Source organism: Dipteris shenzhenensis, chromosome 2, assembly GCF_047967505.1.
Source record: "Dipteris shenzhenensis isolate YYH24624 ecotype China chromosome 2, Dip_SZ_1.0, whole genome shotgun sequence".
Classification (NCBI taxonomy): domain Eukaryota; kingdom Viridiplantae; phylum Streptophyta; class Polypodiopsida; order Gleicheniales; family Dipteridaceae; genus Dipteris; species Dipteris shenzhenensis.
The window spans coordinates 62,675,894-62,791,692 of NC_141597.1; the positions used below are offsets into that span (position 1 = coordinate 62,675,894).

The window sequence follows — 115,799 nt, forward strand, 5'->3', positions numbered from 1 at the left end:
ATTGGGCAGTGCATCAAGTCAATCACTCGCAACTAGAGGAGTTATAGAAGGAGAATGTCAGGCATTGTGGACCTAAAATGCTTCTCTTTAGACTTAGGTGGAGCAGATCTACCAGCTCAAAATTCAACTCTAGACTCTAAAAGAGTAGGTACGAATGCAAATCAGGCTATGGAGCAAGCATGCACACTTCACAAGGAAATCCTCCAAAAGACCTTTATGGAATTACATTGCTGACTCACACCGACAGACGCATTGGAATAATTTTTGGCGATAGTAATCCGAGACGATGGAAATTAATGTGGATCATCTCTTCGACTTGCTGACCACTTTGCAGGATAAGATGCGGCAGGAATGGGATGCCTAAATTGTGCATTGGCATTGCGCCTTAGCGCCAGCAACATGCTGCAGCCTCCATGACCGCTCAACCCGAACGTGGATGGAGGGGTAGGAGGATTATTTGGTGCTAGTGTGGCAACGGGTGTAGAAGGGAACACAGCGAGCCACACTTCGACCTCCACTACAACCGGATCGTAGTAGGGAACTACTGATAGACGTGGGCACGTGGCAAAAAAAGGCAAAGCATCAATGGTGTCTGACGTTTTATGGGAGAATAGGTACAATGCACTTGCAGAAGCTGGAGCGCATGCACTTAGAGGGTAGACAACCCAAATCAATTGGCTGAAGGATAAGATGAGGCTATGTTTCTGGCCTAGAGTGCACTACACATTCCTTAGCACCTACCTTGCCCCCTTGTCTGCCTTGGTGTAAGGCAGCGGACCAATTTTTGAAGATTCACTATGTAGATCTCCGTACCCCTTTTTTGCCTCTTCCAAAAGCTCCCTCTCTTTGGCCACGAGTTTGAGCGCCCACCATTGTTACAAGAGTGAAAGACCTTAATCTGTTGCTAGGGGCAACCATTTGTGAGTAGTTGCCCACATGAATAGTGGTCTGAGCCAGCCCGGGTGGACCCATCTTAGAGGAATCGGATGGAGTGGTGGTTGGTGGACTTGGAGGAGATGCAAGGTTGCGGGTACTTGCACGTCTAGGAATCTATGCTAACTTTGCTATAACCCAATACATTGTTAATGCCTTAACACATGGCACTCACGGTAGACTGTGTGGATCCACACTTACTACTGTGGCCTATAATGAGAAGTTAGATTAGTGTGGTGCAAAGTGTATTACAATCATTTCGGGCTATGCCAACGCAGAGAACCTGTGCAAGTAGAATTCCAAAATATCCATAAAACATAGCTTGATCATGAACCAAATAAAGAAGTCCAACCCTCTTTAATGATTGCATCAAGATCGACACTCTGTGATCCTGACCCACCATCACAGTCATAAAGCGGTGGTTGTACTATATTCTCTTGTAGGCACAACCTTTGCGCTTATCTTCGTATAGCGATGTTGCCTTGCTTGGCTCAAAGAAGCGCCACCTGTATTGCTCAGCCACTATGCATCCACTTGCTCTTCGATCTCACCTCCTTCACTGACGTCACTTCTACTTGAGTACCAATGAGCATCATCTCATCAACATAGAGAAGTGATGAGAAATCCCCAAGAAACATCATAACTACAAGTAAAGAAGGCCCAATCATTCTCAACAAAGTGAGGAAAAGTATCATTAAAAACTCCATGATGAGCTGAGCTTGAAACTAGGACAAAATAGCAAGGCAAATCAAAGCTAGAGGCTGTGGTAGGTGTAGAGAGAGGTTTAGGAGCAAGGGGAACCTGCTCTAATACCAAATGTTGGAAATGAAAGTGAGAGAATGCGAGAGACTGGAGTTGAAGCAAGCTTGAATGAAATTGTAGCAACAATAATGAACTACAAAGCTAGGGTAATCATAGGGACAAAAGCCTAGAATGAACCCTAACTGGGGTCAAAAGAGGTGCGATGACTAACTCACCCACAAACTAAACCTTTAATTGAGGTTAGGGGTTAAAAAACTAAGCAAAGGAAACTAGATTTGTGGCCTTTCTATTGTCGAGGATGTAACTACTACCTCGAAATTGAACTTGAATCCTAGCATTTTATCAAAATTTTGAAGGAAAAAAATGAATGACTAAAAATATGGACATGAGGCATGTCATTGAGCGCATTACTACAACTCAAAATTGAACTTGAGTCCTAGCATTTTATCAAATTTTTAAAGGAAAAAAATGAACGAGGCAAAATATAGACATGAGACATGACACAGGGTCCATTAGGACCCAATCCTCCCTACAAATGTCAAGGTAGTGATTTATTACTGACTTGGTGATGTCCATATTTTGGAAATCAAAGGCCAACAAATACATGAATAAGGTGATGCTAACAAGAGCTCATAAGTGATCCTTGTTGTGCAGTCTATACTAGATTGTCACATGGACTACAACCATATGAATACAGGTGTTGTCATCCTTTGATGTTGCATCTATCTTGGATTTCTTTACTCCCTCGCATCGAGAACATGCATCAAAAAGTATAAATATTGTAAGAATGCAGATTGAAAACAAGCAATTTTGAATAATGAGGAATTAAAAATATTTATATGATAATATATAATATAATTATTATAACCACACATAGTGTGGGTGGCAAGGTCGCCTCTTCCTTCTCCAAAGAGTTGTAATCTGAGGGGATGGGCCCTTCCCTAGGCATAGAGACAAAGAGCATCAATAATATTAGCACCGAGAATATTAGCACCGAGAATAAGTCTCGTGAATGGATAAGGTACTAGCATATTACCTGAATGTTAATAAGCATCATTATTGTCTCACCAATTGTCAGACGAGAGTCATAATTGCATGATTGAAGTCCATGATGCCGGGTTCAATAACAATATCAAAATGCTTGGCTAATTGGCCACGCTATATAGCTAGTGGTCTTGGCATTGCTATGGGGATATTGCCACTTATATAGCTCTTGAAGTAATCTGGCACTTCACAAATATTCTCCTTTGATCATTTTAAACTAGCTGAGCATGTGGTATCATTATTGGGGGTCTTAGTATCATCATCAATCCTTTTAGTAATTGAGATAATTTCTTTTATTGTAGTGTCAAGATCGATATTCGTTCTCACATGTGGCCTGAATTTTTAAAACTTTTTATGTTGTGAATTGTGGGGTAGCTTTTACCCACTGGCAAAGTATTCCCACGTGATGGTTCAATTGTTGAACACACTCCTTCAATAGAATCTAGGTCCCATTGTAAATAGACTTTAACTCTTAAGGTTCAATGTGAATGGTCTTTATCCTTAAAAGAACTAATCCTACTTTAGTTACAGTAACTACTAGTTATGTAACTTATTTGAAATGGTTAGTTCAGTTTAGTTACACTAACTATTGGTTAACATAACTGATCTGAGTTGGTTCAATTTGGTTAGAAGTTAACTAGGTTTGTTAACTATGGTTAGATCTAGCTAATTACCTAGTTAGGTTAGTCACAAACATGGGTTAGGCTAGGGTTAGTTGTAGGTGTGGTCCATAGATTAGGGTTAGTTAGTAGGGAGTTGGAGGTAGTGATGTGGCACATGTCACTAGGTAGATGACATGGCGAGTGGGGTGATGACATAAAGGATACAGGTGCAATAATGTGGCAATGGGCATTGATGATGTGGTGAGCAAAGGCATTGGGCCACTAATGTGGCAGGAGCATGGGGTATGATGTGGCAGGCAGGCAGTGGAGGCAAAGGATGGGCAGTGAATGGAGGGATTGTTTGGAGGTAGAGGGTGATTGGCCACAGGTGTCAAGAACTAGGGTAATTTGGAGCAAGGGGAGATGGGTGACCATGGCATGGAGGTGGCAGCAGGCAACTTTGCCACCATGCATCAACATCACCCACCAGTGAAGCACATGAAGGCATTGCAAGTGGACATTTCCAAGGGGAAGTAATAGCAACAAAAGTCCTTCTCATAGGATACTGATGGCCAACACTTTGGTCAAATGCCTATGAATATGTCAAAAGCTGTGATGTATGCTAACAATGAACTATTAAACCACAACTCAAAGACTTCAATCCCCTAATGATAATCATTGCACAAAAACCCTTTGAAAAATGGGGGATTTATTTTGTGGGTCCCATCCATCCAGTAGCAAAAGGAACACAGACACACTACATCATTGTGGCCACCACTGATTACTTTACCAAGTGGGCTGAAGCTAAAATAAAGCCATCAGAAAGGCAAATGCCAGAAGCACAGCAAGGTTCTTGTACAAGAATGTAATCACCCAATTTGGATGTCCCATTGAAATTGTGTCAGATAGAGGCACACATTTTGTCTCTTGTTTGGCTTTATGGTGATCCATAGAAAGAGCACAGCTTACTACCCCCAAGGGAATGGACAAGCCAAATCCACCAACAAAATTCCATCCAAGCTCTTACTAGGTGATCTATTGATCACATGCATTGCTGTCTTCATTGCCTCAGCCCAAAAACCACCAGAAAGACTTGCATTGGAAAGCATACATTGCAACCTTTCCTGAATGGTGCAGTTCATCTATTCTATAACTGGATTTTGCTTTGGAGTACAAGGGGATGTGAGCTCCCTCTTATTGATCCCACGTGTATCACAAAAATGCTAAAAGTCATGAGAGATATACTCTCCACCTTTATCAGTCCATAGGAATTTAAGGGTTCTACCTCACTGATTTTCAGCCAAACCCAACCATTTTTGAAATACCTAGAATATGTCTGGATGCACCAAATCAAGCCTTTCAAGATCTTTCTTTCCCCTTCTTTTATGGGCTGATTTAGTCTGCTTTCCATAGAGACAATGCTCACAAAATTCAAAGTCAAAAAAACTCAAATGTGGTACATAACCCAAATGGCATGAGTTTCATTCCATTCTGGCTCATGTGCCCCAACCTACAATGCCAAAAGACATACGTGGCTGCTCAGTTATTGTAACAACATGATCAGACACCCCTGATACATGTAAATAATCAAGGTCCCACACTTGGCACCCCTGGCCAAAACCATAGAGCCCTTTTGAATTTTTCAACTTTGAAAGCCAAACGTGGTCTGAAAACCAGCATCATCTAGCTAGCCCGCTGAAATAATACTCTTGGTCAGCTTAGGCACATGTCTCACATTTTTAAAAACAAATGTAGACCCATTTGCAAAAGAAAACTTTATGTCACCTATTCCCCACAATGTCACATGCATAGTTATTTCCAAGATGCACACAACTTGTCTTTCCACTGTCATAAGTTGAGAACCATTCCCTATGGGGAGTAACATGGAATGAAGCACCAAAATCCAAAATCCAATCCTGGGAATATGCATCGTCCTTCCTTGGACTCTCTTCCTTCTTATTTGCACCCAATTTGCATTCCTTTTCTTATACTTTTTCTCTCTTTTCAGCTTGTAGCAATCCTTTTTCATGTGGCCCTTCTTGCCACAGTGGTAACACTCAAGTTCCATGCCCTAGATTTGCTACAAGACTTCCCTCTTTCTTGGGACTTCCCCCTGAACTGTGATCTGCCCCTTTGCACATTTAAGGCTGTATCCTCCTTGTTTCAATCCATAGACTTCCATCTAATCTCCTCGGCCAACAAGCTACCCACAACATCATCAAACTTCAGTACTTCACTAGATGCAGAGTTATTGATAGCGGTACGGAAGATATCCCATGAGGATGGCAATGAACATAAGAGAAATATTGCCTTAGTCTCCACATCAAAATTTATTTCTGGGCCTGAAGCTGGCTGAAAATAATATTGAATTCATTAAAGTGAGAAGCAATGGAGATGCCTTCCTTCATCTATAGCTCAAACAACCTCTTCATGAGGTAAATTTTATTAGAGGCAGTTTCCTTCTCACAAGTGGCACATAATTTCTTCCACAAATCTTCTGTAGTGTGTCCATTTAGTACTATGAAATAAACTGACTCTGCAAGATGAAATCTAATAGTAGACTTTGCTAATGCATCCAACTCATTTCAATCATCCTCAAACATATCTGCAGGCTTAGCTTCAATCCCTCCAAGGGTTTAATATGCTTCTTTTGAATAAGCACATCCCTTATCTGTTCTTTTCACAAAGAAAAGTTTGTCTCATCAAACTTTTAATGCTGAAAAACTCCTTTTTAGACATGGAAGAGGATGCCATGATGCAAATGAAACAAAATGCCAAATGCTAGTACCTGCAAGAGAAATCACACCAAATACTAGGTGCACCCAATATGTCTGCCTTAATGAAGGATAGTGTCACCAAAACTCAAGGCTCAAAGCATCAAAATACATCTGACTCATGTGCATATACTATGCATCCATATGAGCAAATCTGGCCCAAAAGAAAATGTCAACCCACAATGACAAAACAATGGCAAATATAATGCCAATAAGAGCCAAATGCCTCAAGCATAAACACCATCCATGGGCATAAGCATCAATAATGTCTCATCCAAGAGATCATAGCACAACATGTGCATTCATTGCAATATGTCAAAGCTATCCCTCAGCATAAAATAGCATCTATGTGCTAAACTTCCATCAATAAAGCATCCCATAAGGCAATCTTGGCCTATCAGCGCATCCAACAAGAATCGCAATGCATCCAAATGGCCTATAAAGCATCCACTACAACCCAATGCAAACCACAAATGAATACACACGGCTCATACTGCAATTAGAGTGATCTGCATAAGGTATATCCAAGAAATCATAGCCCTACGGCAATGACCTCTAGTGAAAATAGAACCTGGGATGTCTCAAAACATGGGTGTCACTACATAATCGAACTCAGCAAGACAATCTGCAAATATCTCTCTTCTGCCACAACTCCAAAATCTCATCCAAGGATGGAGGAAGAGCCAGTCAACCCTTGCATTTACTTGCAAAAATGAACTTTGGGAAACTTAACCTTAGCCAAAATGCCACATGGCAATCAATGAGAAGGTCTTGGAAACTTTGAGAAATTTTCTTCAAAGAGACAATGGAAAAAGATAGAGAATCACAACTCCCTCGATTCTTCACGGAATGGCAAGCAACTTTGTAGACATATGTTTCAAGTAGTTCCGGATCCAAGAGTATGGATGACTCTACAAATGGAGGCCCAGATGTTGAGTTTCCACTCACATAGGAAATGACAGAATGAAGACCTTGGAGTAGACATAGCTTCACTAAAGCTTCAGAACTTCACGGAATTGGAAGTAGCTTCATAGGCAAAAGTTTTGGACTACTTTGAATCCATTGGGAGTGTCTGCACTACAAATGGTGGCGTGGATATGGAGATGCAACACACAAAATCTGCACAGGAAATTGAATTTCGTCACTTTTTGTAGGAGCTGTAACTTTTCGCTGCATCCTGTATCAAATTAAAACGGGATCATAACTCAAACATATGAACACCCATAGGTATCTCAATCAACCTTAACTTAGATCCCTACTGAGATCATTGCCCTGTTGGCCACTGGGGCTTGGAGTGCATTCGGAGGACATGGAGTTTGACGAGGAGAGCAGGTAGAGTCTAAACGGCATCCAGTGGGTCTAGCAGTTTGTTTAACTCATGCCATAGAAATGAGAGATTTTAGGGTTTTGAAGTGCTTTATATAGTCTTTTTAAAGAACTTTAGGGTTTTGAAGTGCTTTGTATAATCCTTTTAAAGCACTTTAGGGTTTTTGTTTATAGGCCCTTTTAAATTAGGTTTTTTCGAGTGCACCCCCCCCACCCCTTGGCCTTTCGTCGCCAATTCTCTAATGCTAGATCTTCAACACCCTCCCCCCCCCACCCCCCCACCCACCCACCCCTCTGCCCTACCATGTCACACATGCACATGCAACTATGCGATTTCCAAACAAATTTGTGAATTTTGGAATCTATAATTGACTCAAAATAGTGTTAACTTTATTCATCAAATATTTTACATTTGGGGTTCTCTTAAGACCAAACACCTCCCCTGTTTGACTCTGTGTCCAACCAAAGTGCAACCCCTTGAATTTGTGAATTTTGGAGTCTATAATTGACTCGAAATAGTGTTACAAAAAATGAAGTACTCAAAGACTTCTACAACTTTCCTCAGATCTTAGGTGAGATTTGGCTTCTAGAGAAAGATATCTTCATCATAATACTCTCAAGTCTAAAATAGACTGTCTTTTTGCCTCCAAAACCACCTATTGGCTTGCAAAAAACCACTCAGAGAACTTTCCAAAGGTTTCTACAAGGTCTCTACACATATGGATGCAGGTAAAGACACCTAACAAAGCTTCTCCTTCTTCCCATAGATCTATAGCAACAGACTTTGGGCTCCAGCACACCGGGCTCAGCTAGAACACCCATGCTCTGATACCAGTTGAGAGATCTCAACAACAAAAGTGGAATGGAAGAAGGTGAGAGGGAGAGGGAGAGGGAGAGGGAGAGGGAGAGCTAGAAGAGAAAGTCACATAAGTTTTGGTGGGTGCAAAACACCCTAGTCTTCTATGTTATCCATATATATGTGTGTTTGAGTATTGTACATAACTGACATTAAGGTACAGTGCCCTTTAACCCCCACATACTATAGGATAGCATTTAAAGAGAGGGCTAATCATAAACTAAACCATATTTAGCTTAATTACTAGTATATCTTTCTCAACTAGGACATGTTATTGATAGCCCCAATTACCAAAGACAACTCTTGATGTTTTCCCTCTCCACTGTTCAATAGAGAAAAATATAATGTCCTTATATTTCGGAAACAACAATATGTGTTTTTTTTCCTTTACCAAATTTTCTTTGAATATAATTCTTTATACCAACACATGCCATGCTCGAAGTGATGCACATGACATGCATCAACTACCACAATCTCTCGCATTTCAATTTCAGATATTGCTTTGGTGTCAACATGACAATCAACACACATTCACAAATTCTTTGGGACTCAAATTGTTGTTCCTCTGGGTGTAGCAACAAGAAGCCCAAAAGATATTGCCAACTTCTCACAATCTCCACATAACGCATCTTGCCTCTCCATACATGATGAGCCCCAAAAGAATTGTATATTTTCACCCTCATTTGTATGCTTAATTCCTTGAGTTTTGAATAATTATCATCACTTTGTGGGTGCCCTCTATTTCCCACTATGAAACTATGAATATGCTTGCCAACCTTAATGAATCCTAGCATCTTCCAACAATTCATACATATTCTTAGCTCATCTATTTTCTTCCATCCTCTCCCATGCCTGCATAGTATAAATGTTTGACATAAGCACATACCCAACAACATTTCCCTTTGACATTGTGACAACATGGTCAAAGATCTGCTTTGCTAGTTCCACATTAATATTTGTTCTACATGAACTAAGCAATGAACTAATATTTGTTCTGCATAAACTAAGCAATGAAGTCCAACCCACAATTTTAGATTCAAAAGGGTTGGTTTCAAGTAAATCTTGCACCCCGTTTGAGTGACCAAAATTGCCAAGAAGTTCAACTATAGAGTTATAATGTTCAACTATGGGATTGGTTCTGGCTCATTGACTTCAAATGTAGATAGCCTTCATCCATTAAGCAAGCACGGATACATGCTGAAAGAATAAAATGGGATGCTACATCATTGGTGGGCTTTCAGCCTGCTAGTTGTATATCCTTGAAATATTGGTGTGCCATAGAGTAATTGTTATGCTAGGTATGCCCAGTAATCATTGCACTGCATGCAGCAATGTCTTGTTTAGGAAACCTATGAAAAACCATGTGCCCATTGTCAAGATGTTGAGGAATCATCTCAACATCATGTATTATGACATGTGCATAGCATTAACCAAAAGGGCACTCAAAAGGAAAGGGTTGGAAATGCTTACCATAACCCTAAAGGGGTGGTATACATTGTTTATTTTCAACTAAATCTAGTGTACAGTTAGTCATTTGTGGTGTGCTCTCTAGCTATTCCCTTTCTCCTCATCTCCACTCTTCTCCTCTTTTCTCTTCATATTTGTTCATGGTAGTAGAGCTCCCTTGCCTTCCATTAAGGCATTGTGATCCATATGAGAGTGTGAGAAAAATTGTGATTGAGAGTTTCTTGAGTGTTCTTGTGAGAGTTCACTTCCATAGAGAAAACTTTCCATCCATTTGACATTCTATTTGTTGTTCTTGAGTGTTTATGAGAAAGAGAGCATGACAATGTTCATTTCCATTTGAGAGAGTGAAGTCTTCATTGAGAGACAATCAAGAGAGAGTTTTTTTGCTATATTGTGCGAGAGAGAGAAAAGTATCTTTGTGACTGAGATAGTGGGAAAGGTTTCTTTGTGACTCAAATAGTGTGTCTTTTTTGAGCCCGAAGACTTCTAGAGAGAGAGGACTCTAGTATGCTCTATCATCTATAAAGCATCTCGATGACTACAACACACCAATGACTAGCTTCTCCAACAATAGCTGCTACCTAGTAAGCTCGTGCATGCAGCCATGAATAATCTCCAAAGCTATCAACTAAGGCTTTACTACAAGGCAAGGTGGCTTTTGCTCGAGGAACACCTCATCAGTCCAGTAAGACCACAACAACAACCTAAATAGAGCTCTTCACAAGCACCTTGACTATAGCCTAAGCAACTCCATCAATGACCGCATTATAATGACTAAGGTGGCCAAAGCAAGCAAACAACTATAGCGAGCTACAACTAAAGTGCCCAAGGAAATAGCCATCAAACACAAGAAACGTATGATAAACTGCCAACAAACAAAGAATCTCTACACGGATGGCCTCCTAAGGCATAGCATAGCCTAAGGCAACAAAATTGACTACAAGCAACATCGACTTGCAGCCTTTGTAAGGCACCTCCAACAATGTGATGCCCACATTAGCTTTAGCAACAAGAACTCCCACAACAAATGATGAAGGTCCACAATCTACAACCTAGCTTCACAACAAGCTAGCCTATAGACTCTGGCATCAACCACTATGGACAAACAAGGAACCTAACAACAAACGGCTACATCAACAAAGATCTCTAAAGCCGAATCCACTAATAGTAGTAGAAAGCAGCAGTTGCTGGTGGTAGCCTCTAGCAAGCTCAATGGCTCCAGCATCTCCAACGCCCATGGCCACAACACAGTAGAACACCAGAAGCATATAGTTGCCTCCATCCATAGCAAATTAACACTCGCAAGTAGTGCTCCAACAACCAAGCTATGCGAGGTGACTTCCAGCATTGAGTTAGCAAACAGGTAGCACCAATGTCTTTGACCAGTGGTCAGGACATCTTGCAACCATGACCAACGAGTGCACAATGTACTATCGATGTTCTATAGCTGCCATAGACCTCAAACTCCACCGACTGACACATCTCAACCCAAATGCCATCAATGGCCAAGCGATGACCTCTATAGCAATGCCATGAGGAACTGCACCAAACCTACAACAAGAGTGACCATCAATAGAAATCCAAGGTCATCGACAAAATCTTGAGATTTCAAAGAATCATCAAAGATTTTAGATAATCTTATCATCAACACATGGCATCTAGATTATCACAACCAATGTTGGTTCCCATTTTACCATGTGGCACCCTATCCAAAGTGCCACATCATCAATCAGCTTATATACCATGTGGCAACCCCTTGCTACCATGTCATCATCTCACCACCACCACTGATAGCCATGTCATCACTATCTACCATGTTAGCAAGGGCACCTTACTACCACATCATCAACCTGATCTGCCACATCAGTTGACATATCATCATCCAATTAGTCATGCCACATCAACATCTTGCCATGTCATCAAGCCACCACATCAATAGTCAAAGTCAACTTGCCACATCATGACTCGTACCATGTCATCACCTGCTATGTTAGCAAGCCCAACCAGCAATGCCAAGTCATTATGTCTAGTAAGTAGTGCCATGTCATCCTACCACCTCATCAATGCCACATATTCCCCTACATTGTAAAGATTTATTACCTATTTTTTGGCATTCGTGCACATTATTTTAAGCCTTATAAAGCCTCTTGGCTATTCCCAAAATCATGTTCCACACAAGCCTTGTAGCAAATGGGAGTAAATTGATGGGTCTACACCTAGACCATCCAGTATGGGAGTAAATTGATGGGTCTACACCTAGACCATCTAGTGCACGAGCAGCAACAACTCCCACCATTGCCATAGCAAAAGCAAAAGGGTCACATGTATCAATAGTGTTCACATACATTAGGTCCTACCATTGCCCAAGCATAGGCAAAATGGGATAAGTAATGCAAACATGCATATCATTTGATCAAACAAAATCTACAAGATGTCCTACTTGGATAGCTCAACACAGTGAATACATCCAAAGAAGCATGGGATATGTTTACAACTCTTTATGAGTCTAAGAACACATACAAGATTCTCACATTGAGAAACCAAATCAACTAGAGTTTTTGCACAACAGAAATGAAACTGGTCATGCTTATGTACTCAAGATCAAGTTGACAACAATCAACTTCTAGCAGCAATAAGAGAGACTGTGAATCCCACAGAAATGAATCAAGTCATCCTCAATGGACTAGGAGAGGGATACAAGAATCTAGTCCAAAGTATTTCCATTCAATAGCGAATTCCAATACTAAAATAGCTACAGTCATTGTTACTTCTTGGTGAGGACTTAGGCCATTCAAGCGTGCAAATGTCATTCTAATGATCGAGCATTCATAGCCTTAGACAAAGATAAAGGCAGAGGTAGAGCATCTCAAAATAGTGGTCATTAACTAGTATCAACAACAACATCAGCATCAACAACCAAGAGGAAATCATTCTAATCGAGGAAGATTTTAAGGAAGAGGGAATGCATCCACCAACATGTCAAAAATTCAGTGCAACTCTTGTTATGAGTTGAAAGAGATTGCCGCAAGAAGTAGTGTACCAAGGAGGTCAATCTAGTAGCAATCAAGGGAATCTCTATGGAAGAGGAAATCACCATGGTGGACATTCAAGTCACAATCATTATGCTAATGAAGTACCTCAGAATATGTATCTTGCAAGTGAGGATATGCAAAAGACTAAACTAGTGTCTATTGGCATAGATTGTAATTCTAAAGGGGAATGCAACTATCAATTTGATCAAGTAGATCAAGGTCCTTTGTACATCGATAGTGGTGCATCGTTGCATATTACAAAAAATTAGGAATGGATCACAGAGATGAAACCATTAGAAGGACCCAAGAATGTTATCTACATGGCACAAATAGCACACCAAATCCTATTCAAGGAAAAGGCAATGTCCCTATGAACCATTTCACTGGTATGAAAGGATTGGTGAAAGACACTCTCTATGTTCCAAATTCTAGCAAGAACATTTTGTCAATTGGGAAAATGATAGAATACAATTATAGAGTCATCTTTAACGGGGGTGAATGCACAATCAAAGACAAATCCAAAAGATATTAGCTAGTGGGAAAAGTAGTCACGGGAGGATGCTTATTTAGAATCCTAGCTTGAGTACCAGACGTAAATGCCATGTTAGCTTAGTAGCAACTTATGCCACTTTTTGTAGTATGGCACAAGAGATATGGTCATGTCAATTTCAAAAGCTTGATGTAGCTAAGAAATCAAAATATGGCAATTGGAATTTCTAGGCTACATTTTCTAGGAAGTGAAGCATGTTGCTTCAATATGAAAAAGAGAACCAATTTTGGTAGATCCACCTCTTGAGTAAGACATATTCTTGATTTGATATATACAAATGTATGGGGTTATTGCATAGATGCACAGCATTTCACTATACTACTTGACTTTCATCGATGACTACAACAGATATTGTTAGGTCTACTCTTTGAAAGAGAAATCTGAAGTCTTTTCTAGATTTCAAGAATTCAAAGTCACGATAGAGAACCAAACACGTAGAAACATCAAAGTCATGAGATCAAACAAAGGAGGCAAATACATGTCTTCATCAAGATTCATGAACTTTTGAAGAAGTAATGGCTTTTTAAGACAATTCACATGTTTAGATACTCCTCAACAGAATGTAATAGTAGTAGCTAAAAGAAAGGATGGGACTTTAGCAGATAGTGCTAGAGCAATGCTTAGTGAGAAGCATCTTTTGAATCAATATTTGGCAAAGGCAATTGCCACTACAAACTACTTACTTAATTGGCTTCTAACCATACAAATTCAAGGTATGACACCTTATGAGGCATTCACTAGATATAAGCCATGCATGGTTCATCTCGACATATTTGGTTGTAGAGCATATGCCCACATACATTATGATCATTGCAGAAAGATGGATGTTAAGTCATGTAAATGCATTATGGTTGGCTATAGTGAAGAGAGAAAAGCATAAAAGTTCTATGATCCCAACAATCAAAAGGTCATAATCTCCAAAGGTATAATTTTTTATGGGAAATCAGAATGGAAAACATCAAATACGTGGGACATAGAGACACTAATTACTTAGGCACCTACAAAAAAGGTTGATGAAGAAGAGCAAGAATTGCCAGGGCCAACAATTGAACTATTATCTTTCAAACCCAAATAATTATTTAAGAGAGAAGTAAACTGAGGTAATAACAAAGCACCCACCATTCTCTTGATTGATAGGCCAATCTAAAATAAGCTTCATGATCAATTGTATCATACTTCAAATCTATACATCATTGCAAAGAATGACATAAAATTTTGATCTTTTTAGAGTGCCCTGAACAAAGGTGACCAGATTTTTTGAAACCCAAATGCAATTTGAAGATGCCCACGTACATCAAGTCTAATTCGATTCAAATTCAAAAACACGGTGGAGGGATTTCAAGCTCAAAATGTCAACATGCCTAGGACTAAAATCTAGACACCTTAATTACTCAAATAAAGTGGACCTTGGACCTTGACCTCAGAGCCTTTCGTTGATTTGACACTTTTGTACCAATCTTGTGCTTATTTTTTCAAAATCAATATAAAGACAAATTCTTTTCTACCTATATGTTTGTAAGTTTTATCATAGTTTCTCATCCTTTGGATAATGGTCATAGAGACATGACGCCTCTTGCTAGGGACCCTACCAGTATTTTGGTTACAATATAACCAAAATTTACTTCAATTTGGTTTTCTCTTTTTGTAGTAATTAAGTTATCCAAGTGATTGAATTAATTGTATGGTTCATTTCTTGATGGGATAATTAAATCTACACACACACAGACACACACACACACATACACAATAATTTAGACCAGCAAATTTATCTCACACACATGCACACGTGCACGCACACACACACACACACAATCATTTTCCACTTACTTACAATTATGACACCCCATTCCCCCCCACCCCCTCACTTCTAGATGTAAAATTATTCATGTCATTGTGTTTCCTTCTCCATTAATACAATCATTCATTATAGGTAGATATTCCCACCCTTACCTCATTGGTAAGCTATACAAACTCCCCATCCCAGCTTGTAAGTTTTAACTTTATATGTCAAATTCTTTCCCCCTACCTTATGCACTATTTCACAATATTTTAATTTGAATTAATGTAATACATATTGTTTTAGGAGCATTATAGATATTTATGAGGCCAAGGGTAGGATCAAAATTTTATACACTGACTCTCCCTAACCCCATTTGAGTAGATCTATCGGTGAAATTCTTTATGTGTATGAGCATTATATTCATAAATTTTGTGTGAACCTTGTATGTTGAAGAATTTTTGCTTACACACACTCATATGCTTATTATCCTTCCTAATTTTCTTATAGGACTCACCCTTCTCACACATTTTAAGAGCCTATATGTTAATTGTAACCCAACTTACACACACACACACACACACACACACATACACACTTGGAGTATACAACCTTTCGCTTCCCAACAACCCCCCGGCCACCACCTTTTTAACTTAGACGTCCTAACAACCCCCCTCGGCACCTTTTTCAACTTAACTATCCCAACAACCCCCCTCGGCACCTTTTTCAACTTAGATTTCTTGACCACCCCTAGCCACCACCTTTTTCAACTTAGATGTGCCAACTTAGGTGTCCCCTTTTTTATTGCCGCCTTTGATGGGCATCTTGTCTGTTGTTGTATGGTGCATAATGGCAAATGTTTCTCTACTTACCACCCTCAATCCTCCCTCAACTCCCTTGCCTTCTCCTCTTGCTTGGGCACTCTTCATTTCATCAGCTTTATCTGCAGCCATGTCCTAGTTACTTCTCTTCTCTTGCTTTTGATTAAAGCCCTCCAATCTGCAACTTTGTCTCATCTACTATGACAATTTTATGCCTTCTTTTTTGGCACTAGGCTACTCTCTCATATTCTTCTCTCTCAAATGCTAGTGCACTCTTCATTTCATCAGCTTCATCTGCACCCATGTCCTACTTACTTCTCTTCTCTGGCTTTTGATTAAAGCCCTTTAATCTACAACTTTGTGGATTCGTAAGGTCTTTGTCTCTTCTCAGGGTGATGAATGTCACCTCATCTTGTTGATCACTTATCAATGTCTTTCAAGCAATCCTCATGTAAGATCTCCATCTCAAGTGCTTGCCCTCCTTTTTGTGGCTGTCGTTGTTGCTGCTTCATCTCAAATACTCAACTCCTTCTCCTTTTCATTAATCGATTTGGAGTCCCTCTCACTTACTCACCTCCTCACTCTCATCTACTATGACACTTTAGTGCCTTCTTTTTTAGGATTGGGTTACTCTCTCAGATGCTGGTTTGTGACTTACAAGCTCATGGTTTTCAACTTCTTTATAATCCCTCTCTGCCATGTGCTCTCACTCTGTGCCATTGATGACCTCTTGGCTTGCATACATCTTTTAGCTAGCCATACCTTCATTCCCCTACCTTCACTATTGTCCAACCATTTCTCCTTCGTCGTGGCTCTTTGTGACTCCATGTGTGCTCGTTGGCCTCCTAGGCTTACGCCCCCTTATTGACATGCTACAGCTTCTTGATTTTTCTCACTACTTGCCAAACTACTATCCTCCATTCACCTCTCATTTCATTCTATGTGTCCTCGACCAACTCTTAGTCACCTTTCTTGGAGGAATCTAAGATTAAAGATGGCTCTTATCAGATATGTTACTATATTGTCTTAGCAACTCCTCTCTCACAAGTTTATAGCTGCTCTCCTTTCGATGTTGCCCAGCAACACACCTTGATGACTCTATTATGGCTAGCCCTCAGGCAGGGATGATTTTTTCATGTTAGTTTCGTTAAGAAATGAAACTTTTACACTGGTGTCAAAAGTTTGTATGCCCAAATAAAATCAAAATTTCAAAACATTCGCGAGGATTTGAAACTTTTATGTGAAAATTTTGAAAGTTTCACCAGGATTTACATATTTTACTTCAAAATTAAAAAGAAAATATACAAAATTGTGCTATATGCTATCAATATTGTGAAACTTAAAAAAAAGCTCGATAAACTTTTGCCAAGATTTTATATATATATATATATATCTTTGACCCATGTCCTCAGGGGACCATCAAACGATGAGGGTGGGAATTTTTACCTATAGAAAGATAGTGTTAGTGGAGAGGGCAACACAATGGCATTAATAATTTTACATATATAAGTGGGGGGTTGGGGGGAATGGGGTGTCATAATTGTAAGTAAGTGGAAAATGATTGTGTGTGTGTGTGTGTGTGTGTGTGTGTGTGTGTGTGTAAAGAAAGAAGTGTATGTGTGTGTGACATAAACTTATTAATCTACATTATTATGTGTGCCCCTGTGTGTGTGTGCCCACACCCAAACTAGAGGGTAAGAGCACATGGTGGGGAGTAAGCCCACCATCTAGAAGTTACTCCCCACCTACTGATACTAAGTGTAGAAAAGTGGATCTATATGATAAGTGTCAAGAGTGAAAAATTGATGCAGATGCGCAACCAAATTTCTACAAAAAAGATATAAAAGTTAGTAATAAATAAGGTGAATCACAAAATGACTAGGAATTTAACCATGCTAAAGAATTATCCAATTAATGTGAATTAAATGTATGGCACTAGTCCAACCAAGGGCTAGTTGGGAAATCAAAGTGTGTGTTTAGATTAAAAAGTCCCATCAATAATTGAGCCATACAATTAATTCCATCATTTGGATGAAAAGGAAAAAAGGGAAACATATAAGAACAAATGTTTGAGACATCTAAGTTGAAAATTTCAATTAGAGTTTGTAAAAGTTTCCACCAAAATAAAGAATCTTAAATAATATTGAGTTTGAAAAATACAAGATTGAAAAGAGATGTCGAATCATCAGGCTGTACAGGCTTTAAGGTCAAGGTCCACTTACCTGCCATCATCCAAATAAACCATATGTTAGAACAATATAGCTTAATTTGGGAACACATGTAATGTCTGTGCTCCCTAGGTTGTTATCAATTAACCCAAGAGCAAAGACTTCCTTATTAGTAGTTCTAAGTAAAAAATTATGAAAGAATACAAAAATTCTAAGGGGGGTAGTCCATGCCCAAGAATGACTAAAAATGATTAATTAATGAAGGGGGGTAGTCCACATCTGTTAAGGAAAGTTTAATTAAATTTTGTAGTTGATAAGGGACATTATAGGCTTAACTAAAGAATTGCCTATACCAACAATTATTTAGGTACATACAATAAGGTTCAATAGAAAGTTGAGGTACCTACTACAAGGATAAATTAGAGCTAAGAGGACTAGTCAAAGAAGATTTTAACATAACTTGCTTGAAAGGAGAATATAAATTGGAAAAAAGAAAATAATTAATTAAACACTTATATAAGTAAGAAAGAATGTAAATATATGCATAAATCCAACTACAAATATAAATATTAGAACAAAGGTTGCATAAAAAAGAAAAAGAAATGTTGGGAAAAAAAGAAAACGAAAGTGTTTTATGTTAGTTTGATGGTGTGTGTGTGTAACTTATGTCACATGTGTGTATAAATGTATAAAACTAAATTTTTTGTCAAGGAACTCAAATAAGAAAATTCACTATAAGTCCAATGGAATCAATACACCTGAATAAGTGACTACATATCAATAAAGAAAAAAATAAAATAAACAGGAATAAAAATCAATTAACATTAAAAAGAGAAGGAAAAAAATATTAAAGGAGGAGTAAGCAAGCATGTGTGTGTGTGTGTGTGTGTGTAAGACTAGACAAGCTCAAGTGCTAAGACATGTATATATTGCATATAGCCCACACATATATAATTGTAAATGTATATATAAATCTCTTTTGACACATGTATTACACAACTAAAAGATCAATTAACTTTAAAAAGAGGAAATTAAGAAGGAAGAAAAGAAGATTCAAGGAGAAGGAATTAAGCAAGCAAGCCCAAGTGCTAAGAGATGGGATATATACAATATATACAAACATATATATCAGCAAATGTAAATATAAATCTCTAACACGTGTATATACACAGTTAGCAAGTGTGTAAGAACATCAACAATCAGTAATCTAAGGTAAGTAGGGGAGCCGCTCAATCACTCAAACCAGCCAAGGCATACAAATGCAAAGGGTATGGAAAATAGCTACATTGTGAGTTTATCCCCCATCAAGAGGAAAATGGGTAGGCAACCAATTGGTGGATAATGCGAAGTGAAGAAATGAACAATGAGGAGTTCATGCCAAGCAAATTTTGGGCTGGCAAGCTTCCTCATGATAAAAAGAAAGCTACTAAAAAAGCTAAAGCTTAGGCATAGACAAGAATACCCGTGGAGGGTTGGCGATGACCAAAGGGAGGCCCTTTAAAAGCAATCAAAAATCCAAGTAAATAAGCCCCCTCCCTTATGCACTGTTTCACAATCTTTTAAATTTGTATTAATGTAATACATGTTTTAGGAGTGTTATAGATATTTATCAAGCTAAGGGCAAGATCAAAATTTAATACACTCACACTCCCTAACCCCCTTTGTATTTTCTTTCCTGCTTTTGTCATTCTTTTCCCCCACCCCCCTTATTTCTTTTCTTGAGATTTATCATTTTACGCTAAGTAGCTCTATCAGTGAAATTCTTTATGTGCATGAGCATTATATGGGCATTATATTCATAAATTTTGTATGAGCCTTGTATGTTAATTTTCCGCATGAATTTCCTTTTACACACATGCATATGCTTATTACCCTTCCCAAATTTTTTAAAGGACTCACCCTTCTCATGCATTTTAAGAGCCTATATGTTATTGTAGCCCAACTTACACACACACACATACACACTTGGAGTATACAACATTTCTCTTCCCAACAACCCCCTAGCCATGACCTTTTTAGCTTAGATGTCCCAACAACCCCCTCGGCACCTTTTTCAACTTAGATGTCCTGACCACCCCTAGCCACCACCTTTTTCAACTCAGATGTCCCAACTTAGGTGTCCCTTTTTTTCTTACCGCCCTTAATGGGAATCTTGTTTTTACTTGCGCAATGCATAATGGAAAATGGTTCTCTACTTACTAACCTCTATCCTCCCTCAACTCCCTCACCTTCTCCTCTTGCTCAGGCACTCTTCATTTCATCAGCTTCATTTGCACCCATGTCCTAGTTACTTCTCTTCTCTAGCTTTTGATTAAAGCCATCCAATCTACAACTTTGTGGATTCATAAGGTCCTTCTCTCTTCTTAGGGTGATCGATGTCACCTCATCTTGTTGATCACATCTCAATATCTTTCAAAGCTCTCTTCATGGAAGATCTCCATGCTTGCCCAATGTTTTGATGTTGCCATTGCTTCTTTGTCTCAAATGCTCGAATCCTTCTCCTTTTCCCTTAATCAAGTTGAAGTTCCTCTCACTTAGTCATCGTCGCAAGTCCATACTCTCATCTGCTATGACACTTTAGTGCCTTCTTTCTTAGTAATGTGTTACTCTCTCAGATGTTGGACCTTGACTTTCTTACGAGCTCATGGTTTTCAACTTCTTTATAATCTCTCTCTGCTACGTGCTCTCTCATGTTGACAACCTCTTGGCTTGCATGCACCTTTTAGTTAACCATACCTTCACATCCCGCCCTTCATTGTTGTTCAACAATTTCTCCTTCCTTGTGGCTACCTGTGTGCTCCTTGGCCTCCTAGGCTTGTGTCTGACACTACTACAAACTTCTCAGTTTTTCTCACTACCTGCCGACAACGACTACTATCCTCCATTTACCTCTCCTTTCCTTCTGTGTGTCCTTGACCAACTCTTAGTCACCTTTCTTGGAGGAATCTAAGATTAAAGACAACTCCTCTCAATTTTGTTACTAAGGTGTCTTAGCAGCTCCTCTCTCACAAGTTTAGAGAGCTACTCTCTTTTTGTTGTTCCTCAGTGACACACCTTGCTAACTCTCTTATGGCTAGTCATCAGTAGATGCTCATGCTACTTATTTCTTTGGATTTTGGATTGCTTCTAGAGGGCTTCCCTTTTTTCCACCAAGCCTCTAGTAGTATTCTTGTCTATGGTAGAGCTTTCACTTTTTTAGTGGTGTTGTTTTTGTCATGAGAAAGCTTGCTAGCCCAAAATCTACTTGTCATGAACTCCTCATCCTTGGCTAGTTTCACTTCGCAATACCCACCAACTGGCTACTTACCAATTTTCCACTTGATGCAAGATAAGCTCATGACATAGCTATTCTCCATACCCTTTGCCTCTATATGCCTTGGTTATATTTGAGTGATTGAGTGACTCCTTTACTCACTTTAGATTATTGGTTGTGCTATTCTTAGATGCTTGCTAACTATGTATATACACGTGTCAATAGAGATTTATATTTACATTTACAAGTAAATATGTTTGTATATATTGTATATAGCCAATCTCTAAGCACTTGGGCTTGCCTGGTCATATATGTACACACACACACACACGCATGCACACACGCACGTGTGCACGTGCACGTGCACACACATGCATGCACACCCACACACACACACACACACATATATAAATACATACATACATGCATGCATATGCTTAATTCCTCCTCCTTTAATCTTCTTTTCTTCCTTCTTAATTTTCTATATTTTATATTTATTGATTTATTGGTTGTGTATATACATGTGTCAATAGAGATTTATATATATGTTTACAATCATATATGTGTGTATAAATTGTATATAGCCCATCGCTAAGCGATTGGGCTTGCTTGGTCATATATATATATACATGTGTGTGTGTGTGTGTGTGTGTGCGTGTGCGTGCGTGTGAGTGGCACGTGTGTGAGTGTCCTCCCTCAAGTCCCTTGCCTTCTCCTCTTTCTTGGGCACCCTTCGTTTCATCAACTTCATCTGCACCCATGTCCTAGCTACTTCTCTTCTCTTGCTTTTGATTAAAGCCATTCCATCTGCAGCTTTGTGGATTTGTATGCTCTTTCTCTCTTCTCATGGTGATGGATGTCATGTCATCTTGTTGATCACTTATCAGTGTCTTTCAAGCTCTCTTGTCCTCATGGAAGATCTCCACACTACGTTGCTTGCCTTCCATTTTAAGGTTTCCATTGCTGCTTTATCTCAAATGCTCGACTCCTTCTCCTTCACCCTTAATTGAGTTGGAGTTTCTCTCACTTGCTCACCTTGTCACTCTCATATTCTATGACACTTTAGTTCCATCTTTTTTAAGATTGTGTTACTCTCTCAGATGGTGGTTCATGACTTTCTTACGGCTCATGGTTTTCAACTTCTTTATAATCCCTCACCGCTACATACTCCCTCACTCTCTCTCTTGTTGATGACCTCTTGGCTTGCATGCACATTTTAGCTAGCCATACCTTCACATACCTCCCTTTGCTATTAGTCATCCGTTGCTCCTTCCTTGTGGCTCTTTGTGGCTTCCTGTCATTAGGAAAAAAGGGAGCTCGTTTTGGGGACTTTTAGGGTTTAGAAAAATAGGCTTTCCACCAATCATAAGAGGGCCAATGTAACGTTGGAAAAATACCAAAAACCATGTAAAAAGATAAAATAAATCATATTCAAAATATTTTTCTTTTATCTGACATACGTGATCTTCAAAAGATTATTTTTTTTTGCATATCACCAACGCATTTGGAGCGGGCCAAAACCCCCAAATCGACCCTAGAGACACTGAAAACCGATGCCCGGAGGCCCGAAAGAGGGCAAAAATGTGCAAAAAGGGGGATTTGCACTAAAACACGATTTGGCCAATTGCCCGCACTAAAATGTGATTTGTCCACCAAAGTTGCCACTAGGCAACTGGCCAAATCGTGTTTTAGTGCAAATCCCCCATACCGCCTCTTTCGGGCCTCCAGGCATCGATTTTCGGTGTCTCTAGGGTCGATTTGGGGGTTTTGGCCCACTCGGACGTGCTGGTGATGTCAGAATCATCAAATTCTGCACAAAAAATCAAGGATCTTATATATGCATTTAATGTGAAGCCTGAGTACTAGACTGACATTTTTGCAGTAAGTATCCGTATTTTATGGCATTTCCCATATTTTGAGTGCCAAAAAAATAGGTAAATAGTGAATTTCTTAGAGGGCCCCAAAAAGAGTTCCCTTCTTTCCTAATGATGATCCTTGGCCTCCTGGGCTTGCGTCCCCTTGCTCACACTGCTACAAACTTCTTGGTTTTTCTCACTACCTACCGACTACAATCCTCATTCACCTCTCCTTTCCTTCTGTGTGTCCTTGACCAACTCTTAGTCACCTTTCTTGGAGGAATCTAAGATTAAAGATGGCTTCTCTCAAATCTGTTTCTACATTTTCTTAGTAGCTCCTCTCACAAGTTCATAGCTGCTCTCCTTTTGTTTTTCCTCGGCAACACACCTTGTTGACTCTCTTATGGCTAGTTCTCAGGTGACCATTAATTTCTCATGCTACTTATTTATTTGGATTTTGAATTTCTTCTAGAGGGCTTTCCTTGGTTCATCGCCAACCCTCTACTAGTATTCTTGTCTCTACTTGAGCTTTCACCTCTATAGTGGTATTCTTTATGTAATGAGGAAGCTTGCCAACCCAAAATCTGCTTGGCAAGGACTCCTCGTTACTCGTTAGTTTCACTTCGCAGTACCCACCAACTGGTTGCTTACCAATTTTCCATACCCTTCACCTCTTTATGCCTTGGTGGTTTGAGTGATCGAGTGGCTTCCCTACTCGCCTTAGATTACTAGTTGCTGCTATTCTTAGATGCTTGCTAGATGTGTATACACGTGTCAATAGAGATTTCTATGTACATTTACAACTATGTATGTTTGTATATATTGTAGATGGCCCATCTCTTAGGGCTTGAGCTTTCCTAGTGACATACATACATACATACATACATACATACATACATACATACATACATACACACATACATACATACACACATACAGACACACACACATATATACATACGTATGTACGTACGTACATACACACACACAGATATATATATATATATATATATATATATATACATACATACGTATGTGCATATGTACACATGCATGCACGCACGTATGCATGTACATATGTGCGTGCATGTGTGCATGTGTATGTATGTATGTATGTATGTATGTGGATATATTCTACATACTAATACACACACACACACACACACACACACACACACACATATCCCGTCCTCCTTTAATCTTCTTTTCTTTCTTCTTAATTTTCTCTTTTTTAAGTTAATTGATTTTTTAGTTATGATATACATGTGTCAATAAAGATTTATATATACATTTACAATTATGTGTGTGTGTGTATATTGTACATTGCCCATCTCTTAGTGGTTGGACTTGCCTAGTCTATATTTATTTATGCATGCATGCTTAATTCGTCCTCCTTTAATCTTTTTTCCATTCTACTTTTTAAGTTAAATTATTTTTATTCCTATTAAACTTTTATATCTATTTTTCATTATTTATTTCTTAAATTTGCTCTATGGTCAATAAACCCTTCTTTCTTTTCTTATTTATACCTTTTTAAGTTTTCTTAAGAGTTTATTTAGTTTTTTCTTTATTGATATGTAGTCACTTATTCGGGTGTATTGATTCCATTGGATTTATAGTGAATTATCTTGTTTGAGTCCTTGACAAAACATTTAATTTTATACATTTATACATATGATACATGCACACAATCACACAAACTTAAAATACTTTCTTTTTCTTTTTTTTCAAACATTTATTTTTCTTTTTTATGCAACCTTTTTTCTAATACTTGTATTTGTAGTTGGCTTTATGCATATATTTACATTCTTTCTTACTTATATAAGTGTTTAAGTAATGCTTTCCTTTATTCCAATTTATATTTTCCTTTCAAGCAAGTTATGTTAAAATATTCTTGATTAGCTCTCTTTGATCTTAATTATACTTTTAGGTACCTTAACTTTCAACTAAACCTTATTGTAGGTACCTACATAATTTTTTGTAGAGGCAATTCTTTAATTAAGCCTATATTGTCCATTATCAATTGCATAATTTAATTATACTTTCCTTAATAATTTTTATGGGCATGGACTACCCCCCTAAGATTTTTGCATTCTTTCATTTTTTTTTCTTAGATTCGTAAGGAATTCTTAAGCCACGGAGCACAGGCATTACCTGGCTTCCCAAATTAAGCTATGTTGTTTCAGCATATGGCTTATTTGGATGGTGGGGCAGGTAAGTGGACCCTAACCTTGTAAGCTGGACTGCTTGAGGATTCAACTTCTTTTTCAATCTTGTATTTTTCAAACTCAATATTATTTAAGATTCTTTATTTTAGTGGAAATCTTTACAAACTCTAGTTGTTGAATTTTTCAACTTAAATGTCTCAAACATTTGTTCCTTATATGTTTCCCTTTTTTGCTTTTTATCCAATTGATGGAATTAATTGTATGGATCAATTATTGATGGGACTTTTTAATCTAAACACACACACACACAGTTTTAATATAATTCATTTTTGCAATTTTGCAAAAGTTTCTTCGAAATCATTTCTTTATTTTTAAACATAGGCTTTGGCAAACAATCGAGCATTTTATTGGAGTTGCCATACCCAACTCTTGTTCTAAGGCATTTCTTTTTAGATACTCAAGGAATTGTGAAGTACTGGAAATTTCAAGTAGAAGTAGAGCAACTGTGTGGACTTGAAGTTTTTTATTCAAAGGTGATGTCTAGAAATGGACTAAACAATTTAAAAAATATTTAATTTTATTTTTTTGGGCAAAAAAGAAGTTTTGTATTATATATTCACAAAAGATTTATACATTAAAGTTCCTCATCTCATTATAGCAGAAGACAAAAAGAAACAACCCTTGAGTTGAAACATTAGTGAGCAGTTGAAGAAGGCCATATGTATGAAGCAGTAGTAGGTACCTAGTATTCAAAATAATGTGTCGCCAAAAAATAGGTGTAGTAGAGGGGAGCACATCTCACCATGGAGTACTAGGTTAGGGAAGATCAATCAACTCAGATTGGTTCTTTAGCAGGGTAGATAGGAGGGAGGTCATGATTCTATAAGCAAACAGAAACCTCTTTACAGTTGAAATTCTTAGCGTGCTCATCCGCATCTTCTTGTAGATGAGAGAGGGCCTCATTGTAATTGTCGATCTATTGTTCTAGCAACCACTTTGCCTGCTAGCATGAAACCCATTTCTGTTAGTTACCCTCTTGATTTTGAAAAATAGCAACATTCTTTTAAACCAGCATGAGAACACTTCAATGGCAATGATTTCACTACTTTGGAATTGTAACCATTTCTTGAGATCTAGATGGCCCACAGAGTTTGAGCCCTAAGGATTAGCCAGGAGAAGTGAGGAGTTTTGAGGGAGTCACCAAGGAGGATTGTCTTCCAATTAATAGGTTCTCCAACCTATATCTCGATTAGCTTCCAAAATTTCCTGGCTTCAGGGCAACTGATGAATAGATGGAAAATGTCTTCTTTTTTGGAGGGGCATCTTTTGCAGAATCCATACCCTTTCTTATCATCTCACTTTTGCATTTGTTTGGTCCAGACCGCCTTATATAGAATGAGCCATAGCAATGTAGAGAACTTTTCAGGGATGTCCTTGTTCCAAATGAGTCAAAACCTCTACTACCACTTAGCTTGGTTATCAGCAGTCTTCCATCTTGTGTTTAGTGTCGGCTAGCTATGTCCTCAATGTTACTTTCATAGGGAGTAGGTGAGAGCAACCAATCCAACTGAATTCTTAGGGAAAATTGAGCACATGGCCTCCTTTCCAAGTGACACTACCCTGCCACAGGAGGATCCTGCTCTCATGACCAGGTCATGGTCTAGATTAGCAAGCCTGAACTCTATCATGATTTTAGGCCATGTCTTCCATCTGAAATCTTGTTTATGCCAGAGTTGATTCCACAATTGAAGACCTTTCCTGAAGAGGATACTAGCTTTTGTAAAATCCACATCATTTAGAGGGTACTGCTTGAAAAAAACAGAAACCCATATAGAGTGAATGCCCATAAACTCCCCTTTGCTAGAAAAGACTAACTAGCTCTTAATATGCTCAAAGGCTTGCAAGAGAGATTTTCCAAAGCTAACTCCCCTTGGTCTGACAAGGTTCTGGGTTGCACAAGGTAGAAAGGGAGGGGTAAGTTTTCCATTTTAGAGCTCTTAGTTTTCAGATGTACTTGGCATTTCTTAGGAGCAATTTGGCCCAATCTACTTCTAGGTGTAGAAAAGCTTTAATCACCCAAGAGGAAGCTAGCTTGTAGGAAGCCTGCTAGATATCTAATCCTCCCTCTGCCTTGGGTCTAGTGTAATAAGACCACTTGACTTTGGATATTCATCTCTTAGTGTCAATCCCACCCCACAGGATAGTCTATTTTCCCTGCCCACCAATCTCTGTAGTAGACCTTTGACTTATTTAAGTTGATTTGCTCCTATAGCCTCAGTTCTTTTCTCCTAGTAACCAATTCTTCTTGGGCTTAAGGGTCTTGAGATCTAGCCTTCTTTTCTAGGTCCTCAATAGTCTTTTGGATATTGTCCATTCTTATGGCACATATGATTGCTCTTCTTTTCCTTGCCTTTTTAAGAATTTCTTGGGTGTTTTTTATTGTAGCCTAACTTATTTTTCATTAGTCAACATCCCTAGAAGAAAACCATCCTAGGGGACTACATTTTGTAAAGCTTGTATATATGGTATTCTTTTGCATAGCAAACAATAATGCCTTTCACACCTTTCACATAAAAATCACCTCTTTTTCTTTTGGAACTAGACTATAAGCTATTGATTCAAAGTTTTGTAGATATGGGATACTTGGATTATGCCATAAGATTAATGGATTATTTGTTGATGAGGTATACCATTGTGGATACTATTTTTTCCCCCAAAAAATTAAGCATGCCCTTGTAGTCATGGTTGGTCCACTATCAAAGTGTATATCTCTATAATTTAGCCAAACCATTTTGTTGTTGACTCTTTGACAAGTAAACTCTTTGAGGATACTCCATTATTTACAAAACTCAATAACTTCTTTTATGGAGTATTCTTTGATTATTATATTTGAAGGAATTTAATTTGATAATTTAAATTCCTAATATTACTTTCCATTCCCCCTCCCATTTTCTCTCCTCCCTCGTCACAACTTGAAAATTAGAAGGGCTAGCGAGCAACCCCTTTCTCTACATCAAGCAATCTAATCTTGCCTTTCTTGTTTAGAGTTAGAATTCCAACCCATGGCACTATGTGTATCTTCCTCTTTCCTTCCTTATTAGCCCAAATTGACCTACAAAACTCATTTTTTAGCTAGACCCCATTAGGTTCTCCCAAGCACCCATAGTGTGGAAATGTGGATAATCAAATATTAATATGTGCATTAATAAAATGATGCTATCCCCCCTTACTTAATGTCTTATTGCTTTAACCTTTGGAGTTCCCCCTAATCTTGTCTAAAATCCAATCAAGCCTGTGATTCAATAAAACACCAATCCCAATTCAAAACTCTAAGTGTTTAAACACCACACCCCTCTTTATTTAGCTAAAAACTACTTATCTAACCACCTTAGCTTCTCCATGCGACCTAGGCATGAAGCAAAAAAATTAGCATTATAGCCTTCGCCTGAATATAACAATAGACTCCCCTAAATATAACCATATTGTTCCCTCCCCAAAACTATTGGCATCAACTCTCCAATCCTTACAACCAATTTTTTCCAACAACCTTATAGAACCTATTTAGCATAGTGCTTAAATGTCCCACTATGCCTTAATAACTTTGGTTCTATTGGAGTCAAGGTCATAAATCAATTGAGAGTTCTCCTTTGAACCAAGCATCTTTTGTCATGGTCACCCAATCCTAATTTAAAATTAATCTCAAAGAATTTGTAAGTTTTGACTATTAGTCCATCCACATTAGTTGACTTATCCAGTACCATTCAACTAAAGGGCATCCCTTAACTCCTTTTCTAGAAACGGCTACTCAAGATCCTTTACACTTGAAGTGCTCTCCACTACGTCTAGAATCATGTTACACAAATTTTCCCAATCTAGGGTATGTTAAAGAGAATCCCTTGCATGCTACATCAAGATTTCATTGATTTTATATAGTTCCAAACCACCGCGGTTGTTAATCACTTTATTAATTGAACCCTCAATGGAGTGTACCCTAATTTCTCGGGCTAATGTTCTAATTTTCCCTAACACTCATCACTTCTAATCCAAAACACAACCCAACTATACCTATTATTTGAACATACATAAAAAGTATAGTGCAAGTAAATGACTCTCTCAAGACTTCTACTACTATTACACTTTTGTAGTTGTTCATAAATACATCCCTAGCCTTCCTTACCTCCTTTGCAATGACTAAATCATGTAAAAACCCTTGGTATCATAGAATGGATGTCTCCCACACCTCCATTGAAATGATTAAAAATATTTCCTAAATCTCTTGCTAGATTATGCAGAAAACCCTTGGAGATAAAATATGATTAGGTGTAGCCATTATTTGTTAGTTTCAAGAATATATATTCTATATGGATAACTTGCTCAATCCATTACTTATGCATTGTTCTACAAAGTTTGACATACTTTGGTGTCTAAACAAATTCCAATTTTAAATATGACAATTTTCTTCTTGAATGGATCATCAAACCATTGAGAATGTTATGCCAAAGAAGCATGTATCATAGGGTATACATAAGACAATTATGCTACATGTATATGCAAAAGCAATCGTTCATTAGAAAGTGTACTAGTTGAGGTTCTCAAAAACCCCAATTGACAACCTTCGCTATGGGATATGAATGTTGCACTACAGTTTTGTGAATACATTTGAGGACACGTTCATAACTTTTTCTAGTTTATTTGAAACTAGAAATTGTCCGGCATTTGACACAATGCTCGAGTCCCCGTCAGATTCGACTGCAACAATGGTAGCAGATGACGGGGTCCCCAGGATCAGATTGGTGGTTGAGAGCCCAGAGTCCCTCCCAGAGTTGATTCTTCTAGAGAACCCTTGAAGGAGGTACACTCGCCAGCAGCGAGTGGAGATTTTTGGATTACGAGGCGAGTGTCTCCATTGCAGACTGATGGGTCACCTAACCAGAGATTGCCCCCATGGCCATGACCGAGTGCCTGCCCCCCCACCCCCACAGAGCAGGCAGAGTCAACAGGTTCGAGTCCAGCACCCTCTCAGGCTGGAGCAACAGAGTCTCAAACCCCCTGGATTACCCTCAAAAGGGGATTGGACCTAGGTTAAAAAGAAAAAGAAACCAAGCAAACAGGCCCACAAGCACCGCAGGCAGAGGTCCAAACGTAGAGAGAGGGACAGGGTTGACCAAGAGGCCTCGGAGGAGGAACACAAGTAGCCACCTCCCCTAGCGATGACAGGGGCCACCGCCCAGTTAGATGATCCTCCCGTTTCAGAGGTTCAGCCTCCGCACTCACCCTTGCATCAGCAGTGAGTCCCAAAAGCTCTAGTTGCGATGATTACAAAAACCGCGGACACTAGCCCGACGACTACAGAGGAGCGGATCCAGAGTCCCGACGAGCCTTATCTACAGGGGGCCTGCGGTCGTCCTTATCCCTCCTCCCCCTCCCCCTCCAGACCCCTCCCCCTCTTCCTTTCCACCTCCCCCCCCCTCCAGGGTTCCCCCAACCCCCCTGCTATGATCACTCTCATCAGCCGTCCCCCTCCCTCTACCCCACGCGCCTACCCTGCCAACATGCAAGGGAAGATGATGTTCCCTTCTGCTTTCTCATCGCAACAGCTGGTCCGTTCAAGGAGGGATCCTGAGGGACGGGGCTCGTCCTCCCGATCAACAGCTCCTAATCTCCAGTCTGGGCGTCCCTTACCGCGGAACTTTTGGAGGTTAGGACCCTTAAACTATCTAGAGATTTCGGACTCATATCCTCTACCAATGGAGGTAACGCTCATTGTCCTACAACCCCGGAAGAAGGGTTTAATCAGTGCAGTGGGATCTCAAACACCCCCCGTTTGGAGATTCCAATTTACCTACACAGGGTTGGAGAAGTGGTCCCCAGAGGTGTTTGATGCTATTATGGAAGATCAGATTTCACACATTATAGACGAGTGGATGGAGCCACAGGGACTGAACCTTTGGCACGCCCATGGTATGGAGGTGAACTTTCAGCTGAGCTTCACGTGCGAGAAGCCGATGTGTGGTTTGGTGGTAGGAGTTGTTAGATTGTCGCTGGAGGCAAAGGTGGAGCAGGCATACTACTAGCCCCTCCAGAAGTGTGCGAAGCTCTTCGGGGTGAAAGTCTTCTTCATGATGAAGTGGGCATGGAAGATAGGTATTAAGCCAATATCCACCTAGTATGTCGTCACACAAACACGAACTATTCGTCCTCCAAACCCTCGACAAAGTCACACAAGGCAATCTTTTTGGAACGAGGCACCCACCCACAGAAGAGCCTTGTTCTTGACACCCCCGTCCTCATGAGTTGGACCATAGTGAGTTGAAACATGCACGGGCTCCATTACCGTGTTCGTAGCCAGGCACAGTACCTAGTACTCCGACAGGAGTTGCAAAGGCAATGGTAGGGCAGATAGTGGACATCCTTTCAATTCGAGAGCACATGTTTTCAACTTCAGACATCAAATGACGTCACCACTTTCTCCCAGAGAGAGGTCCAGACAAATGCTCCCCCGCAATAGGACAAAGCGAAGAGGTATGCATCTCAGTCTCACAGACTTTGGCTCCAGAGGCCTATGATCGGGGCGAGCTCATTCTAGGACGGACAATTTGGATGGGAGTTCGGACACTGGTCCAAGATTGGGATCCTGAACGTGTATGCCCCAGCCTGCAAACAGCACTGCCCAACCTTTTGAAGGAGGCTATCAAAGTGTCTTCCAGATGTAGACTCCTGGATTGTTGGAGGGAACTTCAACCACCTGGAGTTTGGGAAACACAAGCACAATGGCACCTCTTTCTCTGAGATGCCAATAGCAGAGTGTAGCACCTAGGAGCAGTTCATTTTCATGATCAATGGCAGAGACCCGTGAAGAGAGCCAAATTTCAGCAAGACACATGATAGCCTCCTCTTCTCCTTTGGACAGAGGAGACACGATGGATTGCTTGAGAGACCAGACCGTTTCTATCTTGGGGATTGGACACACTACACAGAGGCAGCTCTACCGGAATTCTGGCAACACAATATCAAACCACTCTCCAATAGTACTTCACTTGGATCAGCCCCGCCGAGATCTCCCTCAGAAGGGGATCCGCATTCCAAAGGACCTCCTGTAGGACGAGATCCAACAAGTCAATGACAAGGATTTTGGAGCAATCAGAGATGACACCGTATGAGGGCTAGGTTGCATGGGTGGCCGATGCGATTCAGAGGAGCAATAAGGAGTTGCAGGCTCACGCCCTTAGACGGAGGACTCTTAAGGAGCATGAGTGAGCTCTGGGGAGAGACCTCGCCTCCATAGAGCGGCTCAAGGAGCAAGACCCAGGTTCTCAGTGGCTTAGCGACAAGTTTGAGAGCGCTCGCCTTGAGTTTCAGGACACGGAGATTCAACAGGTTGAGTTCTCCTACCACTCCTCCCGGGCCCAGTAGGTGCAGAAGGGGGACAAGATGACAAAGCAGTTTTTTCATACCACTGGGCCTTGATCGACAAGCACACAACTGCAGCATCTCCATGATTTGCAAGGCATCATGCATACTGACCCGCACGAGATTCAGACCTGACCACGGGTTTTTACAGCCAGCTCTTTCAAATGGAGAGGATGACCCCTGCTGGTCTTGTGGCCAGGGATGTAGTTTGGGATCTATGTAAGCTTATACCCATACTGAAGAAGATGTTGAGCTGCTCCCAAGAAACTGCCTTCATCAAGAGGTCAACTACTTCTCCTTTGTCGAACAACGAACAAGCTCACCGCCTGGTCTTCAGCTAGCTTACTGATAAAATGATAGTCCACTTCAATATGCTTCAAGCAATCATGAAACACTGGATTGTGTGCGCAATGATAATGCATATCTTGCTGTCACAATCGATCATCTTGTGTATGTCCCAAATCGGATGACAATTGTTTTAAGCCATATAGCTTCACAAGATAACAATCTCGCAGCACGGTACTCCCGTCAATGAGAGCACCACCGTACTGCTCCGATGCGAGCACCCGTCGATGAGTCCAAACCCTATACTGATTGTCGAGTATCAACATCTCCTCCCCAATTTGAGCCCAGCTCAGCTCCCTACAAGTGAGACGAAGAAGACATCTCACCAAATGATCATATCAAGTCCAATTAATTCCAATACAAGGACAGAATACTAAAGGAGTATTGCAAATGTCACATCTGTTAGAGAAGATAAGGACAGGCCAAACATGCAATATCGGTTGCTTCTTTCCAGCAGCATAGCTAACGACCACGAGGTTGGATATTGATATGTTAGTTCATAAATCGATGATTTCATTCCATAGAAGAAGGAAAGGTATTTCAAGATCATGTTCATGATACAGGCCTTTGCCTGAAAAACTTAGTCTTCAAAATTCGAAAAATGCATCATTGAATAATCTGACATTTGATGCTATAAACTGTCGACAGAACATGCCTCTGCCACTAGAGATTGATGAAAAATATATGCTAGAAAAGAATATTCTCTCTCACAATACCCTGTCCTATTCTGTACTTCGTGCAAGAATCAATAATTGAAGAATATCCATGTCTGCATAAAAGGGAAGACAGCCAAATAATTGAAGTGTTTCCTGCTATCAACTCCTGAATTCTGTGTTGGGAGCCTTATAAGGAAGTTCACATGATGCCATTTCAGGACCTTTGGCTTTAGAAAGAGCAGTCCCTAAAATTTCTCCAACGCTTTTGCATTTGCACTGAAGACCTGGACGAATAACATTTCCATACACTCCCATCTCAATAATGTCCAATTCCCGGTCTGCAGTTCACAAGTAGATATCTCAGCTGAAATGCTTCATAATAACCAAATTCAAACAGGAAAGAATATGTAGCAGTAAACAACTGTCGGCTGGGAGAAAGACTTTCAAATTTGCAAAGCAGCTTAGAATAACAATTTTTTAACTTCAATGGTACCAAGAGCAACAAACAAGAGGCTGAAAACCAGTTTCAAAAACAGATTGCAATTTGTTTTGATGTGTTTTCTTTAGTATGAAAAACAACACAGCTGCATGCAAATCTCAACTTGTAAGGAAGAGCCCAAGTAAAGAGGGAAAGGAGGGGATCTTACATCAATGATAGCATGGTGTGGCAGGATGAGGTAGGAAATTAAGACAATAGTCACGAGTTGGTAGGGTTTAAGTGACAGAAGGCCTAGATCCTAGGACTAGAGCATATTCAAAAAGTGCCTAATGGATGATTCTCCTTGTTGAACTACCATGCCACTGGATCCTATCACCCTCTAGTTCATCAAGAAGCTTATGATTGTGTGGATGTCAATGCCCACTCACGAAATTACATAGCGCATCCATGAACAAAAGAGAACGTCGCATTACACAAAACATACGACCAACACACATGCTATCTTCCATTGGCTCATGACACACATGGCATGGCGTCAACATCCCCAAGGATAGATTTCCATTGCATGCGCTTCATCGGCAATACGCAAGTTGCAATTTGTCAACGCCGCCCAGAATTGAAACTGTCACCATAGTCTTGACGATGCATGTACACTCTAGACACTTTCTCACACAGCTATCCAATCCATCTATCCTCACAAGCTCGAATCTCAGGCTCTTGATACCAATGTTAAGCCCATGTCAGTGTTTAGCACATTTAAGTTGAGCAACGTTTTTTTCCTTGGTGTATTGCCAATCTAATAGAATCGTGCACCGTAGGAATTGTGTTGAGCAATGATTTATGTCATGAATATTTTGAAGCTTGACGAATTCATTTAATTCATTGTGCCACGTATGTCTTTCATCCACTTCAAATGTTGTCATCAAGAATAAATGATTTGTTAGTAGACAAGCTGTGGACGGACTTGTACTTTGAGATAAATTAGTTCTTTCTTTATCAAAATTGTTTTGAACTAAAAGACATATTTTGAAAAGCCATCCGTTTTCCATCTGCATTCATGGAATCTCAAGATAAGATTGGTATAATGGCAATCAGATTTTCCAAGTTGTTGTTGCAAAATACATTCTAGATATTTGTTAAGTGTTTATCTTGAAAAGTCCCTTGTTTTGAGCCTTGATTGATGTACATTGTCATACTCAGTATGGATATTAGCTAAGGTATTTATCTCGAAAAGCCGCTTGTTTTAGGCGTCGATTGATGTACATTGTCATATTCGTAAGCTGCAAAACATTCCAAGTTTGAAGTGAAGAGACAAGCCTGTGAAGGCTAGCTCTAAATCCTAGCTTGGTCAACTCGTCGGACAACCCGTCTTACAAAAGAGTTGGCTTGCTTATTAATGAACTAATAGGACTAGGACACAAGCAACTAGTAGCCTACAAGGCCATACTAGGGGCTAACCTAACAAACCCTCTTCATGGTATGGGTGAGGTACTCTGTAAACATCTCAAAGACACCTAGAACTAATGCTATGGTTGCACATGTTCATATAAAAGGATATAGCAACCAATGGGAGTACAGCGATGACAGAATCACGTAACAAATGGAATCAATTGTAAAGCTTGCCGAAAGCTTCAGACTTGGATCGACAAGGTGCCTTGGTGAAGATATTTGCCAAATTGTCTTGTGCCGAAACATGAATATCCCTTGGCTAACAATCTCTCTCCGTGATAATGAAGCTCAATGTGCTTAGTTCACACATGAAACACTAGATTCCGCGCACTGGATAAAGCACTTTCCGCGCAATGTCTAAAGCATTCCGACTGTTAGAGCAATAGTGGTGGAAGATATTGACCAACATCTTCTACCATGGCTATAAAAGCTGTCCTATACCCAACTTCATAGCTGGAAGTACCAGCTATGGTCCGACGAAAATCATTGATGTCAAGTCGATGCACTTGCCAATGATGTCAATGACGCACTTGATTGTGAAAATGCCAAATGTGTCCAAGTGTTGAGGGAGTCGTGCAGGATTGCAATGGGGATGGAGCTCATACCTCACGCCACCATAACTACTCTAGCCACGTCAACCTCAACGACGGTGACAACACCAACGGGATGCTATATTAGTGAGAGCATGGCATATCCGGGAGGCGTAAGCCTTCGCTATCATTGTGGGTACAACAACGGATATGGTGCCGAATATTCAGATGGCAAACACTTCTTCAAGGCCTGAACGACATTGAGGGATATGTATGAGCTCGACAATGAGGCAAGAACCTTGGACCTCGAGACAGAGCTGTACAGCATGAGTATGGATGAAGGGGAATCGGTGTCACGATCTGTGACGTATTCCTTTCTCTATATCTAGACTTATGGATGGTTTGGTGAATGGACACTTGTGGAAGGGTATGCCCTTTCGACGGGACACTTCCTATGAAACACAACCCTTCACAAGAGACATTCTATGGAAGAGACACTTCTATTGTAATGTATCCTCTCATCAAGGGTCACACCCTTCACAAGGGGTACACACCTCTTCATGCACATACACTTTGGAGTACACACCTTTTCATGTGTGACTCTTCACTCTCTATATAAGAGAGGCCCAACTGTATGGATAACACACACTACAGATACTACAGACACCCAAGCAATACAAATATTCTTTGTTCTCTGCTATTTCAGTCTCCTTTCTGTTCCTTAGCACATTTCTAAATATAGTAAATCTAGGATTTCTTACAGTGGTATCAGAGCAAATTTCGCTCCTGCCTGTAGGAAATGCCCCCCACCTTCTAGCGCCTATCTGATACATCTTTTTCCGCTAGAAGGATACCCGTGCACATTGTGCATGGAAGAGATGGAGAGAATAAGCGTAAAAATTTTTAGCGCCAACCCTGCCTAAAGTCATCAATGGCCTCTCCATCTCCCACACATCACGAGTTGATGTAAATGGACACGACAAAAATCGTGTCTTTTCATGTGCTTGGGCTGTCCCAAAACCAAGGGACGCACCTTTTCCACCATCGGACACACTTTTTGATGAAAAGTTTTGACTCCTCACCCAAGGGACATACCCCATCGTGGAAAAAAGGACACACCTCTTCATGTGGGGACACCCCTTTTGAAAACAAGGTCACATCCCTTCATGAAAAGGTGCACCTATTCCAAGGGTCACACCCCTTCGAATAGGCACACCTTTTGGCACCAAGCACATTATAAAAAGGGTACCTAGAGGGGCTAAAAAGAAAAACCCAGCCCCATACCTTAGGTCTAACCCTAGACTACCCAAGGGTCAAATAAACCCACCCTTTAATTTTTTGGGCAACCACCCAACATAGGCAGCCACAAACGAAAAAAAAGGGACGCACCTTTTGACACCCGTACAGACTTCGTCAAGCAGGCTCGCCTCCCTACGCAGCCCTCCTTCCCTCGCCGGTTTGCTGCCCTGCCCCCTCACCATAAGCAGCCCCTGCCCCTCGCCGGTTTGCTGCCCTGCCCTCGCCAGTTTGCTGCCCTGGTTACCTGCCAGGCCCTGCCATTGCTGCCGCTAAACAGCCCTTGGAAGCCCGCAGCCTGGTTCGCCAGCCCCCTATCGCGATCCAGAATTGGATACCAGCAGCCTGTTTCGCCATACGCAGTCTGCACCCTCTTTTTCGCCATCTTACCTGCCAGATCAGCAGCGGTACAGCCCCTTTACCGCGATCCAGACTGCTTGTTAAACGCGCGCTGTTGCTGTTCCGGACCAGCCAGGCCCAGATCTGCTCCTCGCCACCCATTGCAACATGGACCCCCGGACAGAAATCTGCAGGCCTTTTCTACGCAACAAATTGGCAGATTAAATCAATGCCAGGTGGATTCTTTCCATTCTACTTCTAAGGATTCTCTTGTCATTATCAAATTTTCAGCAAATGAAAGACGCTTCCTTAAAGCATGGAAACCCCTGGTAATTCACCCGACCTTTCAAGGACACCTCAGGCATCATCTACCACACAATATCGTGTTCAGATTGCACAACCAGCCCATTTCGGAGCTTTAGCATCGTGGGTCTTCTATGTCACATGCCCTCCTAGTGATCTGGACCACGTCCTATACCTTCTGCGTGAGGCACCTCAGTTACATTACTTCCTCAGCACAATCCAGGCTGTATTCCACGAGACACGAAGATACCCAGAACCTGATATTCCTCACGAGTTTGCTGTCCATCTTTGGAGAGACTTTTACCCCTCAGCTTCAGCATCTCCAGGGTACTCTCCACCTCCTTCAGCTCCCAGATATCCTCCTATACAGGTTGTACCTTCCCCAAGACAGTATTTACACTCTGAAGGCACTCCTTCTCCTGGATATCCTCCACTCCCGACAGCAGCTCCTTATCCTTTCTCACATCCGTGGACTCTGCAACCTACTCCTGTACTCTCACGAGCGGTAACACCCATTTCGGCATCACCAGTGTTACCTCAGACAGGACCTCCTTTACCAGATTTCCATGGGTGGTTCCATCCTGCCTCGCTTGCCCCCTCCAACTTGAGCAACCTCAGGGAGCAGCCCAAATCTTCTTCCAAGAATGGTACAAACTAGAGCGCAGGTTCGTGCTTTTCTCACGGGGACCTCAAATATGTCGCAACGCTCGCGTGCAGCCTCTCCGGAAATATGCGACTCAAGTCCAAAAAAGACCCCTGAAGTCAAGGCGAAACACTATTGCAACTTCAAATTTCCCAGCTTCAGGACAGCATCTCCGACTTAGTCCAGAAAGTCCCAACAACTCCAAGATTCTCGTAGTACCACACATACAGAGGATGACGTGACGCAACCAGACGACTATGTGGACTCATTCCCACCAGAGGTAGAAAACACTGAACTCCGTGCCCTCTACCGTTTACTCCAAGCTTCCAAAACTAAAAGACTTGACATTAAACTTCCGGAAGCCTACATTGGTCAACGAAATCACCAAACAGTTGACCAATGGCTCGCAAAATTGCGCATGTACTTTGATACTGTTGACCTCTCTGAAGGCAAAAAGATTGCCTTGGCAGCCTCCCTCCTTAAGGATACAGCATTTCTATGGTGGCAAAGACGCTTAATGGACGGCAAAAGTGTGTTAACATGGGAACGTTTTGAACACGTGCTCCGTAAGCAGTTCATACCTGCCAATGCGGACTTCCAAGCACGTTCAAAACTCCGACAGTTGGAGCAAACAGGCTCCCTGTCTTGGTGCTAGAGATTGATCGGTTAACTGAGATGATCGCCTTCATGCTTTCATCTCAGGCCTAAATCCCTTGTTACGCATTGATGTCCTTAAAGCAAACATCACCACGACAGCTGGCACTATTGCTTACGCAGAGCGCATTACAGATTTCCAAAACACAGGGAAGCAGAGTGCTAATCGAACACAGAACTCTACTATGGCCAAAGCTGCTCGCCCTCAAGATAACCCCAGGTTTAGAAAAAACTCGGGTAATCAAGGTCAACGACAATCTCAAGATACTCAGAAGTCTCAAAAATCATATGCTGAATTCCAACAGAAGCACTCCTCTAAGGATCGCGCCTCTTCTTCTTCACAAAGTCATCACCGTCATCCCCAACATAAAGGTGCAGCCACTGACAAGAAGAAAACTCCAGCACAAAAGGACTTTGTACCATCTGTACAGGCGACCATAGATGGTTCGATTGTCCCAAGCAACCAAAGCAAAATTCCAATATGGAACCTAGCACTTCCCAAACAAAAGATGCTACCCCAGCACAAGACAAGAAATCCAAAGCTGTTCGAATGGCAAATACCATCCACCTGAGCCTTGCCAGCAACCCCGAACCTTCCCTGACCACTCAAGTACTTTGTGTTCAAGGATCAATTCGTGGAACAACGGTCACTATCCTCATCGACAGTGGCTGCTCTCATAACTTCCTAGCTAGTTCTATGATCGATAAACTTCGGTTGACCACCAGTCCTAGTCTCATGGACTATCAGATTGAACTCGCAAATGGAACTACCTTCTTGTGCAACACCAGAATAAAAAACTTGTCTTTTCACATCCAACATTATACGGACAAGTTGAACTTCGACATCATGCCTCTTTCTTCGAACTTATTCCCATCAGTAATCCACCATCGAAACCTCGACGACCAGTGGATCACCCAATCGAACTTATTCCCGACAGTAATCCACCGTCAAAACCTCCTTATCGGGTTTCTTATACTCAAAATGAAGAAATCCAAAGACAAGTGACCGAACTACTAGACAAAGGTCACATTCGGCCCAGTCGCAGCCCTTTCGGATCTCCTGTACTACTTGTGGAAAAAAAGAATAAGTCACTGCGCCTCTGCATCGACTACCGAGCCCTCAACAAGCTCACTATCAAAAACAAGTATCCATTGCCTCGCATCGATGACCTCTTCGACCAACTTCTATACGCAACACAATTCTCAAAGATTGATCTTCGTTCAGGTTATCATCAAATTCGCATACGAGAAGGCGATGAGTACAAGACAGCTTTTCGAACAAAGTATGGACACTATGAATGTTTGATCATGCCTTTTGGGTTAAACAATGCCCCGACCACATTCATGACACTAATTAACGACATCTTCAGGCCTTTCCTCGATAAGTTCGTCATCGTTTACATCGATGACATCCTCGTTTTCAGCAGATCCCTACATGAGCACAAACAACATCTTCACCAAGTTTTTGAAGTTCTCCGCGCAAATTCTCTCTACATCAACATTGAGAAGAGTGAGTTCTTCAAGACCCAACTCGAATATTTGGGACATGTTATTTCAGCTCAAGGCATCTATGATCCCAAGAAGGTCGAGGTAATCCGAAACTGGCCTACTCCTAAGAATGTTCATGATGTCCACTCTTTTCTCGGATTGGCAAACTTCTACCATACAAAGGTCTATCAGTTTTCCGAAATCGCAGCTCCTACATCCAAATTATTGAAAAGCACAGCAGTTTTTCAATGGCTTCCCGAAACAGAGTATAGTTTCCAACAACTCAAGCAAGCACTCACTACCACACCAGTTATGGCTATTGCTGACCCAAACCTTCCATTTGAGGTCATGACCAACGCTTCCGACATCGCTACAGGAGCAGTCTTGATGCAAGAAGGCAGAGTTATTGCTTTTGACAGCCATAAACATTCCGATATCCAAACCCGATACCCGGTTTATGATAAGGAGTTTCTTGCCGTTGTACATGCTTATCGCTCTTGGAAACATTATCTCATGGGAGCCGACTCTGTGGTCAAGACAAACCATCACTCTCTAAAGTATATCTTTACTCAGCCAGTCATGAACGCTCGACAAGCACGCTGGGTTGAGTTTCTGGCCAACTCTCACATGACCATTGAGTACATTCCAGGACTACGCAATGTAGTTACAGATGCTCTCAGCAGGTTAACTCTAGCATCAGCTATGGTAATCTTTACATTATCTGTGGATGTTCCGAATTCATTCAAAGGGAAGTATTTCAATGATAAAGACTTCGGCACAGCAGTACAACTTCTTTCAAAAGATCAACCTTCGACTTCTGAACAGAAGATTTTCTCATCCTATTCTTATACGGACGACCTTATGTATTATCAAGATCGCGTCTATGTACCACATGACAAGGATGTTCGACGTCTTTTGTTAAAAGAGCATCATGTAGTTCCTTATGCTGCCCATCCAAGCATCAACAAGACTTATCGGTCACTCAGTGCAACATACTACTCGCCTCAGATGAAAAGCGACGTCATCAAAATGGTTACATCTTGCTTATCTTGTCAACAAATGAAAGCAAGCCGACGACTTCCAGCAGGACTTCTTCAGCCTCTTCCAATTCCAACTGAAAGGTGGGAAAGTATTGCCATGGATTTCATTACAACACTACCATGATCCTCCCGAGGTAATACTCAGATTATGGTAATTGTTGATCGATTGTCCAAAATGGCACACTTTGTTGCTTGCAAAAGCAGTGCACAGACTCCGGACATAGCCAAACTCTTCATACAACACATCTTCCGACACCATGGATTGCCCAAGAATATCATATCCGACAAAGATCCTAATTTTACCAGTCACTTTTAGAATTCACTGTTCGAATCTTTGGGAACAACTCTACTGTTCAATTCAGCCTACCACCCACAATCAGATGGCCAAACTGAAAGAGTCAACCAAGTTTTGGAAGAAATGCTTGGACATTATATTCAGTCACGCCTAGCAGCTTGGGAAGAGTATCTGCCACTCCTTGAGTTTGCTTATAATAACTCTTTCCATAGTGCCATCAGCATGACTCCATTTCAAGCAGCTTATGAACACACTCCGATTGTACCAACGAATTTTGTACTTCAAGATCGAGTGGCCCTAGCCGATCAACTGGTTCAAGAAATGCAAGACATTCTACTTCAAGTCAAGGATCATATGCGAAAAGCGCAAGAGCGGTATCAACGGTCTGCCAACAAACATAGACGTCACCTGGAATTTGACACTGGTGACATGGTGCTATTATTTGTAGCCCCACATTGCTATAAGACGGTTAAGTCTGTGTTTCCTAAGTTGCAACCAAGATACTATGGACCTTTCCGGATCATCAAGAAAAATTCATCTTTAAGTTACAAATTGGAATTACCACCATCATGGGGTAAAATCCATCCGACATTTCATATTTCTTGGCTAAAGACGTACATTCCAAGCGATGAAGCAGTTCCTCCTGCAGGTGATTATGTCCCAGAAATCGAAGACGATTATGTTCTCCTTATTCCTGAGCGTATTTTGGACCATCGACAGCGAGAGACTCGACATCGACTTATCACAGAATTCCTTGTTCTTTGGCGAGATCTGGACGACTCCGATGCTACTTGGCAATCTGATGAAGACTTACAGCAGTTTCCTGACATTTTACAGCAGTATTTTCAGAATTTACCGTGATATTTTCTACATCAATTCATTATCTCCACCAGGGTCTTATTTTGAGTGGGAGGGGATGTCACGATCTGTGATGTATTCCTTTCTCTATATCTAGACTTATGGATGGTTTGGTGAATGGACACTTGTGGAAGGGTATGCCCTTTCGACGGGACACTTCTTATGAGGCACAACCCTTCACAAGAGACATTCTATGGAAGAGACACTTCTATTGTAATGTACCCTCTCATCAAGGGTCACACCCTTCACAAGGGGTACACACCTCTTCATGCACATACACTTTGGAGTACACACCTTTTCATGTGTGACTCTTCACTCTCTATATAAGAGAGGCCCAACTATATGGAAAACACACACTACAGATACTACAAACACCCAAACAATACAAATATTCCTTGTTCTCTGCTATTTCAGTCTCCTTTCTGTTCCTTAGCACATTTCTAAATATAGTAAATGTAGGATTTCTTACAATCGGTACGGGAACACATCACCAAGATGAAGGTGGTGCGGGATCAACTAGCGACAGACGATCAAAGGACAAGCTCAACCACGATAGCAAGATTGTTGCTGGAAATGCTTCCCCGAGCTATAGTAGTTCTGTGACTATGATGACTGTAGGGCATAGGGCGGCGCCAGTGACTCTTGAGGAGCTAGTTCCATTACTGCTGCAGCAAGAAGCTAGAGAAAAGAAGTACAATGGTACACCCTGATAGCTCAGGATAGGAGCAAAGGCAAGGACAAGGGCAAGGTAAATCCTGGCAAAGGCAAGCCCAAATTTGACAACGGAGCTGACTCTTCAGATGAAGACAACAAGAAGAAGAGTCACCTCCCCACTTGTGAGCCCCCATATGAGGAGTGCGTCGGGGGGGTGGACCATAGAGTAGTAATAGGCATGGGGCTGCCACAAGGGCAGCACATGAGCTGTCATGTGGGCAGCAGAGAGAAAGGATAGGTACCTCGCAGAGGAGACCCACCATGGAGGGTAGATCTGGCAAAGGAACATCCAGATGCTGTCCACAGATGGAGAGGACAGAAATGCACAGGTCAGCAAAGGTTTTCGACCCTATGGGCAGGCTTGGGGCTAAGAAAAAAGGCTGGAACTGTCTAGCCCTCAGGACAGCAGACAAGAGCAGCAATTGGGGAGCCTTGGGCCTACATTCAGGAGGAGAAGGTGACCCATAAGGAGCTGCAGACTGAGCTAGAGTGGCAGCCCACCTATGCTGAGTTTCCGGACAACAAGTGGAGGGGATCCTTTGGACCAAGAGTCTCCATAAGCTCCGCAGGCTCAGATATCTAGAGGTGCCAAGCATATAATAGGAGAACCTTTTTGGTATTGTATCTTGTCCAGTTTGTGGAAGGACAGAAATATATAAGAGTTGCTTCTATATTGTCTTTGAGCACAGTCCATTTGCTAGGCTGCTCACACATGTGAATGGTTGTGAAGTACACACACTTGATGAAGCTTGATTCCATAGTGAAACACTTCCGCGTGAAATTCCTGGACTAGTTTATCGCTCTTCCATTGCGGGATACCCTCTGTAATCAAGGACAAATGCCAACATCAATTTCCTGCCCTCACTTTGCTCTCTCAAACTCCCTCTCATTCCCTCACTCTGCGAATAGCTAGGGCCCAAGACAACATGTCGGGCTGGACCCCCCCGAAAGTATTTTATTACTTGAGAGAAAACTGAGTACAAGAGTTCAGCCTGAAGCTGCTCATGCAAAAATCCAAAACGTGAATCCAATTACATGAGCTCTTAAGCTCTCTTTCTTGGCAACAAGCCACTTGTCAAATTCTACATTACTTTCCTAATCACATGCCACTAAGGGCAACTCTGGAGTCTTCGAAGCACCTAGTCACGCGAACCGCCTCCTAGATGCTTGTTAGGCTCCCGTAGCGCTTAGGAAAATAACTATTCCTAGTACCTGCAACAATTGATTAAAGCGCACCACCATGGTACCCATTAATTGTTAGTGCTTTGCATGCAAATAACACACTGTGGACTAATTCTAGTCACGGTGGGCGTCCCCACTGAACACATGTGCACACATAACAAATATAAAAATATATGTTTACTCTCTGGTTGACCGAAATCAACGCTCTTGATCATAATTAAGAGGCTTTGACCAAGGGTCGAGACACCTTAATTATAGTCAAGTCTCTCCAACTAAAGTTGGCACAATTCTCCAACCGAAGTTGACACATCTTGGTTAACCGTAGTTAAACCTCTCGGCGCATGCCAAGTCCCGTTGACCGAAGTCAACACTCTCTGACCGTAGTCAGCTATGTGGTTCTTTGGTTAACCGTAGTTAACCCTCTTGGTAATAAACCAAGTCTCCCCAACCGAAGTCAAGCTTACTTGACCAAAGTCAAGTATCTTTGACCGTAGTCAATTCTTTGACCATTAAAAGAACCCTTTGACCATAATTAACACATATGAAAACTCTTTAATTATGATCAGATAAATGGTCAATTGTACTTTGACTTAGGATATTTACATTGTGGTGACATCCCCTCGGCTTCTATTCAGTTGACCTCAACTGAAAAGCTTCCTTGTAAACATCCAAAAGCTGTGGATGATCGGACAGCATGTCTACATCCATCCACTTGGTATCCAATGCTGTATAATTCTTGAATTTTAAAAGATACCTGTAAAACTCCTTGCCCTGAGGGCCTTTGCGTACAGTATGGTACACAATCTGCTATGGCTGAAGGACCTCCTCCAGCTCATCCACTTCTCGTGGATCCTCTGATACTGGCTCTGTAGGTTCTACCCCTGGAATTTCTTTAGAAGACTCACATGGAATGCATTGTGAATCCTCCAATGCTCTGGCAATGCCAAGCTATATGCAACCTCATTTATTCTTTTTGTAACCCTAAAAGGGCCATAGTATCTAGAAGATAACTTTGCATACACTTTATGTTTGCCTTTAAACTTGCGGAGCCTAGCTTTCTCGAACTTTAAAAGTACCCAATCCCCTTTCTTGAGATTTAACTGTCTCCTATGCTTATCTGCAGCTCTTTTATGCTTCTCTTGAGACCTTTCAATTGCTGTCCGTACTTGGCTATAAGCTGTCTGGAGGTCTCTCACAAACTGATCGGCTGCAAATATTTTATCCTTGGTCCTCAGGATAGGTGGCAGAGTCACCTTCCCATAAATGACCTCAAAGGGGGCTTTCCCTGTAGAGCTGTGTACTGTATTATTGTAAGCAAACTCTACCAATGGTAGGTACTTTTCCCAGTCTGAACCTTGGTCACCCACGTAGCATTTCAGCATATCCAATGCTATAGAATTTGCTACTTCACTTTGACTATCTGTCTGGGGATGGAAAGAAGAAGAAAATTTCAAATTCGTCCCCATATTATCAAATAAAGCTCTCCAGAATAGACTGGTAATTCTGGGATCTTGATCACTTAGGCATACCATGGTACTTAAAGATCTGCGCCATGAAAAGCTTAGCCATATGATCTGCCTTTATGGTTTTACGAACTGCAATGAAATGAGCTTGCTTGGACTGCCCCTCTTGCATTTGTTGTAAAATCTCACCAAAATCTGCATCATTAGCATATTGCTCCCTCATATCTTCCAAGTCTTGATGATAAGCAATAGTTACATTGTTGACCTGAAGTCTTCGAGACAAGGCATCTGCCACTCTGTTCCGAACTCCTGGAGTATGGACAATCTGAAAATGGTACATTGACAACATGTTTGCCATTTCATATGCTTCTCGAAAAGCTTTGTCTGAGTCAAAAAGTATCTCAGACTTTGGTGATCTGTTTTAACTGTAAAATCTGCACCCAAAAGATAATGCTTCCATGTATGGATGGCATGGATTACAGCCAATAACTCTTTCTCATAGATTCTCAGATATCTCTCTGCATCCCGGAGTCTCCTGCTCTCATAGTCCACTACATGACCATTCTGATGCAATGCAGCCCCAACACATTCCCCACAAGCATCACAATCCACATCAAATGGCTGATACAAATCTGGAACTATTAAGATTGGCTCTGTGGTCAGCCTCTCTTTGAGTGTGATGAACGCTGTCTTTTGAGGAATTCCCCATCTAAAAGCTGCATTTTTGTTAGTAAGATCGTGGAGTGGAGCGGCTAAATCCGCAAAATGCCTGATAAATCTTCTGTAGTAAGAACACAGGCCTAGGAAACTTCAAACTTCATGGACAGTTTTCAGCTCTGACCATTCATGAATGGCACGGATCTTTGCTGGATCCATCCGTATTCCATCTTTGGATATTATATGCCCCAAGTAATGGATTTCTTCCGAGAAGAATTCACTTTTCTTGCTACTTGCATAGAGCTGATGATTTCTCAGCTCTTGAAACACTATAGCAAGCTCTTCCTTGTGCTCTTCGGACTTAGAAAAGACAATTGTGTCATCGAAGAAGGTACCAGTGCACTGTCTGTAGGTTCGAAAGATACGATCCATCATCCTATTGAAAGTAGCTGGGGCATTTGTCAATCCAAAAGGCATCACCAGATATTCATACAACCCAAAAGTAGTGCAGAACGCTGTCTTGTGCACATCCTGAGGCTGTATCTTCACTTGGTGATAGCCACTCTTTAAGTCTATCCTGCTGAAAACTGAAGCTCCGTTTAACTGATCCAGCACATCATCAATGCACAGAATAGGGAACCTATTCTTGATAGTCATTTTGTTCAGTGCGCGGTAATCGACGCACATACGGAGTGAGCCATCTTTCTTCTGTACTAGCCGTACAGGGGAACAAAAAGGAGAAGAACTCGGCTAAATCAACCCCTTGGACAACAGCACCTGAGTCATAATCTCTTCTTGCTGAGTTGCACTAACTCTGTATGGGGGCCTATTGGGTGACTCGCTACTAGGAATGAGGTCTATGCCATGATCCTCAGGTCTCTTAGGGGGTAGCTCCCCTCGCAAAGCGTCAAAAAAGCAATCTTTAAAATTTTCAAGAAACTGAAATTTATTCTGATCTACCTCACTTATTTCAGCATGCATTTCCACATCTCTCTCTTTTACAAAAATCATGTAAGCTGAAACTACAGACTTTATTTCTTTTCCAACATAACTATTTGATACAATGCGAATAGTTTCCCCTCTATTCCTAGCAACCACACGATGTACTTTGCCCCTTTGTACAAACTCCAGTACTCTTTCAGGAAGAGTCAAATTCAATGCCTTGCGATGAAACCAAGGCATACCCAAGACTACATCATGATGTTTCGATGGAGAAATGAAGAAGTCTTCCTAATCCACATAACTCTGTACATGAAGACGGAGCTTCCCTATCAAGGCAGTGACTAGCACAGGGTTCCCACAGAACATCTGATCCGCATCCAAAGCCCTGCCCAACTCTTCCGTCTTTATTTCCAATCTCAGGGCTAGGTCCTTTGATATGAAGGTATTAGTAGCCCCTGGATCAAATAAAATCAGCGCTTGCTGGTCTCTGACTTTGCCCCATGATAGCAGCAAATCTCGTTCTTCTGGGTTTGAAACATGACCCAGTATGTCAGGAATTCCTCCTGCCATTGGCTTTTGCGGTCCCCGTGGCTTCTCTGCCTCTTTTCCCTTCAAAGTTGAAGGCTTTTCTAGGCACAGGGCAGCCACATGCCCTCTTTGCCGCACCTGAAGCATTTACCCTCTTTCCTGAAAGTTTCAATCTGTTCAGAGGTAAACTGTGCTCTTCCCTTATAGGGCTTTTGCACCTGGTTTCCCCTCGGCTTCTGAGGCTGAAATCCCCTCTTCTGAGCCTTGGGAAACTCTCCTATTTCCAACTTGGGGGTTGCTGGCTTTTTATCCCTCGGCAACCTTGCTTGTAGTGAAGGCACACCAGTAGGATCTTGCATGTACATGAGACTGGCTACATTGGCTGAATGCATGAGGTCTGATATTTCTTTAATATCTTTGGTGTTCACTTGAGCATGTATCTTTGGAGTGAGTCCTGCCCTGTACTTTCTGAGTTGAGTCTTATCAAAAATATTCTTGAAAGGCGAAACCTGCAAGTATGCGTCCCAAAATTTCTGGTTGTAAGACTCAACTGTATCTTGTGCTTCCATATGAATGCTCTCCCAACCCAGAAGGACATGATCCCGAAACTGTTTGGGAATAAACTATTTATAGAAAGCTTTCTTGAAGTCCTTCCATTTCCTGGGGGCTACATAGTTGGCTGTTATAGCTATCCACCATGCACTGGCTATACCAGTCAAGTGTAAACCAACCATACGAAGCTTTGAGGGCTCACTGAACTTTTCCAGGCTAAAGGCAGCATCAAACTGCCTTATGAACTGCATAGCCTTTTCAGCTTGACCATACTCGCCATTGTAAGTGGCAAATCTTACTGACTTCCCACTGTCCTTGAATTCTTTAGTCTCTGCCTTCCTACTGGACTTCTTCTTCTTCTTCTTCTTCTTCTTCTTCTTTTTCTTTGACCTTGAAGATCCCGAAGGAGGTGATGTCGAGGATGAAGAGGTAGAGCTAGAAGATGAAGACGAACTAGATGAACTGTGATGATGCTTCGCCTTCTTCTTCTTAGGAAGAGGACTTACACTTTTCCTCTTTTTACTCACCACCACTTCTTGCTGATCTGCTCCAGAGGGAGGCTTCTCTGGCTTTCCGTCAAAAAGAGGTTGTACCATCCTGCGAAACAAGGGATCGCTTGTTGCCTCTCCCAACTGAGTAATCAACTCGCTCTAGGCATTCTCTTTGTTTATCTGTAAAGCTCCAGTCTGCTGTACCTAGTTAGACTCTGCCATTCCCTCATGGGATGATTGGGCATGCTGCTGTGAAGCCATCTCTGCAACTTGTCTGAGATCTGCAACTCTCTCACACACACTGTGTAAGCAACTAATGCACGCAGCCTTTGCTTTTCAGAAAGAAAAGTACCTCAAACTTGTGCTAGTAATGGGCTGTCAGTTCAAAGCATAAACCCACAAAGTTGCCAAAGCATCAACAACTGTATTGCCCCTTTTCCGACTATTGTAAAAAGCACTCAGAATGCATCTAATTCATCTTCCAGTGGTTTCCATTTCTCCATGGATGATGCTACTGAGCTCTTTGATGCCATTCTCTATTAGACGGTTGTTGGATGCCTGACATATATGTATCACACAGGATCAAATCTTTTGTATGATGTTTCCGAGTCGAGCAGATCATGCATAGCCTCTATGGCCACATTCTTCACTTTGCATACTTTTTGATAGTGACAAGTGATGTGACAAGGCTGAACGCTATGACATTCTGGTGTCAGCGGCGAGAGAGGAGGGAAGAGACCGGCAGGAGAGCTTTCAGCTTATGTCGTAACTGATATGGGACATGTGCATATGCAAGGCATCCAAACACTCTCACGTGTGAGGTAACCGGCTTACAACCTGTCCAAGCCTCATATGCTGTGATAGTCTTCAATACCTTGTGGGTGACCTGTTCAAGACAAAATTGGCACACATAATAGCATCCAAGCACATTCGTTGGGCAAAGACTTACCTTTCATCATACACCGTGCCATCTCCATCAAGGTTGTTGGATGTTGGAAGCAATGGAAGCTCAAAAATGGAAGCACAATGGAGAAAAACGAGATGCTGTAATAGATTGCTGCGAACCTGAAGTGTGGAGGCTCAAGGGAGAGCCAACATAACAAAACCCTAGGGCTAACTGCCCTAACTGGACTAAGTGTCCTAACTGACCTAGATGGTACATAAACTAACTGTACCAATAGTCTTAACTGACTATAACTAGGCCTACAAGGCTCATACCAAGGTATAAGTGGCATCTATGGATAGCCCATGAGATAGCCTACAAACCCCCCTCCATGGTATGGGCTGAAGTATCCTAGACATGGCTCAGGATACCTAAATATCTAGTGTCATGGTTGCACGTGTTCGTCCCGTAGGATATAGCAATCTATGACTGTACAGAGCACAACAGATCAAGTTACAAAAGGTACTAAGTTTAAAGCTTGCCGAAAAGCCTCAAACTTAGGTCAAGGTAGAGCCTTCGTAAAAAGATCTCCCAAGTTGTCTTCAGTGGGAACATAAGACAACTCAATATCACCTGCTAATAATCGCTCTCTAAGTACCAAGCATAAAACAGTTGCCACTATGTGACACACGAGTGTCTGAACAACCAACCCAATCACTATCAGTGAACCCATGCATGACAAGTGAAGTATCAGGCCCATAAAGAAGGCCTAAATGCTAAGTGTCTTTAAGATATCTGAAAACATGCTTCACGGCATGCCAATGGTGCATAGATGGACTGTGCATATATCTGCTCAACTGTGAGACAGCATACTGTAGATCAGGTCTCGTATGGCATAGGTAAATCAAACAACCAACTAAATGCTGATAAAGAGTGACATCACATGTACCGCTGCCATCCTCAGAAGAGAAGTGAAAACCAGTTTCTAATAGTGTGGATACTGGCTTGCAATCCTCAAACTGAAAACGCTGCAAAAGCTGTCCAATGTACTTGGATTGTGACATTAAAATGCCCCCCTCCCTGCTAGCAAAATGAATGCCTAGATAGTAGTGCACAAGACCAAGATCAGACATAGCAAATGTCTGATGCAAATCAACTTTAAAATCTGCAATTTGCTGAGCATGTGTCCCAGTTACAAGCATGTCATCCACATAAAGGACTAAAATCAGCAAATCTGTCCCACGCTTGTGGATGTAAAGGGTAGCCTCTGTAGGGCTGTTCTAAAAGCCAAGTGTGAGCAAATGAGAATGGATTCTCGAATACCAAGCCCGAGGTGCCTGCTTCAATCCATAGAGGGCCTTTTTCAAGTGGCATACCTTGCTTTCAGAACCTTCAACCTCAAAGCCAGGAGGTTGGGAAACATAGACCTCTTCCTGCAAATGCCCATGAAGGAAAGCTGTCTTAATACCAAGCTGATGTATCTGCCAATGAAAATGGGCAGCAAAGGCAATAACAATGCGAATGGTAGTGATCCGGGAAGTGGGAGTGAAAGTCTTCTCAAAGTCAATGCCATGCTGCTGAGCATAGCTCTTAGCAACAAGACGGGCTTTGTACCGGTCCACTGAACCATCAGCTTTCCGTTTGATCTTGTTAACCCACTTAGTTCCAATGGCATTCTTGCCATAAGGCAAATCACACAATTCACAAGTCTCATTCTGATGGATAGAATCCAATTCAGCTTGTATGGCCTTCATCCACAATCATTCTGAAAGGCATCTTGATGACATAATGGCTCTTCATTGCGTGCTGTAGCAACCAAAGCATAAGCAACAAAACTAGCATGCTCTTTCCGGACAGCTGCTCTCGTACGGGGGGCTGGCAGAGGAGTGTCTTGTTTGCTGTCTTTTAATGTGTCAAGGAGCCAACGGGGTACCTTTTCCTGGTCAAGAGCCCGGTGCAAATGATCCTGAAAAATGATAGGCATATCAGGCTGAATTTCTGCATGCACATGGGGCTGTAAATGACCAACAGATGGAGGAGGGACAACCTCAGATGGAACATCATCCCGAGCATTGGATGGAAACAAAGGCATCAAGCTGTCAAATATGTCTGGGGCATCAACAACGGGCTGTTTTTGATAGTCCAGCAAAGGCATAGTGGAAGATTCATCAAACACAACATCCCAACTCACAAAACACTTGCCCATGCGGGGCTGATATAGCTTATAGCCCCTGCTCTCTGAACTATACCCAAGAAAAATGCATTTAACAGCTTTATCATCCAACTTAGTGCGTGTCTGTAAAGGCACATGAACATAAGCTAAGCATCCAAAAGTCCTCAGGTGGGAAATGCGAGGCTTACGACCCGTCCAAGCCTCATAAGGTGTGATAGTCTGCAATGCCTTTGTAGGACATCTATTCAAGATGTAATTTGCACACATGACCGCATCCAACCACAACTTATAAGGCAAATGTTTGCCTTTCAACATGCATCTGGCCATTTCCATCGTTGATCTATTCTTCCGCTCAGCCACGGGATTCTGTTGAGGAGTATAAGGCACTATGCATCAATGATTAATGCCACGGGAAGCCAAAAAAACAGCAAACTCCTTCGACATGTATTCACCCCCCCTGTCTGTATTAATGTGAGCAATGTGCAACCTACTCTCATTCTCAGCCAAGGCAAAAAAGTGCTTGAAGTATGAAGAAACATCAGACTTGGATTTCAATGCGAAAATCCAAGTGTACCTAGTGAAATCATCAATAAAAGTAACAAAATAATAGAACCCCCCAAGAGCTACAACCCTCATGGGTCCACAAACATCACTATGAACCAAATAAAGCTTACGTAAAGCACAAGCACCTACTCTCCCATCCTTGGGAAACGCAGCACGGTGCATCTTACCAAGTAAGCATGGTTCAAAAACATGTTTGGTAGGCAAATGCATTTTGGGAAGATCCATAACCATATCTTCCTTATATAACTTCCCCAGGGCTTCAAAATTGAGGTGTCCAAACCTCTCATGCCACAAATGAGTATCTGCCATGGTAGAATCAATAGCAAAGGCATGTACATCGGCAAGTGCAGCATCATCATCTCAACATCTGTCATAAGCATCAAGTCCGTAAAGACCGCTAGACAACGTGTCAGTCAAAACCAGAGTAGAGGCATGTGTAACATCATACACTGCATACCTCACACCATCAAAAATAACATGAAAGCCACATGTAGCAATGGCTGAAATAGAAATGAGATTCTTACGAATGCCTGGAACATAAAGCACATGCTCTACAGTGACAATACCACTAGAGACAGAAGTAAGAGCAACTTGCCCAATACCTTTCACAGTATATGATGCATTATTGGCACATGTGACACTGCCCCCCTTAGATGTAAGCTCCAATAAGCTGAATTACTTCATGCAAGAAGTGATGTGCTTGCTAGCACCACTATCAAAGAACCAAACATCACGAACATCTGAAACTGCCATACAAGCATCATGAACATCAGGATTATACTGACATGTAACCAAGAAAGCCCAGGTGGTCTTGTGCGAAATTAGCGGACTCATGTCGATCTTCTGCACTAGAAGAACTAGAGGGGGTAATTGGTGCCATCAAGCTTGTCATCGGCCCCAATTAACCCAAACAAATCATCTTTGCCACCAGAGATGGTGCTGAAGTACAAGGCAACTGCACCAACTGGCAAAGCAAATGAGAGAAAGGCAACCTCTCAAAATCAAGTGCCAAATAACTACCCAAGCTTCAAAGCTTATGTCTGCAAAAGACTCTGCTATCCCAAGGTGTACCTGTTGCAAGAAAAATACCCAAAGGCAACACAAGGCCTTCCAAGGTAACACAAGGCCTTTCCAAATGTAAATGAAGCAGAAATTTGAAAAAAACCAATGCAACAACGGATTACCCAATCATGTACAACAGTGACAGGCTTTGAAAGCGAGCAAATGAGGGCTGGAAATGAGAATTACAGCAAAAGAAGTGCTCCACAAGGAGGAGAGCACGTAGAAATGGAGTGAAAGAGATCCAATGGAGAGAAGCCCGCAGCCCGAGGCAAAGGGATGCCAAATGAGGAGGGAAGGGCTCAAAGAGAAGTCTCCGGATCAATTCAGCAGCTCCAAATGGCTCCAAATGCCGGCACGCAGCTTGAGGCAGCTCCGAAATGCTGGCATGCAGCTCAAGGCAGCTCTGAAATGCTGGCACGCAACTCGATGTAGCTCCGAAATACTGGCGCGCAGCTCAAGACAGTTCCAAAATGCTGGAAAATCTGAGAAATGACTGGTGCGCACCCCAAGCCAGTCCGTACTATAATGAATGTACTGAAATTCTGACAAACCGGACAGAAGCACAAAATTTTATGACAGATGTACGGATTTCCGTACAACTTCTAATGCATGTACGATTTTTTATTTTTATTTTTATTTTTTTGATTTTTTTTGGCAGGTTCGGAATTCCGTACAGATGCTGTAAATGCTCGCGTGTGGTCGTTTTTTGCTGCAGCAGGCTGCAAAATGCACCGCAAAACAGTTCCCTTCGCGAGAGTTGCTCCAAATGCGGTCTTCTCGCGACAAAATGAGGTTTTCCACGACAGAATTGCTTGGAAAGGTCTCAAACACTCGTGGGAGTGTGAAAACCAGCAAGAATGAGAGCTCCAGAGGCTGCCAAACAGCTTGGGAAAGCCGTCAATGGCTGAGGGAATGGATTCCCAACCTGCTCTGATACCACTGTTGGGTGTTGGAAGCAATGGAAGCTCAAAAATGGAAGCACAATGGAGAAAAACGAGATGCTGTAATAGATTGCTACAAAACTGAAGTGTGGAGGCTCAAGGGAGAACCAACATAACAAAACCCTAGGGCTAACTATCTTAACTGGACTAAGTGTCCTAATTGACCTAGATGGCACATAAACTAACTGTACCAATAGTCCTAACTGACTATAACTAGGCCTACAAGGCTCATACCAAGGTATAAGTGGCATCTATGGATAGCCCATGAGATAGCCTACAAAGGTTCTATTCTTGCGTTCTGCAACACCACTTTGTTGTGATGTGTATGGCACTGTACACTGATGTATGATATCATGAGATGCTAAAACATCAGCAAACTCTCAAGACATATACTTAACCCCCCTTCCGTGCAGTGTGTGAGAAGCTTGCATCTTCTCTAATTCTACGTGATTTCAGCATTCAAAAATATCATGACCTGGTTTCTTGCAAGAGTTGCATCTCTTCTTATTCTTACCTACATTCTTGCTGGTATCCGAAGTACTAGCACAATTGTGCTTGGGTTTCCCACAAGGCTTTGCTTTTTTTGCATTACTGTTATGATGGGTAGCAAATGCCTGATCACATGAATAGCGGCATCCCGATTAGCATGGCTTTGCTCTTTCTGCAACAATAAATTGACCACCTGATCAAAACTGTAATGGTTTTGCCCATGGTCACCAACTTCAACGTGGTTACAAACCCTTGATATGAGCCAGGAAGTCCAGTCAACGTTGTGGACACCTCATCAATGTTGGTCAATTGCTCTTTAAGGTCCTTGACCTTAGTTAGATAAGCATCCATGCTTTTCCCTTCATCCATCTTCAAGGCATCTCGCAAATATGCAAGCCTTGCTTAATTATGTATGTGATACAAAGAGTCTAACTTATCCGCACTCTTGCAAAGACTTATCCATAGTTCTGCAAGACCAGATGTAAGGGATTATCATCCTCTTGACCAACAATGCAATTAAGGCATGAGCCTGAGCATCTTTGTCATCCCATCGGCTGTTGTTAAATTGGAGGCATTGGGATAGCCATAGAAGAAGATGAAGAGTCAGTGTCATTACCACCACACGTAGTGACGGGTGCAATGGTAGGTGTCTCACCTCAAAACCTACAATAAAATTGCACAAATTATTGGCCACCAACACATGACGCATCATGCATGACCACTTAGCATAGTTGGTGCCATCAAGCTTGTCTTGCGGAGCAAGAATGCTAAAAAGATCATTGTTGCCAACTTGCCATTGCAGATCAGGCACAAGTGCATAGAACCCAACTAAATCAAGTGTCTGCACTAAGGCACGTGCCAAATGTTTGCTTCTAGCCACACAAGCTTGATAGCTTGCACAATCTCTGTAACTGAAATAACCTGCAAACAAACCCTAAGGCACAAGGGCCTTAATACACAAACAAAGGAAGTGAAATCCCTAATTTACATGTTATGCTCAAGCTGGGGTAACAAGACTTTAGAGGACCAACAATTGTAAATAATCTGCATTGCGCTTTATGTATCTGGTCAAAGGAATTTGATGTCAACCATCCGTGAGGGTGGTTTGCGTCACTAGGTGCATCTAAAGCCCTAAGATCTAGGAGTTCCTAATTATGAATTGTGCCTAGGGGCAAATCGTTCAAAGGAATCCCCAAGAAGGGGTAAAAAGGAACATCTAGGTGTGGCCTCACAAAATGGGTATGTGGCAATCTAAGGCCCATCTAGGAAGAGTGGGGGCTTTGCACATAAACACGAGAATTAGAACGTGAAAAAGATTATTCGAAAATGTGAGTTTGTGCTATAGAGTGTGGCTAGGTGGACAATCCTGCAAATCACCCATGATTCCCCTGTTTGTTTTGAAGAAAATGTTTTGGCCTTATCTTTTGGTATCAGAGTTGCCAGGTTGGGCAACGTAGGCTTGACGTAGGGTGATGTAGCAAAAATGCTTCAATGAGAGTTCTCTGTCAGAATATCAACGTAAAACGATTTGCTCTATTGGAGAAGCAAATCAAACAGTAAGCAATGAAGATTACCAAGATTGTATATACCGTTTGTACATGATGGCTGTAAAATTGTTTGGGGAGCTGAAGCTATGGGCATTGACACACAACACTTGTAGCATGGGAAATTGTGATGATTGGTGATGGTGTTTTAGAAATCCTTTTGGCCCTTTTCATTTGGAAAAACATGGATTTATGGCATGCTATGAAGGGTGGATTTGTTGAGATCCATGCTGCCATGGGTCTAGGATGGAAGTTTAGCAGTGAAGGAAAGCTGATGCTACAAGCACCAACAGACGTGATGTTCTATATTTGTTTCGTTGGGGGCGTTGTTTTCTTTGCAGTAGAGTAATCATCCACTAGAAGATTTTGGCTTTGAGAGGCAGGAAAAAAATATATAGGGATTAAACGTAGACTATATGGTCGGTCGTAATTGGGTGCACAAGGCTTAAAAAGGTTGATAATCAGAGGATTTCGATTTGGACGAGCAGATTACCAGCAAGAAAATTCCAATCAAAAAGTTGTAGGAATTTCTTGGTTTGGAAATTTATCAATCATCCACGGAATCCTGATTTTTTCCATTCAAAAATGGACAAAACTGGACAGAACTTGACTGAAAACTAGTTTGGAGGTGCATTCGAATGGTTTTTGTTGTCTTACAGTGCCTTGGCATCGAATTAAGGTGATAGGGAACTTGTGTACATGAGCTTGGACTAGGGAGCTCTCTATTCCCTTATACATTCAATTTGTTTGAGTTCTAAAAGTTCTTTAAGCTTTCAAACTGCGGGTTTTAGTTATTTTCAATTATTTAGCATTGCAGGCATTAGTGTTGTGTTATTATGTGTGTCTGTTGCAAAGTTAGTGAATAGTGCACCTAATAACATTATGTCTAAGCCCGCAGCAGCAAGGTATACAACTTTTAGCGATACAGAGTTACCCAGAGGGTTACCCAAGCTTGCTCACACAAATATAGCCTTGGGAAAGGCATGGCATTCCAAGAAAAATCCAGCCGTTGATTGGAAAAGCACATTTATCGATTTATGATGAATAATGTGCAATACGTTCTGTGAGGTGCAAAGGATTTGCCTCAAGGACCAGTAGCTTCCGTGTTGGACGTTCAAAAAACTCCGAAAGAGTTTTTGTTTCTTTGTATAGCATCGTTTGAGTCGATTGGTCCATCGACTAGCACTGACACTAACCCAAGATGGGGAGATGGCCAAGTTCGCTTATCAGATAATGAGCTTATCCCGAGGGCAGAACCCGTAAATAGGACTCCCTATAGATTAATTTTTATTGAAGAAGATGAGGTGCAAAGGCAACTGGAAGCATACCTCAAGCTGGGCCAAATTCAGTCCAATTTCTCACCTTTTGCATCACCAATGATATAGAAAAAGAAGAAAGATGATACCTTTCGCCTCTGTATTAATTATAGCGAATTAAGCAATATCAATATTAAGTACAATATCCAATGGCATTACATGGAGCCACAATTTCGAGCAAGATAGATCTTAAGAGTGGCTACCATCAGATCCAATTAGAGCCGAGGATGTGCATAAAACCGCTTTCAGAAGTAGGTTTGGACATTACGAGTTTCTGGTAATGTCATTTGGGCTTACCAATTTTCTAGCTAACATTTGTCGTGCTTATGAAGAACTTACTATGCCCATATATTGAGAAATTCGTAGTACATTTTTTTTACGATCATTCTTGTTTACATTAAAAGTATTGTTGAGCATCGTGAACACTCAAGAAAAATGTTCGATTGAAACGCTAGTACTTCTTTGCTAGTACAACACTGACATATTATTCTTGATTTTATTCTACTAATCACACATGTATATAAGTTCCGTTTGCAAGCCTCCACATTCCGGCCGGGCATGCATTCTCTTCTACCATGTGCACATGTTCAAATGCAATACAAAGTACTCTTCCTTTTCAATGGCTGATCACCATAAGGCTATCTTCTGTATAGCTATGGCACCTTCAGTGTGTCAATTATACTTTGACACCTTCAGTGCGTTCAGAGTGACTCTTATTTATTGGCACCTTCAGTGTGTCCTTGTCACCTACCGAGTGACCGTATATTACCTCCAGATTGATTAGTCATCTTCAGTATGACTATTCTACTTTACCATCTTCAGCATGGTGTTGGACCTTCACTGTCCTCAATAGTCACATCCAGAGACAGGGTGTCAACATGATTTCTTACCAGATCACCACCAAATTTCACATCATGACGTACCAGAATGATGATGCCTCGCCCATCCACAGGGTTTACCATATCCGGCATTTCTAGCACCTCTAGTGGCCTTGGGGGTGAGCATTGGTGTGTTAGAAATGATGATGATGCTTGGTTAATAAGGACAAATTAAGATCACATAGAACCCAATGAGGTGGATGTGATCTTCAAAACCGCAAACCTGAGTGCTAGGTGATAGGTCTAGCCAAGGTCTATCCGTTGGTCTCAGTTTGAACGAAATAGGACCACATATGAGCAAATATACATAGGTAATTAATTAATAAATAAAAGTAGGGGCAGAGTGGTCTTGGATTTTAAAAATAATAATAAAAGAAAAGCTTTAATTAGGATTTAAAATTCGAATTTGAGCTTTTTGCCCCAATTTTTAGAAATCTATTTTAATAACCCTGTTTTTCAGCTATATTTGCCTCCAGGGTTCTAGAAAAGCCTTCTAAAGCTTGCTTTTCCTGTTCAGGGCCCTAGCTTTTCATGCTTTTTCATCCAACGAACACCTATAAAGTCAAGGGGCTGGCCACTCTCAAGACAGGGAAGTGGGGGCCCTTCTTTCTCACCGTGCCGGTCTGCTACACCACCACCCTGCTGCGCCATCTCTCTGAACTCCAGCCGATTTGCTGCTTCTGGGACTTGGTGCTGGCTAGCCTACTGGCTCTCCATACCTCCATCGCCTTCAGCCGGATGCCATCTACTCAACCTATTTCCTTCTCTCAATGCACCTCTTCGACATGCTTTTTCGGCCATCTCCTTGTTCCTCTTGGTTCCCTACATGTTGGGCTGTCCTGCCTTCTATCTACAGATTTGATTAGCTCAGTTCAACCTCTTTTCATCGCGCAAAATCACCTCCTAATTAGGTACCATGATCCAATCCATAGCTGTTCCATTTTCAATTCCGTTTTTCTACATAATATGGTCTAAAAAATGATCTGATTGAAGTATTAGGATCTTGATTTCGATCTCTAAACAGCCAGTAATTAAATGTTTTTTCTAACATAATACGTGTCTTTGCTACAAGATACAGGCAAAAGGTTTTGATCGTGGCCAATCTCTTCCAGGATCTTGCCAGAGGTTGCCAGGGCTGTTTTCCTTGGATTGATCAAGGATATTCTTGTAAGTCTAGTCTCGGTATTCTAGAAGTCTAGAGTCACCAAAAAGGTTTTGTCCAAAAATTTGTGTCAAGTTTTGATTGGACTAAGCATCAATACAACAAATACAACTGGCTTGCCAGTTGGAGGGTGCACCTTATTCACACCCAGTCGGTTGTCCTGTTCTTTCTTTCTTTATTTCTTGTTTTTTCGGAGTGCACATGGATCTATATATGGTTGATGTTATAATTAAATTTGTGGAGTTTGAAGCCAAGTTCAAATTCGAATTTGCACTTCCGCATAAGCCTGGCCTCTGACACGATAATTTGAGGAAAGCTAGTCTTTGCGTGGATAGAAAGAAAACCATGTTATGCATGGTAAAGCTTGAGTTTCTACGACTATTACACCGGATGGGGTGAAAATGGACCTGAAGAAAGTGGCTGCTATATTAGTATGGCCCATTTCTCAAAATTTGACCGTGTTGCAATCATTCTTAGAATATGTCTAGTTTTATCGAAGGCATATCAATGGATATTCCGAGATAGTGTCGCCTTTGACTAAGTTGTCTTAGATAAAGTACTTTTTTTGTGGAGACACAATCAACAAGAGAGTTTTAACGAATAAAGAAGGCATTCGCCTCTGCCATCTGGCCCATTGTTAAAAAGTGTTAATCCCCAAAAACCGTTTTTCTTCGAAACCGATGCAAAGTGGCGAAGACCAAGCAGCTTTCAGAGCAAGCACACAGGCAGTACGACGGTCTGGTATGTACTTGATGTTCTACATTTGAGCCTTTACAGCATGCTATGGAGAGACTCTGCTCTTCATTTGTCTCAAGGTATGCGAGATTGGAAGGAATTAGCCTTCTTCGAAGGCAGAAGGGGAAAGTATTGGTGCTTCTTCAAATCTCAGATGCAGATTGCTGAAGGTGATGGACAAAGAGTACTGCAGCCAGAATAGTACTTGCTTGAGTGTTAGAAAAGAAGAGAGAATCACTCAATCCTCCACCCAAGATCTCTCCAACTCTCACACACTCAACTGAGATAGATGATCACAGATGCAACAAACACACACTCAGAAATAAATATAGACGGAGAGAGAGTATATTCATCCACCGGATGGTGAGCAGAAAATGGCTCCAAGGAAGCAATAATCAGCAGAGTGCTAGAGAAAACTGATGGACTCTCTCTCACAAACTGCACCAGATCTGAGTGCTAAACACAGCCTTGGAGAAGGACTTTCAGTATCGCACGGGATGCTGGGCTGAATGGAGAAGTGGGCCTTTCATTGCGATAGGAATAGTTCTTCTTCAAGAGGGAAGGCCAGTAGCCTTTGAAAGCAAGAAGCTTTCTCCCTCCAAGTGAATTTGGCAAACTCATGAATTAGAGTTGCATGCTATTATTCATGCTTTGAAAGCATGGAGGAATTATTTGTATGGTACGGAGTTTTACGTGGATGTGGACCATGATACTTTGAAGCATTTTTGTAAACAACCTGACTTAAGGGGCCGCCAAGCCAAGTGTATAGTGCTCATACAAGAGTTTAATATGGAGATTCAGTACCGAAGAGGGAAGGAGAACAAGGTTGTTGATGTGTTATCGTGCATTTGCATAATATGAGTTTCACAGTATTAGAGAGTGCTCTAATAACCGAGATTAAAGAAACTCAAAAAGTGGACGAGTTGGTCTAGAGCCTTTGATCTAAGGCTCACATGATTAAACCTGGGAAAAAAGATGACCTTGCATCTAGGAAAGGCCAAACTTATGCAAGAAATACCATAGCAAGTGGTATGCTAAAATGTAATGGCAAGATGGTCGTACCCAATCAAGATTTATCTCAAGCAAAGGGTCACTCAACAGTGCCATGATAGCTATGCAAGACATCTAGATGTTGAGACGACATATGATCTCGTGAAGCAAGATTTCTTTTGGCCAAAGATGAAAAAGCATATTTATGAATACGTGACGATGTTTCTCATGTCAAGTGAGTAAGGGAGAGCAGGTGATGCCACATGGGCTTTTACAACCCTTGGAGATACCATTAGGTGGATAGGAGAGCATTTCCATGGAGTTTTTAGTTGGTCTGCCTACAACACAAGGTGGATATGATTCTATCCTTGTGTCCCGCAAGTTGCGGATTTGTTTATCAATCATATATTTCATCTGCATGGACTACCCAGACCCATAGTGACAAATAGGGATGTTAAGTTTAGCAATCATTTTTTGACTACAATGTTTGAGGTACTAAGGGCTGAGTTGGAAATGAGCAATGGGGATCATCCTGAACAGATGGCCAGATAGAGATAGTCAACCAGACTTTAGAGGATATGCTTAGAGCAATTGTTTCATTGAGGCAACATACATGGAAGAAGTGGTGTAACACCATAGGAGGGCTCTCTTCCTTTATCACCTAGCCTCAAGAGTCAAGATCCAGAGAGAACCTGCTGCTTGAGAGAGTCGTCCCTATCTCTCCTTCCTCTCATGTGTCCTCTATAGAACAGCCCAACACTTGCCATGCGGCCTTCCCAATTGGTGCCATGTATGGGACCTTAGCATAAGAGCCCTCTCTTAGGCTTCTTTTGCACCTCCTCAATTATTACCTAGGCCTAGGTGTAACCCTAGACCCACGCTTTGCAAGTGTTGCCAAGCCCTCTAGTTTCCCACCTAACCATAATCAAGCCTGATTATGGTTGATGTGACAAGTGATTACCATTATTAGAGTTTGCCTACAATGATAGAAAACATTCCTCTACAGGAATAAGTCTATTCGAGTTAAACTATGGCTACATACCAACAAATCCAACCTCAAAAAGTGCCTAGCACCGCAAACAATATTAATTAAAAGCGGGAGATCCTAGCAAAAGTGACAATCTGCCAAGCTGTAAATAGAGCTAAGATGTATCCATATTAAAATAAAAGATCTTTCAGAGATTTTAAGGAAGAAGATCAGAGTTCCTGCTCTGGCTAATTCCAAAAATAGGCAAGGAACTGCCACAAGGTTGTAACATGCACCTAGTGTTTCATGTTTCTCATTTAAAATGGTTTTTGCACCCAAGTAACTCACTAATCAAGGGTATTGTTGTATTTTAGGAGATAGAGGATAATGCAAGGCGCAAACCAACAAGAATCTTGGACCGAGGATCAATGCAAGTACGCAATTGAGAGATACCCACAGTGTTGGTGGCATGGCATGGTGCATCTCTATCCGAGGCGACCTCGGAATCCGTGTACCAGATGCGAAGAGCATTCCCAAATTTCATCATCAAGGGAAGAGAGAAGGAATGTTATGCTCAAGCTCAGGTAACATGACCTTGGGAGGGTCAGTCGACATTTTCCCAGGCTTTATGTATATGGTCAAAGGGATTTAATGTCAGGTCATCGGTAAGGATGATTTGCATGACTAGATGGGTCAAAAGCCTAAGGTCTATGTGTCCTGATTATGAATTGTGCCTAGGGGAAAATGGTTTAAAGGAATCTCCAAGAAGGGGTAAAAAGGAACATCTAAGTGTGGCCTTACAAAATGGGCATGTGGTAATCTAGGCCCATCTAGGGAGATTGGGGCTTTGCAAGTAAGCACCTGAATTGGAATGTGAAAAAGATGATTTGAAAATGTTTGTCTATGTTGTAGAGCATGGCTGGGTGGAAAATCTTGCAAATCACCCGGTGATTCCCTGTTTGTTTTTTAGAAAATGTTTTGGCCCTTGTCATTGCAGAAGGCAAATGTGCCAAAAAAGAGCAAGGCAGGCCCAACTTATTTACAGAAAAGCTTGCACAACAAGTGCAGCAAATGCAACAAGATTTAAAACCCAAATTCCTGTGCACAAAAACTCTTCGCTAAAGCAAAAGTCCACTGCAAGTAAAGGTGACTGCACAGCTCCTTCCAAAGGGCTCCAAACTGAAGAAAACAACGCTAGACTCGTCGACACACTGAGGCACAGATCACATTAGGGGACCTTCCCTCCATGCTCATCAAACCGAAGGCCCGACCCGCAAAAGAGACGGTGGCACTTGTTCACCACACAGCTATAGCCATGAGACCACATCATCAGACCACACACCTCGATAGTCGTTAGTGACCTATCACAAATTATATGCCCCCACATCAGCCTCGCACCTTGACACCCCCCTCTCAGAGTTGATGCCCCTACTAGCTCCCACTTCAAGGAAAGAGTTCTCTCTCTATGCATTGACGCCGTTATGTTCAGGACTTCGGGTTTTCTTTTGTATTCGTCATGGGTGTCGATGCCCGCTTAGTGGCTCCACCCTCAGCTCATTGTATCAGTTTCTTTCTAGTCTCATAGACCCTTTGGTCTTCCAAAGACTTTGAATAAATTCTCTCTCTCTCTCTCTCTCACCTTTGCATCACCTTTGCACGTGGACCATTGACCCAATCCATGTCTATTCTTTCAATCACATCCACATACCTTGTCGAAGAAGCGTACACCCATTAGCAAACTTCTTGGTCATTCCTAATTCCAAGACTCAAATCATTTATCAATCACATGCAATCCCCTTGAATGTATGTAGACTGTTTGAGCACAATGCCTTTATCTGCCTGCATAAACTGAATGCCCAAATAGTAGTGTAGCAAACCCAGATCAAAATCTCAAATAAAGCTTCAAGATCCTTCTTGCATTCTAGTGCCTAGCATATCATCCACATACAAGATGATAATCTTGATCTTGTACACCCAGTTTGTCACAATAGCTTTCTTTTATGGGGGAATCCACCAGTTCCCATGTATTGTTCTTCTTGATAGAATCCAATTCTACCTACATGGCCCTCATCCAATGCTCATTGTATTAAGCATCCTTGGTGCTTCTGTATCATACCAAGAACTCTTTCAAGCTGTATCAGCAAAGTTGCTCCATCTGTTCCTCTGGAACCAGCCCTTGAATGAGAGCAAGCCCTACAGTCTCTTAATCCTGTCAGTAGAGATGTGATTTTTGCCAAAAAGTCAGATCAGTCCATGAATGAGTTTGATGGACAACTGCATACAGGCACTCATGATGTGTTTGAAGGGTCGATACCACTGACAGTTGAAGGTACTTTAGAGCAGCCAGTAGCAAATCAGAATATTCAGCCTACACATGTTGATGCACTTTGGATGCTCCACACTTCTCTGAATTTGTCGATGAAGGGGAATAGTTCCAGTCCCTTTTTAGGAGCTTGTGGGGCTGTTGTTGCAAGAAGGAAAGACAAGAAAAAATATGCTGTTAAGGGCATGATAATCACCAAGTCTTGTTGGCTAAAGGCAAACATAAACCTCACTTTAGTGACTCTGAGTCCCAGGACTAATAGCTCATCCATCAAAGAAGAATTCAAAAAATGCAGGTCAGCCCAAGAAAGAGGGAAAATGCCTCTATTGCACGTGCCTCACTTAGTGTGAGTGATGCCTCAGATGTTGTATGTTACTTTAATAGTGGTGCACGTTACTCCCAAGAAGTATTTGTTGGCATTGTCATTAGTTGATAAGACTGATTTATCCCTTTGAGATGTCCTCTATATGCTAGGATAAAGAAGAATTTACTTTCTGTGTCCGCTTTTGGGAAGAGAGGCTTGGCTTGCATTTTTGAAGATGATACGTACATTGTCGGGGATAGAGAAAAGGAATCAGCTAGCCATGATAGGCACTTTAGATCAGGGTTTGTCCCCATCTGGACAAACATGACAGAAATACTTCTAATGCATGTATGGCAACAGGTCTGCTGCGATAAAAAATGCAGAATTATGGCATGTTAGAGTTGGCAGAGATGGACCTGTCAGAGCTGAGAGGACATTACAGCTCATACACAATGATATGTGGTCCCATGAGCACCATCTTTATGACAGCATCTATATTTTCTTACCTTCGTAGGTGTTTTTTCCAGATTTCATGGGTGTATCCTTTGAAAGAAAAATCTGATGTCTTTCAGTGCTTCAAGCATTTGTGCTATGGCTGAGAATGAGTCTCGATGCAAAGTGCAGACTTTGGGAACAGACACAGAGGTGGAAAATACATGTAGATGCCATTAAAGAGTTCTGGAAGGAAAGAGGGATTATGCATCAGTGTACAGCCTTGTAAGAGAAAGAACAGGTCTCTGATGAAGATGGCCAGATGCATGGTTAAAGGGAAGAGGTCCCACAGATTTTGGTTGGAGGCCATAATGTTTGCAGCCACATGTTTTGAACAGATGCCCCACCAAATCCTTGAAAACTATTAGACTGTTTGAGGCTTGGTACAATAGAAAATCCAAGATGGACTTCTCAGGGTGTTTGGTTGTATAACCTCCTGCACATCATCATGTGTAATATGCCTGCTGCCCTGGAGGACAGCCAAGGGTCTTCATCCTCATGAGCTCTTTGTCTGTTGTTGATGGCCACCTCAAATGTCCATATCCTGGTCCTTGAGGCAAGCTCCCTAGAGCTCCAATCTGCTCCCTTTTTGGACTGCCGGTGAGTGAGTTATGAGGCCCCAAAGGGCCCCTTTATATAGGGGAGATCCACCTCCAAACTGACCGACCCAGCAGCCTTTTGCCACCAGATTTGGGGCCCTCTTCTGGCCGACCAGCAGCCCTAACCAGCCAACCTGTAGTCGACCTGGTTGGCTGCTTTACCAGCCTTATACCATGGCTTTGCTGGCCCCGCCTGTCCACATGGCAGGCAGCCAGTGGACCAGGCACCTCCAGACCTAGTCTGGCCTGTTTCCAGCCCTCTACCATGCCCTAGGCCACCTCCAAACAAGCGCCTTTCACTTGCAAGCATTTTGCCTCTGTCCACGCCTTGCACCTGCTCTGTTATCTTGCCGTACATGTACTGCCACCAATCCGTACTGATCTGTACATCTGCTGACATCATCTACCACATCATCATGCTGCTCCAGCCTCCTAGAACTGCGCAAACCTGCTCCCACATGAGCTGTACTGCCACGTGTTCATATCGGCCTGTTGCAGTCCTCCATGGAGCTCCAAATTTGCAAGGTATTGTTTCCCTTGTGCTGCAGCCTGTTTACTGCCTATATGGCAGCCCCAAATCTCTTTGCTTTGTTGTGAGCTTGCTGCCCACATGGCAGACTAGGTACTGCCCATGTGGCAACCCCCTCTTCATGTTTTTCCCTCTGAGTTTGCTGCCCACATGGCAACCAAAGAGTTGCCCATGTAAAGACCCTAACCCTAAGTCCACCTCCCCTACACACTCCTCATTTGGGGGCATACAAATGGGGAGGTGACTTCCCAATACCCCCTCTCACCGACACATCTCGTCCCGATCCTGACTTGTCGATGAAGACGCTCCATTGTCTTCCACCTCAAAACCCTCTGGAACTATCTGGTCTCAATCTTGATTCCTGCTTTTCATTCAATGGCTCCCGCTCCGCTAGGTCTGGTTCTACACAAGCAAACCATCCTAGTACACAGGTCCATCCGAGATAGCACCTAATGGCACCACCACCTTCAGTCACATTCCCACCTTCGAACTCAAGCAATCCAGGTACCAACATCCTCCAATTGTCCCCCTCATGATGAGTGACCAGCTCGAGGTCCTCTAGGCACCATGCTCTAAGGGTAATTTTGACCCATCCTCCATCTGGCAAGGCCTCCAACCAAACTCTCATACACCTATCTGAACTTGAGCCACTCTCCTTCTCGCAAGGGAACAATCCTTCAGGCATGAAGTAGATTCCCCTAAGCAATGAATCAAGGTCATCCTTCAGCAAGGCCCTTGCCTTCAAAGTCCACTTCGCGTAAACTTCCGATCAGGGCTCTAATACCATGTTAGAAATAATCCCGACAAAGAGTATCTCCTAGTGGAAGACTGATAGGGCGTCCCAGAAATTACACAGATAAGTGTTAAACTACGGAATGCAAAACTTCTTCACTTATGTGTACTTTGTTAGAAATGAACCAAACAGAGGGTACGCATAGCGAAAGACTAATAGAATAGCCCAGGAGCTCACCTAGCAGTGGTGTGGGTGGAATAAACTTCCTTACTTAATGTGCTTCACGCAGATGTGCAGGTCAGCAAATAGACCATGTCAAGAGCGATATAGGACCAACAAAATATTTCCGTCCAATGGACACAATACAACACAGGGCCAAAATCCCACCAAATCGTGGTCTTTTAGTTTCTTGACGTAATTGATATAAAATGTTCAATTTCTTAACTGTGATGTTCAGTTTCTTGACGTTTTTCCACTCAAAATTCATAGATAAGGGATTTCTAATATGCCACTTGAATATAAGTGATAGTCTAGTTTTCTATATAGTGAACTCCCCATGTCTCTAGCACCACCTTCTTTGTCATTCCTAGAGGAAGATAACATTGGCACACTATACTTCAATCTGGCATTGTTTGTTGAAGATGAGGTTGTGACATTGCATTGTATTCAAAGATTTTATTTGAAGCTACATATTTATTCAAGGTGCTTCTTTGTCCTTTTAACTTACATGTATTTCCATGAACCTTATAAATCACTTTGTCTTTGACCTCTTCTCAAGTGCACAAGTAGATATAGATGCATTCAAGGTGCTTCTTTGTTCTTTTAACTTACATATATTTACATAAACCTTAAAATCACTTTGTCTTTGACCTTTGCCCAAATGCACCAGTAGATACTATGTGATAATCCAGTTAACCATTGATATCCTCAGTTTGTAAATGGCTATCCCATTAACCATTGGTATAAATTAAGGTTTGTGTAGCATTGTCTTTTTTGGAGAATGTTGAAGGAAGCAAGAGAAATCCTAAAGAATATGATTGTCTATTTGCCCTTGTCTTGCTCCAAATACCCACATGTATGGCCTCACAATCTTCTTGTGTAACTCTTCTAATGCAAAGTTTCTTACACCAAATTTCCATGATTGTTTCCTCTATATTCTGATTGGATAGCATTATGCCTCTGGAATTGTTGCCATGATTCATCACCTCTTAACACTTACATATTTGCTTTTTGAGCATAGTAGCTTTCTTTTTCCCACTCATCAAACCATTGTCCATTGAATGCATTTCTCTTGCATCTTCACATGTAAAGTCAATAGTTGAGATTTATTTAATGCTCATCATATTGTAAGTCTTTCTTTTTATGTAATGTCTATACATATGAGTATAGTGATTCTATTTAAAAGTTGTATGTTGAATTTGGAAGAGCAATTATTGATGGAGGATGTATATATACCTTTGTAAGACTAGAATAAGTCCAATCATACAAATGTAGATTTTTTGTTGTTCTAAAAATCAAAAATCTACAAAGAATATAAAAGAGAAAATGAAAGAGAAGAAAAAAGAGGTAAACAAAAACTTTTATGAAAAACAAAAGGAAGACATACTTAGCAAGCAAAGCAACACTTATGTCGTCGTCAGTGCCCAAGCATAAGCAGCTATACTGGGTTTCTAAAGACCCGCGGAGTCTCTTGGGCAATTTCCTTTGCAAATTGAGGAGTGGGAACCAGTCGAGTCTTTCGTAGGTTTGTTTATTGCCACTCATGAGAATTTAGATAAGCAAATGCTTGATGGAGAGAATTCTTCCTCATTGCAAAAGAGAGACTTATCTCCATTGGCTGTGCATTAGGGCAGCAAGGAGGGCCTTACCATTGGCTTCACATTAGGGCAGCAAGGAGGTCAAGTCTTCTAGGCATTCACAACCTCACACATAGCTATACGGAAGGATAGCTTGGAGGTGTGTTTTTCGGTACAGGTGACTGAGTTTACAGAAGCTTAGGAAGGAGCACGCAGGCTCAGGGATCTAGAAGTGCCACGGAGGTAGTAGGACAACTTTTGGTAGGGACAGAGGACCACGGTTTGGTGGGACTCTGGACCCTCTTTGGGCCTCTTTTGTATTGTGTCCGGTTGTGGATGGAAATATATTTTGTTGGTTCTATATCTCTGGAACACTGTCTATTTACTTAGCTTGCACGCACGCACACATGGTCATGAAGTATGTTGGAAAGGTCACCTCCCCATCTGTAAGCCCTCAAATGAGGAGACCATGGGGGAGGGAGACCTAGGGCAAGATCTGCCTAGAGAAAAGAGAGGGGGGGCTGCCACATGGGCAGCACCTCACAGCACATATGACTGGGTTATCCCAGGGCAAAGGCTGCAACAGATGGCGAGTTCTTCAAGGCTTTGATCTGGCCTGGTAGGAGGCGGATCTGGAGCAGCAAGCAGCCGGGGTAATCTCGGGTCAAAGCACAGGTTTGTGGGCAGGTTTATCGCCTGCAACAGGGCTGGCAGATGGCGGGGCTGGGCCCTGCATGCAACAAGAGGGCTGCAAAGGGGGGCAGTCCCCTGCCCTTAAGTAGCGCTGAGGCTGGCTGGTCAGCTGGCCAACAAGGTCGGCCAGCACACGGCCCCACAGGGGGTCCATAAAAAGGGTTGGTGGGTCGGTTCGCCAAACAGGCTGCCTGGGTCGGTCATTTTCGGGCAGGATTGGAGGACCAAGGCAGGCTGTGTACTGCAGACAAAGCTCGAAGAAGGGCTGCACACCTAGGCTGACGCTCAAGGCAGCAAGGTGCACGGGATCAGACATGGAGACTAAGGTCTACATACGCTCATCAGGGAGCACATGGACTCATGGATACTAGGAGTGTCTATGAGGTAGTAAAACATCATCTTTTGGTGAGGACAAGTCAAAGTCTTGAAATACTACACTTGTCCACAAAATTGCCAGGTCTTTGCAATTGAACATCAAGATGTGCTTGTATTTTGATACCGTAACCTTTCCAATTAAAAACAGTAAGCCTTTCCAACTCCCTCCTTAAAAAGGATGTATTTTTTATGGTGTTTATGCCGCTTAAAGGCTAAAGTGTGTCACCATGAGAAATAGATTGAGCACTTCGTCTATAAGCAATTTGTACCTGCCAAAGGTGATTAATATAGATTTTCAAGCTTACACTACATTGAAGCAGCTCAAGCAAACCTGCTCTATGTCTACTAATACTTCTCAATTTACTGCATTGGTACTACAGATACATTTTACTAATGAGAATGATCCGTTTCCATTAATCTCGCAAGCTTTGCAGATATATGAAGTAAAACCTTTCTAGTCTATTAACATACAATGCTCCAAACAAGTACCCATACCTCCAAGGCCTAGTTTGGCATGTATCTTCTCAGCAAAGATAACTCCAATATTGTCTCATGTACATTCAAGGCTCGTTCGCACCAAACGGACTATGATTGTGTCCAATGTGACCTTTTCTCAAGCAACTGTGTGATCTCTCTATGGAGGTTGTGTTGGAGGAGCAATTAAGCAACGCAATAGCAGGGTCCATTTACAAATGAGGAGTTTATTAAGTCAAGGGTGACTGCTTGAGAAAGAAGTCCAACTAACATTTTATTGTCCACATCCTTAATGGATGTAACAAAACCGATAAGACATCTATGCTTGTCACGTTCTTGACTTGGAGGGAGGAGACAATTTCATCTGGACTATCATTAACTCTACCAGTTGGTAATTGTGTGGAAACTATGCGTGAAGGCTTCGAAAGAGCCAATCTTTGGATTTTGACAGTCAAGCCACTATTGATAAGGTATTACATCATACCTTTGATAGAGGCATGACAGCAAAGTCAAGCATATCAACGTGCTTTTGATTTTGAGTGCCATATGTTGTACATATGTGTTGCAATAGAATGCAGAACCGTCTGTAGGTTTGATCTTATATTGAATTCAACCTTGAGAGCTTTGCAAATGCAAGCACAAAATTAGAGAACTATCCAAAAAACTACGTGATCCTTCAACTCTAGAGACAAGGCTGCCACAAATAGAACCATATGACACCTATTTCTACAAGGGTGGTAACGGGTTAGCTGCATGAAGGGAAGCTATCTTCTTTATGTCTGAAGAAAATGGGTTGGTTCATGTTACTTCTTTAACTCGGAGCTTAATGGTTGCATGTTGCAGTTTGGCGTGTTGCAAGGTTGCTTTGGGATTCAGTCCATGTTTGCTAAGTCCTGACCTACGCAGAGTGCATTATCCATAGGATCAGGATCCTGTATTGGGGCCCTTGTTGTATGAAGAGGAATTTCATACTATCCTTGCGAACGTTGGTCTACCGAGAGGCTGTCAAAACATGTTAGCGTCATGGGACTTGAGAAATTTTGTATGAAGAGGATTTTCATACGTTGGTCTACTGAGAAAGGCTGTCAAAACATGTTATTGTCATGGGACTTGAGAAGTTTAACGTCTGCTTGTATGAAGAGGATTTTCATCCTTGTGAAAGTTGGTCTATTGAGAAAGGCTGTCAAAACATGTTAGTGTCGTGGGACTTGAGGAATTTTAACAAACACCCACTAACAAAACAAGTAAGGTCTCCCTTGAATTGATGACCGCTTTGAGCAACTGATCCACAAAAATACTTTTCCGAAATAGCTACAACCAGCTCCACATTTGAGAAAAGGCGGTAGATAAATACACCATAGTATTTCAAACAAAGTATGTAATATAAGGAATGTCTCTTGGAAAGCCCTTTGGACTGACCAACCCAGAATAAAATTCATGACGTCGATGAAATACCTTACATCTTGTCTGTCATAGAGCATCAAGCATAAAGAACATGCTGAAGGTCAAATGGGTTGATATCCTTTTTCCCCCCCTTCCCATCTCCAAGTCGGCATCCTGTCATAACACCATTCCTATGCGACCTAGGCTCTAATTGCTAAGGCTAGAAACATAACAATAATGAATCATGATGACAAACCTGTAAACTTGAGATCGCACGAATACTGCTGAAGTTCTTCTTTCCGCAAATCTTCCTTATTGCTTTTATAACGATTGACTCGCGATTGCAGAATTTGGCAATTTTTCACATCTGTCTCTCCACCTGCCTCACAATAGAGCACGTAATGAAGGGCAGAAGAAGCTGCAGTGATCTTGAAACGTAAATTCTACCGGTTATCAGCCTAAAATAGCGCGGCTTACGGGAATCAGGAAGCCCGCTGCCAGGGCTATCTGACTGTTACACTCGAAAATGGTGTGCTCATAGTGGACTAGGAGCTGAAACCTTTAGAGTAAGGCAAAATGTGGTCGTACTCGTAACAGAGACAACCGTCGCAGCGTGTGAACTTGCGGCAAACGACGTTTCCAGCGGTGTCTTTTCTCCATCGTTCAGGATGTCGACCAGGTACAACATCAGCCTTCTGCCAGCACAAAGTTCTGACCTTCTGGTCGAAAGAGCGCAGTCGCTTGGAGTTCACGCTACCGTTGTCCTCCTGCCGGGTACCAGCACCCTCCATCGCGGCCTACCAGCAAAGCACTGCTCTGAACAACTTGCATTTCATTCAAATATGATCAAGCGGACCGGGTTTTCCAAGCATAGCAATCATATCCTTTAACAAAGCTTAGTAATGCCATTATATAATAGGGACCCGCAATTGGTGAACAAAGTGCATGTATGCACAAAAGCACTCCCTTTGGCTTATGAGGCTTATGAGGCTCTAGACATCAACAATCCCTTTGAAAGAAATACCTTAAAAATTCCTTGAGCTCTTTAGTTTTTGTAAGTTCATGCACTTCAAAAAATGAACTTTTTAATGCACATGAAACCAAGCAAGTCAAATTTTCCCTCTAATGAGGCATAAAAAAATAGTTTGAACTAAGTATTCTTTGAATTAGCAAGGTCGACGCTATAGCGAGTCTTATTCCAAAACTATTTGAGGACTATGCAAAAGGATGATGTTAAGGTAGAGTTAAAAATTAATGGATTTCTAGCATGGTTGTCTTAGGAAGCAAGTCAACCCCACAAGGAAAAGGGCATGGACTTGCCAAGAAAAAGGGTATGGATTTGCAAAGAAAGAAGGGCCGATGGCTACCTAGTACTCTAAAAGACCAGGAAACATCAATGATTCTTTACAAGGAAAGAAGGTGCTTTAGATGCGGGAAAGTGGGGCATGTGGATGTCGAGTGCCCTAGAAGGCCAATCATCCAGAAGGGAGCAGAGAGCTTCACAAGACTAGTTACGAAAAGCTACCAAAGGTGGAAGAGATGGAGAGGAGTCTTCAAAGAAAAGAAAGGACTTAAAGGAGGATTACCATTGGTACCTTTTCAAGTCCAAATACTCTTTGGCACTTGATGCAAATTTCTTCTTAGAATATCCTCAAGTTTTACAATTGTAAAGAATGTGATTGTAGCGAGCATGTGTGTAATGATTGTACATGATACTATGAAATCTGGCACCAGTCGCATAGGTTTCTTTGACTTATTACACACATGAAAAAATACATTCAAAATAGAAGGTTAAAACTCACTATTTGTAAATTTACATTGAACATGCACTTAAGGCAGGAATGCATGGAGCATTGAGCTGCATTACCACGGGAACAAGTAGAGGATACACATCATTCAATCCAATCATGCCCACCATTAGAGGCGCTTCCAAAGGGTATTGAAGATCTTGTCTGTCATGAAATTTTTGATGCATCTATCGAATATTATACTACATCTTGCAGGCATAGGTTTCACTTTATATGTTATTTAAAACCCATGCAAGCACATAAGTTGTGCCCACTATGTTGCATTGAGTTTCCACCATCATTGCATATGTTTGTTACCATTGGAAATTTCGCCCTCACCATGATTCATGCAAACTAAAAATCTTGGATGTTTGAATATATGCCATCTATATTTTAAAAACCAATTATTATACTTATGAGTCATGCGAACTAAAAAATTGTATTTTTGAATATATGCCATCTATATTGTGTTTGAGGAATTAGCATACTCATGAGTCATGTAAACTATAAACATTTGAAATTTTTTTTGTTTTTTAGTGATTGGCATAATTTTTCTTGGCTCTTGAGTTCTTAATATTGAAATTTCCACAGAGTGTATTCCAAGTTTAATGTAACTACTACTGTATTCAAAACTTGATGTAGGTAGTGCATACTTGACTGTTTAAAATACTATTTCAACATAGTTTTGCATCAAGCAAACCCAAAGAAACCCATTGAAGCAACCCATTAAATTAAGTCTACACACAATCATTAGTACATACACGTCGACAATCGTTAACCAATGCACACACAGTGCATAGAATCACAAAACTCGACATTGATCTAATGCACATAACCCATGACCTTGAAAATATCAATTATGGTTGTGCATACTTGACTAGAATTACTATTTGCAAGTCAAAAGGTTGGCTCTAGCAACTCCCTATACTAGATGGTCAATATGGTATTGGACAACCCATGGCAACAAAACCAATGAAGCAAGCATAAACATATACATGTTGCCTTCAAACCAATGCACAAATAATGCATAGAAACACACACATAGAAAATTCCACTTTCAAAACATCAATCTCCTTTGCGAAAACTTAAAAGAGCTAAAATATATACTCCACTTCCACAAAAATTAATCATCAAGGCTACAAGAATCAATGTCATCATCATCTCACTCATCTTGGTCATCTTTTTTGTCATCATTGTGGTTTGAAAGGTTGAAGAGGTCTTCTTCATCCTTCTCTTCCTCATCATTATCATTGCTAATATCACCTTCTACCTCTTGCTCCTCCTCATTTGTTTAAATTGCAATGGTGATTTCAATGATGAGAGGAAACAATTTGCAAAGGGGTGGAATTGGGAACAATATGATATGCCCATTTTGGAGCTTTCTTCTCATATCTTGCATCTCTTAAGGTTTATAACATATTGTGATTTCAAGAAATATAAACAAGCCTCTGAGCACGATATTCTAGGAGTTTATCCCTCAAAGTATTGTGAATGTACTTATAGTGGCTCCAATTCCTTTAAACACTTGATTCGAAGCATGGTTGTTCACTAAATACTCATGAAAAGTAAATGTAGGAGTTCACAACTAGCACCATTCATCATCCACGATTTCCATGCAAGCGTAGTTTTGGTTAGTGTTTGTACATTGGTAAATGCCACAATAAACCATTCTTACATTGATGCTTAGGTCATTATGAGACTTGGTAAATGTACACCCTTTAGATATTATGCTTGAATGACCTTATGGAAATCATTCATCATTCCAAGAAGCTCTTCAAGTTTCATGTTTCACCACTTTGAATCAATGAGGTACACAACACTATGCAGTGGGACAATGAGCTTTCTCTCATCTCTTTCTTGAAAAACTATAGATCTCTCTCTTTTTAATTCTATTAAAGGGTCTTCTAACATTTTGCTCATTTGTATGCAATGATGGCTTTTAGCAATGAGTGCTTACTTTGTGTTCCAAAAGTGCATCCACGTTTATCCTTTAATTATCGAGGGGATGCACTTGCCCTTGGACCATGGCAAAGAAAGTGCAATAGATTTATTTGTGGAGCTAAGTAGGTGAGTCACATCACGATGACAAAGCCAAAAGGGCAAGCAAGAGACTGCTTATACACATGAGGAAGTTCAAGAAGAAGAGGAGCGTGCTTGTGAAATTTGTGCACACCTAAAAAGGAATGCCATTGCACCTCTTCAATGCTTGCCAATCATAATCCAATGAACCTTGCAATGTGGTCATATCATACTACCACTCATTGGAAGGACATCAAAAGCTTGGTATCCAAGGATGATGCATTACTAATTTGGCTGCTATGAATAGAAGAGCAACTTGAACTAAAGGGAAGCGAAAGAATGCAAAGGCACTCAACTTTAGGTTCCTAGCCCCTGGAGTAGTATAGGAGATAAAAAATCATTAATTTTTAGCATTCAAATATTCAAGCTCAAGCATGTGAAAAATATTCGAGCTCAAGCATGTGACAAATATATTGATCTATATGGCAAAAAGCCTCATGATATAGATGTGCCTTTGTACTTTGCAAAGATGTTATATATGCAATCTGTCAGTAGATTTCTCCTTGTACAATGAAAAGCATTTGAAGCCTCAACGGATGTTCTAGTAGCACAAGAGATTCTCTTAGATGCATTGGTGGGAGCATGAGAGACAATGGAAGAGCAAGTGGAGAGGCTTTGTGATGGACACATAGCTCATTTTGAGGAGATTTAGTACTTGCAATGATAGATGAGGTTTGATGAAATGCTATCATGGCTCTATATTACAAAGCTTAATCAAATTGAACACGCACTTAAGACAAGAGTGCATGGAGCATTGAGCTGCATTGCAAGAGGGACAAGTAGAGGATACAAAGATGTCATCGTTATTCAATCCAATCATGCCACCATTAGAGGCACTTTCAAAGGGTGCTAAAGATCTTGTCTGTCATGAAATTTTTATTGAATATTATACTACATCTTGTGGGCATAGGTTTCACTTCATATGTTATTTAAAATCCATGCAAGCACATAAGTTGTGCCCCACTTTGTTGCATTGAGTTTCCACCATCATTGCATATGTTTGTTACCATTGGAAATTTCGCCCCCACCATGATTCGTGTAAACTAAAAATCTTGGATGTTTGAATACATGCCATATATATTTTTAAAAAGTAATTATTGTACTTACAAGTCATGCGAACTAAAAAATTGTATATTTGAATATATACCACCTATATTGTTTTTTAGGAATTAGCATACTTATGAGTCATGCAAACTATAAACATTTGATTTTTTTTTTTGAGTGATTAGCATAATTTTTATTGGCTCTTGAGTTCTTAATATTGAAATTTCCACACAGTGTATTCCAAGTTTAATATAACACTACTATATTCAAAACTTGATGTAGATGGTACATACTTGACTATTTAAAATACTATTTCAACATGGTTTTGCATCAACCAGACCCAAAGAAACCCATTGAAGATGACCCATTGAAGCAACCCATTAAATTAAGTCTTTACACAATCATTCGTACATACATACAGACAATCATTAACCAATACACACACAATGCATAGAATCCCACAACTCAACATTGATCTAGTGCACATAACCCATGACCTTGAAAATATCAATTATGGTTGTGCATACTTGACTAGAAATACTATTTACAAGTCAAAAGGTTGGCTCTAGCAACTCCTTATACTAGATGTTCAATAAGGTTGTGCATCCTTGACTATTTGCAAGTCAAAAGGTTGGCTCTAGCAACTCCCTATACTAGATGTTCAATATGGTATTGGACAACCCATGGCAACAAACCCAATGAAGCAAGCATGCAAACATTGGAGAAAACATAAACATATACATGTTGCCATCAAACCAATGCACAAATAATGCATAGAAACACACACATATAAAATTCCACTTTCAAAACGTCAATCTCATTTGCGAAAACTTAACAGAGCTAAAAAATGTACTACACTTCCACAAAAGTTAATCATCAAGGCTACAAGAATCAATGTCATCATCATCTTACTCATCTTGGTCATCTTGCTTGTCATCATTGTGGTTTGAAAGGCCGATGAGGTCTTCTTCATCCTTCTCTTCCTCATCATTATCATTGCTAATATCACCTTCTACCTCATGCTCTTCCTCATTTGTTTAAATTGCAATGGCGATTTCAATGATGAGAGAAACCAATTTGCAAGGGGTGGAATTGGGAACAACATAATATGCCCATTTTGGAGCTTTCTTCTCATATCTTGCTTCTCTTAAGGTTTCTAACATATTGTGATTTCAAGAAATATAAACAAACCTCTCAATTGGATATTCTAGGAGTCTATCCCTTAAAGTATTGTGAATTCTTAAAATCAATTCAACACTGGTGCTCCTCCCCGACCTCGTTGGTGCTGCTCCTCTCCTCAGTGGTACGAGTGTACAGCCCTCCCTCCCTCTCTCCTCTCCCTTCCGTATCTCCTCTCAGCCTCACTGCCCTCTCCTCTCTACCTCGCTGTTGGCCTCTCCTCTCTACCCCGCTCTCTCAACCCTACTCCCTTGCTGCCCTCCTTGTGGTACGGCCCCCTCCTTGCCTGCTATCTCTTCTCTGCCCTCACTCCCCTAGCCTCTTCGCCCTACCCTCTCCTCCCTAGTCCTCTCTCCCTCTTAGCCTACCCTCCCCTTCCCCCTTCCCTAGCCTCTCCGCCCTACCCTCTCCTCCCTGGCCCTCTCTCCCTCTCCACCTACCTTCTCCTCCCCCTTCCCTAGCCTCCCCACCCTTCCCTCCTTACACACTCTCCTCTCCCTCCCTGCTGCCCCCCTTCTTCCCTTACCCTGACCCTCTCCCTCCTGCTAGCCCCTTCACCCTCTCCCTCTCCCCCTACTGCCCCTTCTCCCCTTAGCCCTCACCCTCTCCCTCTCCCTCCCTGTTATCCTCTTCTCCCTCACTCTACCCTCCCTCAGCCCCCCCTACTTCTTCTCTTTCCTTCCTCTTCCTCCTTTTCCTAGCCCTTCCTAATAGCATTGTTGGTTGGATGGAGCGTTCAGTGTTCGACTCACACCGTGATTGACGATGGCCCAGCCTTCAGCCAATCCTCACCTGCTTCCATCGGTCGTAAAAACCATCACTTTCTCAAAAGACGAGTTGCAACAGCTCAAAAAAGATAGTGATGTGAGTAGGAGAGTCGGACGTCACTCTTTGCTCGCATCCATGGGTCCCACCCTTCCAGGTTACAGCCAGGGACTGTATGCTCGCCACTCTACCTGGAGACCTCGCAAGGCACTTCATAGATGTTCATCTGCTTGGGTGAGGTTTCTTCCATATTGTTTTTGACTCCTCAAAGGTAGCATGTACAGTGCTACAGGCTAGCCCATTAGCACTGGGGTCCAGGAGGATTTTTTTGACCCCTTTTTCTTTGGGGTTTGATCCTGTCGAGAGGAGGACAGCCGGACGACATCACTCTTCATCAGATTTCTAGGCCTTCCTCAAGTGTACCATTGACTGCTACATTCCATTGGAGCCACCTTTGGAGTGGTTTACTGAGATCCCGATACCTACTTTAGCAGCAAAGCCAATCAGGTCCGATGCGGTATTATGTGTTAGGGTCATTGTCTCTGACCCTAACATCTCGCATGACCACATTATGCATCATTGTCCAGATGGCTCCTTCTTCAGACAAAGAGTCGAGGTTGCAGGGAGACAGGATCAGTGTAGGATTTGCAGGACCCTTGGGCACTGCCAGAGATTGCCCAAGGAAAAAGAAAAGACCAAAAAGATCCATGGGTGCACCTCATAGCTTCACCCAACCTGGACCTTCATCACGACTAGTTCTTACTGCCTCACATGCTTCTAGACCTTCGGCTTCACAGCTAAGACCATCAGCCTCTTGTCTTGGTACTTCTATAATGCGGACAAGATAGTTAGCATGTTATGCTTTGGTCGTCCACCGTTGGGCGTTAGAGTTGGGGAGCTAGTACCTCAGGCTACCACTAATGGGGCCGCGGACCCCTCTCTTGAGGCAGGAGACATTCATGTCCTAGTTCCATGTGTAGATGAGACTACTCCTACCCCTGTTCATGTACAGGAGCACTCGCCTAGGGAGAACCTTTCTCCAGAGACCCGTGCCTTACTTGAGAACAATGCCAAAGTCATGGCTAAGGTCATGAAGATTCATGCAGAGGTTATGCAGCGATAGCCCCCTTCTTCTCGTACACGTCTGTCTACACCTGACAGAGGTAAGGGGGGTATTGGTTCCACCTCCTTCTGTAGGGCTCCTTCACACTCTGATGCCAGAGATACTTCGCAAAAATTCATTTTCAGTTCTGGCAGACTTGGCTGAGTTTGAGGCAGAGGAGGAGTTTGTACCCTCTATGCTCAGGGAGCACATCTTTCAGACATCTGTGGACAGAGTTTCCCACTCAGTAGGTGTGGGTAGGATATTTCATCCGGCCTCCTCCTCTCGCAGATGAGGATTGTCAGTTGGAATGTTCAAGGCCTCGGGGGTGTACCTCACCACCGCCGCAGGCAGCTGATTTGTAACCAACTTCATCCAGGTGTTACTGGGGGTCCCATGGACATTTTGATGATTCAGGAACACAAATTGGATGCCAAGGATTGTGCTAAGTTGGGTAAGCTTCTTTTAGACCATACTTTTTGGTCACCCCCCTTGGGCACCAGGGGAGGTACTTGCATTTCTGTTTCTTCTTCTATACTCCCCTTGGTGATTGGACACGAGATCATAGTCCCTTCTAGAGCTCAGTGGTTTTTACTTTTGATTGATGGGCATAAGGTTGGTCTTTTAAACCTATATGCACCCAATTCTAGAGGGGATCGTGTTCTTTTGTGGAAGGAACTTCTCTCTTGGTCACATATTGCAAATGCTTGGATTATAGGAGGCGACATTCACTCCCTAGAGAGAGTAGCGTGGGATGCTTTCCTTTTTCAGTACAGTGCTAGGGATGCTTGACGATGATGCTTTTCACACTCAGCCACATTCTCTCTTGTTTTCTTAGTCGAACAGGGGATTTTAGATGCCTATACATGCACTGATTGACAGATTCTATGTGGATGATTGGGCTTTTGATAGAGGTGGTACTGTTTGCATTGCAGCTAGGGTGTCCACTTCGGATAATTGATGGTCTCAGATCCCCATGTGAGGCGCCGCTCTGCAAGTGTTAGGATTCCAGATTCTTTTTGTGCAGAGGAGGGCCTTATCGAGATAGTATTGAGGACCTGGGTATCCCATTTGCAAGATGGGCAGCTTTCTCATTTAGACTTAGCTGCAACCCTCTTTGATATTAGTGACTTTAATCTTTTAGTTGCTCGTATCAGGAGGGGTGAGATCCTCATGCATGAGATAGGTATCCGCTAGCAATTGGCTGCCCTCCAGAGGGAGGCCTATAGATGCTTGGATTCAAGAGCACCTTGCTGCAACAAGGGCTGAGTAGCAGTCACTCTTAGATCAGAGAGCAGAGTATGCCTTTCATGCTAGAGAGTCATTTTGGACTCAAACGGGTGGTAGGATCAATAAGCAATTCTTCTCTACTCTTGTCCCTAGACATAGTAGGGAGAGTGTCACAGCTTATTGACTCAGGCGGGGTTCTTTAGACACATCCAAATGGTGTCTTATAGTTGCCACCGATTTCTATGCCTCCCTTCTTACAGTAGATCCTGACACTCAGGCCACAAATGATGCTAGAGTGGTTGTTTGGCGACACTTATCGGCGCTGGTGGTAGGGGGTATGATTGTTTCACTTGATGCACCCTTCACCAATGTAGAGTTCAGGATTGCTCTCTCTGCCCTTCACAAGGGCAAATGTCCTGGTTCAGACTTACCCCCTTATTTTTTATTATTTTTTGGGATCATATTGGGGATCACATTACCTCAGCCCTCCAAGGTGTATGGGACTTGGGTGAGATGCTTGACTCACTTACGGAGGGCCTCATTCATTTGATTCTGAAAGGGGCTTGCATGAATTTAGTGTCTCAGTGGAGACCAATTACCTTGCTAAGTACCTTGTATAAAATCCTAGCTAAAGCTATCAGCCTTCATTTGCAGCCCTTTCTACTATATCTTATTCATGATACACAAACAGGTTTTGTGCATGGCAGGAGCATTTTTTATAACATCTTCTCATTTTGGGAGGCTTCGGATTGGGCCATGCATAATAGCCACAGGCTAGCCATTCTACTCTTGGACTTTGAGAAAGCTTATGACAGGGTAGACTAGGGCTTTCTGGAGGGCACACTTACTCATTTTGGCTTCTTAGACACATGGATTAGAGCGGTGTCATCCCTATACAAATCAACCCACAGCCAAGTTCTTATTGGTGGAGTCAGGGGGGACAGGTTTTGGATTACCAGATCAGTCCATCAGGGATGCCCCTTAGCCCCTCTTTTATTGCTTTATGTGGCTGAGGCTATGAACTATTACATTAGAGCTGAGGCTGGGATTATAGGGCTCAGGCTTCCTCTGAGGTAGGAGGATGAGCTCTTAGACAGTGAGTTGGCAGATGATACGGGTGTTCTTTTGGATGCCACTCCATAGACACCGAATTCATTTAGGATGGCATTGGATTTGTTTTGCATTGCGCCATGTGCACACATAAATGGTTTTTGGATCAGTGATGAGGACACTCCACTCTGGGGGATTGACATAGGGTTCAATTAGATTTAGATGGGAGTCTCCTTCAGGTATCTGGGATGCCAGGTTGGGGTGAGCATCTCTCCAACACAACAGCTCGCTCCCATATTGGAGCGTATCAGGAGGAAACTCATCTTTTGGAGTTCAGCTAGACTTGACCTTGCACTCAGAGTTATGGTTGTGAACCAGGTCTTATTGGCCACTGCCTGGTTTGTTTGCTCATGTTGGTGCAGATCTAGAGGTTGTATCACTCAACTCATGAGACCTATCAAGAACTTCCTATGGAGTGGTTTCGATGGCACCTTAGATGCTATAGTAGCTAGAGTGGCTTGGGAGACCCTCATTCTCCCCATAGGAGAAGGAGGTCTCAAAATTATTGACCCGAACTTGCAGTGTATGGACTTACTCTGCTTTCAGGGTTGAGATGGCATTTTTAGCCTCTGCCTTGGTTCTTTATTAGCTCATTTTGAGCTATTTTTTCCTCATGCATTTCATGATGTGCTTCTGCATTTGAGCTTGCTCTCATGGCGGTTTTCATTTACTTAATGAAGTAATTTTCTTGAAAAAAAATCACCACCTGAGTAGGACTAGATGAATCAAATAAATAAATATTTCCAAGGCTCCTATCCTAAAAAAGTGCTATGACCAACAAACTTGCATTGGAAAGCCATGCACTATAGATGTAGTTCAAGGTCTTCCAAGCTACCCTAGCCCCATCATCTATTAAACCATCAAGTCCACTCCATAAAAAAATTATAATCTACATTTTGAGATAAGTGATGCAATATCTAGAGTGGCATCGACAAGAAGAGATAAATGAAGTTATGGCAACAATATTTATTGATGACTACCACTCTAGAAGCAAGATCATGTTTAGAAAATGTCAAGAGATAAGGAAATGCCATTAGCCCCTTCAAATCCAATCATTGATGGGAAGTTCCTCACCATGGCCTCATTATTTTACTATCCTAGTCCAAAGGGTAAGTGAGGACAAGGTTTATATAGAATATGTATCATCTCCTACAAAAAACTTAAATATGGAAGGAAATTTTATGGAAATTTAAGGTCACCCATACCATAAAGTATAGCTCATATCCTTTAAGAAAAATTCTATGTCTTATAATTTTTGCATATTTTGAAATGTATGTAGAGGGATCCATTTTGAAAAAAAACATTAAAACATGAGAAACCACCTCTCAAAATCATGTAAATTTTTTCTTGTAAAGTCCAAATTTCATGGTGTAAAAGCATATTCACAAATGGGATTAAGCAATGACTTTTCCTTGTAGTGGGCACAATTGTGGCCACTACGATTGTAGTGGTGCGCACACATCTATACCAACTATCCAACCCCTTTATCCCATTTTAATCCAATCATTTGTGAAATGTTACTCACCATGGTGTGAAATTATAAAAAAGAAAGTACTTTCATAGGGGTTGAATGAGCAAAGGGTATCTTATGCCTTTGGCTAGCACAAATAATTGACACCATTTATTAAGTGTGTAGGCTGAGCCATGTACCAAGTGTATCCCATTAGCCCACTTAAACCAATAATTCATGGAAAATTACTTGATTGCCAATGTGTAAAAATTTCTTTAAAATCAAACATTTCAACCAGATGGAAGGACAAAATGAGATTTGTGATGATTTTTACTTGCATAGACTATTAAGACACTATCTACTAGGTTTATACACATCCATGTCCTAGTTGGACCACATTAGCTAACTCAAGAAAATTGTTCATGATGGTGTGAAATTTATCCAAAAAATGTTTCTCATAGGGTTGATTCATAGGGGTTGAAAGGGGATCAAGTGGTCATTTCATATGGCACAACACATTCTCCCACCATCTCCTAGGTGTGTACACCTATGCATCAATTCAAGCTAATGATCTACTTTAAGCCAATCATTCATGGCAACTTCCTCCTCATGGTTCAAAAATTGCCAAAAAATAAATTTTCGTAGGTGTTAAGGGGAAAATTCTCCTCAAGTGGTGATTTCCCCTTGCATAACATATACTCATACCATCTCTTACGCATGGCTACACCCATGTGCCAAATGGTCCAATTAATCATTAGAAAGAATTGCCAAAGAAAACTAAATTTTTATAGAGATGGAAGGGACATGGGTTTGAATCATATTTGGCCTTGCACAATACACTCTTCCATCTCTCCTAGATTTTGACATGCCCATCTACCAACTGGCTATTGTTAGCCTAATGGTAAATTCCTTACCATGTTTTGGAAATCACTTTTTAAAGGAGTTTTCATATGGGTTGAAGGGGAAGTTGGGATTTAGTGTTGATTCTTTCTTGAATATCACATTCTCATACCACCTCCTAGGATTGTATCATTATCATTGATTTGATAATTAAATTAGAACTATTTAAAGGCTAAAAACGTGATCACATGTGGAAATACTATAAAGATGATTGCCGTTTGCATAAACACGTATCAAATCATGTGCTTGACTGTTGAGAAATCCCTCTTGCATTTATTTTTGCTAATTTCCAACTTTTTGATAGATGATTTGGGCGAAAGTTGAAATATTATTACTTTTCCAAAATTCAAATGCATTTTCATCAAGAAAAATAAATGATGTCACTTTAGCATATAATGTCTACGTCTAGATCAAATTATGTAATCAATTAGAAGGCCTAATCCTCTTACTTCAAAGTTTGAGTGACTTGTTTGTAGTATATTTGAATCCAATTGTGTTAGAACTCTATCTCATTTGTTGACTCATCCCAATGTTCCTATTGGTGGTGATTGCTAAAATGAAAATAGATTTTTTGATTGGCCAAGAAGGCTATGCTTCTTTAAGTGCATCTAAGACCGCACAATCTTGTATTCCCCTTGTGTGGAGGTAGGGGTCCACTTTTTTGATGACTTGGAGGGAGTAGTGCCAGTTGTTGTACATGCATCTTATGTCAAGATCCCTTTCTCCAATTGTAGGTCCTCTACTTGGATGTCGGAGGGCATATGGATGTTCCTTGAGGGCATACTCTGAGATTCGGAGGGGCCGGTGGCTTGTGGAATTGGGGAGTGGAGACCAAACTCAAAGAATTCATTTTTTGAATCCATGATTGATGATTATTTAGAAAATTGTATTGTTTCAATATTCTCAATTTTTATTTCAAGATAACTAAGGATTTTAAATTTTAAAAAGTGATTGCACTTCTCTAGGTGTTCATGATGTATCATCACATTTAGAATGATTGCAATGACTATTAAAGCTAGAATTGTAAAAACTAGCATGAACTAGGAGGTTCAATATTACTAAGGATTTCAAAGATTAAAAAAAGGATTGGAGTACTCTTGGTGTTCATGATGTAGTCACATTTAGAATGATTGCAATGATTAAGAGGGATTTTAAAGATTTAAAAACGATTGCACTACTCTTGGTGTTCATGATGTATTATCACATTTAGAATGATGGCAATGATTACCAAAGGTTGAATTGTAAAAATTAGCATAAACTAGGAGGTTCTCATAGAAACAATAACTCTATGTCAACGTGGACTCAGGTAGCATAGAATATGTGTGTAGGTTAGTGGGAAAACTTTGTTTGTACTTATATGAGGCTAGGAATAATCTCTCTTACGAATCCTACATGCGCATCTTATATGCCATTCCTATATGTGCATCCTAGATACAATTCCTACATATAGAGAGAGAAGCTCTCCAAACTCATATAAATATCTCATGATGGAATGAAGCCTACACTATTTGGGGCATTGTGATGAGTTCTACTTTTGTGTTCTATGTAATTGTCTCCACGTGTACATGCTCCCTTGGACTCTCCAAAAGCATGTCCTACCCTTGTCTCCTACTCCCCCCTCCTCGAACTTGCAACTCCTCCTCCCCCTCTCCTCCTCTCTCTCTCCCAACCCCTTTGCTCTTACCCTGTTCTTACACCTTCTTCTCATACCATTGCCCCACACTTGAGCCTACATCTCTCTGGAATGTGTTCTGAGTACCTAAGCTACATGTATACTAGTACTACAACAACAATTGATATATTTGTAGGTGCCAAAAAGCCTTGAACCCCTACACACCCTGCACATCTTGCAAATACCATGGAGAAGTGGCAACATTTTTGCACCATTGCCGGGGAGACCAGCATCTTAAGATGAAAGTAGATATATGTAAGCATGCATGAGAAAAAAAAACCAAGAGAACTCTTATTTTCATATCACTCAAGGGCTAGGAGAGATAACATAGTTCCAACTTTAGCCAAAATAAGAATGCCAAGCAGAAACCTTTGGTTACTAGCTTAAGGAATTTTATGTTTCTTAAAAAGTAGCCACTTAAATAAAGGATCTATAGTTGGACTATTCATATTTTGTTTTGGGGATGCCTGTAAGTCCATCATGTTGTGGATAGGGGAGAATGCTTTGAAGGAGTTTTTGGAAGGCGTTGTAAGCAGTATGATGGCAATGTTATCCTTTGGTTTGCTCTAGGTCTCTCGCTTTTGAAGCATAGATTTTGGTTGAGGATTTAATGATTTGGGCTCTGTAGGTGTGGCTAGCAGCTCTTCTCCTGCTAGGGGCATATCCCAAAGGCGTTCTGCCAAGAATTGGCCATACATAGCCATCGTAGTTTCCTGTTTTGAGTATCAGGCATCTTCCAACGCTTGTAGCATATCTTGCTTTGTATTTTCCCCTTCATGCTGGTTGTCATGCAATGTTTTAGTGCGCTCTTCTCTATAGTGATGGACTACCTCTGGGGCCTTTGTACCCATCTAACTAGCAAATTCAAATAATGTAGCAATGAATGGCCCTATCTTTGAATGAGCATTGGAAGTTCACAAATCCTTTCTGGCAATCTTGCTCATCAGGCGTGAGTGCAGTAGATGTGCCCACGATATCTTTGTTCCCTTCTCAACGGGCTGCACTTAGCATAGCATAAGAATATCTACTCATAGTATTAGTTTTGATGACCAACTACATCCTTTCAAGATACCAAACAAATTACTACCGTCTTCTCAAATCCTAAACATTATTGATGAAAAAGCAATTCTTTTGTGTCTTTGCTCGTCCGAACTCATTCTGCATGTCAAAATCGATATCTTTTTGTACACAACCTCCTCGTTGATGATAGGAAGCTGAAAGACCTGTGCTATTATATCAGGGGAAAGCATGATATTCTCAGCAAGCATACTCCGCTATGTTGGAAACTCTCATATTGTGTCAGAGCATGTGGGGAAGCCTTCCATGATGCCCAAGGTAAGCTAGCATACTGTATCCAATCTTCTTGAGCCACTTCTGATACTTGGAGAGGTCCAATGATACCTTGAAATGTGCAAAGCTAGCCATGAGAATCTGCTTCTTTTGCATAGGAAGGGGTGGTACTTCATCCAATTCCATCTCCTCCAGATCTAGGATGGGTATAATCTTCTCCACGGTTAGGCTTTAGTGTGGGCTTTTTTGAGTAGGGGTGAGAGATCTCTTAGGAGCCATGGCTGCGTTAAGGAGCATTGTAATGCTTAAGAGTTGGAGGTTTCACTCTGGCTATTCTGCTAGGCTGGGAAATGTGAGCCGATGGCCTCTTTTAGGTGTTATAAGTAGAGGGGGCTCATGGGAGATGCTTGTGTTGATTTGTTGTTGCAATGGACGGTCCGTCACTGCCGCATGCAATGAACTAGTAGTGCTTTTCGGTGTGTGTGGATTACTACTGCTCATTTTTAGTTTGGCACTATGGGAGGTATTCTTGATGATGGATTTTGGCAGGGAGGGGTTGATGAGAACAGCTATTGTGGGCATGTGAGCATCATCCAAGGATGGAATAGGCTTGTCAACAACAAGGTTCGGGTTCATACCTTGTACATCCTTGGGCTATCCTGTCAGTATGGAGAATCCATCGCGCATGGCACAGATTGCATTATTTTTAGAGCAAGGTTGGGGTGTTGTTGGAGATGCATCTATACATCGAAGCTATGTCAGATGGCGAAGTAGTAGTCAGATCGGAGGCACAGTCTTTTGTTTTGCATGAAGTGGATCAAAAGCAGATGTCGGAGTCGGATCGTAATTTGACTGTGGTGGCAAAGCAAACTCGAAAATACTTGTCGGATGTGATTCGGAATTTGGCCTGGATGATTCATGTTGCATGTGTCGGGTGGATCGGAGTCGGAGTCGTTCACCCACTCACGCATGCTCATCAGATTGGGGTTAGAGTTAGACAAAGTGGTTGGACTCGAATTATACTTGGAGTGCTCAGTCATTGTGGCATTGTATCCATTGGATTGGAGTCGGCGGACCTTGTGTGGTTGGATTGGCGCTAGATGGACGTTGGGGCCAGGCTTTCTATTGTGGGTGCATCGATTAAGTTTTGTATACCTTCACCACTTATGTGATTGGACCTGTAGGGTTTAGAGCATACGTGAATGTTGCTGGAGATGAAACAACTCGTTTCCTTTGTGTATGTCGGACTGGTGTTGAACTTCTGTTGGAGTCTATTGAACATAAACCCGTCAATCTGAATAGCTAAAATATATATATCATCTTGATTGAGGTCAGTGCAGATCTACAGAGAGATTGTATTTATCTTTGCTTGAGTGGGGTCAGGTCCAATGTAAGGTTTTAGCCTAAAACCATTCATTGGTTTGTCAAATGCATGGGCATGAAGGTCAGCTAGTTGGAAGGTACCTTGATCAAAACTTCAAGCACCTTGAAGGGGCCATCATATCTCAGCTTAAAATATCTTGGCATTTTCCCCAACTTTGTGTTAAACACTAACACTAAATCACCTTTCTTGAACAATTTGAACTTTATGTTTCTATTAATCTAGGCTACTCTCCTTTTTTGAATAATATTAGCAGTATGTGAACTTGTGAGCCTATCCTGATCTAATTGTAGAAGTTGTTCTAATCTTGCATTGATGGAATCTTCTGGGGATAAGTACTACTACCTCACAGCCATACACCAACCTGGAAGTGTTAACCTAGTTGCAACTTTGTGTGCTGTTCTAAGTGCCCACAGTACTCAATCTAAGTGCTGATCCCAATCCTTTGGGTGATCAGCTATTGACCCAAAATATATTGATTACCTAAAAACTTTGCTAGAGGTTTGATGGGTCCCATAAAATCTAGTCCCCATTTCTAAAAAGGTCCCAAGGGGAGAATTGGTTTATGGGGCATCCTATCACTGTCAAGTGGTCTATGTCTCTGACATGGGAAACATGCTTTGGCCCAATTATGAGCATGTTTTAAAACTGTAGGCCACCATAAACCAGCTTGCAAAAATTTTACTTGTAATATCTCCAGAGAAGTGTCCTCCTGCTGGTCCTCCATAGGCTTCAGCTAGGATAGCTTTTTGCTCATGATCTTGCACACATCTTCTAATTACCTAGTCAATTCCTCTTCTATACAAAACACTGGCAATTACTAGGAAAGGTTTGCTTCGTAAAACAAGTTTCTTTCTCTGATCCCTAGTTAATGTTTCAGGGATCAAACCATCAGTAAAAAAGAACATTATTTTATCATACCAATTTGGTGGTTCTCAATTCTTACCATGAAAATGCCTGCATCAGGAAGTTCATTTGGTATACCTGTTGGAGCTTCCCATGATAGCAATCTACTCAAGTAATCAACAATGGCATGTTGAGTTCCAGGCCTATGCACAATGCTATAGTCAAACTCCTACAACAAGAGCATCCATCTGGCTAATCTTCCTTTTAATTGCAGTTTATTCACTAAGTAAATGAGAGCTTGATGATCTACATGAAAATTCACTTTGTTTCCCAACAAATAATGCCAAAATTTATGCAATGCATAGATCATTCCAAGTGCTTTCCTTTTTGTGATTGCATAGTTCCTTTCATGCTTTGTTAAGATTCTACTGGCATAGTAAACTAGTATGACCCACTTAGGTGTTTTTTGCTGCTATAGAAGCATTGCACCTATTGTTGCATTAGCAGCATCAACAAAAAACTCAAACGGAAGAGTCCAGTCAGGGTGTTGTGGTATAGGTGCTATCATTAACATTTTCTTGATGATATTAAAAGCATACTATTGTGCATCACCTTAGATGTATGGCTTAGTTTCTCGTGTGAGATTTGTGAGAGGATAGCATATGTCAGCAACAAGGTATCTAAGAAATGTGCAGTGCCATTTAATCTGGCCTATAAAGCTGCTTAATGTTTTTGGGTGGTTTGGCATGTCATATGGATGACACTTTATTGGGATCTATTTTCATTCCATCCTATGAGATGATGTGCCCTAGGAGAATTTCTCTACTCATCAAGTGCACATTTGGTTGGGTTTAAGCTTAGACTAGCCATTCTACACTTAGCAAAACATAAAGTCAAGTGTTGTAGATGTTCCACTCTTTTCCCAAATACTGAAAAATCATCAAGGAAGACTTTTATAAAAAATGTAAGGTACTCAGCAAATACCTCCTAGATGTACTTTTGAAAGGTTGGCGGAGCATTCTTAAGTTCAAATGTCATGACAATAGAAGCAAATACTCCCCATTCAATGACAAATGCTATTTTGTCTTTATCTTTAGATGCCATTCTTATATGGTTGTAGCCACTGAGACCATCAAGAAAATGATAGATTCATAACCTGCCATAGCATCTAGCAAGGAATCACAAAATGGTAGAGGAAAAGGGTTAGTAATGGTGGCAGCATTGAGCTTTCTATAGTCCACACATATTCTGAGTTTTCCATTCTTTTTGGGCACAATGACAATAGGTGAAAGCCATATAACATGGGTGAGAGGATATATAAAACCAAATCTCAACAACTTATCAATTCCCTCTTTGAGTTTTTTTGCATAATTGAGATTCATTCTGTATCTTCCTTACACCACTGGTACATCTTGTATGGCCTATCATAGTTTACAAATTATGAGGAGTTGAAAACAGCCTTCCTACATAGGTTGCATAAGAAAAAAACACTGAATGATATCTGCAAGAAGTCGCGAGAGCTCCATCAAAAGAAAATCATGGTGGAAGACTATTCATAGAAATTTCAAAACCTCGACGCTTGGTTGGATGTGGCAGAAAGACCCACAATCGAGACATTGGTGGAGTACTTTGCAAGGGATTATGGAAAGAAATACATAGCACAATGAGTGGATTGGAGATCCAAGGCCCAAATAACTTTAATGATTTGGTGGATGCCGCTAAAAGAGCATAATGATGGTGCAGATCATTTAAAATCTGATCCAAGGATGACGATAGACCATCACTAGTTGATTTAGATAGCATCAATGTGATGATTAAAGCCATGTAGGTGAATGAAATCTATGATTTGCAACTCAAAATCTCATTGATACCACTAGGATGGTTGGAGATACATGATAATTAGACACGCATAAAAGCATTTATGTCATAAATTTTGATTAATATAAGTTTGGCGCCCTTCGATTCCAACCATCACAATGGTTTACATGAAACATCATGTTGGTAATTCTAGGCAACCATGCTGGTTCTAATTGATTAAATGGTAACTAGGCAAGTGGGTGGGTCAACTAGTCACCATGGTGTTTTGGTAAGTGCACAAAATATCTTATTTTGTGACTTGGAATTATTGATGCTACGAGGTTGGCATGTGCGACTTAATTTGGTGGCTTACATTATTTCTAGCCATGCCATGCATGACTGAGCTTGGTAGCTCATGATTCATTGGATGCAACCATATAAGATCATAAATTGCTTCCATTTTGATTATCATGTATGGCTTGAATTTTGATTATTTGAAATTTTATACCCACTAGTTTATATGGGCCACCACACTAGTAATTTTGGGTAATTGAACAACCAGGCATCTGGATGATGTCCCTTTCATATGAAGAAACATGATTACTTGAAATATGGATTATAGTAGTTGCAACCATTGTTGGTGCATGCCTTAAACATGAAAGATATGAATCAAACTATTATGATTATCAAACTCATTGCACATAGTGCACAAGACCCATGGAAATAGATTGCATGTAATGCACAAGCTCGATGGTCTCATGATGCTAAGACTGGCATGTGTGACTTAATTTGGTGGCTCATGATTATGGATGTAGGCATTAAAATCGAATATATGGCAACAAATTTAATTACTTGAATTTTGATATTATCTAGTTTACATGGGCCATCAAGTTAGCATGCGTGACTTAATTTAGCAACTCATGATTGATTGGGCACATGCATAAAATAGCAATATTGCTCAAATTTTGACTATTTGAAGTTTTGATACCATCTTGTTTACATGGGTTATCGCTTTGGTAATGCCAGGCGATCATGCTAGTTTTGATTGTTCAAATGACATCCTAGCACGTGGATGTTGGCCCTTTACATTAAGTAATATTATTACTTAAAAAAATCAATTACTGTTGGTTAATGTGAAAGACATGAATCAAAATATAAGGATTCTCGAACTCATTGTTTGTAATGCACAAGCTATATTTCACGTAATGCATGTAGCAATGAGGGTTTTCCTAGAAGGAGCATTTTGACCCTTTTACTTTTCTTTTCATACATTTGTCATGTTTTTAGGACTTTTTACAATCCTTTCTACTAGATTTCTAGCTTTGGATGGCAGAGAGACAACAAGAAGAATTCAAGTAGGAACTAGAGGAGCTTCACATATCTTATCTTTCTTTTATTTCCCTTTTTCTTCATGCACTCACATGCACAACATCCCTAGGACATCTCTAAATGGGAGAGATAGGGTGGGTACCCACCTGTGGGTCCCTGTTAGACCCACCACCCAATGGACTACCAATGCACATAGCCCCATCATGTGCACTTTTTATTTTATTTTTTCTCTCTCATCATTTAAAGAGGTCCCGTCTCATTGGACTGAGACTTGAGCCTCATGTAATAGGATTGGGTGCCTCACCTTACTAGTTGAGATGACAAGGGGGTGGGTAACTCAAGGGATGAAATCCACATGCAACCGAGATGGTTAGGGAGCAAAGTCATAGGAGCACTCTTGCAATGCTTATAAGCAACAATTACAAATGATGCATTTACAAGGCATGAATGCTATTGAGAATAAGCCTCAAAAGGCAATGGACAGGAGGAATTCCACACTTTTTCGGTTCATTAATGTTGTGACAAAATCAACAATCATAGTGATCAAGTGCTTTTCCACCTCCTTTTTCTTGTTAACGTCCCTCAATTTTGGATACAACTACAAAATTTTCTCACCATTGATCTTCTATTATACAATCTCATATGCCTACCCTTAATGACTATTACCATTGATCTTCTATTATACAATCTCATATGCCTATCCTTAATGACTATTACCATTGATCTTTTATTATGCAATCTCATATGCCTGCCCTTAATGACTAAGATTTTCCAATTCTTCAAATTATCTTATATTTTTAACAGTCCTTTTCTACCTTTGACTTGCATGAAAGTAGATTTGTTATATGGTAACTAACATGCTTAAAGTGATATTGTGCTTAATATACTTATGTTCTTGTACTAAGGTGCTAAAGTGCTTATACATAGAAGTGCTAACATGCTAATGTGAAATAAAATTATACGCTCGTGTGCTTTAATTGTTCATAAGATAATGCTATGATATTTGCTAATGTGTTCAAGTGATATTGTGCTTAGGTGATAATGTGATTATGCACTTATATCACTAGCATTAATGAGATTAAAGTAATAGTGTGCTTTTGTACTAATGGGTTCAAGTACTAATGTGCTTAAATTTTTAGCATGCTTATGTCCCAATGTGATAACCTAGTCATAACTAATGTGCTTACCTCAAAAATGAGCAAGTGGGAAGATCCTTTGTCTTCTATGGTTCCACAGTGCTGGTCATTCCTTGGAGTCCCCAGTATAGGGCATGCCCTATTTGGGTCAATTTCCCAACTTGCTGGCCATGCTTGGAGAATTAGTGGAGCATCTTGCAGTGTTGTGGGGTTGTATATTCTTGTTCCCCCCAGTCAAGGTCTCTATCTATCCTTAAAAAATCCTAGATTCTATGGGACATGGCTCTAAATACTCCAAACTTTGTCATTGAGATCCTTACTCAGGATAGTGTCGTTATCGCTCAGCAAGTTTGGTCTGGGGCATTCCCACATTCGTGTTATATCTATAGGGATTCTTCCCACTTTCCTCGCAATTTCCCCAAGAGGGTAGCAAATACAAAGTTGGTCATGGGTGAAAGAGAGGATGTGCCCTCAAGTGAAATGTAGGACAAGATGGAACCTCCTGCCATTCTCGTTGCTCACTCCTATGGTTAGCCCTACTCAAGGTCTTCTTCTTGAAGCTTCCCCCAATGAAAAAATTACCCCCTCTACAAAGGAGTTAGATGGATCATGGAAGGTGGTCAAGAATAAGGGGAAAACAAAGGTCTCATAGTAAGAAACCCCTGTGCTCATAGCCCCTCAATCTGCAGCAGAGATATTGTTTAGTCAGAATCCTCCATGAAGGTGGCCGAAGTCATAGTAAAGGAAATATCCATCAAAATCAGCCTCTGGTTGGTGAGTTACTCGAAGGAAGTTAGTTTTACAACAACTCAAGGGGGAAATGTTGCTTGTGTCAATGCAGAGGAGGAGGTTCTCCCTGATGCCTAAGAGAAGGTTTCTTGAAGACAAGCCTACGAATAAAAGTATGCTTAAAGATTCTAATCACATTGCTGGCCCTTTGCTATCTATGTCAATCTCCAAATGGATGAAGGATGCTACTCATAGAATGGGGCAAGGCAAAGAGAATTGTTTTCACTTTTTGTGAGATGTAAATCAAGCATTGGCAAGCCAATAAAGAGACCTTTATCTAGTAGGTGGTAGCCTTTGTATGGTAAGGATTCTCTCTTCGAACAAGCAAAATGCATGGCTATCAGTATTGAGACTGATGTTTGTATCCTACAAGAGCTAAAGTGTGGGAAAGGAGATCCATTATGGTTAGCTATTAAGAATTCTGGGTTTGTAGTCTTCAAAAACTACTTGATGAGATGGAGAGGTGGGTGTGCTATACTTGTTAATGTAGAATATATACAAACCCATTTAGGGTTAGGGTTAGGGTTAGTGCATCTAACCCTTTCCTTTATAGAGCACTCTATATGTGTGAGTGTTATTCACATGTAATCACATGATGTTGAGCATGGTCTCTCAACACCTTCCCTCAAGATGATGATTTTGGGGAATCAAAGAAGGACTGAGCACTACATTCCATCACACCCCTTTAATGGCAATGTCCTTCCTTTGCATCAAACCAAGAGCTTGTCGATGTTTCTTGAAAAGCTCTTTACTGAATGGTTTGGTAAAGATGTCTACAACATTCTCTTTGCTATCATAATGGTGCAGTGTGATGTCACAAAGTAACACTTTTTCTCTGATGAAGTGCTCTCTGACATCAATGTGCTTTGTCCTAGAGTGATATACTGGATTCTTGGCCAATGCTTGAGCTGATTGATTATCACAGTATATTGTTGTTGGCTTTGATTCATCAAAGTAATCTGTTTTTGACAATAGACTTTTGAGCCATATAGCCTCACATGCACCTATAGTGAGTGATCTATATTTTTTTTCAGTCGAAGACAATGAAACAGTTGGTTGTTTGTTTGACAACCATGATATAGCACCTTGACCAAGGAAAAATGCAGATCTGTGTGTCGATCTCTAGGTCTCATGATCTTCGGCATAGTCACTATCACAGTATCCATGCAACCTTGGATGACTTCCTCTGTATTCTATCCCAAACTATCTTGTACCTCTGATCTATCTTAGGACTCTTTTGGCTACATTCATGTGAGACTATTTGGATTTGCCATAAACTGTGCTAGTGAATTTACTGCATAACAAGTATCTGGCCGTGTGATAGTCAGATATATAAGAGATCCAATGAGCTACCTCTAGTACCTATCATTGACTATAGGCTTTTCTGTATCTTTAATAAGTTTCAAACTATATTTCATGGGAGTGGTTGCAATCTTGCAATCTGCCATATGAAACTTCTTCAAGAGACTGTCAACATACTTAAGCTGACTCATAAAGGTGCTGTCTGAATCTCTCCAGAACTCAATACCAAGACAATAGTGCATAAGTCCAAGATCTTTCATGTTGAATTCGGTAGATAAGTCTTGTTTTAGCTTTTTGATGAAGCTATCCTTGCTTCCGGTCACAATCAAATCATCTACATACAAAAGGGCAATAGTAATGTCTTCCCTGTGAACTTTGTAGTAGAGAATATGATCTACATTGGATTTATGTATCCCAAATCAGCAAAATACTTGTTGATTTTGCTGTACCAACTTCTAGGTGCTTGCTTTAAGCCGTAGAGACTTTTCTTAAGATGGCAAACCTGATTCTCCTTTCCTAGTTCAACATAACCTATTGGTTGTTGCATGTAGACTTCCTCGTCTAGGTAACCATTGAGAAATGCATTCTTGACATCGAGCTGGTACACATTCCATCTGCTGAGTGTCCCTAGTGATATCAAGAACCTTATGGAATCCAGTTTTGCTATTGGAGCATAAGTCTCATCATAATCCTGACGATATTGATGTGCAAATCCTTTTGCAACTAGTCTGGCTTTGTATATTTGAATACTTCCATCTGGATTGTACTTCACTTTGTATACCCATTTGTTTTGTTATGTCCTTCTTTCTTGGTGGAAGGTCACATAATTCCCAAGTATTATTCCTGTACAAAGCAACCATTTCTTCATTCATAGTAGTTTTCCATTCTAGCTTGTCTACTGCATCTTCAAAGTACACTTGCTCTTCTGTAGCCATGATGGTAGTCATAAGAGCATAGTTGGTGGTTTCAACCTGAATTGCTTTGCCTTTCTCAGCATATGTCAATTTGGCTATAGGTTTGCTCTCCCTAGTAGACCGTCTGAGCTGTTGTGGCTCTACTTAGGGTGTTTCTGGCAATTCTTGCTCTTCTTCATCAACCATTTTCATAGATAACTTAGTCAATGCGTCGATCACCTGTGTATTTGAGGTTTTCCATTCTGATTCCTCATTGAAGATTACATCTTTAGAGATAATTACCTTTTGGTTGATGGGATCATACTTGTATGCTTTGCTTTCTTTAGTGTAGCCAACCATGATGCATTTATGTGAGTTCACATCCAATTTCCTGCAATGATGATCATCATGTATGTGGGCATATGCTATGCAACCAATATGCGGAGATGCCCAATGCGTGGCTTGTGTCTAGTGAATGTGTGTCATACCCTGAATATATTCGGTTGGAAGTCGATTAAGCAAGTAGTTTGCAGTGGCTATTGCTCCTGCCCAATATTCATTCGAAAAATGCTTCTCATCAAGCTTTGCTTTAGCACTGTCGGCTAAAGTACCATTCTTCCTTTCAGCTCTTGCATTCTACTGAGGAGTATTTGCACAAGTGAATTATCCTTAAATGCTGTGACTTCTGTAAAATTTCATGAATGTTGAAGACATGTATTCACCTCCTTTGTTTGATCTCATGACTTTGATCTTTCTGCCTGTTTGGTTTTCTACCATCGCTTTGAATTTTTGAAATCTAGAAAAGACTTCAAATTTCTTTTTCAAAAAGTAGACCCAACGATATCTGTTGTAGTCGTCAATGAAAGTCAAGTAGTAAAGTGAACCATTGATGTTGTGGGTCTGGCCATAACCCCATACATCTGCATGTATCAAACCAAGAATAACTCTTGCTCGAGAGGAGCTTCTGCCAAAGTTGGTTCACTTTTGTTTGTTGAAGCAGCATGCTTCGCAAACTTTTCCAAGAAACTGTAGCTTTGGAATCCCAATTGCCATATTCTGATTCTTGAGATCTATCAAGCTCTTAAAATTGACATGTCCATATCTCGTGTGCCATTTTGTAGCAGATAGTGGCATCTATTGCGGTTGAGGTGACATGGCATGCAAATCAGATACTGTAGCTAGAAATCTGTACAAGCGTCCTTCCTTGATTCCTTTTCCTACTAGCTGAAATCTTCTAGATTTGTCTCTGATAGTGCATTCATCTCCATTGAAGATGACTCGATAGTTGTGTTTCCATCACATTTGACCTACTGTCAAGAGGTTCTTGCTGAGATTTGGAGCATAGAGTACATCTTTCACCAATCTTTTTGTATCGGTGAAATTGTTCATAGGAATAATGCATGTCCCTTGAACTGGATTCGGTGTATTATCTGCTGTGTAGATGATAATTTTTTGACCTTTTAACGGTTTCATCTCTGTGAACCATTCTTGATGATTTGTCATATGAGATGATGCACCGTTGTCAACGTACCAAGGATCTTGATCTGCTTAGTCAACTTGATAGCTGAAATCCTCTTTTAAATTGCAATCAATGTCTAGATACACTGCATTTCTGCATTTGCAAGAAACATATTCCCATGTTCATTTGCATAATGACTGGACTAGAATGTCCACCACAATGATTTCCTCTACCATGGAAATTTCCTCAATCGCTACTGGATTATCTACCTTGGTCGTACTACTTCTTGTGGCAATCTCTTTCATAGTGTCCAAACTTATGACAGTAGTTGCACTGGATGTTTGACACATTGGTGGATGCATTCCCTCATCCTTGGAATCTTCCTTGATTGGAATGATTTCCACTTTGCTGATTCTAATGTTGCTGAGTATGATGCTAATGCTGACTTTGCTGATGACTTTGTTGTTGATGATTACCACTTCGCTACAATGATCTACCTCTACCTCTACTTCTATCTAAAGCTGTGCATGCTTGATCATTAGAATGACATTTGCGTGCATGAATGGCATGATTCCTGAGTTCTTCACCAAGTAAAACTGACTGAATTTCTTCCAATGTTAGAATTTGCCATTAGATGGCAATACTCTAGACTACATTCTCGTATCCTTCTCCTAGTCCATTCAGGATGACTTGAACCATTTCTACTGGATTCATGGTCTCTCTTGCTACTGCTATGAGTTGATTGTTGTAGTCTTTGATCCAGAGTACATAAGCATGACTGGTTTCACTGTTGTTGTGGACACTTTGGTTGATTTGGTTTCTTAGTGTGAGAATCCTGGAAGTGTTCTTGGACTTGTAGAGAGCTACAAACATATCCCATGCTTCTTTTGATGTCTTGACGGTGTTTAGTTGTCCCAGCATAACATCTTGCACATTCTACTTGATCAGATGATATGCATACTTGTCTTTCTTATCCCATTCTGCTTGTGCTTGGGCAATGGCAGGATCTCCTACAAGTGCGAAAACTACTAGTGTAGCTGGAAATCCCATTGCTAGCTATCAACTGGTCAAAGAAGGAGAAGCTAAGAAAATGGAAGAGAAATGATCTAATTATCATCAAAGAGTCGTTAAGGTAGGCTATCAATTTGTTGCCATTGGATCCTCATGCTGCAACCTTGCTTTTTGAAATTGAACAAACTCTCAATGGAAGATGCTGAACATGCAAGACTCTATAGAAGGTAGTTGTGGTTGGAGTTTTGGGGGATTTTCCCTCAAAGTTCTTTTTTTAGGCTGCTAAATGAAAATATCAGTGAGAATAAATACATTGGATTATGAGCCCAGACGGATCGATCGAACCAACTTTTGACGTATTGCTAAGATTTTTAAGTCTCATCTATGGGACTTAGTGGGGTCTCAAGTGGTGCAAGATGGTGCTTGGAGAGCAGCTGTGGATAGTATCTTATTGGGAATTGATGTGAGGGTCTCAAATTCTTAGAGGACAAGGCTAAGCATGCCTTTCACAGAGGCAAAACTCAAGGATGCCCTAGGTAAGACAAAAAATGATAAGGCCCCCACTAGCATAGTTTATGGCAAATCCAAAACAGTCTCATTGGAATGCAACCAAAAGAGTCTTGAGATACATCATAGGTACAAGATAGTTTAGGATAGAATACCTCGGAAGTCATCCAAGTTTGCATGGATATTATGACAGTGATTGTATTGGAGATTATGAGACCAAGAGATCCACACAAGGATATGCATTTTTCTTTGGTCAAGGTGCTATATCATGGTTGTTTAAAAAATAGGCAATTGTTTCTTTGTCTTTGACTGTAGCCAATTGTTTCTTTGTCTTTGACTGTAGCAAAATATAGGGCACTCATACAAGTGCATGTGAGGCTATATGGCTCAGAAGACTATTGTCAGATGCACACTACTTTGATGAATCAAAGCCAACAACAATATACTGTGATAATCAATCGGCTCAAGCATTGGCCAAGAATCTAGTATATCACTCTAGGACAAAGCACATTGATGTTAGAGAGCACTTCATCAGAGAAAGAGTATTACTTAGCAGATGGAATGTGTACCAGCTCGATGTCAATAATGCTTCTCTCAATGGTTACCTAGACGAGGAAGTCTACATGCAATGATCGACAAGTTATGTTGAACTAGGGAAAGAGCGTCATGTTTGCCATCTCAAGATAATTCTCTATGGCTTAAAACAAGCACCCAGAACATGTACAGTAGAATCGATAAGTATTTTGCTGATCTGGGATACATAAAATCCAATGCAGATCATACTCTCTACTACAAAGTTCAAGGGGAAGACATAATTACTATTACACTTTTGTACGTAGATGATCTGATTTTGATAGGAAGCAATGATCACTTCATCAAAAAGCTAAAACTAGACTTATCTGCAGAGTTCAACATGAAAGATCTTGGACTTATGCACTATTTTTTTGAAATTGAGTTTTGGAGAGATTCAGACCACCTTCATGAGTTAGCTAAAATATGTTGACAGTCTCCTGAAGAAGTTTCATATGGCAGATTGCAAGATTGCAGCCACTCCCATGGAATAGAGTTTGAAACTTACAAAAGATTTAGAAAAGCCTATAATCAATGACAAGTACTATAACTAGCTCATTGGATCTCTTATATCTTTGACTATCACACGGCTATATATCTATTATGTAGTAAGTTCACTTGCATAGTTTATGGAAAATCCAAAATAGTCTCACTGGAATGCAGCCGAAAGAGTCTTGAGATACATTAAGGTACAAGGCAGTTTGGGATAGAATACAAAGGAAGTCATCCAAGGTTGCATGGATACTGTGACAGTGACTGTATTGGAGATCATGAGACCAAGAGATTCACACAAGGATATGCATTTTTCTTTGGTCAAGGTGCTATATCATGGATGTCTAAAAAACAGGCAACTGTTTCTTTGTCTTCGACTGAAGCAAAATATAGGGCACTCAGTACAGGTGCATGTGAGGCTATATGGCTCAAAAGACTATTGTTAGAAGTAGACTACTTTGATGAATCAAAGCCAACAACAATATACTGTGATAATCAATCGGCTCAAGCATTGGCCAAGAATCTAGTATATCACTCTAGGACAAAGCACATTGATGTCAAAGAGAACTTCATGAGAGAAAGAGTGTTACTTGGTGACATTACATTATAGCATTGTGATACCAAAGAGAATGTTGCAGACGTCTTTACCAAACCACTCGGTAAAGAGCTTTTTGAGAAACATCGACAAGCTCTTGGTTTGATGGAGAAGAAGGGAATTCCTATTAAAGGGGTGTCATGTAATGTAATGCTCAATCCTTCTTCGATTCCCCAGAATCATCATCTTGAGGGAAGGCCTACTTCATGATGTTGATCTTGAGGGAAGGTGTTAAGAGACCACGCTCAACATCATGCGATTACATGTGAATAGCACTTACACATATAGAGTGCTATAAAGGAAAGGGTTGGATGCCCTTACCCTAACCCTAAATGGGTATATATTCTACATTTTCAACTAAATCTACTATACAATTAGTCATTTTTGGTGTGCTCTCTAGCTGTGCCCTCTCTCCTCATCTCCACTCTTCTCCTCTCCCCTATTCATATTTTGTCACCTTGGTAATTGATCTGGGTAATTGATCTAGTAAGAGTAAAACAACCCACCACCCCGCCATTGAGGCACAATGCATCTAAGGTGTTCGAAAACAAGGTAGAGATCTTTTTATGAATGTAGAAACAAATCCCAATCTATCAAGAACCTCCAAAATAAAATCCCACCTTATCCAAATCCATCCCAAATAAAATATAGTTCTTCCCAAAGGCCACAACATAATCTAAAGGTGCAATCACATTGAGGATATTTTCTTTGTTTTTTACAAACTCGCACTATTCTTTGTCAACCACTTGAGAGGACAAACCACTTGGTAAAGAGCTCTTCAAGAAACATTGACAAGCTCTTGGTTTGATGTAGAGGAAGGGCATTCCCATTAAAGGGGTGTGATGGAATGTAATGCTCAGTCCTTCTTCGATTCCCCAGAATCATCATCTTGAGGGAAGGCCTACTTCATGATGTTGATCTTGAGGGAAGGTGTTGAGAGACCATGCTCAACATCATGTGATTATATGTGCATAGCACTAACACATATAAAGAACTATAAAGGAAAGAGTTAGATGCCTTAACCCTAACCCTAAATGGGTTTATATATATTCTACATTTTCAACTAAATCTAGTGTATAGTTAGTCATTTGTGGTGTGCTCTCTAATTGTGCCCTCTCTCCTCATCTCCACTCTTCTCCTCTCCCCTCTTCATATTTTGTCAGTTTTCCATTTTTGCTTGTCAACTACGTCGTTGAAGTACACAATGGCTCTTCTGTAGTTATGATGGTAGTCATAAGAGCATAGTTTGTGGTTTAAGTTGTCGCTCTTGTTGGGGTGCTTCTAGCAATTCTTGCTCTTCTTCATCAACATTTTTTGTAGATGACGATGTAATTGGCGTGTCTATCTCCTTTGTATTTGAGGTTTTCCATTTCGATTCCTCATCAAAGATTACATCTCTAGAGATAATGACCTTTTGGTTGATGGGATCATACAACTGGTATGCTTTGCTTTCTTCACTATAGACAACCATAATGCATTTACATGACTTCACATCCAATTTTCTACGATGATCATCATGTATGTGGGCATATGCTATGCAACCAAATATGCAAAGATGCCCAATGCATGGCTTGTGTCTAGTGAATGATTCATAAGGTGTCATACCTTGAATTGGTTTGATCGGAAACCGATTAAGCAAGTAGTTTACAGTAACTATTGCTTTTGCCCAATATTGATTCGAAAGATGCTTTTCACTGAGCAATCCTCTAGCAGTGTCTGTAAAGTACCATTCTTCCTTCTAGCTCTTGCATTCTTTGAAAGCCATGACTTTTGCAAAAGTTCATGAATGCTAAAGACATGTATTCACCTCCTCTATCTGATCTCATGACTTTGATCTTTCTGCCTATCTAGTTTTCTACCATGGCTTTGAATTCTTGAAATCTAGAAAAGAATTCAGATTTCTCTTTCAAAAAGTAGACCCAACAATATCTACTATATTCACTGATGAAATTCAAGTAGTAAAATGAACCATTGATGCTACGGGTCTGGGCATAACCCCATACATCTGTATGTATGAAATCAAGAATACCTCTTGCTCGAGAGGTGCTTCTGTCGAAGTTGGGTCACTTTTGTTTACTAAAGCAGCATGCTTCACAACTTTTTCCAAGAAATTGTAGCTTAGGAATTTCAATTTCCATATTCTGATTTTTGAGCTCTAGAGATCAAGGTTTTGAAATTGACATGTCCATATCTCTTATGCCATTTTGTGGAAAGTGGCATCTATTGCAATTGAGCTGACATCGCATGCAATCTAGTACTATAACTGCTTTTCCTACTAGACTATATCCTTTGGATATTTCTCTGATTGTGCATTCATCTCCATCAAAGATGAATCAATAGATGTGTTATGTCATTTAACCAACTGATAAGAGGTTATTGCTGAGTTTTGGAACATAGAGTACATTTTTCACCAATCCTTTCATACTAGTAAAATTGTTATAAGGACAATGCCTTTCCCTTGAACTAGATTCGGTGTGTTATCTACCATGTAGATGACATTCTTGTCCTTCTAATGGTTTCATCTCTATGAACCATTCCTGTGAAAGACAAATTGATGTATGGGTGTGTGCCTAAGGGCTAGGAGTCCTATGCTAGGAGTGTGTGAGAGTAGGTGTAATTGAGAGAATCATGGATCTGATTGAGAGATTTGTGGATCTAGATGCTCTACTGAGCTCACATATGATCACTAATGGATGTAACTTGTGCCTATATATTGGGCATGTCTCTCATGAATAAACTCTCCATTTTCATCATCTTACTCTCTCCGTATGGTCTCCATGCTACTCCAACATAAGGTATCAGAGCCACGTTTGTCAAAATGTTTTGGATTGGGAGATCAAGCACTTGTAAAATCGACCTAGAAGAGGGAAAGATGGAAGATGGCAATTTTTTTAGAGACAATGTTGAGAAGCAATGCCCTAGACTAAGGAAGCTCCAGCTAAGAGGATAGGAGCAATGGTGAAGCAGATCTCATGGATGAAGCCCTTCAAGGTCAGCCAAGGTCAGCCAAGAAGAGGAGAAGAAGATGATGGGTAAGATGAAGGAGGTGATGACACGTGGCACACGTGGGTAGAAGCTCAAGGAGGATCATACAAGCTCTGATACCACATGTTGGAGTAGCATGGATACCAGATGGAGAGAGCAAGATGATGAAAAGGGAGAGTTTATTCATGAGAGACATGCCCAATATATAGGCACAAGTTACATCCATTAGTGACATCATATGTGAGTTCAGTAGAGCATCTAGATCCACAAATCTCTCAATCAGGTCCATGATTCTCTCAATCTAGGGCGATTCATCTGACTGGTGGGATCAAGAGGAGAGGCTGCCATTTTGCCATGGTTGCTCCTGCAAGCTGAAAGAGAACTCGCACCTATTCTACTCTATCACTCAATTGTTTGCGAAATGCTTCCACAAGGATTTGGGCGACCCTATTGCTAAGCTCCCTGCAAATTTTGGTGAGCATTGGTCTTTACCCCGAGATGTAGTGACTAAAAAACCAATCCAATACTCTCTTCTTTGGTTTTGGTTGCATTTGGAAGTGATAATCAAAGTTTGACTATATGTGTTGATTGAATCTCAGTCAAACTGATCTTTGACTCTCAGCATTGGAAGGTTGAATGCATTTTTTATCCTTTATATTGAGGATTGAAGTTATTATACTTTGAACTGGTTTTCAAGTCATACTATCTTGTGGACTAGTTGACTAGTTGACTAATGAAGGAAGAGTATATCATGACTTGCATGATGGTTTCCAATGGATATGATCTTTGCATGTGTGAATGGCTTGAGTCCTAACTTCGTCACCAAGTAAAACTAATTGGAGTTCTTCCAATGTCAAAATTTGCCATTGAATGGGAATACTCTGGACTAGATTCTCGTATCCCTCTCCTATTCCATTCAGGATGGCTTGAACCATTTTATTTGGATTCATGGTCTCTCCTGCTGTGCTCCAAGTTGATTGTTGTAATCCTTGATCCTGAGTATGTAAGCATGACCGGTTTCACTCTTGTTGTGAAAAATTTGATTGATCTGGTTTCTCAGTGTGAGAGTCCTAGAACTGTTCTTGGACTCATAAAGATATGCAAACATATCCCATGCTTCTTTTGATATCTTGACTGTGTTGAGCTGTCCTAGCATGACATCTTGCACATTATACTTTATCAAATGATATGCATACTTGTCTTTCTTGTCCCATTCTGCCTGTGCTCGAGCAATGGCACGATCTGCTATAGGTGCGGTCACTCTTGGTGTAGTTGTAGATCCCACTATAGATCCTGTTGCTAGTGTTGTGGCAACAGGTGGAGTAGAGCTACTACTGGCTAGATCGTCCAATGGTCTAGCTATAGATCCATCGGCATACTCCCATTTGTCCTGAAGTACAAGAATGGTTTTCATTCAATATTTCCATATGCCGTAATTGGAGTTGTCGCTTAGCAGATGCCTCCAAATTGAGCTGGCTAGTCATAGACATGGTGCAAGAAATGTACTCAAAGTGCCTGTGAAATCACTGTTTGAATCAACTATAAAACACTGACTGTATCAAGTGAAATATGAACTATTAGTGAAGATGAGCCACGAAGCCTGGCACAACATCAAGTGGCAAAAACTAAGCACTTCAATAGAAGCCAAATGGGACCAGAGAGTTCTTGGAAAAAGTATTCAAAGGCTGAATTGTGGAGTTCGTAATTATTGAGATCGTGCTCACTACCTATCGCCATCAACAACATGGGCACCTTCAAGACTTCTAAAGCTCCATCGACATGCAAATTGCCAGCAACTCCTCCAACAAGCTTCTATGGGCCAGCCTTCCTATGCCAACGAACCCAGTAGATCTTCTAGTAGCTCTCCACCTAGCAAACACAATAGTAGTGATTGGCCACAATGACATCCAGCTTTGTAGCACTGACTACACCAACAGATTGACGTCTTCTCTCTAGCACTGCTGATCCACTACAAGCGGTCACTACGGTGGCAGAAACCTTCTCCAGAAGTGATGTGCATCCTCAACAAAGTCGACTCGCCTTATCTTTCACAAGGTTTTCCACAATTAGACATGTGGCAAAAGATAAAACTTAACCATGGTTAAGGGTACTTCAGTTAGTGGGGCTAGGTTTAGATACTTGAACCATAGTGAAGTTTGATAACCTTGGGTTGACTCATTTGGCTCAGAAGACTAACACATGGCAGAGTACCACATAAGCATGCACAATCAGCAATGCCACCCAAGTACAATAATCTCTTGCTAAGCACAGTGTGAGTGTAGCATGTGAACAACCAAGCCACACCATCAAAGGCCCCTCTTCTTCACAAAAACTTTGACAAGGCGTAACTTGCAATCCAGGAGGAATTTGGACATGCTCCAAAAAGGAAAAGTGATCACCTTTTTTGAGCTCTATGCGCCTGTCAGAACAAAACCATTATTAGCAATTAGACATTGCCATTGAAGCAAAAAACGCTCATGGTAAGACCTTTGCAACAAAGGGAAAAATGATGCATGAATGCAAAAAGCATGCCAAAAGCACAAGTGCATGAGATGACCTTAGCACAAAGCATGGCATCCGCATGTAAAGCATCAAGGCACATGCAAGAAGAAAGCATCATGCATCAAGCTACATCAAGTAAAGATGCGAACACCATCGACATCAAGCATTGAGAAGCAATGACCTTGCCACCTTCAGCCCATATGTTTTGTAAATCAAACCTAACCACCTGAGAGTAGCTATGAAAGCACCCAGGGGAGGTATTGACATGTAGAAACCACACTTGACCACCTTAAGTAGCAATGCATGCACTAAGGAGAGGTGATGGAATGTAACTCACATCTGACCACCTTGTAGTAGCCAAAGGATCATGGCACCAAGGGGAGGTGCTGAGATATGGTGCCATGAGCACATAGATTAAAGGCTAAGGTATGGTATAGGAAATAATTAAAGTAGCCATCCTAGGATATGGACTACATGATGTGGAGATGTGGATTGATGATATCCACAAGGAGAGATGTGGACTAGAGGATCCCACAGATGTTGACTATTCAAAGGGCACTCTCTATATAAGAGGCCTATCATGTATTGTTGAGTACAAGAAAAGCACATTCACTCAAAATTCTATTTATGAGTCCAAGCTAATCTATCTTGGAACCTAATTGACTTGAGGTATATGTCATGACCATTCTCTTCATCATGTTTACACATAGGTTCCATCCACCTTAGAGCACTCCATAGATCCTGAGTCACGCATGTTTTGTTAACCCATGGACATTCTGATGATTCAAGAACACAAATTGGATGTCAAGGATTGTGCCAAGTCGGGTAAGCTTCTTTCATGCCATACTTTTTGGTCACCCTCCTTGGGCACTAGGGGAGGTACTTGCATCTCTATTTCTTCTTCTATACTCCCCTTGGTGATTGGACATGGGATCATAGTCCCTTCCAGAGCTCAGTGAATTATACTTTTGATTGGTGAGCATAAGGTTGGTCTTTAAAACCTTTATGCAGCCAATTCTAGAGGGGATCATGTTCTTTTTTGGAAGGAACTACTCTCTTGGTCACATATTACAGATGTTTGGATTATAGGGGCGATTTCAACATGGTTGAAATGCCCTCAGACAAAAGGGGTGGTAGGGAATGTGGTATTCACTCCCTAGAGAGAGCATCCTGGGATGCCTTCCTTTTTCAGTAGAGTGGTAGGGATGCTTGGCACAATGATGCTTTTCACACTCAGCCACATTCTCTCCTATTTTCTTGGTCGAACAGGAGATTGTAGATGCCTATCCATGCATGGATTGACATATTTTATGTGGATGATTGGGCTCTTGACAGAGGTGGTACTATTAGCATTGCAGTTGGGGTGTCCACGTTAGATCATTTTCCAATGATTTTGATGGTTTTAGATCCTCATGTGAGGGGACGCTCTGCCAGTGTTAGGATTCCATATGCCTTTTATGTAGAGGAGGGCCTTATAGAGACAATATTGAGGACCTAGGTATCTCATATGATGTAGGATGGACAGCTTTCTCCATCAGACTAGCCACAACCCTCTCTGATATTAGTGACTTTTATCTTTCAGTTGCTCATATCAGGAGGGGTGAGATCCTTAGGCGTGAGATAGGTATCTGCCAACAGTTGGCTGCCCTCCAGAGCTCTAGAGGGAGGAGCAGAAGAGGCCTACAAATGCTTGGATTTAGAAGCGCCTTGCTACTGCAACAAGGGCCCAGTAGCAGCAGTCACTTTTAGATCAGAGAGTAGAGTATGCCTTTCATGCCAGAGAGTCATTTTGGACTCAGACAGGAGGTAGGGTCAACAAGTAGTTCTTCTCTACTCTTGGCCCCAGACATAGTAGGGAGAGCATCTCATAGCTTGTTGACTCAAGCGGATTTCTTCAGACACATCTAAATGCCATCTTGCAGGTTGCCATCGATTTCTATGCCTCCCTTCTTACAACATATCTTGACACTTAGGCCACAAATGATGCTAGAGTGGTTATTTGGCGACACTTACCTGGGTTGGTGATAGGGGATATGATAGTCTCACTTGATGCACCCTTCACCAACGTAGAGTTCAGGATTGCTCTCTCTGCCCTTCAGAAGGGCAAGTGTCCTGGTTCACATGGACTTACCCCCTTATTTTTTATTACTTAATAGGATCAGATTGGGGATCACATTACTTCAGCCTTGCAGGGTGTATGGGACTTGGGTGAGATGCCAAACTCACTTACGAAGGGCCTCATTCTTTTGATTTCAAAAGGGGGTTGCAGGAATTTAGTGTCTCAGTGGAGGCTGATTACCTTGCTGGGTACTTTGTATAAAATCCTAGCTAAATCTATCAGCCTTTTCTCCCAGATCTTATCCATGATATGCAGATGGGTTTTGTGCATGGCAGGACATATTTGATAACATTTTCTCATTTTGGGAGGCTTCGGATTGGGCCATGCATAATGGCCGTAGGCTAGCCATTCTACTCTTGGACTTTGACTTGTTTCTCAGATGCATGGATCAGAGGGGTGTCAACCCCCTACATATCAGACCACAGCCAGGTTCTTATTGGTGGAGTCAGGGGGGACAGGTTTGAAATCACCAAATCAGTCCGTCAGGGATACCCCTTAGCCCTCTTTCTATTCCTATTTGTGGCTGAAGCTATGAGCTATTACATTAGAGCTCAAGCTGGTATTGTAGGGCTCAGGCTTCCTCTAAGGTAGGAGAATGAGCTCTTAGACAGTGAATTGGTAGATGATACGACTATTTTTTTGGATGCCACTCCACAAACACTGACTTCATTCAAGACGGAATTGGATTTGTTTTGCATTGCAGTACGTGTACACATTAATTAGAAAAAATCCAATGGATTTTGGATTAGTGAGATGAGGACACTCGACTGGGGAATTCTTGAAAAAAAGAAAGAAACATTTGTTTCTTTGTCAAAAATCCAATCAAAGGTTCAAACCTTTGATTATTTTATTACATGTCAATTGCAAGGGTTGACTCCCCGTTTTCCATTTATTGGTTGGGATTTTGGAGGTCTAGCAGAAGAGAGATATTTGCAAATTTTCTTGCTGAGTCTAATTATATAGTGATGTCCATGTTTTGAGGCATCTCAGTTCCTATTTTTAGTATCGGTCATTGCCATGGGGCCATGATTTTTGGGACATACCTTATGCAGATCACTCTGGTTGCAATGCATTCATTTATGGTTTGTATTTGGTTGCAGTGGATGTTTACATGCCATTTGAATGCATTACAATCCTTGTTCAATGCACTGATAGGCCTAGATTGCCTTATGGGATGCTTTATTGATGGATGTTTAGCATGCAGATGCTATTTTATGCTAAGGAACAGCTTCAACACATTGCAGTAGATGCACTCATACTACTATGCTCTCTTGGATGAGACATTGTTAATGCATAACCATTGGACAATGTTTATGCTTGAGGCATTTGGCTCTTATTGGCATTGGGTTTGCCATTGCTTTGTCATTGCAGGTTGACATTGTAATTTGGGCCAGATATGCTCATATGGATGCATAGTATATGCACATGAGTCAGATGCATTTTCATGCTTTGAGCCTTGAGTTTGGTGACACTATTCTCCATTAAGGCAGACATATTTGGGTGCACCTGGTATTTGGTGTGATTTCCCTCTTGCAGGTACTAGCATTTGGGATTTCGCTTCATTTGCATCATGGTATCATCTTCCATGTTTGAAAAAGAGTTTTTCAGCATTAGAAAGTTTGATGGGACAAACTTTTCTTTGTGGAAAGAACAGAAAAAGGATATGCTTATTCAAAAGAAGAAGATAAAACCCTTGGCAGGGATTGAAGCTAAGCCTGTAGATATGTCCTAGGATGATTGGAATGAGTTGGATGCATTAGCAAAGTCTGCTATTAGAATTCATCTTGTAGAGTCAGTTTATTTCAAAGTATTAAATGAGCAAACTAGGGAAGATTTGTGGAAGAAATTATGTGCCACTTATGAGAAGGAAATTGCCTCTAATGAAGTTTACCTCATGAAGAGGTTGTTTGAGTTGCAGATGAAGGTAGGGACTCCATCGCTTCTCATGTGAATGAATTCAATATTATTTTTAGCTAGCTTCAGGCTAAAAACATGAATTTTGATGTGGAGACTAAGGAAATATTCCTCTTGTGTTCACTGCCATCCTCATGGGATACCTGCCATACGGCTGTTAGTAACTCTACACCTGGTGGAGTATTGAAGTTTGATGATGTTGTGGGTAGCTTCTTGGCCAAGGATATTAGACGGTAGTCTATGGATGGCAACAAGTAGGATGCAACCTTATATGTGCAAAGGGGCAGATCACAGTTTAGGGGGAAGTCCTAAGAAGAGGGAAGTCTCATAGCAAATCCAAGGCATAGAACATTGAGTGTTACCATTGTGGCAAGAAGGGCCACATGAAAAAGGATTGCTACAAGCTGAAAAGAGAGCAAAAGGATATTAAGAAAAAGAATGCAAATCGGGGTGCAAATAAGAAGAAAGAGAGAGGGAGGACAAAGGAAAAATGAAGACCGAAGGTCTAGTCTACCTCCTGCAAATGATGCATATTCCCAAGATTGGATTTCGGATTTGGGTGCTTCATTCCATGTTACTCCCCATATGGAATGGCTCTCCACTTATGCAATGGAAAGATAGGTGTGTGCATTTTGGAAATAACTATGCATGTGACATAGTGGGAGCAGGTGACATAAAGTTTTCTTTTACAAATGGGTCCACATTTGTTTTGAGAAATGTGAGACATGTGCCTAAGCTGACAAAAGTCTTATTTTAGTAGGTCAGCTAGATGATGTTGGTTTTTAGACCACCTTTGTTTTTCAGAGTTGGAAAATTCAGAAGGGCTCTATGGTTTTTGCAAGAGGTGCCAAGTGTGGGACATTGTATCCCTTACATGTATTAGGGGTGTCTGATCATGTTGTTGCAATAATTGAGCAGCCAAGTACTTCTTTGTGGCATTACCAATTGGGGCACATTAGCCAGAATGGAATGAAAATCTTATTCTGTTTGGGTTATGTACCGCATTTGAGTTTTTCTGACTTTGAATTTTGTGATCATTGTCTCTATGGGAAGCAAACTAAATCAGCCCATAAAAGAAGTGGAAAGAAAGAGATTGAAAAGCTCAATTTGGTGCATTCAAACGTATGTGGTTCCATGCCTACATGGTCATTAGGCGGGGCTAAATATTATGTGACATTCATTGATGATGCAACTAGGAAAGTATGGGCTTATGCTATAGCTCGGAAGAGTGATGCGTTTCTAGGTATTTTATATATGGTTGGATTTGGTTGAAAATCAGTCAGGTAGAATGCTTAAATGCCTATGGACTGACAATGGTGGAGAGTATCTCTCCACTTTCAGCATTTCTGTGATACATGTGGGATCAAGAGGGAGCTCATGTCCCCTCGTACTCCAAAGCAAAATCCAATTGCAAAATAGATGAACCGCACCATTTAGGAAAGGTTGCAATGTAGGCTTTCCAATGCAAGTCTTTCTAGTGGTTTTTGGGCTGAGGTAATGAAGACTACAGTGCATGTGATCAATAGGTCACATAGTAAGAGTTTGGATGGTGGTATTCCTAAAGAGGCATGGAATGGTCAAAAGCCCTCTTACTCTCATGTATGTATATTTGGGTGTGAGGCATATGCACATTTGCCAAAAGAGCTTCGGAGGAAGCTAGATCCTAAGTCTAGGAAATACATCTTTTTGGGTTATGGTGAAAGTGGAGAGATGGGCTAAAGTCTTTGGGATCTAGAAGATAAGAAGATCATATGAAGCCATGATGTGATATTCAATGAGAAGAAGATGTATAAGACACCCATGAGGGATGTGGAAATGAGGAGAACCACTTTCCAAGATGTGAATCCACCTACATATGTTGATAGACAGCAAGATGTCCATGCATCGAATGTGCAAAAATGGTGCCATCAGGTACACAATCAAGGGAAGATGATGGATCATTTATTGGTAGAAATGCTGAGCCAAATGTGGCTGATATGCAGGTGGGACAACAAGCTGAAATGCCCTTGAGAAAATCATCTAGAGTGTCTAGACCGCCTGAGAGATTTGGTCCAGGTGAAGACACTGATTGTGGGGGGTCTTCTTACTATAGGGAGGCTATGATGTGCGAGGACCAGTGCAAGTGGGAGTATGCTATGCAATCATAGATGAATTCACTCATGAAAAATAAGACTTGGGACTTGGTTTCTTTTCCACATGGAAAGAAAGCATTGCCATGTAAATAGGTCTATAAGATGAAGGTCACAGGTGATGATGTGCCTAAGTATAAGGCCCATTTGGTTGCTAAAGGGTTCAAGCAAGAGAAGGGTGTGGACTTTGATGAGATTTTCTCTCTAGTTGTTAAGATGACCACACTTAGATGTGTACTTGGACTTGTGGTAGTAGAGGATATGGAGCTTATGCAGATGGATGCCAAGACAACTTTCTTACATGGGGATTTGCATGAGGAGATTTACATGCTACAACCGGAAGCCTTTGAAGAAAGGGGCAAAGAACATTTGGTTTGTAAGCTGAAAAAGAGTCTCTATGGCCTTAAGCAAGCGCCTAGAGAATGTTATCAGAAGTTTGATGCTTTCATTCGGTCCTAGGGTTTTCGAAGAAGTGATATTGATCAATGCCTCTACACTAAAAGGGCTAAGGATAATAGACTGATACTCCTGGCACTCTATGTGGATGATAATCTATTGGACTAGCAAGAACAATGTGCTGGATGCATTGAAGGCCAAGTTGCATGGGGCCTTTGACATGAAGGATTTGTACCAAGGAGATGTGCATCTACTTTGGTAGAGAAGAGATGTGTGTACTTGGGTATGCATGATATGTGGATAGTAGGAGATCCACTTATGGTTATGTGTTCACCTTTGCAGGTGGTGCAGTGTCGTGGATGTCTCGTGAAAGAAGTGTGTTGCTTTGTCTACCACAGAGGCCGAGTATATTGCAGCCATAGAGCGTTGCAAGGAGGCAATATGGCTTGATCGGCTAGTGGGAGATTTGGGGATTTATACAGGTGTACCAACATTGCATAGTGATTCCATGAGTGCTATTCAGCTAGCACGGAATCCGGTATTTCTTGCAAAGACCAAACACATTGAGGTCAGATACCATTTCATTAGTACTTGAGGACAAGTGGATAGAGCTTGTCAAGGCTCATACAGATGATAACCCTGCAAATATGCTGACAAAGACAATGGCACAAACTACGCATATTGGACAGACCACTCCATACTATATCTCGCAAGCTACACATAATAAAATACATTAAACAAGGTGAATGATAACAAGGCTTGCGAGATCCAAATAGCTAAAGAGGGCGGAGATGATGAATTGATAGCGATGAAGGAGACAAAGAAAGAGAGACAGAGAGGGGGGGGGGCTAAAATAGCATATGGATCAATGAAAAATAAAAATTGGCTATTTTCGCTTCTGGCCAAAAACCTTATATATAAATTTGGGGTAGGCCAAATGAATGATATTCATCTCATTTAATTGTTGTTCG

At 41.1% G+C, this 115,799-nt stretch overlaps 1 protein-coding gene across 1 annotated transcript; it reads right to left on the reverse strand.

The window, feature by feature from the left end:
• Positions 1 to 33,634: 33,634 nt before the first annotated feature.
• Positions 33,635 to 73,917, reverse strand: LOC147905133 (uncharacterized). Its single transcript, XM_087397121.1, has 3 exons — positions 73,628 to 73,917; positions 73,325 to 73,447; positions 33,635 to 34,138 (listed from the first exon to the last, which is right to left on the reverse strand). The coding sequence occupies exons 1-3, from the start codon at positions 73,857 to 73,859 to the stop codon at positions 33,960 to 33,962; spliced, it is 534 nt and encodes a 177-aa protein (XP_087253247.1). The 5' UTR covers positions 73,860 to 73,917; the 3' UTR covers positions 33,635 to 33,959.
• Positions 73,918 to 115,799: the final 41,882 nt, after the last annotated feature.

Excerpts from the sequence above, each read along its gene's own strand:
- LOC147905133 (XM_087397121.1), bottom strand. The coding sequence starts at position 73,859 with ATGGAGGGTGCTGGTACCCGGCAGGAGGACAACGGTAGCGTGAACTCC. Across the intron at positions 73,448-73,627 it reads CATTTTGCCTTACTCTAAAG|GTGGAGAGACAGATGTGAAA; the intron begins GTTTCAGCTCCT and ends ATTGTGAGGCAG. Across the intron at positions 34,139-73,324 it reads GTGCGATCTCAAGTTTACAG|ACCGGGAATTGGACATTATT; the intron begins GTTTGTCATCAT and ends TGTGAACTGCAG.